The sequence below is a fragment of the Lygodium microphyllum genome, chromosome 8 (genome assembly GCF_053477565.2).
Source record: "Lygodium microphyllum isolate KBCC chromosome 8, Lygodium_microphyllum_v1.1.10, whole genome shotgun sequence".
NCBI classification, from domain to species: Eukaryota; Viridiplantae; Streptophyta; class Polypodiopsida; order Schizaeales; family Lygodiaceae; genus Lygodium; species Lygodium microphyllum.
Window position 1 is genome coordinate 95,817,693 of NC_141142.1, and position 144,179 is coordinate 95,961,871.

Below are 144,179 nucleotides of genomic sequence, written 5' to 3' on the forward strand. Positions count from 1 at the left end.
TTTTAGCCAAGAAAAAAGCCTTTATTACTTTGCTACCCCTACAAGAGGATATAAGTGGTGCAACAAAGAGGATAATGAGTCCCAATGTGCTTATAGGTGCATCAAGAAATCTCTCATAGAGGGTTTGGCCGCGAACGTTTCGTTGCGAGGCGGACTCGGGAAACCCTGGGTGAAAAACCTCTGAACATTCCATGGGAGTGCCAGGCGGTGATGCTTAGATTCGTTTCTCGATGGACCGCTAAAAACGTGCTTGGACAGCCGATAGGCGGGCACATTACGAAAACCCTAGCCCTTTGCCCATGCCACAACCTTAGGGCATGTCAAGATGGGACATTCCAAGCTTGCTTGGATGACCTGTCACCCAAAAAATAGCATTGCACCACAATCTTCCATCAGCTGGGTCCTCAACTATGGGACAACATTCCAAGTCTACTTAGAATTCGACTCAACTCCCAATCACGCATGCACGAGTACACAATCATAGCATGAGTAGATAATCGTCATGCTTGATGGAGTGCCTAACAAGCTCACTATAAGTGAACGATTGTGTTCATGAAGCATGTGAGAGGTGAGAGATAGCCATTTTACTTTGTGGATGGAGCCTCTTAAACAAATAAGAGGGTGTCCAACATCCCATGTAGTGCAACAACATGGGCACACACTAGTGCACATGGATGCACACAAGTGCACTATGGAGCACGTTCCCCTCAACTGTCACACTTCCCTTTACCTACTACCTCACTCTCCTACGAGTGCCTTGGTTGTACACTGTGATTTTTTACCACTTAGCCCTACCATGCAATGATTGTTCTCTACACCTAACCCCTTTCATCCATTATGTATACAGACTTCTTTCCAACAAGTACTTTTCTCATTCATGTATCATTTTGAGTCATTAATCACTATGACTTTACAACTAAATCAATTGTTCATTCCATGATAATGCTCTATGCATCCCAAAGATCTTATGCATGCAAATATAAATGGTCTCCTTGAGTTTGTTTAAACATCCAAGTTAAAAAAGAAGAAAATTTCCTCTTACAATCATTCAAACACAGGTCTTAGATATTATGCACATGTTTTGGAGTTGGTTTTTGTGTATCCCTCCTATTCCTCCGTGCAAGCATGCAAGTGACTACATGATAAATGCGCCCCTTTGTCCCAACGTGATTGGGAACAAAATGTTGCACTCCATGAGCTCAATGATGATGGGATTTTGGACACCCTCTTATGCATTCAAGAGGTTCAATCCACAAAGTGTGACAACCATCTCTCACCAACCTTTGACACACATCATGAATGCCGAGATTCACTTGTTGTAAGCTTGTGTGATCTCTATTCAAGTAAAAGCTCCACGATCCACAAGTGCACTCCTTTCGTTCTCAACCCTCTATGGCCTTTGCAATTAAGGAGTAAGCATGAGCTTAGGCATGAGAGAATGCTCAAGAGAAGGAATAATAAAGCTTCACCCTTCCATTCCCTCTCTCTCATTCTCTCTCTCTGCTCTTTACTCTCTCTCACATTTGAAAGCAAGAAAGTAAGAACTCCAAATTTGCACATACATGAATAGCATGTTCTTTTCTTTCTCATCCCTATACAAAGAGATAAGGGTCAGGGTTTCCCCATCCCCCTTGGGCATTCTACTCCTTTTGTGGTCCTTTTCAATCAGTCATGGCTTGGTTTACATGCAAATAAGCTCTAATCTTGATGAAAGAATAAAGTAGATACGACAATTTGCATGAGAGGGAGCCCGGCTCTCATAAAGTAATAGCATCGAGTGTTACAAAAATAATTGCTTTCTCCAAAATTTATATGCTTGTTTTCTTTTTGCTTTCTTCTTGTTGTATTGCTATTACAATCTTGCGATGGTAGTTGACTCATTTGACCAATGGGAAACATTGATGTGCTATCAAGTCACTTCAATACAATCCAACTCACTATGGTGGCATCTCTCTTTGATTCATCATTCTCTCATGGAACCTAGCCTACCCTCAACAATCAAAACATCATCACCTTTTGGATAAAATCCTACTAGTGAAAAAGTTGCAAAATAGCTAGCTACCTTGAGGGACACACCCTTTTAACCAATATTGTTGCTTCTTTGTGTGCTAGCTTGTCAAATATTTGACTTGGACCCTCTTGTCAAGCTATAATATAATCCTTAGATGTATAATTATTGGCTTCCCATAAGTGAAACTTGCCAACATTACACATAAAATAAAAACACATATTATAAATATATTATAGATTATTCCTCTCTAATACATTGTACACACCTTAATAATCACATAATGCACCCACACTCCATCTAGCAACCTGTGGAACACCATTTTCAAGGGTGAGAGGGACATAGAAACAATGATGAACCTAACGAAAACAATGACAAAAACATTTATGAATCCAAATAATTGTTATGGTTGTTAATTGTCATTGCTAATCTAGGTAACTATTTGCCAATAGAAAAACCCTCACTTTAAGATTGGTATTCATTGTATAGATGGTGGGTCAAGCACCAACCTAGGAGTAAAGCCTATCGAGGATACCAAGAACCATGATAAGATTGTCTTCACAATGGAGTAACAATAGAAGTTTAACATCCAACCGTAGCTATGGAATTTTGGGGATGCAAAAATTCCACCTCTTGGAACAATCTAGATATGGTTATAGAGTAGTGGCATGACAAAGGGATTGATCCAAAAATGTGGCCTTACTAACTACATCAAGGCCATTAGTGGTCCAATCTAGATGCTAGGATGCATGAGTTTCATTTGACATTTTAGGCCAAAGACCAAACTTTGCTAGCTAGTTTTATAAAAGGTGATAAGAGGAGACATAGTCCGATAACTCTCACACCACAATTGATAGAAAATGCATTGGGTATAAAAATGCAAGATAAGAAGTATGAGAAAACAAAGAACGTAATGATGGTGTCAATGAACTGGCACAATAAAGTACAAAAGAATTATATGGGTTACTATTTAGTGCCATTGCAGATGAAGGCCTGAGGATTATTAAAAATGCAAGATGAGAAGTATGATAAAACAAAGAAAGTAATGATGGTATCAAGGAAGTGGCATGACAAGGCCAAAAAAAAAAAACATGACTTATTATTTAGTGCCATTCCAAATGAAGGCTTGAGGACATAGCTCAAGTTTTGCACATCAGGTTCACTTACATTAGGCCCATTCATTGACAAGTAGGATTTCCAAGGGACTCATGGAAGACATCATGACAAGCGGCATATTGAAGTAGAATATGAATGACTTATAGGATTCCAAAGGGACTCATGGAAGACATCATGGCAATAGGCATAACAAAGCATAACATGAATGAGTTATCGATTGAATATATCATAGAGTCCATGATAAGAGCCTAGAGTATCCTTCATAGGCCATGACGGAAAGTGCTTGCAAGCACTAAAGCAAGGACAAGTATGATTGTGCATTGTATTATCCTAGCTTGAATCATATGTATGGCCTTGGGAGCATCAAATGTCATCATCTTCACCACTAAAGCCTTATCAACACAATCCAACTTGCTTGAACGAGGTACATCCTCAAGTCATGAAACATCCAATATAAATAAGGGAGGGAAGCAAGGCATCATGGAACAAGGGAAATGATAAAGAGAAGAGGAGACAAACACAATAATAGAGGAAATAGAGGGGGAAGCAAGAAAAAGTAAGAAGTAAAAGGCACTTTTGACCAAGCAAGAAAAGGTTGCAATCAATATTTCCATCAATGGTTCCATGAGATAAATGCAATAAGAAAAGGTCATGCTCTTGAAGGATCAAGATGACTTGATCACAACCATGTGTCTCTTATTCTAGGAAGATATGTGCAAGAGAGACAAAGACATAATGGGAAGAGTGGAAGTAGAGTTACCACGGAAGGTAGAAAGCTTAAGCAAAGGGGAAAAAAAGGTAATTAAGGAGCCCATTGAAACAATATATTCTGGCTACTATTTAGGGAGCACAAGTTGAGCCACTAGAGCTTAAAAAAGAGAAATCCATTGAAGAGGCTAGATCTAAAGGAGAGAAACACTAATAGGCTGAATCAACAACTTGCCCAAGTGTGGAGGTTGATTGACACATGCAAACAAAAGTTCAAATGCACCATGTGAAAAAATTTCATAGAGAAGATAAGGCACATGAAATAAAGGAAAAATAAGAGCTTAGTAGGTTGGATGAGATTCAGGAGGCCTATTAGGAGGTTTGCAATAATATCTATTCAATGACACTAAGATGTTCAAACTCAATTAAAAGACAAAGACAAGGAGCTAGAGGAAATGAGAGCTCAAATCCAAGTCCTCAAGGAGGTACAAAAGCAAACGGAGGAAGCCAAGGTGTAGGTAGTTGAACGTGTGGCCTAGATTGAGATAGAAAGAGCCAATACAATCACTCTAACAAGAGAGCTTGTGGAAACTCACTAAGCTCTTTTCCTTCAAAATCTATCAACAAGTCCAACTAGACCAAAATGTCAAATACATCACATGATTACCACCAACCCAAGTTTCATTATCAAATATAAACCATTGCTTACACAGTCTCCACAAAAAGGACATTAAGTATAGTGTATGCTTTCCCTTCAAAATCCATCAACAAGCCCAAGTAGACCAAAATGTGGAATACATCCCCTCATTACCACCAAACCCAAAATTCACTTTCAAATATAAGCCATTGCCTAAACACTCACCATAAAAGGGACATTTATGATATCCCCATAGTGCTTAGATAACCTCCAACTTTGTCATAACAATTTGATGCATAAATTTATGAATCAAGGGCTCCAATCCAAGAACCCTACTAAACACAAATATAGATGAACACAAGGCATGTAGGGCTCCTTCTTTGATTCTCGTAGAGCAAAATCCAAGCATGAGAACGTTGGAAACTCACATAGGCCAAGGTCAACTACAACCTCATGAACAATTTTCCCTTACAATAGTTGAGCCTGGTCAATGCACTCATTATTTGTCTTGCTTAATTTCTCTCACCATCTAATCATACGATCATATTCTCTACTCGATGGGCACACATTGCTAAGAGTTGTTTGCACATTTAACACCATCTACTCCATGTGCTCCAAAATAAAGCTTGAGAAAACAAATTTAGATGTCTCATTTGCAGTTAATTATGTCCCCTTGGCTACCTTCCACACTAATGGCAGTGGTCCACACAAGCTCTAAATCTACTTAATAATCCTAGCTAAATGAACCACACTTAAGGAACAAACCAAAACATTTACCAACTCTCCTTATCCTCATATTGCATTTGGCTCTTGATGCATGGTGCAAGCACACCCTTAATTCTTCTATGTCATGAGGACATGTATTCTTGAAACATCACTTAACATGTGGATTACTTTTTAATCACATACAGTTAAGTAAATGTTGCACATGGGAGGTGTAACTCAGGTTAGAGTAAATTTACGAGCTCGAGACTTGAGAAAATCACGGGATGTCAATGGCAAAAGTTGTTATAAGTTATGCCGCACAAGTACTTGGTGATATCTGATGCCAGCTGTTGGCCTAAAACATCTTTAGAGGCACATTTTTAGTGCATTCAACACCTGGGGGAGAGAGAGAGAGAGAGAGAGAGAGAGAGAGAGAGAGAGAGAGAGAGAGAGGATATTGCTGGTCAGTCACATTGGAGACCTTTTGAGGTAGCAAGGGGTAGGAGAAGACCAATCAACAGTAAGTGACAGTATCTACAGGCTATTGAGATATGGAAACAATAGTAAATGACTGATTTTCTCTAGTTCTTCACAAATAAAGTCTAAATTTGCTCTCTCTTCAGCATTTTCCCTCATCTCTCAGCCTTTCTACAGCCTTGTTTTGAAGATTACAACATTTAAATCATCAAAGGATGAGAAATTTTTGATTCCTCTACTGTAAATCCCAATCTACACCAGCAAAAAGTAGGATTTAGTAGCAACTTTGAAAAGTGTACTAGAAATTGGAAGCTGCAAGACTTGAACTCAACAAGGATGTGAAGCTATTTTCAATCAAATTCAAGTGGAGGGACCAACAAATTAATAAATTTGGGGCATTTTTCATCTCCATCAAAGCGAATGAAGGCCAATTCACTGCTCGAAGCAAGGGGCAAATCAGATTGAAGACTTGTTGGTCATTTTGGACAAGAAGGGGAGTTGGAATATCAAAAGGGATTGGAAAATTTCCATTATACATCAAATTCTTCTTCAATTAGGTTAAAGAAATACCGAAAGGGGGCACCAATTTTGGAGCCAATAGAATGTCCATTGTCCAAGATTGTAAGTTAATTTATATTTCTCAATTTTGTAATAAATGTAGTTGTTGCAACTAGGTTGTAATTAGGGAATTACCACCCATCCACAAATGGAAGGATGGTTTCATGGTTCCATTGCTGGGATACCACTCAATCTCTTAATTTGGTGGACTTGAGGCACCTAATTGCAAACCAAAGATTTGTGCTAGTGCTAATTTTTACTCTTAGCTGCACTAGCTATCTTACTCAAGATAAATATCAGACACTTGCATAGATTGTACATGACATTGCTAGCCACAAAGCTAAAAAACAACTTAGCATGTGTGAAAAAAAAAACAGATGTAGTAGCCCTAGGAGTTCCTAACAACAAGGAGAACCAGACGATTTTAAAAAGAATAGTCTTGCTGGAAATGACTTGTATTTTGAAAGTGAATCCATAAAAGAGAGGAGTAAGTGACACAAACGAAGACAAAGATCAATGGGATTGTGAAACAGTGCTGAAGCAAGAACAGAGACAAATACCTGGTATTACATCTATAGGATTCTTATGGTTGTCTACTAAAGAAATTTCAGAGAAGCAACCTGTGGTGAGAGGTTAGACAGATAGGGCAGCATCATAAACTCTGTGGCAAATCATGCAACGTTTTTTCACAAATTGGCCGAATCAGATCTTGTGAGTCGTCTTCAAGAATATCTTGAGCTCTTGTCATCACGATGCACCTTATTACATCGCAATGTATTGATGGCTAGTGATGAAACTATTATTGGTTTATCTTTATGTTATGCTTTATTTCTTCACTCATATGCTCTTGAAGCAAGTATATACTATTATAGTATTCATTGCAATTTACAATAGAGCTGATCACTCAAAATGTGCATTATGTGGCCATTCATGGTGGCAAAGTGAGGCTTCATGGAGAATCTATACATTGATCTAGACTTTGAGATCATCCTCATCATTGACAAAGTGAGTTCATAGTCAACATTCACCAGAAAAGAGTCTTCACTTTCTTCATCTGTTGTTTTTGTGCCAACTTCACCACCATTGATAGAAGTAAAGGTAGACTAAAATGTTCATGGTGGTAGCATAACTAAAGAAGACAACAACTTACCATACCAAAGAAGACATAGTTTTTGACATAGAGCAATGGGGACTTCAAGATTTTGACAATCAGTACCTTCACTAGCATTGATCCAGGGCATCAGATCTTGGCTCAATCCGGTATTATTGTGCTCTTGACCATGTAGCTACAGTGACTTCTAGTGAAGGATAGCAAAGCAGTGCATTATTCTCAATTGTTCAATCCATGAGACTCTTCAGCACAGGTAGAAATCTAGAAGGCACCATTGCTTGGGAAAACTTGAGTGCAATAATCACACCAATCTTTGATCAGTGTGGTTATTTAGAATATATATATTTCTCTCCCCATTAATCGTACTAGTGGTACCATGGAAGTGGTTCAAGTGGTGGATCTTTAGATAGAGCTTTCTACTCTCTTGAATGGAGTTCTATGGGTTCCATTTCATCTGTAAGACAATAGCAATTGTTCATTGAATAAACTTTTAGCCATCTCAAATATCAGCTTACTGCAATGGTCTGAGGTAGAAATAGTTTTTCCACATATGGTGAGTAAGCCCTCATACTTGTAAGTTCAAACAATGAAGCAAACATAGCAAAATCATGCTTGCAATATAAGAGGATTCATGAAGAAAATGAGATTCAAATAGGCTTTGTTAGATGGAAGGATTTTTTTAAAGTTTATGGGCTTTAAAGAAGCTTACAACTACCATGAAGAAGCTTGAATTGAGGTTGAGAATCAACACCAAGGCATGAAGTGTACTGAGGGAATCAATTCTTAGCTTTGAGACTTGCCATGGAGGAAGAGAATTTTGAACTTAAGGTTTTTAGCAATGCAGCATTAGATCAATGAAACATTATAGCAACTATACCTTTGATGTTATCTTCAGCTGAGGTTGTAGAAGGCACAAGTGAAGAATACAGACAGAGTCCCTATGATAGCCATTGTCAAGAAGCTCAATGTTGGATTCAAAGAAAATTGATAGGTTGTGAATCATTACTACTTCTAATGTAGATTGGCTGTGGAGTCCTATAGACTACACACCTAGAGAGAGCAAGTGATAGTTAGCAGCAACAACAGATGTGCTTTTGGAGGAGTTTTTGAGAGAGCCAATTCACAGTAACCAATTTTCCATCATCAACCCTGCACAACTGAGAATTCAATGGGTCCATATCTACTACCACTTTTGAAGATCATCAACCTTGCAATAGCTAAGTAGTCACACAATGTGAGGCCCACAAGGCTATTCTCAAGACTATATGTTCTCCAATTCATGCTTGATACAATCACGATTTGATGTAGCAACACAGGAATTCAAGCAATAGCTTCTTGATAAGAAGGCTCTTTGGTAGTAACATCAACGACATCACCAGCATCTAACTCTACATGTGGGATGCTCTTTAAGATGAAGGATGGGTAAATTGGCATGCATTTGAATTACAGTACTAGAAATGAAGTGGGATTATAGCATCCATTAAAGTAGAGTTGCTCAGTCAAATGTACATTACAATCCATTCAGTAGACAATAATTTGACAAACTGTTACTATGAGATGACTAGACAATTTGTGCTATCTTTATAGCTTCTTACTACATTGTGTTTACCACTCAGATTTCAAAACCAAAGTTGCCATACTCAATTGTGGTTGAGAGGTCGATTGGAATTGCTTTTCAAAGCTAGAGTTGCATGATCTACATTTGACACTATTCTTGATGAATGCGGGTGGATCCAATAATCATAGCTTACAGTAAAGCTCCAATAATATTGATAATAGGATGGATAAAGCTCATTATGGCCAAGCTTTTCAACAGCAAGTCAGTTATGAAGTAGGTATTTCCTTGCTTGGAAATGTTGGAGTTTGTAAGCAGCAACACGATTGGAGCACATGAGTACTTAATGAGCAATGTGGGCATTCTAAAGGATCTTGGAAAAGCCATACATCATTGAGTCAATCTCCATCAAGAACGGATATTGTGGGTTATTCATTAGATAAGTATGGTCATGGTAGCATTTGTAATTATGATTTTTAGCAAGGAAATGTTGACTCTATAGTGTCTTATAGGAGGCAAGTGACATCCAATAGCAATATTATGAGTATGATTCGAGAAATGGAATTCAACAAGTCAATTGCTCACATGGTTGATATGATTGATGTGTTGGCATATGCACTTATGGATTTTGATGCAACCATGATGGCAACTAAAGTGATAGAGGCCATCCGAATAGAATGAGCACTTGTCAAAAATTTAACATCTCATATGGATCAATTAATACAGTCATGCATCTTGGAAGCTCTCATCAATCTTTATGGTAATGTTGTTTTGCAAGAGGGTTTAGTGCATGTACATGACAAGCATATGTTGGTTGTATCAATCGCTATGATTGATGCAACAACTCAATAAGACATATTGCAATCATTGTTAAATCTATACAACAATGAGTGTAGATAATCACTCTTTCATGGACACCATTATCTATATGGACAACAATATGACTATGAACAACATTCATGTACTTCTCAACCATATGCTTCTCATGAGTACCATGGACAACAGTATGATTATTCTATTGTTGATCTATATAGTGATGATACAAGCAACATTGTGTCTAAAACCTATAAAGCTAGACAATTAACCAATGACCATGTCAAAGAATTGCATGCCCAAGGGTTATGTTATAGATGTGTTGAACTGACGTATTCTAATCACAAAGGCATCTACAGAGAGCAAAGAATGCAAGGATATTTGTGGTACTTGAATATTCAAATGAAGAGGATAAAGACAGTCATACTGAAGATCATTTCAATGATGATCAAGAGGAAGATAAAGGGTTTACAGCTGCAGCCTATGAAGCTTCTTCTTATGAGGAAAACCATGACCTTGGGCCTCTATTTGAATTAGTTGCTTATGCTTTTGTGGGTTCATTCGTACATGCATATTATTTCATGAGTAATGATATCTCTGATTTGGTGGTCATGATGCATGGACGAGATGTTTCTTTTCTTTTTGACCCAGGAGGCTAAGGACTGGACTTAACTCTCTGCATGGACCAACATTGCTTTGGGAAGGATGTCCTTACCTTCAAGAATTTTGAGACAATATCATGCTAACTAGTGGGCTTTGTTTCCTTACAAAATAGATCTATGTTTTGGGACAGCTTTAATGCTGAATTAATGTCAAAGATGCGTGAGTCATATGGGCTGAAAGTACTTAAAGAGAGCTTCGTCAAAAGCTATAGCATGTTTGATTCGGATCAACCAATCCAAAGTTATTACAAATTCAATACATGAAGGTCTATAGTGGACGACACAAAGTCTTCATCTAGGAGAAGCTCTTAATGGCAACATTTTGGTCGAAGATTTCATTTTTATATTTCCCAATGGTTGTCAATGCTTTGTACTTGATTCTTAGCCCTCTAGTTGTAGTTATTTTGTGGATCCTTGAAGATTAGGCGAATTTATTTTAGCCCATGAAAAGTACTATGCCCATTTCCACCACTTGGCGATTTGTAATAAGTCATATTTTTGTTTTTGAGGACAAAAACATCCAAGTGGAGATAGAATGTAAAGAGTTAAATTAGGGGCATATAAAAGGGCAAAGGACACATGTACAGATAATCAATTTTAACACAATAATACAACTTTGTTCTTCATCTCTCTCTAACTCCTGTCCTTTCATGGCTTCCAACCATCTCTCTTCTTCTTTCCAATCTTTCTCTCTTCTGTACTTCCTCTTTTCTCTCTTTTGATGTCTTCTCTCTCCTCTTTCTCTCTCTCTCTAGTTCACTTCCTAACAATTTTTGAATGCTTTGAAGGACAGCAAAGGCAAGAAGAAGAAGATGTCTTCTACACCTTCGAGATAGTAAGATGCACCGAAGATAATGCCAAACCCTTCATTTGAAGCTCCCAAAGATGCTAATGAAACAAAATAGTTAGTACCTACAAGGCAAGGAATGTAAATGCAAGGCCATCACAGAATTGCCAATCCAATGGATTTTGGACAACTGAGCATGCATGCTATGATGGGACAACCGGGATATTTTGGTGCAAGTACAATTTTTCATACTATAATTGGACATGTACCACATATGAAAATGTATAGCACAAATCCCTATGGTATGCAACAACCGATGCATGGTGTGCAAAGCCTAATGTATTCGAGTATAACTAAAATATGCAAAACCCTATGTATTGTAGCATTGGTTTGATGCCTAGGACACAAAGTAGCATGTTTAGTACTACATCTACACCCCAAAATGCTTATGGGGCTCAAGGAATGAATGTTGGTAATGTAAATGCTTTGTTTGGCATTGGTTTTGATGTAAATTCAACAAATGCACCCTTTTTGTGGCAGCAAGTATATGGCAACTTGACACCCAAAGGGGCAGCAAAAGACTATGATGAGGGTGGAAAAATGGTGAAGTTTGAGTCCATTCATGCACAAGATAGACTAAAACCTTTCATTCAGCAGTTTGATGCAGCCTATTCAAGGGGAAACTTCACCAAGTCCTTGAAGATTTCAAAGGTAGTCATTTGAAAGGGAAAGCATTACAATGGTGATCCACTATTTTGATGCAAGGTAGAGCACTGTCAACGTGGGTATAATTCAAGTAAATGTTTACATTAAATTGGTTGAGAAGTACCTTTGAGATGGGCATCATGACAACTTGGAATAAGCTGGATGCTAAGGAATGTAAGAGTTTGGAGTAATATAATAAGAAGTTTTGGGATGCATTGATGCATATTAATTCTTATCGCCCCATACCTTTGACTCTCTCACAAAAATCATGTGCGCAAAAATAGATTTCTTCATTTCTTTAGAAATGCTAACATGACTAACCATTGGCACGGCCCAATCTCCAACAACAACAATGCATACTATGTTCCGACCCTTGAATTGAAATGCAAGGATCTTCTTAACAAAATCGGGAATAGGTATAATCTTGTAATGCTAAGGCATACCTAAGATAGCATCATAGTTACCAATGGGTGCAAGTAGAAAAGATTATTGGTCGCGGTAATCCCCAATACTAAGATTCAACTTCCCCTGGATAGGAATAGAATTGATTGTAAGTCCTTCAAATGCCAAACCTAATCCAATTGGTGTTCCCAATCGATCCGATAGAATTTGTAGCCTTTCAACAGTATCTGCTGACACAAAATTATCTGTGGACCCTTGATCAAAGAGTATCAAAACTCGTTGATTGTCGAGTGTCCCCCAACCCTTTAAGAGTTGTCTCTTCTTCTCATTTAAATGAGTGCTAGCTTGCACATCAGGAATAGAATTTGAGGATAGCGGAGGAGAATCTTTAATCACATTTGCTTTCTTCCTTTTGTGAGGACAATCAGGCTTCATATTCCCTAACTCACCACAAAGAAAGCACCTTCCTTTCTCTTTGTACTTTTGTATCTCAAAGGGTGAGAGATACTTGCACTTCTTCTTGTTACCCTCTGGCTTTGAATATTGGTCATGGGTAGAGGTAGGTCTTATTCAATTAGTCCTGTCTCTTGGTTGATCATAGAGCTACTCTTGTCTAGCTCTATAAGAACTCATCTCCTACTTTCGAGTTGTACCAAGTGTATGCAAACTTTCAGCTATGATAGGAGACTCCATCATGCGAGATAAGGTCTCATGTGGATACACCTTCATGGTTCAGTGTAAATGAGGAAGGAGGCCAGCTTCAAACTTCATTTTCTTCTCTTCATCGTTGATCTCCATGAAAGGAGTAACCTTGAGAAGAGTAGACCAAAACTTGTCCACATAACTTCTCATGCTCTTGCTGGCCTAGCCAATCCCACTCCTTCTTGACATCATTCTTAAAATCAGGAGGCAAGAACTGAGCATAAAGCTTCTTTTTGAACTTTTTCCAAGTCATAGGTTTCCTTCCCTCCAAAATGAGAGTCAACCACCAATTGCTAGCGGTGTCTTTCAAGTGCATGCCTACATGCCTAAGCTTGGACTTTTCTGAGAAATTATCATAAAAAAAAGCAACTTCAAATTGCCTGACAAAGGCTAATGCCTTAGCAAGATCTCTCTTACCAGAGTAAGAGTCAAACTTTATGTCCTTATCCCTAGACTTTAAAGTTTTAGTCTTCTTAATCTTGCTCCTCTTATGGTTCCTCTTTGTCCGTTTGCGAATTGCACGAGACTTAGAACCAAGAGGGTAGGAACTAGAAGATGAGGAGGAGGATGAGGAACTTGAGTAATCATGGGAGTTGCTAGTTGCTGAGGGAGATGACTTCCTCCTTATCCGCCTCACTCGAGGTGAGGTATTTTTACTCTTCTTGACCCGAATGTCCTTCTTCCTTCTAAGAAGCTTCTTAGCAATTGGATGCTTTGCACCTTCACCATCAATTGGTGCAATGGTGTTTCCTCTAGTATCACCATATTTTGGGGGATCCAGTCCTTCATAAGTAGCTTGTTCCCTTGCCCTTAAGCTGTCAATTAATTGATGTACTTCAGGAATCTCCAACAAGCTACGATACTCTGTCAATTGGGCTTGTAATTGCTCACTTGTAGGCACTTCATCAATTGCCATCTTTACCTTCTTCTTGCAAGGATTGCCTTTACTTTGAGAAAATCAAAGAAACCTACTCTGATACTACTATTATAAGATCCGAGATACACACTCGACCTTCTTATATACTTAAAAAGACATATGGCGAATATTATGCTAGCACATAGAGAGAACAGATGAGAGAAAAGAAAGATGTAGAGAGAAAGAGAGAGATAGAGAGATTGACAACACACTAGGGACTGGAAGATGGGCCAATCCCCCCCCCCCCCCCCTTGTGGAGTTATATTATTAACAAGGACCAAGCTTCTCTGTTACACATAAACCAATTCTTAACTTGTAGATATTGGGAACAAGATCACAGTTCCTTGCACGGTATACAACTGGCTAACACTTGTACAACTTGGAAGTTGGCACCTTTTGATCCTTCTTAAGTCTCTCATTCTCTCCTACACAACATGTGTAGGGATCTCCTCTTGGAGCTTGATTTCAACAGAGCTTTCATAGCACTTGCACCTTCTCTCCTACACAATATGTGTAGGGATCTCCTGGAACTTGATTTCAGCAAAGCTTCCACAGCACTTGCACCTTCTCTCCTCCTCTTGGAACTTGATTTCAGCAGAGCTTTTGCAACACATGCACCTTCTCTCCTCCTCTTGGATGCACGCAAAGTGATGCTTCCTTCACCTTTTCCACACCCAAGGAGAGCCTCCCTTTTATAAGCTCCAAGAGCTTCTCTTCTTGGAGAGAGACTTGAGTGCAAAGATTGGAAAGGTTGATCTTCATGCAAGAAGTGGTTGTTCTAGGACCTACTTTGCAATACCAATTTTGGAATATCTCTCTGTGTTGCTCGGATGGAAAAATGTCCAACACAAAAGTTGTAGATCTCGTCATTTCTAATAACCCTCTCATGTCGCTTTTAGAGATCGGCTTTCTATCACGAGCTATTTTAAAAATAGATTCACCATGTCTATTTAAAGAAAAGTAACTTTTTAAACTCTATTCTTAACTTATGGTCCATGCAGCCTCCTTGAGCCATAGATAAGGAGAGTTCATTAGATTGCCTTGGGCCTCAACCTTAAGATTGCCTTCCACACAAAAGCTTGTGTCACCTTAGGCCTTAGAAAGGGAAAATCACTTCTCTCCTCACTTCCAGAGGATCACGTCTCTTGTCTTTCTTAGTGAAAGAATTACTTCTCTCCTTAATTCATTAAGAGAGAAAATACCTTAAACCTTGACTTGTAAGGGAGAGGATGTCTATTTTAAGAAAAGCAGCTTTTTAAACTCTATTCTTAACTTATGGTCCATACAACCTCCTTGAGCCATAGATAAGGAGAGTTCATTAGATTGCCTTGGGCCTCAACCTTAAGATTGACTTCCACACAAAAGCTTGTGTCATCTTAGACCTTAGAAAGGAAAATCACTTCTCTCCTCACTTCCAGAGGATCACATCTCTTGTCTTTCTTAGTGAAAGAATTACTTCTCTCCTTAATTCATTAAGAGAGAAAAGACCTTAAACCTTGACTTGTAAGGGAGAGTAGAAAGGGAAAATCACTTCTCTCCTCACTTCCAGAGGATCACGTCTCTTGTCTTTCTTAGTGAAAGAATTACTTCTCTCCTTAATTCATTAAGAGAGAAAAGACCTTAAACCTTGACTTGTAAGGGAGAGGATGACCCCAAATGAATGCAATGCTCATTACACACACATAAAGGTTTCCAAGCGTCCCCAAATGCACACATAAATACATATACACAATGCTAATGCACTTTCTCTTCTTAGAACTCAATCCATCTTCATTTATGTGTAACTCCTTGGTTCTTGTGTACGCTCTTACACTTGGCAGACACTTCCTTCCCCCTTCTAACTTGTACTACATGTACCCGATATCCTCGTCACAGTGCTCTGATCACCCCATTAAGTGATGCACTAGGAAAAGACTGGTCTCTAAATGGTCTCATGGTCATGCTAGATCATCATCAACACTTAAAGAAAAGTGAGTCATTAATTTATTGACATAAATTTACTAAATAGAGAATGCATACTAAAGCAATCAATTTAGTAACATCTATCTACTTTAATTTAACTCAATGACAATTATTTAATTAAACTATTATATAATAATAATGGAAGGAACCTAGGGTTGATTTAGTGCGATGTTGTCCATGCATGTGACCTCTTGACTAGCTTTTACACTTCTATGCTTTGGAGCCATCATTGCCTGCAAACTCTTAGAAGTTGTAGCCTCGAGCTATTGCTTTCTCATGTTGGATTCTCTCATTGAGTGTGGAGATAAACGTTCAAATGATGAGAGGATCGACAAGGTTGAAAGTAGATCTTTGGATGATTAGAGGGCCTTGTTGGGGGTTGAGAGCTTGCAAGATGGAGGACCCACTTGTATCTTTAGTGCCTCGTGTGGTCACCTTCTTCTCTTTCTCTTTCTTTCAAGCCTCTCTTTCTCTTTATCTCTCAATCTCTCCCCCTCTTTTTGTGTCTTTCAATCTCTCTCTCCACACACACACACACACACACATTGATCCCTCTCTTTTTCTTCTCTCTCTCAATCTTCCTTTCTCTCAAGGTTTTGCAATAAGTAATAATGACGAAACCTTAGTAGCTCTACCTTAAGGCTTTTTATATAGCCTTGTTAGCCTCTCATCCTCTCTGCCTCTTCTTATCTTTCATACTCTTCTTATTTTGTCGGATGATGGTGTGTCTTATGGAGTCATCACTCCCTCTTCTTGGCTACAATAGCTAGAATTCGTTCTTCGTTCTTACTCATGAAGGTTCATTGGATGGTGGAAATGAACAATGTGTGATGCATGTTGATATGACTAAGAAGTCAATGAGTAGTCCATTAACTTTCATTGTGACAGTGATGAGGCATAGTGACGATGAAAATGATGTGAATAATGAGAGAGTTGACAATGAGGGCGAGGCAAAAAAACAATGACTATTAAACAAAGAAAAGAAAAGAAAAGTATAGAGCCCCAAGGTTTAAGCTTTATCTTATTATTCCTCTCTTATTTCCCTCAAGCCACCCATTTATATGGAGAAGCTTAGGATTATTATTTGTGTTTTTTTAAAGTTATATGTGTGTTTTTGAGTGTCGAGACATTGGGCGAACTTCTATTCTTTCAAAAGTTGCAACTCACTTAGACAATAATTTTTACCTTGTCTCTCAACCCCTTGCTATAACTAATAGTGTATCCTCCTCTGTATCCCAAGAAATCAAGACCACAAGACTAGCTTTAAGGTGAGTGAACTTGTGTATTTTACCTTCTTTTGCTATAGTCCTAAAGCTTGAAGGCTCGAAGATGGTTCCACGACCCAAGCAACACAATCCAATACCATTGCTCCTTTGCATCCACTACCAAGTGTACCAATGCATAAAAAATCTAACAAAGAAGATGAAGAAAAGCAAGAAGAAAAAATAGAGCTTCTTCAATCCCTCAATCCCTTACTTAGCATACACCTCTCTCTCTCTCTCTCTCTCTCTCTCTCTCTCTCTCTCTCTCTCTCTCTCTCTCTCTCTCTCTCTCTCTCTCTCTCTCTCTCTCTCTCTCTCTCTCAACAATGGAAGTAAGATGATAGAAACATCATTTCTCGTGCTAATTGGAGCATCGATGCATGCTTCTAGCTTAGCCTAATTAGACCTAGCCTATGATGTTCTGATTACAAATCCATGTATGCAACCTACACACTAGTTGAATATGCAAGAAATACCACTACAAGTAATAAATGCATTGTGCAAGGGAGTGAGCACAAATCTCACAAAATAATATACCCATGACAATAGTGTGATGTCCATGAAGTATAAAAATAATACAACTGCCCAATAATAATACATTAAAGCACTCCAAAAATAATTCCAATACTTACACTTTAACCGTCTTCAACTTTGTATTCCATATTTATTGTTAACACCTAGTTTTGATCTTAGCCAAGTACATACACACATGCCTTTAAGTTACACAAGTAAAAAGTTAAAAAATAACATAAAATCCAAAGAGTAACTTTGGGTTAGATATAAGTTAGTACATCAGTTAGTTTATATTGTAAAATAAGTAAGTTAGTAGATAATTGCACTAGTTAATTAAATTAATTAGTTAATGGTTCTTCATAAACACCCCCACCTCCCTTTATTATTTTAAAAAAAAACTTATCCTCCTCCAACTATTGGCCTAGTAGTCCCTCCACCTCCTAGATTGCTTCCACTTTCCTCTTCATCAAAATGCTCCCCCCCTCCCCTCCCCGCGCGGTCCCCAAACTCATTGGAATAGACCCCTTTGCCACCATTGGTCCTAATTAGACCACCCCTCTACATGTCAAGGCCAACACCCAGTGTACCCTCCCAACACAGGCACGCACACACACACACACACACACACACACACACACACACACACACACACACACACACACACACACACACACACACACACACACACACACACACACACACACACACACACACACACACACACACACACACACACATGCACACACGCATGCACACAATATAAACTACCCCACTTTTCCTTCTCCCTGTAGTTGGATACAAGCTATGAGGTGGCCAAGAAGGGGAGAGAGAGAGAGAGAGAGAGAGAGAGAGAGAGAGAGAGAGAGAGAGAGAGAGAGAGAGAGAGAGAGAGAGAGAGAGAGAGAGAGAGAGCAAAGATGGATGTATGATAGTGCGTGCATGGGAAGTGCACCCCTCACCTTCTCTTCATCTTGTCTTTCATTCTTATGTCATCATGGTGCCATCGAGACACATGCACATTTTAGGAGTATCCTCGAATGTGATCAACAAATCTAAGCACTTGAATGTCAACCATAAAGTCCAGCTTCTTACATGATCCCATTTATAATGTTACTTTGAGAATTTTAAAGAAATATTGTTATGAGAAAGATTAGATAAAGAAAGAATTAAAAGGATTGGGTTGGTGTGTGGGGGCTAGATTTAGATGACATCAACATGAGTAAATTGCTTTTTGTCAAGTGGAATTTGTGGATCATAAAAAATGGGTTGCCAAAAGAGCTAGACTCTAGTTAGGATGGTCATTGAGTCATCACTTTCTTTGAAGTAATAAGTCATACACTAATCTTTCTTTTGTGCCATTTGTCCACCATCTCTACATTTGATATTGTGATTAGTTTCAACTTAAGTCTATCAGAGGGTTAAGTCAATTAGATCATGTCTCATTAATTCATGCAATTCATGGCTCAAATGTACTATATAACCTAGGTGTTTTATCAATGTTCATTGTTGCACTCATGATTTCTTATTTGGCTTAGTCATAGTCAAGGGCTATGACTATTTTGTTTCCACATGCATATTGGAAGTAGTAGCTTCAAGTTTTGTGGAATTGGTGGTGTTAGTAGTTGAGAACAATGCACTTGGATCAATGGTTGGATTGGAAGTAGCTCTATTTTGGATCTAGTTTCTTGGATTAGTAGTGTGGCATGTGGTTGCTATGGTTCAATATCTCGCTTCTAGGTTAGTGGTGGTGGTTTTGTATGCAAGTTTGGTTTCTTAGTGAGGTTGAGACAATGCTCTTGAACGTTGCTCATGTTTGTTGGATAACTCTAGTTCCCCTTTCGAATAAACAATCGTTAGCCTTTTGGCCACCATTTGCTTTAATTTGTAGTAGTGGGTCCCTTAGGTGGCATAGTTGAAGGTTTAGCTTTTCTACTCTTGTGTTTGGGGTTCCTTTTGCTAAGCTTGGAATTAGAATGGATTATGGTGCACAAGGAGCTCATCTAGGTAATTCCTAAGGAGTAGAGTGGCGGTTAATCTAACTCACGTAGTGGTGGCTATTATTACTCATTTTGACTATGTCGAGTAATCATGGGTAGTGCTACTCTATTTAATATTGGTCATCATTATATAATAAAAAAACATAACAACAACAATTTGCATTGCACTTTTGGCCTTCTTGCTTCACTTATATGTTAATTATGGGGCATTTTGTGTTGGGATTGTAATAATTCTTGTCTTGTTGCACTAGAAATCAAATATAAGCATGCTATGCCATTCAATGCATCCTTTTTGGGCACATTTTCTTATTTTGCATGTACTCTTCTATGAGGAGTATGGCTGAGCACATATACATGCACAAAATACATGTTGGACTACAACAAACATTCATGGGAAAGGTTCCACATTTATTCCTCACATGCAATCTTGCATTCTTTTCAATTTGCAATTGTTATGTGATTTGTGAGAAATAATCTCAACAACTCATGATTGAGTACATCTCCCCAAAAAATTGGAAGACACAATAATGATTGTTTGCAACAACTAGAATAGAGAGGTCTCCAAAGTAAATTAGATAAACAAAGGACATTGTCCCCATCAAATCCTTAACTAACTACATACAACTAATATTTGGAGATGGTTTCATGGGTGCTCACTAAACAAAGCTCTCTCATCGGATTTCTTTAAAATTGATATGCAAGTTGTCAAAATTTATCTCAACAACTCATGATTGAGTACCCTTCCAAAAAAGGACACCAATAGTGGTTGTTTGCAGCTAAAATCAAGGGCTCTCAAAAGGTAAAAGACATAATATTGATTGCAATCGAAACTAATATCTCTAAAAAGTAAGTTAGATAAACAAAGAATATTCTCATCCATAGAATCCTTGACTAACTATATGACTATTGAGTGGAAACGGTTTCATGGTGCTCACTAAACAAAACTCTCTCATTGCATTTACTTTAAAATTGAATTGAAGTGTTTTGAATTATGGACCATGAAAATCCTACTTCTAGGCAGTTGGCACATCCCCCTAACAGATGCATGGCTAATCTCGAATTGGCTTCCTTGACAACATTAATTAAACTCCCCTTCCATTTTCTCTATTCTATTGGACAAGGGAGCTTGCTTGCTTGTGAATTGTCCATTAATTTTTGGTAGGGTCTTAAGGTGGATTTAGCTAATCACTAAACTATGATTGCAACTATGTAAGGGCTAATAGATATAAATTCCCTTTTGAGAAAACCATGTAAATATTTCCATATAAATATATTTTGCTTCATAAAAAAACAATGTAAGGATTGCTATACATAAATTCCCCCATGATTTTAACATGACTACTAGTCTTCCCCACTTGCTATAACCCAGTAGTGGGATATGACCACTTTCCGTGGAGACTATATTGCTCCAATTTTGCATAGCACCCTCCTAAAACTCATTGCAATAGGTTAAAGTCACCATCTGATATGTGCCTTGTGATATGCATAGCGCCCCTTTACTAAATACTCATTTTTTCTAGCACAATCAAAATGTAGCACGCTTTCACCAAAAAATGTTGTAAAAATGGCAATTTGATTTTAAAAATCCCTCCAACAAATTTGAGTCAAAGGTTTTTGTATTTACTACCAAAAATGTTTTTTTGTGAACACTGTTACGAAGGGTAGTGATTGAATGACTCTCCTAAGCATGAAATACATGTGCTGGGAGATAAAGACACCCATTCGAGAGCCCATGGTTGTAACTTGTAGTCTAGAGTCTCATTCTGAAATAATAATGCTGGAGGTCCAAGGCAACAATGGAGGGTTTGATTCTTTGTAGAAGGAAAACATTCATCTTCTAGATTCTCAACCTAAACCAATTAGGTGGTGTCATAATGCAAAAGAATAGAACTTTGGAAATGGGCAAAATGAAAATTCAGGGGAAAGACCACGTGCTGCAAGTAAGCTTCTTGGTATATATGACATATGAAAGAATGAGCTGCCCCCCCACATACTCAGGCACGCAGAGACAGACAGAGAGAGAGAAAGGAGAGAGAGCGAGCGAGCGAGCGAGCTTTGGCAACAATGTCTTGGTGTACCATCGAATCCGACCCTGGTACTCTCGTCCTCTTCTTCTCTTCTGTTTTGGTTTTTCTTCCCATTTTCCCTGCTTCGAGCTCGTCTGTGTATTGCATTGAAGCAGTCAGGAATCTGTGAAGGTTTTCATTCTCGGCTTATCAATCTAACTAGCTGCTCACCTTCCCCATATACCTCTGTAACACTTAGCAGTCTTGTACTCGGAAAACATTGACTTTGCTGATTTCTAAAGAGTGAACTAAAGCTGTCTAAGCACTCAGAGGTTTTCAGCTGAGTGTGAGCGCCCTTGCTATGGGTACCTACCGACCATGTCGTCGAGTTCATGAATTCTCTTGGCTGCTGCTATTCACATTTTGGAACGACATTTGTTTTGCCTCAAAGCATTTGTTTATACATATTTGTGTTGGACTTTCTTAGATTTCACAGACGTAAGACTGCAGGTTGGTTCAACACTTCCATTGACATCAAACTTACGGAAAGTGTTGCCATGGAATTGCAGGAGACTCGAAACGCAAATGATGCTACATGAACTATATTGTTGATGGGTTTGGTTAGATGGTTCATTTTATTCCAATGTGGCGAAATATTAACGCTCCGTTTATGACTGAACGTTTAATGTACAAATCTTTAAGCTATATTGGCTTTCAAATGCAATAGTTAGAGATTGACATCCTAGAACTACTTGTTTGTTCTAGTGAGCATGTTTGATACTTTGGGGACAATAGTAAGTTTTTGGTCTTCATATCATCCACATATAGATTGCCAAAGCGAGACAAGAAATGGCAGGATGTTAAACTGCAATAACAATCTTGATCTTAGAATGAGAAAAGCCCTTTGCCTATGGTAGAATTTACTTGCAATAATCCCATGTTTACTTAACAGCTAGGAAAGTCCTGCTTGTTTGTAGGAAGCCTTATTGCGGGCTGTAATAAGGAATGGATTATTTGGAGACCATTGGTAGTTCTAAAACTCAAAATTTACCAAAGTTTTTGTGTCCCATAAGCAAAAACCCAGAATTTGGGAGCATACACATCTATAAATAAGAGACTACCCAGCCACTCTCCTCATCCCTTGTTGTGCAAGTTATCCCAATTCTTCCTAGCCTCTATTCTTACGTGCCACATTTAGCCTACTGCCATGGTCGTTTCTAGCTATTGCCCTTTGGCCTGGCAACTTCTACGAGTAGCATTTTGCCCTAGCTTGTTGATGCCATTATCACATAAAGGAGGCCATTTTTGTGTTTTTAGCACTTTTCTTTATCAGCCTTTACTCTAATTGGTGGTTAGAGCGCTCGGGACTCATTCTCCATGGTGGGCAACACATCGATGCCTTTGTTAGCCTGCTCCCACGAGAGCCATTGGTTGGTGGACAGCTCTCCTCTTGAGCATATTGTACACTATTATCTTCATATACAACGTTCATTCATTCACTTTAGAGTTCTCTTTTTTCTCCGTTTGTATTTTTGCGTTGTACGTTTTGCGTTTGTTTGAGTTCTTTGTGTTTCAGTTGTGGTTGTAACTTAGTGTTTTCCTTTGCAAAACTTAGCATATCTCCACATGGTATTAGAGTCAATGCTCTTGTATAGAGCTACATCAAGCTATTGTGGATTGCTTGGTTTATTCTTGGTTACACTATATGTCACGTATTGATTCATGATGGCTCAAAGTAGTGCATCTTGGAATTCTTTGATGTTTTCTTAGATTGCTCCTTCAATGGAGGCTTTGTTGAGATATTATGGTCTTGATTTGGAGGATAATACTCCATCTACTAACCTTTCTTCTAGGGATCATTCATAGAGGCCCAACTCTTCATCTCATATTCCTTCACAAGGTGTAGCTCAATTGGAGCACCTTGTTTTGCTAAGATTGATCACCTCTCAGTTGAGAGAAGACTATCTACTCGAGAGACAATTGAAAGCTTAAATTCTTCACAATCTTGTGGTAGATTTGTACAATTCTCTTTTGTGTGATCTTGATTATGTCTATGCGGTTGCTTCATTTATACGGGAACTGGTTGGTCACCATGGAGACTAGGATTGGTATTGCTATGATTAGAAGAAAACTCTATGATTAGAGATGTTCCACGAGGCAATCCTTATCTTTTGTTTCATTTGAGTGTGATTTTGGTGCTTCACATTTATCTTCACATTTCTCAATCCTTATCTTTTGTTTCATTTGAGTGTGATTTTGGTGCTTCACATTTATCTTCACATTTCTTGTCCTTCTCTCCTACTTTCACTTCACACTTAGCTTCTTCTCCATTCAATCTAGAACCCTACTTTAAACCTAGTGTCTACAATAGGTTATCCTTGATTGGTGTAGGAGCCATCTTACGAGGTTGAGTTTTAGGCATGTCTACGATACTTAGTTAACATTGGAGCCATCTCCGGGATTGAGCAGAGTATGGGCACATCCTGATTGCTTTGATGGCTAACTATTCCCCCACTCTTCCAGTTGGGAGTGTTAGGTCTTCCTTCTTCATCTATTTGATTTGCATGATGGACTACTATCTTGGCAATTCTTGACTTGCATTGGAGCCATCTCTTGAGGTTGGGATTTAGGCTTGTCTGCCCTACTTGCGTTAATACAAGAGCTCTCTCCGAGGCTGAATACGGGCATATTTGTGTACCAAATGGTGGCTAATTTTCCTTTGGCTATTTGGCTGAGGGGTATTAGGTCTACCTTCATCATTAACTTCATTTTTCATTATGGTTCTTGGCACCTCACAAAGACCAATATCAAGTTTCTCTTTCTTCTTCAGCATTGGCATACATGGTTGAGAGGGGGTTTCTATGCTTCACTTGGTATCTATGAGTTTCAGCCATAGAAACAGGGAATGGCCGTTCCGGCTTGTAGGAACGGCCGTTCTGGCCTGTAGGAACGGCCTAACGTGTTCCAAACCATCCAAGGAGGTGAAACGACTAGGGAACGTTCCCCACTGTTCCCAAGGACGTTCCCTACCTTTCCCTGCCGTTCCCCTTGTTGTTCCCTATTTGGAACGGCCGTTCCAGGCATGTTGACCGAAAATTGACGTTTTTTCCGGTTTTTTCTTTTTGCTTGGGTCACACTCCTTCTACCACATGTTCACCCATCTCCATTGCCTAATGTGCACACACTAATCTCTCTCTCTCTCTCTCTCTCTCTCTCGGGTTGAAGATTCAAAGTATCAAGACAACCCACAAGCTAACGAGGAGTCTATGCAAATTTCAAGTTTGATGCATTTTCAACTCTTGCAAATCACAATAAAATTTCAGCCTATCCTCAATTCCAAGGTATTCATCCATTTATATTGTCTAATTTCAAGGGAAATTGGGATAATTGGGGCAATTCAAAGCAATTTGGAGCTATGGGGGTAATCGAGTCAATTTTGGGACATTTGGGTCAATTTCAAGCATTGAGGGGTATTGGGGCAATTAGAGGGACATTGTTTGGGGCAATTTGGGTCATGCAGGGCATATTTGGGGCACTTAAGACATGTGCCATTCCCCTCGTTCCCGTTCCTAGACCTTGGACGTTCCCCCCATTCCAAGGGGTACCGTTCCCGTTCCCTGTTCCAAGTAACTATGGTTTCAGCATTTGTCTTCGATATCCTTTGTATTGAAAGGTTGCTTTGGTAAGTGAAGAATTCCCCTACAAGGGACACTGTCCAAGTAGCACCTTGTTGCATGCGCATTCTCATCACGTAGCATTCATCTATGCATCTCATTGTGTAGAGCATTCTTGAGTGGATCCAGAGATGTCTCCAATGGTGGTTCTTTCACCACTATTCCTCTATATCTCTTCACCACTTTTTTCCTTCGTCACTGATACCTTGGAGGGGTGGTTGGGATAGTCTTCTATTTGTGATGTTGGATCTGACCATCCCTTTATTTCCTGACATCGACATTGTTACTCCAAAAAAAGAAAAAGTTCGAAGTGGTTTCATCACCTTTGCAATTTCTCTTCAGCCATTGAGGAGCCAATGAGTACCATTTATTTACTTGGCCTCTCTAGGGTGACCCTTTGGGTTCTCAAGGTAAGATAACCATTGCCTTTGTAGTGTTGGTAGGTCCTTGGGTAGCGAATGTGCAACCTTGGCCCAATGCCCTGGCTACCTTGGGGTATTATGGGTTGAGCTATGCTTGTAGCCCCTTTTTGGTTTCAGTCATGGGCTAGAGATTGGGTGTTAAGCAAAAAAAGATGCATCACACGTTGAATCTTAATTAGCTCAGTAAAGTACCCCTAAAACTCAAAATCTACTTAAGTTTGTGTGTCCCATAAGCAAACACCCAAACTTCAGGAGGATCCCCATCTATAAATAGGAGGCTCTGCAACAACTCTTCATATCCCCTATTTTGTAGGTCACCCCAATTCTTCCTAGCCTCCATGCATCGGGTGCCTCATTCAGCTTGCTGCTGTGGTGGTCATCTCTAGTTATTGCCCTTCGTCTTGGTGACTCTTGGCAATTGCTTTTTCCCCCAACTTGTTGAGGCCATCATCATCTACAATAGGTCCTTTTGTGTTTTTAGCACTTTTCTTTATGAATCTTTGCTTCAATTGGTACTTCAAGCACTTGGGATTTGTGTGTGGTGGACGATAGACATTGACACCTCCCTCAGCCCGATCCCACGAGAGCTGTTGGATGTTGGATAGCTCTTCCCTTGAGCATCTTGTACACTCATTCCTTCATTTACAGCATTCATTCATTCACTTCAAAGTTCTTTTTCCATAGGATCTAGTTTCTTAGATAAGTTGGGCATGATGAAATGTATCTAAAGGATTTATGACCAAGTTGGACTTGACCATGTAATATTTTAGTGAGACTAGGTGTTGGATTTAGGTCAGACCTAAACAAAGTCATAGGAGTATCTACTTGTATGCATTCACATGAGGCATACAGCATGCTCTATTTTCTTGTGTGTTGCCTTTGGGACCAGACATTTTTCTTGCCGGTAAAGCAAAATCATGAATGATGCATATGAACTATGTAATTTGGTAGGGTTTGCTTGTCAAATATGTGCAACTTTCAAAACCCTTGATCACAATAAAATTGAAGGGGAAAGATCAAGAGGGTTTGTATTATAGATAATTACTACTTTCAATCACACTAAATTGCCCAAAACTGAAAGGGAAATATTTGAATAGTGAAGATGTGGAGCCCAATAATAAGGTGGGAAAGACCCAGCCCTATCATAGGAATTGTCTTGTTAGAGGGTCATCTCCTACATGCGCAGGTGGATACCCCAGTAAACACGCTGTGGGCACTTCAGGCAGCCTTGGGCAAGTGCAGGCAGTCGGATAGGCAGCATGTATGGGCAGCAGGTCAGACAGGTCAGCTGTGCAGTGCGGGCAGTGTAGGCAGGATGGGCAGCAGCAGTTGGGCCAGGTAGGGCGGGTTGGTGCATTTTTGGGCCGCAGGTTGGATTTTCAGCAGGCCAACCTGATAGTTGTAACTGCCTATTTATAGGCTGTAGGCTTTGTGGTCATGTACTTTTTTTGTCTGAGAGATCAGTGAGGTTTTATGAGTGCCATACATCCAACTCTCACTCTTGTACATACTCTGCTTTAGATGTCAGTCTTCAGCATTCATCATTTTCAGAGTTTTTTCATTGACTTCCACATCACTGCACTCTAACATGGTATCACAGCAGTGAAGGGCCTTGGCAAAGGTGGATAGGTCTGAAGAGGACTTTCAGCACTGAGTGTGAGCTGGAGGGCTGTGCATTAGGCTACCACTGGAGCAGGTTGAGGAGTGCATCATCAAAAGGAGTGCCATGTTTGCTGATTGGGAGGGCTGGCTACAATTGTGTGGCATGTGGACCTAATTTTGTGAAGGAATCGGTAGGAGAGGTGATGAGCAGGATGCAGAGTAGGTTTTGGGCTTCCATTGCCTTTGGTGCCGAAGAAGACACGGTGATTGAGCAGAGGAAGTCCTAGCCAGCTGCCTTTTAGCAGCTAGAGGCGGACTACTTGAGGAGTGCGACAAACTTAGGGCGGGAGAAGGACTAGTGTGATTCGGGCATAGATTTCTAGGCCTCGATGGACGGCAAGGTCCCCACTACTTTCTCCCCTAGGATCAGAAGCTAGATGGAGACAAGTTCAACATTTGGAAGGTGATGATGGAAGCTATGCTGGAGTCATGTGATCTTGTGGAGTTGGTGACCAAAAAGATCGATTGTCCAATGATCACGGATCCCAAGTCTGGACTCAATGAGGAAGATGCCGCTTCACCTTCGCCTTCTTCTTTTTGGCTAGATATATGTTTCATGACGGATGAGGAGTTCCAAGAATAGTTGAGTTATGGAAAATGGAATTTAATTATTATATTGCAATGTTATGATTTTTGGATTTTTATTTATGGTAGCTTACCGCACAATCGTGACTTGTTGGATGTATCAACATGTGGCACTGGTTGCATTGTGCAAGGTGGACATTTGGGTAAATTAATGTGCTGTCTTGTGGTGGTATAACATATTATTAGGTGGAGATAGGCAACTAAATATTTTTTGGTAGTATGCAATGAATATTTATTTTTGGACGCTTCATCTATGCTGACTTATTATATTTTTGTGGGCACTCCTTAGCACAAGGCTATTGTATGCACACGTGCGATATATTTGTTGGGATGTTGTTTTGTAAAAGCCTAAAAAAGGCAAAAATATTATTTTGATGTAAAAATCCTAGAATAAATTAGAGCTCCCTATGTTTAGGGACAAGCATATTGTGTAAGAGAAAACAACAGGAGCCAAAAGTTGATGCCTTGAATGTACTTTGGGCACAAAAGATAATCCAAATTTACAATTAAGGATATGAATGGTTGTTGCTATGGTCTATGCCCAAAAAATCTTAGGGTGCCTTACAATGCTTCAGCATGGTCCTTGCCATTTGGATGGCTATCCTCTTCTTGCACTCCAACACCATGTTTTTGGATGAATTGCAGGTGTTGGCAAACTCTTGATGTATTCCTTGACTTGTGCAAAATAGAGCCATGCCCTTCAAGGTAATCTCATTGCCTTTGTTAGCTTTGATGGATTTCAACTTCCGCCCAAATGCTAAAATCATTGATAATGCAAGATGACCCCTTCTGTGCCTTGGCTGAAGGATCCGAGTTGGAGTCGGAGGAGGATGAGGATGACTTCTGGAAAAGTCTATATCTTACTTCTTCTTCTTCTCCTTCTTCTTCCTCAAAGTTGCCAACTCCTTACAATTCTTGCGCAAATGTCCCTTCGTACCATAGTGATAGCACTGGACCTTCGACTTCTTCTTGTCACCCCTCTCAGAAGTTGCAAATGCCTCATCATGGCCACCATGTTGAGATGGAAACCTCCCCTATAATCTCAATGATGCCCCATGCCCGAGCAACATCGAGGAATTATGGGTGAGATTGACAAGCACCGATGACGTTTGGGCCCACAAAGTATTGGCCACTCCATCAAACTCCAGACTCTAGAGGGAGCTTATATAGCAGTCCCAACTAGATGGGCCTCTGGAGGTGCGGACTGCATGTGTCTGAGTCGATCTTGTAACTGTGTAACACGAAGTACGAAAAGATTGAATAATATCTTTAGGCTTGAGCTTCATTGTAGTGGGTCATGCACACATATTGGATCGAGCCTTGTGCAACATTTGAAGCTTCTCCCACACCATTTAAGTTTTGCAGGAGGTGATTGCCAGTAGAACCTCTTTAGAAGTGCATCGGAGAAGAGCGGAATATGCAGGAGCATCATCTAAATCACATGTAAGCATAGCTTCCTCATGGTTGTTAGGCTCTCAATCAATTGGAAGAGGAGTGGGATGTTGGGGCCACTCAATAGCTCCTGAAACAACGTACCATGATTGCTTTTGCACAAATGATGCTTGCATGACAGCACTCCATGTGAGATAGTCAGGGCCATGAAGTTTATCATTAGTAGAGCAATAGGGAGGTGCCATTGGGAGAGGATAGGATGAGAAGGTAAAGAAAAAGAAGAGAGAATACAGCCAAAAGACAGCAGAGACAGCAATGTCAACAGTTCACGTGCAATGCATTGGATCACAAAAATAATAGTTGAAATGTGAAAACCTTATCAACTGCAACAAATAGAGGATTAATAGGAATAAAATAGCCAAGAACCACAATGAGAATACTGCCACCCAGCTGGAAAGAGGATTGAATGCAGGAAATGCAGCAGCTGTAAGTCAAAATGCAGATTGCTCAGGCATTAAATGCGGGTAGTCAGCAGTAAAATAATGCAGAAATCAAAACACAGCCAGCTGATATCAAAATGAAGGCAATAGAGGTTGGAAAACAGGTCGATTTGTACCAGAATTAGGTTGCTTGGGCAGCAGTAGCCAGGGAAGAGCACAATCAGCAGTTGGCAGAAAACAACACTCCAGGACTGAACGCAGACGTCTAATATAATGTCAGAAGTGGGTGCAATGATGGAAGCGTAGAAGGCTGCTGTAATAGACTGCACAACATGACAAAAGAGAGAACACAAGAACACTGCCAAGAGAGAACTTAGAGAGGCAAGGTCAAAGCATTGGAGTTGCGAGTGGAATTCAAGCAGGAGGCCTTGCATCAACTTGACTATGGCTATGGCATTTTTGCTCTTCTAAGAGTGAACAACCTCATATGGAAACTAGTAGGGGGCTGGGGTTCTTGTCCTTGGACAAGTTTCCGCAATCCTCGGGAATCCAAGACATGCCTCATCAAGTTGGACCAAGTGGTAAAGTTCAATCCGTTAAAATGAGTCTTGTTTGAGATGCATACTTAGCTGATGAGGATGAATGGATAGTAGTTGGAGGTGGATGAGAGGAAAAAGGATAGGGAGGGGGATAGGGTGGGTAAATAGAAATAGGTTGAGAGTGGTCCACAGGTGCCTGTGAGGGTGGGGGGGACTCTGAAGCCTCACCCAATTGTCGGCTGAGGTACTGAAATATAATAAAAGGTCCACTAGGCATAGCTAAGCTAGCAAATTGTGGTACCAAATGGTCAACATCTAGGATAGGTTGGGAGGGTATCCCATGTTGCTAGTATTTCAAAGGTGCGTATGATGGAGGTCGAGCCTCCCCCATAGGTGCATGAGCACCACCTGAAAATGTCGATGTAGAGGTCCTAAAAATTGTGCATGCGTGTGAAGAACCCCCTAGTGTGGTGTGGGGTGCAACATGAGGTGTCTGATAAGGGAAGATGAATGGTGTAAATGGAAATGGTGATGCAGTAGAAGAAGAGGGTGTGATGGGTGGGTTTTGAAATTATGTCGTGAAAGATGAAGATGAAGATTCATTTTGTTCGTATTGTAAATTTAGTGATGGGAAATGGAAAGATGAAATGTACAATGTTGGGTGTAAAGTCCCTTCGTCTCTGTGTAAATAGTCTTATGGGTGTGAACACACCCCTAATGTACCCTAACATATAAATACATTCTTTTATTCTTTGTGTACCATGACGATCTGGTACACCTATCTCTACGTTCACTCTCTCTAACTCTCAGCTCTGCAGCTCGCGTCTTGCTCTCACACTCCATTGTGCTCTATCTCCCCTTCAAACTGGTATCGGAGTGCAACGATCCAAGCTGGTAGACGAGACAGGTGCAAGTAGGTGCAAGCAATAGCCAGCACTCATAGCTGATAGGTGTAGGCGATAGCTACAGCTATAGGAGAGGAAACAATTGCAGGCGATAGCTTCGCAATAAGGCATTAGACGGGAGACGCGACTAGTCGACTGCCTGGCGACCAGTGACTGCCAACGACCATCACAGGGCGGCGGATCACCAAGCGACGTGACGCCTCACATTTTGTAGTGCACGTGGGCACCAGTTGTGACACGCCAGCGACGAGGCACTAGCGCGACCATCACCGACAGGCAATGTGGCTGTTGCCAGACGGGCAGTCGGCGGGGTTCGAGGTCACGTGACGTGACTGGCAATTCAACGGACCTTGTCACATCATTTTTTAAAGGTCACAAATTCGTTTTTCCTCAAAATTCTCTTTGGATTTCCCCTTGGCTTGATGGGGGTTCACGCGCGCAAGCACAAAGTTCAGATTTGTGCATATTTATGCCCGGAAATTTGGGGCTTTTTAGATTGAGTGCTGTTCATGCAAAATTGAGGCAATTGTGTCAGAAATTGCAGACATTGTGCGTGTTTGAATTGGGGATTTCGCCAAATTTACTGAAATTTTGCTCATTTGAGTGAAATTTCTCAAAATTGGACCTACAAAATTTGGGGCTTTTGCTGTATTGGTGAAATTTTGTTCAGCTGAGTCAAATTGGCTGACATTCGTGCACAGTTGGATGCAGAAATTTTGGCGCTTCTGCAAAATTTTGTGAAATTTTGCTAAATTTGCCCGTTTTATGCTCTCGGGAACATGTATTAATGCAATTGGGGCAGATTTGATAGTGAAATTTTGGGACTTTTGTTGAAATCTGTGGATTTTGGCAAAGTTGATGCGTGAAATGCACTTTGGGAATATTGCTGAAACAATTTTGTTGCCATAAGCAAAGTGATTTGAGCATTTTTATCTCCCGCTTGTGCGATTTTGGAGAAATTGCAGAGATTTCTTAGTGTTTTGTGTATCAGAAGTTGATATGGGTACATATGTATGCAGTACACATGTTGGACAGCTCCCATTGAGTCGATGTATTGCTGATTATTCATGTTGCAGCAGTCTTACTGATCATTTGCAGATTTGGGATTGTTGCAGATGTATTTTTGGTGATATTGTTGAAGTGGGAGTCACCTGGCATTGATGTATGCACTTAATGTATGCTGAAATTGCAGCCATACTGCTGAAAGTCATTTGTTCTACTGCTGTACACATACCTGGACTGATTCTTGCTATTATTTGCTGAAAATTTGGGCTGAAATCAACTGAATATTCAGTTCATGTTTGCTGTCATAAATTGCAGCATTGAATTTCTGGTGCATTGCTGAAAAATGGCTGCAAATGCTTCTAGCAGCAGTGACACTAAATCCCTCTTTGAAAGCAAGAGGTTTGATGGCACTTGCTTTGACTTGTGGAAGGATAGGATGCAAGGCATTTTGTGTCTCAAGGATTGTGAAGATGCTCTCTTGGAGACTAAGCTTGCAGCTATGATAGATGTGGATTGGGCTAGACTTAATAAGAAGGCCATTGCATACATTAAGATGGTAGTGTCTGATGATGTACTTATAGACATCAAGCGTCTTGATACTGGTTATGCTATATGGAAAAAGTTTAAGGACACTCATGAAAGTACAACTCCTGTGAATCAAGTGCATCTTATGCGTAAACTTGTGAATATGGAGTTGGATGAATCTAAGCTAGCATCTGAGCATTTGAGTGCTTTCACAGGGGTTTTGAGTCAGTTATAAGACTCTGGTTTGTGGCTTTCGATGATAAATTGAAAGCTATTTTCTTATTGATGACTTTGCCTGACAACTGGGAATCTTTGGTTGTGTCACTTAGCAACAACCCCGCTTTGACTTTTGATGGTGTTAGAGGTTCAATCCTTAATGAAGAAATCAAAAGAAAGTCTAGTGGTGAAAGCAGTGGCTCAGCTTACCATGTAAGAGGCAAGTCTGAAAAGAGGGGTAATGTAGCCAGTACAGGGAAAAGCAGAAGCAAAAGCAAGGGCAAACAATAGGATGTCACATGTTATCAGTGTGGGCGTAAAGGGCATAAAAAGCCCGATTGCTGGTACTTTAAGAAAAAGCAAGCAAGAAAGAAATAGCAGGGTAAGAAAAAGAAGGATGATAAGAAAGGTGACGAGACAGCTCTTCCTCAAAAGAAGTTGCAAAGGCAGATGTTGCACCTAGTGTGGTGATTGAAGAGCTTTGTGACATTGAAGAGATACTTGTTGTAGCCTCATGTAATGATGCAGATATTATGGTAGCAACAGGTGATATGCACATCACCAAAAAGGAGGTAATTGATGCCTTACCTTCAGCTCATGATGGGCTGTCACAATCATGGATAGTGGACAGCGGTGCCTCTTTTCATGTTACCCCCTCTTTGGAGTCATTTTCTGAATACATTGCAGGTTGCCTAGGCAAGGTTTACTTGGGTAATAACTATGCATGTGAGATAGAGGGTGTTGGCACCATTCACTTGGCCCTTGAAAATGGCCAAGAGCTGATTTTGCAGGATGTCAGATTTGTACCTAGCATAAAGAAAAGTCTACTATCAATTGGGCAGCTTGATGCTAAAGGGTTTTTTTACTACCTTTGCTGGTGGATCTTGGAAGGTTGGTCCATAAGGACTCTATGCTGATTGTTAAAGGCAACAAAAGGGGGACTTTATATTGCTTGCATTGTAAAGCATTACCTGGCAAGTTCTTGGCTGTGGCTGAAGTCCATTCACAGATGGAGCTTTGGCACAAAAGACTTGGTCATATGAGCCAGAAAGGCCTTCAGGTTCTCTCCTCTTTAGGGAGATCTGATGTAAAAGGATCTGGTCTCGAATTTTGTAATGATTGCTTATATGGAAAATAAGTGAAGTCTCCTTATTACTCTGGTGTCGTTAAGAAGTCTAATGCCCTTGACTTAGCACACTTTGATGTGTGCACTATGCTTGTTAATTTGTATGGGGGTGCACGCTACTTTGTTACTTTCATTGATGATTTCAGTAGAAAGTCATGGGTGTATGTACTTAAAAGCAAAAAGGAAGTGTTGGATGTTTTTAAAAAGTTTCATGCTTTTGTTACCACACAGAAAGGGCTTAAGTTGAAAGCCATAAGAACAGATAATGGGGTTGAGTATGTCTCAAATGAATTTAATAAGTTTTGTGAGATGCATAGCATTAAGAGGGAGTTGACAACCCGTGATAATCTTGCATCAAATGGTGTGGCTGAAAGATTTAATCGCACACTTTGTGAGAGAGTCAGATGCATGCTGTCCACAGCTAATCTCCCGCAGCAGTTTTGGGGAGAGGCTCTTAAAACTGCAGTTCACATATGCAATTGCTCTTCCAATCGTGCATTGGAAAATGGCATTTCTGAAGAGGTTTGGTCTGGTAAACCTGCTTCATATAACCATTTGCATGTCTTTGGTTGTGATGCCTTTGTGCATGTACCTGTAGAACAGAGGACCAAACTACATGAAATCCATCAAGGGCATCTTCATGGGATATGGAGATGAGGGAGAGATGGGTTATAGAGTTTGGCTTCCTTAGGGCAGGAAGATAGTACGCAGTCAATAGTATTTAATGAGGCAAAGTGGCTGAAAAATGCTACACATGGTGATCTTGACAAAAAGAAGGTCAAATTTCAGCATGAACAGCCAACCATTCAGCAGCCATGAGCTGAAAGTTTTGTCCCTTTTGATACTGAACATGAGCAACAACCTATTGTGCTACAGCGAGAAGATCATGGGCAGCAAATAGATGCACATGATGAAATAGGACAGCAAGAAGAACATGCTGAAAACAGATTACAGCAGCAAGAAAATGCTGAAAATCAGCCACTTGGTGATGGTGTGCACATTCCTCAGGATGTAGGCCCACTGCCTGATAAAACAGATCATTGGGTAAGAAGGTCTACACGTGTCAGAAGGCAGCCACAGAGGTTTCAGCCATCTTTGGATTGCATTTTGTTGACTGATGAGGGTGAGCCTCTGGCATTTAAAGAGACACAGTCATGTGAAAATAAGAGAAAGTGGGAGCTCGCTATGCAAGAGGAGATGAAGTCTCTATATGCAAATAACACATGGGAGCTTGTACCTTTACCTAAGGATAGGAAAGCTATTTCTAACAAATGGGTTTACAAAGTGAAATGTATTGATGGGAAGCCCAAGTACAAGGCACGACTGGTTGCTAAGGGCTATCCACAGAAGGAAGGCATAGACTTTCAAGAGGTCTTTTCACTAGTGGTGAAGATGACTACGCTCCGTGTTCTGTTTGCTCTCACTGCATCCTTGGATTTAGATTTGGATCAGATGGATTTGAAGACTGCTATTCTTCATGGTGACTTGGATGAAGAGCTGTACATGAAGCAGCCAAAAGGATTTGTTATTCCAAGAAAAGAGCATTTGGTTTGTAAGCTGAAACACAACTTATATGGGCTGAAATAAGCCCCTAGACAATGGTACCAAAAATTTGATACCTTTATGCTCAGTCATGGATTTAAATGCAGTCATGCAGATCACTGGTTATACACTAAAAAGGCTGATGATGGAAGTCTTATCGTGCTGGTTTTATATGTGGATGACATGCTGATTGCAGAACAACATAAGAGTACTTTGAATGCTCTTAAAAGGCAGCTGAGTTCAGCCTTCTCCATGAAATATTCGGGGGCAGTTGAACGCATTTTGGGCATGCGCATTAAAAGAGACGGAGGGCAGCATTTGTTGTTTCTCTCACAGGACAAGTACATCAGTAAAGTACTTGACAGGTTTAATATGGCTGATGCTAAGCCCCTTGGTGTGTCTTTACCGCCACATACAAAGCTTAGCAAATCTGATTGCCCTCAGGATAATGCAGTTGCTAGTGCCATGAAGGGCATACCTTATGTATCAGCTTGTGGATCTTTGATGTATGCCATGGTTGCAACTCGCCTTGACATTGGTAATGCAGTGGGAGTTGTTGGCACAGTTATGTCTAACCCTGGCAAGGCACATTGGGAAGCAGTGAAATGTATCTTTCGATACTTGAAAGGTACACAAGAAAAGTGTATATGCTATGGAAAGGATATATTAGAGTTGCAGGGATTTTGTGATTTAGACATGGCAGGAAATCTTGACACTAGGAAATCTACCAGTGGGTATGTTTTTACTTTGGCTGGTGGGGCTATCTCTTGGTGTTCAAGATTGCAGAAAATTGTGGCACTGAGAACTACAGAAGCTGAATATATTTTAGCCACCAAAGCTTCTAAGGGAGCTATTTGTCTTGGCCGCTGGTCAAGGATTTTGGTTTTTCTTCACGTACTCTAGTGCTTGGTTGTGATAGCCAGAGCGCAGTATGTCTGGCTAAGAATGCCATGTTTCATGCACGTACCAAACACATAGATGTTCGGTATCACTTTATTCGAAAGGCCTTGGATGATGGTCTTGTCACACTAACTAAGGTCAAAACCCAAGATAGCCTTGTAGATGTTCTCACTAAGTATCTTGCAATGGCTCAGCATGAGCATTGCATTTGTTTAGTGGGAGTTGGTTAGCTTAAAAGTACCACTTCGAGCCTTCAAGTGGGAGATTGTTGGGTGTAAAGTCCCTTCGTCTCCGTGTAAATAGTCTTATGGGTGTGAATACACCCTCAATGTACCCTAACATATAAATACATTCTTTTGTTCTTTATGTACCATCACGATCCAGTACACCTATCTCTGCGTTCACTCTCTAACTCTTAGCTGTGCAGCTCGTGTCTTGCTCTCGCACTCCATTGCCCACTCTCTCCCCTTCACACAATGCAATGAAGAAGGAACACCGAATTCATTCTGATTTTGAGAACAAAATTGAAGAGAAGGAAGGGTGTAAAAAGAGGTGCTTGACTTTTTTTTATAATCACCTTGGCGTGTGTTAACATATAGGAATTGATCCTCGAGGTCATTTTTTGTAGTCAATAGATTGGATGGAATAGGGTACATGCTTTGGATCTACATCTCTAATAAGGGGGTACATCCTTGATAAAGCCCTACAACATCATCAGACTTATGTGCGACATTTGAAGAGAGAAAATCATGTATACCTTTATTAAGTAATTGTTGTCAAAGGGCGATCCTTCTATCAAGCTCTCAATCTTCTTTTGTTTGTAAGCCACGATTACTTGATATTCCTCATGAGTGAGTTGATATCACTCAATTTCTCCCATGTAGTTAGAGGTGTCTCCACCCATGTTGGAACCTTGTGGGGCAAGTTGCTCAATCCACTTTTGCTCTATTCTCGCCATAAATGATTCTAGAGATTGGATTAGTGTTGTTTTGGAGATTGGATCAGTGTCAATGTGTTCGAAGTCATCTTTCCTATGTGATTTTTGTTTCTAAAGATAAGCTGTCCGATCTAGGGCCTAGGTTTCTTTAATGAGTACCTAGCTTTGATACCATGTAAAGAAATAGCAGGCAACAAAAAATAAACACAATTGTACGACAAATGCAAAGACTGATACAAAAACAAAGTCAGGGTTAGGGCAACTTAGAGACAATGAACATAGTGAATAATGAAATGAATGAATCTGAATATAATACAATTCTCAGCAAATACACTATGCAATGATGAATACTGAACCTCGAACTCTTGTGTCTGAGGGACTGGGGCAGCAATAATGAGGTAGCGAATATGTTGTACTCCTGACAGATTTTGAAATGTAGTAGGCAGCCTTCGAAGGTGTCTAGCAGCAGTAAACACAGCTCAAGTGTGGCTGGATCAGTGACAAACGGGTTGAGCCAGGGCAGAATCAGCCATATGCAGATGTGGTAATGATGTGGCAGCACTAGCGGTGTTAGAAATAGGAAAACACTAAGCTAGCAGGTGACTTCAGCATCAAACACAGGCTACTTTGCAGCCCATGCAAGTTACATGGGCAGACAGCAGTACTTCCTGGGCTGGAGGCAGCAGGGGCAGTTGGTACAGCAGTAGACAGCAGTCACATTGCTGTACAATAGTGGGAGAATGGCTGGAAACAAAGAGCAATAGTGAGAGAAGGCTAGATAGTAGGTACCGGTTGATGGACAGCGATGGAGGGCAGCTCCGAACAAGATCTCCTATGTGAATGGGGTGTGGATAGCAAAGCTGTAGCAGTTGCAATCTACAAAAACAAGATTGAGCTGAATGGAGGGCAGCTTGTGTATTTATAGAAAGTCTGGGGCCTCCCAAATTAGGGTTTGCATGTGGGACATAGAAACTCTCTAGGATTGCGTTTCTTTTTAATTACAGGTTTTAATTCATTAATGAAATTGAGTTTGGGACTGGTTCAATAAAGCTAATGCAATTTTAGATCAACAAATGTAAGAATGAATCATGTACAATATTGATACAATGGAGGAGTCTCATGGTCATGTGTTTCTAGGATTAGTAGTGAAGTGAGCAATGTTGAGTCCATGACGCCAATCACAACTTGAAGATGATTGCATTGTCTTGGTTGATCAGGAGGCAACACTTGTGGTGCGTGGATGAGGATGCTCTATGGAGGGAGTGAAGCATAGTGTTAATGCTGCACTTATCAAGTTCTTTTGTAGTTTTGCTGTGAATGTGCCCTTATCCACAAGCACTTTTTACCTTCTAGCTAGAGAAGAATTTTCTCGTGTGAATATCCATTAGTAGGTGTGGTACTTTAGTACCTTAGGGATTGTACTTTAACTATCATTCTCACATTGTGGATGTGACGTCCCCTCTCTTCTCTCTTGTTGTTCACTTGTTTACTGTGTGCATGTGTGTGTGCACGTGGTGCTGAATCTTAACCTAATAGTGATATCCGAGCCATCTCTCTTTTCAGTTGCCACTTCACTTGCGAGTTGCCATTGAGTCTCGAACTTGACCAATGTTGGCTGCGCATTTGCTCTAATTTTGCCCCTTGTTTTGGGTGACACCTTCAATAGTGCTTGATTGCGAAGAATCTCTTGTTAGGCAAACCATCTTAGTCTACTCATCACTCCACTAAAATGTGCCTTGTTTTAAACACCATCTACAGCCATGCTATTTGTCCATGAAGTTGCTTGCACCTATTCCCAATCCAATGCAGCTTGCCAATCAATAGCTGCAAATCGTTACTTGCACATGTTGTTGATTTGATGCAACTTGCTAGTTGATAGCCTATAAATTGTTGCTTGCATCTATCCCATCACGTGCAATTCACTTGTGCTGTCCTCAATAGTCAACCGCCAGCCCGTGTCACGTCACTGGCAGCCTATGCATTGACTGTTGATGGACTCAACCTGCCAAAACACGTTAGATTTGCCATATCTTCTTGCCCTTGGCAATTCAACATATAGGAAGAATTATTTTTCAACATTAGTCATCAATTTCTTCAATCTCCATTGACCCTTGTTTGTGTGTAGCTCTTCACATACACAAAATTTGGGGATTTTGCAATAGACATCAATTTCTGTCCAATTTCTTCAACACAAATTGGGGCTTTTGACCTAAACCTTTTGGGGGTTTTGTGTTCAGTGCTCAATATTGTGCAATTTCACATAAAAACTTTGGGGCTTTTCACATTTGAGCCGAAATTTCACCAAATTTTGTCAAATAAATTAGGGGCTTTTGTGAAATTTGTCAAAACTCATCGACATTTAGGTCAATTTTATCGTCTACATTGACATTCCAAGACATTAGAGCCTTCTTAGGTGTAAATTTTTCTTCGATATCGCCAATTGTGTGCAAAATTGCAAGGTTGTTGAGCTTTTCCTTACTTTTTGATACTACTGCACCTTTAGGTACACATTTGGTAGCCCCTGTTGTGAAAATTCAGTTGTAACAGCAAGCAGCGGGCAAGCCAACATGACTTGTTAAATATATTTGGGGATTTTGATAAATTGAATGGCACGAACTATTCGATATGGGTATACATGATGAAGCATGTTTTGGTTGCCAAACAACTTTTGGGCTATGTATCTTGTTTTGATGTTAGGCTTGCAAGCTAGTTGCATAGAATGTTGCTAGTTCATCCAACTCATTCGTTGTGATAAGTGGATCTTCTACTCCAATCCTGTTGCTCCTCCCACTGCTGAAATTGAGATGAGATGGGAGAGATGTCTAGGCACATGGTTTGATTGCATTGTCTTATAAGAGACATGTTATTCCATAGATGTGATTGTGCACAATGGCCAAGGATGCTTGGGATAAACTTTCTTTGTTATGTGAGGTGTGCAATGAGGCTCATGTAGCCTATTTGCGCAAGTAGCTTGAGATGGAGTATATGACTGAGGGTGATTCAGTGGATGCCTACATTACACATGTAAAGGATATAATGGAGCAGCTTGCAAATATTGGTGTCTTGATGCTTCTCTACTTCCTACAATCTTGGCTAGCCTATCTAAGTCTTATTAGAGTTTCGCCATTTCACTTTGCTTCCTCGCAAAAGGAGATGCTAATGCATACACATTTGATATTGGCTCATTGTACAATGGCCTATATTGGCTTAATTTAAATGAGAGGAGAGTATCAAAGGATGCATTACAAGTTAATGCTACCATCATGGATATGTCCAAGTTATGCATGCTTGATTTGGTCATCTCAATTATGGTAGTTTGCTTTGTTTATGATGCAAAAATATGGTGTTTAATCTTCCTCCGTTGAAAGCACCTACTCATAATGTCTATGAGTGTTGTGTATTTGGCTAAATGCATTGGTGCTTGATCTCCCCTTGTTGAAAGCACCCACTCATAATGTATAATATGAGAGTTGCGTACTTGGCAAAATTTATCGGGCTTTGTTTCGCAAAGTGGATCTGTGTGTGTTGATTAGAAATTACATCTTGTGTATGGTGATGTTTGTCAATCCATGTGTAAAATCCATCGAAGGATACTTGAATTTTGTTGCCTTCATTGATGATGTGACCCCTCATTGTTGGGCATATGGTTTGAGGCACAAATTAAGTGCTTGCATGCTTTGAAGCCTTCTTGGCCTTGGATGAAAATGACAGTGGATGCTTCTTTGCCTCAACGTACACATTCCCATGCTAAAAATGCAGGGGAATATTTTGTTGATACATGCCATCTTATTGATGATGAGGAAGCATATGCTTTTGCTAGTACTCTTTTGGATGAAGATGAGCCTATATGTTTTGAGGATGCATGGGAGGAGGCACATTGGGTGCATCATGAGTGATGAGATGCACTCTATTGAGTAGAATAACACTTGGAGTCTTGTTAACTTTGGTAAAAATGCCATTGGCACACATAGAGTTTACACGCTTAAGAGGAAATGTGATGGGTCTATTGACAGATACAAGGCAATGCTGGTTGTGAAGAGATATGCTTAGAAAAAGGGCATTAACTACGAGGAGACATTTGCTCCTACATCTAGGACGACCACCAATGTGTGATTGTTATGGTTGCACATTTCAATTGGGATGTGCACCAATTGGATATTAAGACAACACTTTTGAATGGAGATTTGAAAGAGAATGTATATGTTGCATAACCTATAGGCTATGTTGTGCAAGACCAAGATCACAAGGTTTGCAAGCTAAATAAAGCCTTGTATGGCTTAAAAGGGCTCCGCATGCTTGGTACTCCAAGATAGATGCATTTTTGATTGCATAGGGGTTCCAAGACCGCGGCCAATTGAACCCACTCTCTATGTTTAGAAGGAAGGGGGGGATTTGATCATTATTCTTCTTTACATAGATGATATGCTGTTCACTGGACCAAATGAGAGAAAAATTGCAGATTTCGAGGCTGAATTGTAGTCTACTTTTGATATGTTAGATATGGGGCTGATTCATTATCCAGCATGGTATTGTAATGTCTCAATCACAATATGTTCAGAAGTTATGTAAGGTTTAACATGCAAGATTGTTAACCTATGAGCACACCTATGGAAATAGGGCTGAAGCTTTCAATGCATGATAGTAGCGATCTATCAGATAAATGTTGCCATTTATAGCCAAGCTGTTTGTTGTCTCATCTATTTGTGGGATACCCATCTTGACATACAATATGCAGTATCATAGGTGAGTAGATACATGCATAGTCCAAGGACACTACATTGGCAACCTATTAAGCACATTTACTGCTATTTCCAAGGAACACAATCATATGGTTTGCCCTTTTCCAAGGGGGAGACTTCCAAACGCATGCTTATAGTTGTTCAGATTGGGCTGGTGATGACGATGCATTCTAAGAAGCAGCAGCCTATTGTGGCTTAGGGCAGCATTCACAGTGATAGTCAAATGTATTTGGTTACATCGTGTATGGGTTGATCTTTGTGTTCATTTGGAGGGACCCACTCTTATTCTTTTTGATAGTCAGAGTGCCATTGTTATAGCACAGAGTCCAGTGTTTCATGCTTGTATGAAACACATTGAGATACATTATCACTATGTCAAAGAGATCACATGTAGGGAAGATTAGCATGATCTACATCCCCATGCAAGAGAATGTTGCAGATGTTTTCACCAAAGCACTATCACGTAAAAAGTTTAAGGAATTTTGCAAATCCTTGAACTTACTACCTTTTGGTGATTGATTCGCTCCTTGTACATCATCACGTTGGCATTGTAGGGGGTGTCAGAATTGGTCGATTATGGGCAATGCCCAATGTTTTATTGTGTGGTGTGGAGACAACTAAGTTAATAAGTTGTGTCACTACTTCTAGAGTTCCTTTAATTCTTGTTGAGTTAGGAATAGGTCCAACTTACTTAAGACCTATGGTACTTTCATTCTATTATTCTAATACTTGCATCTTTTGAGTGTGGAACTGCTGCCCACTCTTGCTCACTGTCTCTTATCCTCATTTTCAACATCTCCATTTGTGCACTTATTGAAACGCTAAGACGAGTTCTTGTTTGTTTGATAAGGTTTTATGAGGATATCTTTGCTGCTTTGATTTCTAGAAGATGAAATGTTTTGTTCAAAAAATCAGTACTTAAAATTGTGAAGTTAATTAGCTTTTTGTTGCCCCTATGTCATTTTATAGGAGTTTTTACAGAGCTTATCCAACAAATGCAAGTGAAAGGCGTCCAGGTGCAACAAAACTTATATTGTCACTTTATAATCTCTATTGAAGTGCTTCATCTAGCTGGTTCATAAAAACTTGGAGTGCCTTGCTTTCCCATTTATGACAGAAGTACCTTGCAACTAGCTTTGAATTTTAGGCATAATTTCTTTGATGTTGTATTCTGAATATACATGTTAGGTTGAAAATTGTGTAGTGGATCACTAGCAATTTAGATTGGGACACTTGATGCTCAATACTAGTTTTGTTAAAACTTATAATGCTTACTATGGCTGATGGAGCCAGTGTGGGTCCTGGGATAATTTGACATGTTATGTTTAAGACTCAAAGGGAACATTCTTTCTACTCTACTCTCTGAGATTTGGATTTAAAACAGCCATGATTCAAGAACAAAACGTTTCAGCCTCTTCATCTCCAAGAGTAAGTGTTAATTATAGTGGTTGATTGACACTTGATTTAGGTCACTTGCACACGTTTAATGGTGTATCTTTTGCTACTGAATTTTGTGGCGATTGAGGGAATTGTATAAATAGAGTTAAGTTATAGCTCCCTCATACTTGACACTAATGGTTGCATGGGTGTGCAGCAAACTGGTGATCTACTCATGACCTAGAATGCTGGTCACATGAGGCACATGCAGGCTGAACATGTACAAGTGGAAAGCATGAATAAACAGAGGAATAGTTAATGAGTATACACAGTGTGCTCACTTCTGTGTACAACTTAATGACCACTAAGCACACATACATATGAGTGCCCTTAGTGCACTTAAAATTAGTGAAATGTGTAAACATTGACAATATGTCCAATTAGATGCTGTGTGCACCCAATGCATACTAATGCAGTTTTAGCATGAGATATTTGCTTTTGAAACCTGCCATGACGAGTACTGTAAGACTGACTTATGAATGGCTTTCTCCACTCAAAGGTTATATTTCTAAGTTCTATATATCATGGCAATGTATGCTGCTTGGTCTTTTGTGACACTCTCCAGCCAGTTCCTAGCCTGATGATGTAATGGATGCTGTGTGGCCTCAAGCAGGCAAGAGCAGTAGGTGAAGGCATGGCAAGAGGAGAGACCAAGCAAGATGCCGATGTGGCAGCTGATCAGACTTGCTGCTACATGGCAGGTGCGAAGATATGCTAGGGTTTGCATTGAGGAAACATAGCATGTACGACCAAGATTGAAACACAAAGACTCACATAGAGGCAAGCAAAACTCAAACCCTAAATGCAACATGCAAAACGCAAAACACAAAAACTCAAAAGTCAAACACAGAGACAAACACAAGGAGAAGAAACTCTGAAGTGAATGAATGTAAGAGTGTACAGAATGCCTAGGGATAGAGCAATGCAGCGTTGGGGAGTGTTGTCCACCGGAGATGAATCCCAAGTGCAATGACCACTGGTTAGAGTGTGGAAGTCGAGGAAAACACGAAATGCTGATCACTGGAGGGTCTTATGATTGAGGTGAGTAGCAGGAAGCTGCAAACATAGCTGTAGGACGGCCGCCAATAGGGAGAAGATGGTTGCCAGCTGCTGCTTGGGGGTAAAAAAGCCAAATGTAGATTGCAAGGCTAGCACTTGATGACGAGGGAGGGCTGCCACTTGTTGCTTAGTTGATGGAGAGTCCAACGCATAAAGAAGGAGGCAGTTTATGGGTTGGCGATGGTAGATGGACCAAACGCAATAGAGGAGTGAGTACTTGCACTGAAGGAATAAGGGTGAATGGTGGGCAACTTGTCTATTTATAGATGTTGAAGGATGCCCCAAAAATTAGGGTTTTGGGGGACTACTGAAACTCTTTCAAACTGTGTACCAAATTTGTGTTTTCATTAATTAAGTGTGTTTTGGGGCTGTTTAAAAATGCCAATCAATTGTAAAGCGTGTTTCAACTCACACTCCCTCTCAAGCCCGAAACTAAGTCTAAAAGGGAAGGTCGGAAATGTTTACCCCAAGATATCCAATCCCAAATCAGCCAAGGCATCGGATAAAGGGTGCATATCGGCTGTCCAATGGCCTATCAAGACTATAGAGGTGATGGTTATTTGACCAAGTGAGTCCAAGTAGTCACCCTAGAGAAAAGAGGATATCGGACAAAGGGTGCTCGTCGGTTGTCCAATGGCCTACCAAGCCCTACAAAGGTAGATAAAACCACATTGAACTTTTTTTGTTTTGGTGGAAAGTTAATTTAGGTGTGGCGGTCGATTAAGTAACAATGATCCAAAAGACGGGAGCAAGGATAGTACACCCAATATATCACAAAATAGTACAGGCTTATCCAACCACTCGAGAATGTCGTTGATGAGGGAAAGGGTGATGAAGTATCATGGAAAGGACGGTGGTGTTGTTCGCCCGGTGGAAACAACTTAGGATTCGTCCAGTGGTGCTCTGTACAATGGGATGCATAGTATGCTACATGATGAAGAATGCTCATGCAGTAGGTGTCACTTGGATAGTGTTCCTCGTGAGAAAATTGTTCACTTGCCCAAGCGCCCCAGTACAAAGATGATGAAATCATGCAATGCATAGGGGAATGTACAACAAGGGAGGGAAGGCCAATGTCGAAGACAAGTGCCGAAACTTGTAGAATACCAAGAAGGATAGGAAACCCCTCTCAACTTGGATGTTGATGCCAAAGAAGGAAGAGGAGCTTGAAGATGTCGGTCTTTATGTGGTGCCGAGAATGACATGGATGAAGATGATGCGGCATCTCTAGTGGAAGAGCAAGGATAGAAGTCACCGCCATGATAGCATCAAGAGAGACGGTGAACAATCTAAAGGGATGAGGATAAATGGTGGGCAACTTGTCTATTTAATATTTATAGATATTGACGAGTGCCCTAAAAATTAGGGTTTTGGGAGACCACTAAAACTTTCTCGAACTGCGTACTAACTTTACATTTTTCATTGATTAAGTTTGTTTTGGGGGTGTTTCAAAATGTTAATCAGTTGTAAAGCACATTTTAACTGAACAGCAGGTTGGTCAGACCTTGATAATAAGTCGACTAGTTAAAAATATGCCTACAATTTAACACTCCAACTAGTGTAAGACATTGATGGTTTTGGACCCAAAATTTTTGTGATTGTACTCAATCTATTGCAGCTATTTACAATAGTAAATTGGACACATCACCATTCAAAGGACAAAGAAGACTGATTGGAAAGGCATTGTGAATCTTTCAATGATTAGGTGGCTTCAACCTATAAGCTACTGCATTGATCCTTTGCATTACTTGAAAAGGCCCTTAGTACACAATATTGAGTTTAAGGAAAAGATAACCTTGGTTTCCCAAAGTGTGGCAATATCCAATCACCGTTTGGAAATTCTAAAGCTTTGTGGTGAAGGTGAGCTGCTTTCTTTTGCTTTGTTTGAGTCTTTTGGAAAGCTAACTTTACATTAGCATATGCTTCATCCATACTCTTGCATACTTGCTGGCCTCGAAGATCTTAACCTTTGTGTGCAAAATGGTGGGACTTGTTGAGCTAAAACACGCTTTTTAGCTGATTAGCATTTTTAAAACAGCCCCAAAATACACTTAATTAATGAAAAACCCTAAAAAAGGGAGCGGTTTGAGAGAGTTTCAGTGGTCCCCAAAAACTCTAATTCTTTGAGGCACCCTTTAACATCTATAAATAGATAGGCTGCCCCCATTCAGCCTCATTCCCGTCTGTACAGGTTTCACACCCTTGAGTGCAGATTTCAGCCATCAGTCTATCTCTATGTGGTTGTCTAGCCTTCGAGATTGCTGCCACCTCTCCATCACCCCTTGCAATGCTCTGGTGCCTTCCTCCAGGCTGTCGCCCACTATTTGGCGCCTTCCTCCAGGCTGCATTTGGCATCTTCTAGCCATCGTCAACATCTTCATCACCTTTAGTTGTTTGCGTTTGGTGTCATCTTCCCAGGCGACAACTTCCTTTGCATCCTCTCCATTCTACACACTTTGAGTGGTGGTCAGACACTCAGGATCCGTCTTTGGTGAACGTCACTCTCTGATACAGTGCTTTGCCCTTGAGTACTTGTACATTCTTACATTCATTTGTAGTATTCATTTACCTCAGAGTTGTTTTATTCTTTCCCTTGTTCTGTTTGTGTTTGAGTTTTGTGTTTAGCGTTTGAGTTTTGCTTTCTATGTCTGTGTCTGTCTCTTTGTGTTTTTGTTGTGGTCGTACACTTTGTGTTTCCTTAGTGCAAACCCTAGTAGTTTTTCTTCACATAGTATCGGAGCCAGTGCTCTTGTAAAGAGTATCTTGCGGATATTGTGGAGAGCTAGTCTTTGTGCGAGGTACACAATACGACTCATAATCGAATCACAATGTCCCAGACACCTTCTTCTCCAGTTCCTATGATGTCCTATTAGGCTTCTCTATCATTGGAGGCCCTGAGACGGTATTATGGACTCGGTGAGGAGGACGACAGTCCACTTTCACCTTCACATTCTTTTTCTAATCCTATTCTATATTTCACTAACATGACAGAAGACTTTGAGGAGTACTATCGCAACAAGTACAGTAATGTTTACACCTCTCCTACAAGCTTTGATACCACATTTGGACCGGTTGGTGAGGTTGGCCACCTCTGTGATCATGAAGGACATATGACATTTGGAGCGTTTGGCGATCCATCTTCATCATTTCAGCTAGGTCTAGTGTTAGGTTCATACAACCTATGCACCCCGAAACGGTGTTTCGAAGAGTCCGAAATGGACTGGCCGTTTTGGATCGGGACGGAAACGAGAGCACGTTGTTTCGGGATCATGTGGCCCACCGGCCTCGTTTCGCGTGGTTGTCTAGCACCGTGATTCTCGAGTCCTTCCCTAGTTCATCTGGACTCTCGCTTGCACAGCTCTTCTTTTTCCCCCCACCTCGGACCTGCAACAGCCACCTCCCGCCTCCTCTTCCTCTTCCTCTTCCTCTTCTCCTTCCTCTTCTTCTTCTTCTTCTCCCTCTCCTTCAGACTTCTCCTTCTTCTTCTTCTTCTTCTTCTTCAGACTTCTCCTTTTTCTTCTTCTCCTTCTGCTTCTTCTTCTTCTTCTGCTTCTTCTTCTTCTTCTTCTTCTTATTTTTTCTTCTCCTTCTCCTTTAATCCATTACCTAGGTCCTGGCTCCAAAAGGCTAATCATATCACGACGCCGGACCCATATTAGAGACACGTCACTCCGATCAAGGGAAACTAGGGCTTCGGTGGATCAAAGAAGTGGCGGTGCAACTATTGTGGATTGGAGAAATCGGGGAGTGTAACGCACGTGAAAGACCACTTGGCTTGCGTTTCCAACAAAGACATCGGGCCTTGCGTAAATGTGCCGGCAGAAGTAATAGTAAGTCTCCATCTTTGGCACCGAAAGCGTATGGGTATTGAGCTAGAAGAGGATGAATCAATACATGGGGCTAATGAAGCACAAGTGGGGCAAAGAGAGGCTAGTAGACCTAGTGGCGCTAGCCAAATTGGAGGTGCCAGTGGTCCATAAAAAAGAAATGCATCCATATCCGTATTGGATCCAAGTGCAAAAAGGACCCCGTTGCCATCTTCTAGTGGTGGTGGGCAAAAGGGCTCCTTGCATGGTGCAAGTGTCCATGCAGGACTTCAGAGGCATGCAATTGTAGAGGTGACTAGGGAACTCACACGCTTATTTATTCGGTGTGCTATCCCTTTCAATGTGACCACTACACATCAATGGAAGAAGACAATCAGGGCAGTAAGTTGCATAGGGTGTGAGCCGGAAGGCCCATCCGTAGATGCATTACGCATACGGGAGCTTCGAAAGGAGAAAGCATCCATAGAGGCTCAATTGGGCCTTTGAAGGAGACATGGGTGAAATATAGATGCACAATATTATGCGATGGATGGTCAGATATACGCCGAAGGAATGTTTACAATGTTTTGGTGTCTTCATGTAAAGGCACCATGTTCATTAAGGCCATCAATGCCTGTGCCTCAGGTCTTACCATCACAGGAGCTTTCATTTGGGAGCACATGCGACAGGTCATCATGGACATAAGAGTCCAAAATGTGGTGCAGATGGTGACAGATAATGGAAGCATTTGTGTGTCTATGGGACGTATGCTTGAGGAGGAGTTTTTTAGCATAGTATGGACTCCATGTACATCCCATTGCCTTGACTAGCTTATTGAAGATGTTAGGCAAATATCTTAGGTGGATGACATTTTCAAGACGGCAACAAGCATGGTAAGATTTGTAAAGAAGAGGCCATTCGTCACAAGCATGTTTCGAGCCAATAGCACACTTGAGCTATTGAAGCGCTCCACTACATGATTTGCTTATATGTTTATTGTATTGGAGAGGTTGATACGAGTTCGTCCAAATTTGATACAGACCATTGCATGCCAAGAATGGCTCACATGGAGTGAGAGAGAGTCTTCAACGGCTCTTGCTTTTAGACGCAATATTTTAAATGAGAGTTGGTGGGTTGAGGCAGAGGTATTGGTGAAAAGTCTCACTCCTATTTATACTGTATTGCGCATCAGTGATATGGAGGGGAGTACTTTGGGGCTTCTATATGAGTATATGGATAAAATTGGCGAGGCCTTGCTTTGCAATAGCTTTTTGCCCCAAGACAAGTAAGTTTTTGTTTAACTTTTACACGTGTATTTATTTGGTATTAACGACTCCTTGATGATTGATCATTATTCTAACATCTAAGTTTTTAACATATTTTATCTATAGGGTTGATGAGATTCGCGCAATGTGGAATGCACGATGGGATTGATTCCATAAACCAATCCATGTTGTCGCACATATCTTGCATCCCCTTTGGCGTAGCGAGGAGTTAGAGGAGGGCTTCATGGAGTACATGAGGCGCCTCACATGGGATGATATAGATATGATGAGAAGAGTAGATAATGATTTGTTGGCATTTCGTAATCATTCTCTTTATTTTGGCTGACCCATAGCTAGGCTTCGAGAGACACAACTTCAGCGTGTCTCTTGGTAGGAGAAATACGACAATTGTGCTCCTACTTTGGTATGTGACTGATGACTTTTATATTTTGAATCTTGATTATCTAATGCATTATGCAACCTAGGTAATAAGTTTTGTAATCTATTGCCCACTCAAATATTGATTTTGCGGCATGTATATTAGCAATTGCCAATTACTTAACCTCAATCTTTTAAATTTGAATAGAAACGCATTGCCATTCGGGTTCTCTCGCAAGATTGTAGTTTAGGGCTTGCTGAGAGGAATTGGAGCATATGGCCTCTTACACACCAAAAAGAAAAATAAGCTCACAACTGCCCAATTGGAGCGTTTAGTGTTTTGCCATTGTAATCTCCAGCTTCTTGAGAGGACCGCTCTGTCCCTTGAGCCTTGACAGGTAAATTGGTAATGATTAGTATTATGTATAATTAACTTTTTAACCTTGAGTTCTTGACACTTTACATTGCTAATTTGCTTGGAAGTTGGATTGTAAATTGTGATATGTATGAAGTTTGAACATTGAACATATTGAATCTCCTCTTATATGATATATCTTTATCTCGTTCACATTTACAGATGAATGTTGACAAGATTGATATAGAGAAGGTGCGTGACATTCCGCAGATACCACAGGAGGAGCGGGATATCTACTCCATGCTCTATGAGAAGCTATCGGCACCGGTGCATAAGACTCGTGCACAGAGGAGAGTTAGAGTAAGGGCCATACGTAGTCGTGCATCACAGGCAAAGTCAGAGCCAGAGTCTGAGGATGAGGTTGAGGCTGCTTCATCAACTTCTCGATCAGAGACCTCGGAGTCGGACAAGGAGATGGTGCACAAATCCTCAGAGTCCAGATGACTCGTGATATACAGGAGTCAGTTTATTAGTGCAAAGTCTAGACTAGAGTTGTCGGTTGTTCATTGATGTTGATACTTATAGCCTCACTGGACTTTGGAGTTTTGACAGATAATAGATTATTCACATGACATAGTTACTATCATTCTATCTTGATCCCACTTATTATGCATCTTGATTCTTGTTCCATCGTTCTTAATGTCAGTCTTCACTGCTCTTTAAAGTTTAGATCATAGATTATTCATGAGTCATAAATTCTAATTCATTTTGTTACCTTATATTTTGAAAATTGAGTCTTAATTGTATTAAGCTGTCTTAAGTTTCAACCATTGAGTCCTCAGTCTTAATTCCTTAATCTTCAGTCGTGAGTCGTGAGTCGTGACTCGTGAAATGTGTAATGAATTATGATTTTAATTATATGACATGAAGACTCAAAGTTTTGTATGAAATTTGAATACATGTTATTGTAGACATTGATATATTTACATACCCACATATTACTGTATTTTTTTTAGTGTACAATCCGAAACGCCGTTTCCCCGTTTTCAAAATTTGGCCGAAACTCCGAAACTTCGGTTTTTCGTGTTTCCGTTTCCCCCGTTTCCGAAACTCCCCCGTACTATGCGTACAACTCTTTTGAGTTGAATGAATCAAAACCTCGCCTATTTCTTCTTTTGAGGTGCAGGATTCGGATGGCTTTGTGTATGTGAATTTTAATTGAGGGGGCTCACGAAGCACACGGAATTCAGGTACATCTATAACTTCTGTTTCATTTGAGCATGTAATAGACACTTCTGACTTCCCTCCCATCCCATCCTCTTCTACCTCCACCCTTGATCATCTCTCTTCATCCTTTTAAAATCTCGGATTGCACTCCACATTTGCTTCACACACAATAGGGGTTGGATCTTCCATCTCCGCTCTTAGCACCTTCTCCTCTATCCGATTCTCTACCTCTTTGCACCATGGTACATTGTTAGGGGGAATGCCATCCTTTAACACAGTGCCTCTTACCTTTCCGCAAATGAGCACACCCATAGCACTTGGAATAATTGTGATGGGCATCCCTTTTACTATGCCCAGATTTACCTCTCACATGACCAATCAAACGCAAGGGATTCCATCCTCGGCTTATGGTGCGTCATCCCACTTACCTTGGGTTATACCTACATAGGGATTTCCATCCTCGGCTTATGGTGCATCATCCCACTTACCTTGGGTTACACCTACGCATGGATTTTCATATTTTGCTCCACATGTTTCCATCCCACCTCCACCATGGGCTACTCATACGGCTATCATGCCCATGCCTAGTCAGCCCATTCCTGCCTATGGATCCACCTTGCACACTATCCGAATGCTTGGTGGGCACTTTGGGGCCCATTCCCAAGTGCACTCCACTCCCCCATCTTACCTCCATTACACTTTTTCACACTACCCATCTTCGAGCACTACCACTTCTGTTGCAACAGCCTAGAATGCCTTCATGGATAAGACTCGTTTTAACGGGTCAAATTTCACCACTTGGTCAAATTTCATGCAACAAGTGCTTGAGTCTCAAGGTCATTGGGACCTCTCATTAGTCTAGAGTCTATGTCGGACCCCGGCTAGCTAACCTTGACTACATCCGTCAATGGAGAGACCACAATGCTACAACCAATGTTGAGCTGATATAGGGATTGCTTTTTGAGTTTCACTCTCAGTTATAGCACCTTCCCCTCGCATCAGAGCGTTGGAGTCACCTTCTCGACCGCTATGCGGCTTGAGATCGTACTCAGTGCATAAATCTCGACTTTGAGCTTCAAGAGTTTTCTATTAAGGAAGGGGATGATCTGAAAGTCAAGCTGGCTGAATATAGGTGGTTGCTTGCCGAGTTTGCCACTGCTGGCTCTTCAAAGTTCGATGACGATCAGGTTACGTTCTTCTTGAATAAGTTGTCCGAAAAATGCTTTAATTTCATTCAGCACATCATTTCATAGCCTTGATCACCAACCTTTTATGCGCTTGAGTGCCAGTTTTTGCGTTACGCGAGGCATGATCAAGGCCACAAGAAATCTGCATCACAGCCTTATTCAGAGTAGAGGGGGTTGATCGCCTCTTCTTTGGGAGGGAAAACCAACATTGGCAAGAACTCGCAAGATGCGAAGGCAAGCCAATCAAAGGGTGACTTCTCTTTCTCATATGGAACCAAAGAATCTTGACCTATGTGGCAACAACTCCCTAAGAAAAACCGGTTTTGTACACACTGCCAGAGACCAGGCCATGTGGACGAGGAGTGTCGCTCTAAGGACTAAGGTCTTCCACCTAAAAAGCCTTAGCAGACCACTGTGACTGCAGAGTCAAGTGGTGCTACGCCTTCTACTCTTGCTTCATTTGCTCCTTCAACACCCGTTGTTGCTACTGGACATGTGGCTCGAGCACAGTCTCAGTAGGCAGTTTCTTTCACTATCCTTGAGGGACTGGCTGATTGGTATGCAGGTCCTGATCCCACTGCATTTTATGCGTCCATCTCACCTTTCTCTCCACCTCGTCAGGCGTTCCCTTGGCAGAGCCCTGCTACTGGACGTATGCAATGGTAGACACCTTGTTAGACTAGTATGTCTCTGGGTCCTTTAGGATACCCTAGGTCAGTCTAGCATTCATTTTTTGCACTCTTAGAGTCGGGTCCATAGGATTCATTGTGCTTAGCTTTTCCATTCTTAAGTCTTCCGCTGCATTTACTCACATACATACACATTTATTGCATTGTCTTTTCAGTTAGATTTTCTCTTTGTTATGTTTTGCTTTGGAGCATCTCACCACCACTGACCTTTGTGTTTGCAGATTCTCATCTCTTTTGCAGGGTTTTGTCTTTCAGTGTAGGGCTAACTTGCAGATTGCTTTGGTCCTATCTGGGTTAGAGATGTGGGGATGCGCATCGTTCGTTTCATGGTTTCATTTTCCTAAGCGTGCTTGCCCTTCTTTCAATATGGAGGTTTACTCTCCTGAGGCGGATCGTGCAGCATCTCTCTCGATGCTATCATGGCAGCGACTTCTAGCTTGCTCTTCCAGCGAGGTGCTTCATTCACTTCATCTTTATCATCTTTTTCCATTCCTTATGGTTCTCGACACCACACGAAGACTGACATTAGGCTCCTCTTTCTTCTTCGCATCTACATCTAGTTTGAGAGGGGGTTCCCACCTTTCTTGGTATTCTACTGGCTTCAGCACTGTCTTCGACATCGGCTTCTCCTCCCTATTGTACCTTTCCCTTTGCGTTGCATGATTTCATCATCTTTGTACTAGGGCGCTTGGGCAAGTGAACAATTTTCCCACGAGGGACACTGTCCAAGTGGCACCTGTTGCATGAGCATTCTTCAGCATGTAGAATACCTTGTATCTCATTGTATAGAGCACCACTTGAGCGGATCCTAAGCTATTTCCAGCAGTGACTGTTGACACCACACTACCATACTCCCTCATCATATTTTCCCTCGTCATTGACACCCTTGAGTGGTCAGGTAAGCTTGTATTGTTTTGTGATGTGTTGGGTGTACCCTCCCTATTCCTGTCTTCTGGGTCAATGTTACTGAATCGGCTGCATTCCATAAAATTTAACTCTCACTTAAAAAAAAAAGTTAAATGTGGTTCCATCCACCTTTGTAGGGCTTGGTAGGCCACTGGGCAGTCGACATGCACCCTTTGTCTGATGCCCTGTCCTCTCTGGGGTGACTCCTTGGACTCTCTTGGTAAGATAACCATCGTCTCTGTAGTCTTGGTAGGCCGTTGGGCAGCCGATATGTACCCTTTGTCTGATGCCTTGGCTACTTTGGGGTGGGAGGCCTTGGGGTGAGTAAAAATCAAAGTGACTCGCCTAACCTTTGGGCTTCGTTTTGGGCCTGAGAGGGGGTGTTGAGCTAAAACACGCATTTTAGCTGATTAGCATTCTTAAAACAGCCCTAGAACACACTTAATTAATGAAAAACCCTAAAAAGGGTAGCGGTTCGAGAGAGTTTCAATGGTCTCTCCAAAACCCTAATTCTTTGAGGTAACCTTCAACATCTATAAATAGATAGGCTGCCCCCATTTAGCCTCACTCCTATCTGAGTAGGTTTCACACCCTTGAGTGTAGATTTCAGCCATCAGTCTACCTCTACGTGGCTGTCCAGCCTTTCGAGACTGCTGCCACCTTTCCATTAGCCCTTGTAGTGCCCTGGTGCCTTCCTCCAGGCTATTGCCCATTGTTTGGCGCCTTCCTCCAAGCTACGTTTGGCATCTTCCAGCCATCGCCAACATCTTCATCACCTTCAGCTGTTTGCGCTTGGTGTCATCTTCCTAGGCAATAGCTTCCTCTGGATCCTTTTCATTCTACACACTCCGACTGGTGGTCACAGACTTGGAATCCATCTCCAGTGGATGTCACTCTAAGACACATTCCTTTGCCCTTGAGTATATGTACACGTACATTCATTTGTAGTATTCATTCACTTCAGAGTTGTGTTATTCTTTCCCTTCTTCTGTTTGTGTTTGAGTTTCTGTGTTTGAGTTTTGAGTTTTGAGTTTTGTGTTTAGGGTTTGAGTTTTGTTTTCTATGTCTGTGTTTGTCTCTTTCTGTTTCTATCATGGTCGTACATTCTGTGTTTCCTCAGTGCAAGCCCTAACAATTTTTCTTCATAAGACTTTCTTCGTGTATTCCACAATCTCAAACAATGGCTTGCTAGTGGAACTATGCATTGTGTTGTTATAAGCATACTCCACAAGTGGCAAAAATGGTTCCCATTTGGCTTTATTCTTAGATACATAGAATTTCAAAAGATCTATGACAATATCATTTATCTCCTTGGATTGCGCATCTATTCATATCCACAACTTATTGTTACACTTAGGTTCATACACATCTAGAGAATGATAAGAAACACTTATAATTTATTAAGAGGAGAATCTCTCTTTGAGTCACTTATATCATGATTCAACATGCATATTATAAATATGTCTTCCTTGCAGGTAATATGAAAAGAAGATACGAGAACTTGGGGTCATACTCATTTTATGAAAAATGCCTCAAAAACACATTTGTAATATGAGGATCTTTGTCACTCACAATAGATTGTGGGATCCCCTTATATTTAAAGATGTTCAACACATGAGAGTGATTGGGGTGATTGGTTATGTTTTGTTCATATGAGGATCTCTATCACTCACAATAGATGTGGCATGCCCTTATATTTGAAGATGTTCAACACATGAGTAAGGAGCTTTCCAAATTATTGGGGTGATTGGCTTTGCATGTCTAGGACAAGCCAAACTAGCCTCCCCCATAGGTCTCATCTCATCATCATGGATTCCTAACTTGTTTGCCATTGAGAGAAATAAAGATGGCATGTGCATTTGGATCAAAGAAAACCAAAGCATTTTGATGCCTGGCTTTGCCCCGTGCACGACATAACTCTATATAGCATCTAGAGAAATAAAGATGGCATGTGCATTTGGATCAAAGAAAACCAAAGCACGCTGATGCTTGGCTTTGCCCCATGCATGGCATAACTCTATATAGCATCTTCATTGGCTGCTTACTAGTCACTAATAAGACTGGATGCCAATTTACCTGATGGTTTGGGCTTCTTTCCTTCCTAGTCTCCCTTTTCGCATTAGAATTTTCACTTTACTCTCGTTGACATTCATATGCCATATGCCTCTTGTTCACACACACAATATTTATTTGCAGCAAGCAAAGTTTTCTTTTCAGCAGTTGTTTTGCCATCCACAAATGACATTTTCGGTTGCCTACGTGCATTGTAGTGCAGCTTGGGTTGTTTCCTTGCCTTTTACCCTTGATTGAAGAATTGAGGCTTTCTGCCCTTTAGTTCAAATATGTACATTGTATTTGCATTTTCACTCATTGTGCCATGCTTGTTCCTTTTGTCTTTGTCTGATGGTCATGGATTTTTGTAAGTAGACCACAACAAAAGGTCTCTATCTACTTTACCATTGTGACCTCACAAAAAGAGCTAGGTGATAACAGAGCTGCCCAAATTTTTGTTGGTCTACTCGTTCTAATCAGCACAATGAATCGTGTCCAATTTGTGCTAAGCTTTTGTCACATCCACTTCTCAAGTGTTGTCCACCACTAAAGTGCACTCCCTTTCAAGAAAGTGGTTGCTTTGTGCACTTTCAAAGGCCTAGAAAAGTCGCCCTGAGAGTAGGCTATGTCAAACTAATGAAGATCAAAGCCTTTAGCTTATCTTTGTACACTATTGAAAGTTTCAAACTTGCCCACTACCCCACCATCTTTGTATCTTTAACCTTGCCCAAATGTGTCATTGTCATACATTTGTGGCTGCAAAAGTGGTGGCCTAAGTAATACCACTGTTGCACTTGTCGTAGTCATTTGCCTTGCATGACCTTCCAACTAATAATTCTAGTTTGTATACTTGGCTGCATGTCAGTGTCATTAGACATGCCATTATGCTTTCAGGCTGCGTGCCAATGCCATTAGACATGCCATTATGCATTTCATGCTGCAATGCCCCATGAGATGCTCTAAACACCTTGCGCAAGTGGTTGAAAGAAATTATATTTTGCATGCCAACATTAGGCGGGTATAGTGGCATCCATTGTGTGAAATGTTAAACCATTCTCAGTAACTTCGATGTGTAGGTGAGGAATTGTTTGCTGTCCATAAGAGGCTTGTTGTACATTATGTTCTTGTGTAAGAACACTGTTGAACTTGAAGTCCTTGTACATTTGGCATTACTGGTGGCTATGTGTTTTTTGACTAAGATGAATGATCAATGCACGAGCTTCACATGGCTGTGTAGAATGAAGACAAATATTTTTCCCTTTAGCATTGGGAATGGAGCACATAATCAACAAATTGATACTATTGAATGAATTGTTGCAATGTAATAACATGTTTTGCTAAGTGTGTTTGAAACGTTGCATTTGGTTTCTGAACAACTTGAATTGGGATTGGTGCCTAAGAATAAATTGTCAAGAAACCAGAGAGATAGTAGGGTTTGTGAGGTGAAACAGAGTGTGTGTATGACAAACACTCAGAAGAGAAGAGAAACTTAGATGAACAAGACTATGAAGAATTGAAATAATGAAGTGAATCTGATACAAGGGTGCCATATATATATATATATATATATATATATATATATATATATATATATATATATATATGTAGAGAGAGAGAGAGAGAGAGAGAGAGAGAGAGAATGGGGTTTGTTTTTAATCCATTTATTTGTTTATTTTTATTGAAAAAATTAGGAGGTGAGTGTTAAGCTCCTTGGTGTGAGCACGGGGGAGTACTTAACATATGTTAAAAGAGAGAGAGAGAGAGAGAGAGAGAGAGAGAGAGAGAGAGAGAGAGAGAGAGAGAGAGAGAGTACTTAACATATGTTAAAAGAGAGAGAGAGTACCTTAATAGTAGGATGTGTGTTAAAAGAGAGAGAGAGAGTACTTAACATATGTTAAAAGAGAGAGAGAGTACCTTAATAGTAGGATGTGTGTGTGTGTATGAGAAAAAATAGGGAGAGGACTCCTGTTTAGTTCCCAATGATTGGGGGGTACCCTCTATTAAAAAGAAATTTAAAAATAATTTGCGAGGGGGACGAGTGGTTATCTTATGATTTGATGTAATATGAGAGAGAGAGAGAGAGAGAGAGAGAGAGAGAGAGAGAGAGAGAGAGAGAGAGAGAGAGTTATATATATAAATTAGGGGAGGCCGTAAATTTTTCGAGGGGGGTGATTAGGATGTGAGGGAAGAGATATGGCTGTGGGCCTGTTGGGATTGGGGGAGAGAGAGATTAAATAAATAAATTATTTAATGATTCGAACTCTCTCAAAAGGCCCTAGAAAGCCTTCCTGGGGTCGGAAACGGAAACCAAAAAATGGGAATGAAGAAGGGAAACTATATTGAATGATGTGGTTTCTAAACATCCCCTCTTAGGCCTAGAACGGAGCAAAAAAAGAGGAGTGAGGTGAAGAGAAGAAGATCCACTTTGTAATCCAAGAATGCCCCTTGAAAGGAGACTTGTGAAAATAGTCAGGAGATTGGATGAGCAGTAGAACTTGAAACACAACCTCCGGTGAGAAGCTAGTAGCCTTGTTACACCATGTTGGAAGGAATATGAAGGCCTAGTCATAAAGTTGCCGCTGAAAATCCAAGGGCCTCAATTGAAGATAGGTCCGCTAGATGTTGGGTTTCATGGGAGGTAAGATTGCTCAAAAGAGAGCCAAACCTTGGAAGCAAAAGATGGTGCGTGAAGAACTTCAAGAGTAGTAGGGTCCCCCTCTGAAGCTAGAGATGGAGGAGCCCTCTTTGAAGTTGAAGAAGAATGATGATCCCCCTCGGAGGACAAAGGAAGATGATTCCCCTCTGAGAGAGAGAGGGACTCCAACTCATGGATTATGGACTCCAAAACATCGGATGTCAAAGGAAGTGTTGTCGATTGTGCCGAAGAAGGTATTTGGGGCTCGTAAGGAGAAGTTGGAGAGCACCCAAAGATGTCTTCTCAAACCTGAGTAGAAGAGGGTGGGATAGGAGGCTCAGGATGAGCTAAGGGCGGGGAGTAGTTGCAGGCTTGTGAAGGGGATGTGGGCCGTGGTAGCCATTGGACTTGAAAATGGGTGGGGGAAACCTCCACGCAATGTGGTGATTTCCAAGAGAACTGATCACCTTGTGAGGTCTTAGAATCTTTGGTTGCTCGTCAGGACTTAGTGCGTGTTGGATGCATTGTATTGCCTTGAGCATGGTAAGTTGAGAGCCGATGTAGAACAATCTTTGTGGCCCAGAAAGGAGAGGTAGCACAAGGAATCCCTGGAAGAAGACACATATACTCTGGTGGGGTAGGGAGCAAAGGTCGATGTTGACAATCTTTGGGGGTGAGACCGTTCTTGCCACAATAGGAGCACCTAGTAATCAGGCCATTTGTTGGTGGAGACGCCATGGTATCAGAGTGGCAACTTGTAAAAGGGACGGTGGGAGGCAAAAGAAGGATATCTCCTAGTGACGCAGCAGAAGTAGAGTAATAATCAGATGTTGATGTTGAATCTGCAACTTGTCTTTGCCTACTCTGATGATGTGGAGGATCTTTGCGGCTCATTGAGCGCCTTTGGCTTTAATACCATGTCAAGAAATGAATTGGGCAACTAGAGAGTACGGTTTGTGAGGAGAAAGACGGAGTGTGTAGGGCAAATACTGAGAAGAGAAGAGAAACTCAGATGAACAAGACGATGAAGAACTGAAATAATGAAGTGAATTTGATACAAGGGTGTCATAGCACTAAGGATACCGTGGAACAAGGAGATTGCCGAAGAAGCCTTTGAGTCTGCAAATGCAAGGATGATGAGGTGTCGCTTGGAGCCTTTGAATCTATAATGTAAGGATGAAGATTGGTGCCGCCTTGAGCAGGGAGACTATCGTCGAAGGGTGAGGAGCCATTGAATCTACAAATGTAGGCTTGATAAGCTGAAGCCAACAATTGGATGTGACGCCAAGTGGTGGGAGAGGAGTCGAGAGGCCATAGACTGCAAAACGAAAATCAAGGCAGCCTTTGGAGATGATGATGCCAGTTGGAAGTGTGATGCCTTTTGAAGGGGAGCAGCCAGGAACCAAAACACAAGCGTATGGAGCTTGGAAAATTGACTCCAAGCTGATGATGAAGATGCCAAGCAAATAGAGCACCTCCAAGCCACCAAGCATAGAGGAAGTAGTGATGTTTGAAGAGTGGATGCCAATGCCAAGTGGTGGAAGATTGATGTCAGGTTGTGGAGGAGTGTAAAGAAATACCCTAACAGAGAAACACAAATAACAATCGTATGACAAAGCACAAACTGATAAAAGAACATAGTTAGGGTTAGGGTAACTCAGAGACAATGAACACAATGAATAAATGAAATGATATGATTACTGAATATACAATGCTCATGCAGCAAACACACTATGCAATGAATGAATACCAAACCTCAAACTCCTGAATCACAAGGATCAGGGCAGGGGTAATGAGCTAGAGAGAGTTCTTATTGCAAACGGATCCCGAATCGCAGCAGGGCAGCCTCCGGATGTCGAACACCAGCAAACGCAGCAGTGTATAGTTGGATCTGATGTAGATGGCAGCCTAGAGAGAGAGAGACTAAAAACGTAGGCTGTAGGAGAGAGAAAACAGCAAATGCAGGTAGTGGAGAGGGAAAACAGCAAACGCAGGCAGTGGAGAGAGAAAATCTGCTGTGAGAGGCTGAGGAGAGAGAAAACTGCAGCGACAGCAGTCAGGAGAGGGAAAATTGTGCTGGCAGCAGCTGGGGCCTGCAAATGCAGCAATATGCTGATGTGGCAGGCTGTACGACAGCTGTGCAGGTGGTCGGCAACATTCACTTGGTTGGAAACAGCAGCAAATGGGAGGTGGAGGGCTGGAAACAAGCGCCAGATTGTAGATGATAGCAAGGAATAGCTGAGACTGTGATGTCCTCCGCGAAAGGGGTGTGGGCAGTAAGCTGAAAACACCTGAAATCTGCAAAAACGAGATTGAGGGCTGAATTGAGGGTAGTATACTTATTTATAGAAAGTTTGGGTCCTCCCAAGTGGGTTTGTGCTTATGGGACACGAACACTCTCTAGAAACACATTTCTTTTAAATAAACAGGGTTTTTCATTAATTAAGCATGTTATGGGGCTGTTTTAGTAAAGCTAATGCATTTTTAGCTTAACACCCTCTCTCAGACGTAACAATGGTGCCATGAGAATGAAGGCCAACCAAGCCCTTTTTCTTTATATTTTACCCCAAGGCGTCCCACCCCAAAGCTGCCACAGCATTGGACAAAAGGTGCGCATCGGTTGCCCAGTGGTCTACTAAGACTATAGAGGCGATGGTTATTTTACCAGGGGAGCCCAAGTGATCACCCTAGAGATGACATGGCATCGGACAAAGAGTGCAGTGGTCTACCAAGCCCTACAAAGGCGGATGGAATCAGCTATGGACTTTTTTTTTGGAGGGCTTTTTAGATTTGATAGATTTAGCATTAAATGATGGTTGCAAATCACTTTTCGTCCTATTGAGTATCCGTATCCTAATACGAGAGAGTGATAAGGGATGGTCAGACCCAAGACTTTCACAAAACAAGCATACTATTCCTACTATTACTGGGTATCGGTGAGGAAAGAAAATGGCTAAGGTGTGGGTATAGCAAATATGTGAAGCAAGCAAGACAAGCAAGCAAACAAGCTAGGGAAAGACTACCTTGGATATTGCCATGTGCAATGCTACGAATATGGTGGATCCAGAGTCGACCACTCCAAAAGACCAAAAATACAATGGTGCCACTTGGATAGTGCCCTCGTAGGGGAATCGTTCTCTTGCCCAAGAGCCCTTTTACAATCATATCATCTTGACAGTGCGGATAAAGTTATAAATGTTCATAATACAATACAAAAGAATAAATGAATGAATGTCTAAAAATTGTAAGCATCATCACTGTCACTATCAAGAGAAGAAGCCGTCTCCTCTCAAATTGGAAGAGAAAGCAAGAGGGAAACACCCTCTCCTCGTCAATCGGAAGAAGTTGGGGAGGGTGTACCCAAGCCAATCCTAGGTGGCAGGTACTAAAGAATCGGCCGATTGACCGCTTTGGTAAAGATGTTTGCAAAATTATCGGATGAAGGCACAAACTCGAGGTAGATAGTGCTTAGCTCAACGTGCTCTCTCGAAAAGTGAAAGTGGACTCCCACATACCGCATCCGCGGTGTGATGATCGGATTGTCCACAAGGGCAATAGCACTCTGGTTGTTGCAATAGACAACTGTGGGAGAGTCACAAGGAAAGTGAAGTGCCGTCAATAAGCTCCTCAAGTATATGGCCTCAATGATGCCATCAAAGAGAGCTCTATACTCAGCCTTGGCCATGGAAGCTGCCACCGTCTCTTGCTTATGGTTGGATTAAGAAATGGGAGCCGTGCCCAAGGTTAAGAGGTAGCCCCCATGGGAATGCCGGGTTTTAGGATCTCCAGTCCAATCAGAATCAATGTACCCCTACACACATAAACCAAAACCATATGTCAGACCATAAGAATAAGTACACCGTAAATAATGCAACACATGAAGACATGCAATCCAATGTGACATTCTAGGTGTTGTGAAATACTGATTGAGTATGCTAACTGATAAAGCTAAATCTGGCCTAGTGTGAATTAACCAAAGAAGTTTTCCTACAACAGATCGATAGGTATGGGCACCAAAGACCTGACCGAGGGTATCCTTCGACAAGCGGATAGAGGATCAAGAGACATGGCCATTGGTTGTATTTGATCCGAAGTATGCTGTTTCACGAGTTGAAGTGCGTACTTTTGTTGTGACACAAAATACAGCCCCTAGATCGAACTACCTCTATCCCCAAGAAGTAAGATAACAAACCAAGGTCTGTCATCTCAAAGGAAGCCCTAAGCTTAGCCTTAATTTCTGCTATGGCAGCAGAATCTGAGCGTGTGATGAGTAAGTCATCAACGTATAGCAGGATATAGCTGACCCCCTCTGTAGTAGATCGAACATATAAGTTCGGGTGATAAGGGGTAGAATGATATCTGTAAGTTTGTAAGAACTTGTCCATCCTGTGGAACCAAGACCGCGGTGCTTGCTTCAGTCCATAAAGAGCTTTCTGCAAGCGGAATACCTTATCCCTCAGGTTTCTTGAAGAAAATCTTGGTGCCTGCTCCACGTAGACTTTCTTCTCCAAATAACCATTCCGGAAGGCACTCGACATCCATCTAATATATCGGCCAATTGTGGTGAGCGGCTAGCGTGAGAAGTAACCGGAAATCTTGGAGTAGGGGTAAAAGTCTCTTCATAATTAATGCCATGCTTTTGTCGAAACCCTTGCACTACAAGGCGAGACTTGTAATTGTCTAAAGTCCCATCAACTTTTAGCTTGGTCCTAAAAATCCACTTTGTCTCGATGACTTTCTTGTGGATCGGACGATCCACCAATGTCCAAGTCTCATTTTGATCAATACTCTCTAGCTTCTTTTTCATGGCCTCTTGCCATTGAGGGTGCTGAAGAGCCTTCTATCATGTATCCGGCTCAGACTGCGCTATGTAATTAGTTGTAAATAACGACGCAAATGATGCTTGAGGAGCAAGCCGTGCAGATCTACTAGGTCCCTCTAGAGTGGAATCCGGTGGTAGGATATTCGAATCCCGCATGGTTTGTTGGTACTAGCGAGGTAACGGGTCTTGCGGAGGGGGCTTGGGAGCACAAGAATCTGGAGGAACGTCAGGAGCGAGAAGTAGACGAGGCTTAGTAGGTACTATCTTCGAAGGTGTGGATAGAGGAATCGGATCGGAATTCGGTGCAAAGAGGATTGCACGATATCTCTCTGATAAAAAATGACGTCGCTTTGAACGATCACCTTATTTATTTGAGGATCAAACAAACGATAGACTTTCGCTTTAGAGGAATATCCAACAAAGATAAGGAGATTAGCTTGGGAAGTGAGCGTTCCTATCTTATCATTAGGTGTGTGTGTATAGGCACGATACCCAAAGACTCCGAAGTGGTAAATGATAGACCGAGAGCCAAAGAATGCCTTATACGGGGTCTTTTGAGGAAGAGCTGCAGTCGGGCACCGGTTGAGGATGTACTCCAAAGTGTTAATAGCTTCGATGCAAAGGCGCTCAGGGAGCTTTGCTGTGAACAATATAGAGTGTGCCATTTCCATGACTGTCCGGTTCCTACGCTCTACGACTCCATTTCGAGAGGGGGAGTTGGTAGAGGTGAGTTGGCGAGAGATGTCATGCTGGTGTAGAAACTCAGAAAACTCGTGGGAGATAAACTCACCACTGCTATCACTCCTCATGCAACCAACACGATGACTAGTTTGGTTATGAACCAGCAGCACCCAAGCAGAAAAATATGTGAAAGCATCTGACTTATACTTGAGAAAGTACACCCACATGTATCTAGAATGATTATCCACTATAAAAAAAAAGAACAGTGCGTTGTTCAAGGCGGCAGTGGATGTTGGCCCACAAAGATCAACATGAATCAATCTAAAAAGTGCTTTGCATACTAGGGGTAGATCACAGCAAAAGGGCAAATATGATGGCAAGGGACGCAGTAAATCACGTGGCAAAGATGTTGAATGCCATCATTGTGGCAAGAAGGGTCACTTTAAACATGACTGCTACAAATGGAAGAAAGAGAAGGGAAAAGGCAAGAAGAGAGATGATAGCAAGGAAGAGAAGAAGGACAATCAGCCTAAGAAGAGCAGTGTAAAAATTGAAGAGGTGAATGTAGTCACTCATGACAGTGACAGTGGGAGTGATGTACTCTTTGTCTCTTCACACTTTGGTGCACATGCTTTACTTGCAGATATAGATGATGGCATGTATACCTGGATTCTTGATTCAGGTGCTTCCTTTCATGTCACCCCTCATCGTGAGTGGTTTTCCGCCTATACAGGGGGTCGACATGGTGTTGTCCATCTTGGGGACAACTATGCGTGTGAGATTGCAGGCATTGGTAGTGTGCAATTACAGTTTCAGTATGGCTCTGTCTTTACACTTCAGCATGTACGGTATATACCTCAGCTTAAGAAGAGCTTGATTTGCACAGGGCAGCTAGATGATGATGGTTTTCATACCACCTTTGGTGATGGAAAATGGAAGATCTGTAAGGGATCTAGGGTTATTGCCAAAGGTTGCAAGAGTGATACTTTGTATCCACTTCATGTATCTAGTGTGCGTGACCATGTTGTTGCCGTGATCGAGCAACCAAGCGTTTCCTTGTGGCATGGGTGGTTGGGACACATGAGTCAAACAGATATGAAAGTGCTTTCTCGTTTGGGTTACTTGCCTTGTTTTCGTTATGCTGATTTTGAGCACTGTGATCATTGCATTTATGGCAAACATGCACAGATGTCTCACAAAAAGTCTATTTCTTTGAAATCTTCTCCTCTAGAGTTAGTACATTCGGATGTATGTCAAATGCCAGGATTATCTTTAGGAGGAAAGAAATATTTTGTCACCTTTGTCGATGATGCTACAAGGAAGGTATGGGTTTACCCTATTTGTAGCAAGGATGAAGTGCTTGACAGATTTAAAAAATTCTTGGCATTGGCTGAAAATCAGACAGATAAGACACTTAAGTGTCTTCGCTCTGACAATGGTGGGGAATATGTGTCCAAGGCCTTTCAGGCATTTTGTGACAGCAAAGGGATAAAGAGGGAGCTCACTGCCCCTCATAATCCACCCCAAAATGGAGTTGCAGAGCGTATGAACCGGACCATGGAGGATAAGGTCTGTATGATGCTGTCTTATGCTACATTACCCCATGGTTTTTGGGCAGAGGCTGTTAGGACAGCCGTTCACTTAATTAATCGGTCACCAAACAGGTCTTTGGGAGGGGGGGGTGGGTTCCCCAAGAAGCATGGACGGGCAAGCTACCTTCATATGCTCATCTGAAAGTGTTTGGCTGTGAGGGTTTTGTGCACATTCGTAAAGAAAAACACTGCAAACTTGAGCCAAAGTCCTGTAAATGCATTTTCCTAGGATATGGTGACGAGGGTGAAATGGGGTATAAATTGTGGGATCTCGAGAAAAGGAAAGTATTACGCAGCAATGACGTATCTTCCGGGAAGATCGCATGCACAAACAGCCCGAAAAGACTGAGGAAGTCCGTAGGGTTGTATCCCGGAAAGAAATACCTTTTGGACAGCAAAATGTGCCCGTTGTACAGCAGTAATAACCTGCTGTAAATGAACTTGTGAATGCAAGAAATGATCAGCTAGCTATTGCCCATGAAAATGAGCCATTACATGTGCAAGAACAGCCAGGACAGCAAGCTGTTAATACTAATTTGCAAGCTGAAATGCCAAGACAGCATGCTGAGAATGGAAATTTGCAAGAACAGCCAACAAACAATGACCATTAGGTTAGGAGATTGTCTAGGGCTACTAGGCAACCTGATAGATTTGTTCCTAGTGCAATTAATGTGGCTGATTATGTCATTTTGACAGACTGTAGTCAACCGTCTTGCTTCAAGGAAGCAATGGACAGACAGGACGGCAAGAAATTGTATAAAGCCATGCTGTCAGAGATGGAATCTCTTGAAAAAAATGGCACTTGGGACTTGGTGCAGTTGCCTAAAGGGCAGAAAACCCTTCCATGCAAATGGGTTTACAAGATGAAGGTCACTTTTGGTTCCTCACCAAAGTACAAAGCAAGATTGGTTGCAAAGGAGTACAAGCAGGAGCATGGAATTGACTTTGATGAGATTTTCTCTTTTGTAGTTAAGATGACTACATTGAGAATCATTTTGGGCTTGGTTGCAGTTGAGGATATGGAGCTCATACAGATGGATGTAAAGACTGCGTTTTTACATGGTGATCTGCGTGAAGACATATATATGCAACAGCTTGAAGGGTTTGTTAAACAAGGGAAGGAAAAAATGGTATGTAAACTCAAAAGGAGTTTGTATGGGCTGAAACAAGTACCAAGAGAATGGTATCATAAGTTTGATACATTCATGCAGTCCTAAGGCTTTCATAGAAGTCAAGAGAATGGTATCATAAGTTTGTACACCAAGAAGGCAGCAGATGACAACCTGATTATCTTGGTTTTGTATGTTGATGACATGCTGATTGCTAGCAGGGATACTCATGCCTTGGATTCATTGAAACAAAGTCTTCATGGCAGCTTTGACATGAAGGATCTGGGTGATGCAAATCACATTCTTGGCATGCGAATACTCAGAGATAGATCAAAAGGCTTACTCTATCTATCTCAGTAGGAATATATCTCCAAAGTTTTGCAGCGTTTCAATATGGAGGGGGGGAAAACAATTGGGGTTCCATTGCCTCCATATGTGAAACTCAGTGCAGAGGACAGCCCTACATCTGATGATGAGAAGGCTGAAATGGCCAAGATACCATATGCTTCAGCTGTTGGCAGTTTGATGTATGCTATGGTTGCTACACGTCCTGACATTGCCTTTGCAGTGGGAGTGGTTAGCAGATACATGGCAACCCTTGGCAAGAAGCATTGGGATGCAGTGAAAGGTATTATGAGATACCTCAAAGGCACAAAGGAGTTGTGCATCTGCTTTGGAAAGTAGAAGGCATCTGTTGTTGGCTTTACGAATGCAGACTATGCTAGTCATGCGGACTGCAGGAAGTCCATTTCTGGGTATGTGTTTACTTTCACAGGAGGAGCAGTCTCTTGGATCTCCAGGCTATAAAAGTGTGTTGCATAGTCTATTACAGAGGCAGAGTATGTAGCTGCCACTGAAGCATGCAAGGAGGCTTTATGGCTCTCACGTCTGGTGGGAGAGCTTGGCATCATAGAGTTACCTGTTCTTCATTGTGATAGTCAGAGTGCTATCATGGTAGCACGGAATCCTGTCTTTCATGCAAAGACAAAGCACATACAGGTGAAGTACCACTTCATTAGAGATGTACTTGACAGCAAGCGCATTGAGCTTGTCAAAGTGCATATAGATGATGATCTTGCAGACCTTCTCACGAAGGGTCTTCTAGCAAAGCGGTTTGCTCATTGCCAACAGATGATGGGAGTTTGGATAGATATATTTATTTCAGCTTTGTACATACCTAGACTTAGCTGATTCTTTTCTCCTCTTAAGGCAGATTGTGGGAGGTTGTTGGTAATAAAGAGCCATCGTGCCTTTTATATGTGCACGGGTGTAAACACACCCTTAGCATATTGTACTTTCATACATATATCTATCTAAAAACCTAACGAGGTACACTCGTCATTGTACCGAAAACGTGCTCACTCTCTACTTTGCTCTCTTGCACTCTCTCTGTCTTTCTCACCGCGTGTAACAACTGTCTGCCTCGATTTCCGTGCCTAACCGGTCTCTACAGAAATGATGAAACCAGCCCTCCATTCCCAAGAAGGGTGGTGGAACCATGGTTAACAAGCAATTATAAGAAAACATTTACATAAACAAACAATTAACATGATTAACAAGCAATTACAAGAATTTTTTTACATAAATAGATAAACTAAATGAAATTTAGAACTTTCCTAACTTTGGGCTAGATTGCCTCAAGAGATGAGCCGACATTTATTGGACCTAGAACCTTGGCTCCCCTTGTGGTCTTTCTTTTCAATCAGCTCCAAAAACAAATGTTTTGCAAGTAAGAAAGGCCAAATCTTTGAAATTGGGAAGACCAGGCTAAGAACTTGAAATCCCTCCAAGTTTCATCACATGAAATCTCCCCCAATTGCAGCAAATCCAGGCACAATCCCTCACAATTCTGGAACAACTTTTATCCTCTACAACTAGCAATCCTAATTTTCAATTTGCCCCTTGATTTTGCATCTTGGGGAGCCAAATCAATTCTTTTTTGTTGCTTTGGATCCAGTCTTGTTGTTATAGACCACTGAATTTTCATTAGCAGCTCTCTCTCTCTCTCTCTCTCTCTCTCTCTCTCTCTCTCTCTCCCCCCAAGGCTGATAACACACTGAATGGCTCAAACTAGGCCCAAAAACGTTTTCTTAGTTTGCATGGGTATTTGTGCCAAGTGACAGCCTTCTAAACCCTTTTTCAGCATTATCTAGCCATTAAATTAATTTTCAGAATTAATTAGTTTTAAAAATTAATTTTAGCCCTTCTAACCCTACCCAAAATTAAATGTGTCCATCCATAATTAAATTGGCTAGGCCCTTTGCAACTTAGAGTGGTCCCCAACCTTTTTGATCCTTAGATTGGTATTAAATGAATAATTAATGCTAGTCCCTAGTGTCACCATTTACACTTATTGGCCAAATAATTGTCCAAGGGTCAAAATTGATACCAACTGGCTACCAAAGCCGAGTTGGCATAACTTATCACAACTTTTGCATTTGAAACACACTACATCCTTAAGGTCCTTGGTTTTTTCATGTCCCTGTGATAGTTTATGCTGAACTTGAACCATCAAGGGCTTGAGACTATCCAACTTTCACTTCATGCACCTTAAAATGTTTGAACCTCCTCAAAAGTTTGGAGATTGTCAAAAGTGGAGTCATCTAGCTTTGTAGAAGATCGAGTTCTTAACAAATTATGTTTCCTTTACTTTCAACATAAGATCTTCAACAAGATTGCAATTAAGAAGAACCCTATGTACTATGTTTTGGGATGAAGCGAAAAAACTTTGTAATTCCGATTTTCATCTGCCCATTAAAGCTTGAAGGCAAAGGTAAAGCTAAAAAAGGAAGATGGAAGTCCTTTGACTTGGTGTGCAATTAAGTGTGGGTGGGTGTGGCTCTTAGTGCTAGGTTTAATCATTGGTCTAGGAGAAGATAGAATTTAGGAAGGCTTTATGAAGAGGAAACCCTTTGATCCAATGTGTAATTAAGCGTGGGTGTGTCATGGGGACATGAGATTTTGAGATGCTTTAATCTTACTGATAATATTTAATTAAGTTGTTAATTAAATGTGCAAGGTTGTTTAGCACATGTGATGCACATGGTAGTTATTTCTGGTAATAGGTCAAGGATTTCCATATGAAGGAAAGTACAGCCATCCATGTCTATACATTTGAATGAGTCTAACTCTATTTTCAGCTAGGTGATTGCTTTGGAGTTTCACATTCATGAGGAGTTCAAGGCAATATTTTTGGTATGCACTTTGCTTGAAAGTTGGGACACTTTTAGGATAGCAATGAGTAATTCCGATACTGTTATACTCAGATATGGAGAGCTCCTTACTCATGGAAGAGCTCAATAGGCAAAATATTTCAGCAATTAAGTCTTCTGTTGCACTATATACTAGAGGCATATCCCAACAAAAGGGTAATTCTAAAAACAAAGCACACAAGTCTCGTGGAGAAAATGTAGAGTGTCATCATTGTGGGAAGAAAGGTCACTTCAAGCGGGATTGCTTTAAGTAGAAGAAAGAAAAGGGCAAAAGCAAAAGCATTGATGATAACAAAGATGAGAAAAAGAACAACCAACATGCACAGATGAGTAGTGTGAAGATAGAGAAAGTCAATGTAGTCTTTCATGAGAGTGACAATGGTAGTGACGTACTCTTTGCTTCTTCTTTTAGTGCACAATCATTAATTGCAGATTTTGATGATGACATGCACACTTGGATTCTTGATTTAGGTGCTTCATTCTATGTAACATCGCACCGAGTGCCTCTCTGACTAAAGTGGTAGTAGACACGGTGTTGTTCACTTGCGGGACAACTATACATGTGACATTGTAGGAATTTGCAGTGTGTAGTTGGCGTTTCAGTATGGTTCATTGTTCACTTTGCATAATGTGAGGCATGTATCTTAGCTCAAGAAGAGCTTGATACGCATAGGGCAGCTAGATGATGAAGGCTATCACACCACCTTAGGGGATAGCAAATGGAAGACAGAGTGTGTGAGAGAGAGCAATAGTAGAGAGTGAGCACGTTTTTAGGTACAATGACGAGTGTGTACCTTTAGGTTTTTAGATAGATATATATGTGTAAGTACAAGTGCTAAGGGTGTGTTCACACCTGAGCACATTTAAAGGCACGAGATCTTTATTCCCAACAACCTTCCATCTAAAGGCAATGTGCCTTAAGAGGAGAAAAGAATTAGCTAAGTCTAGGTATGTACAAAGCTGAAATACATATATCTATCCAACTCCCATCATTTGTTGGCAATGAGCAAACCGCTCTGCTGGAAGATCCTTTGTGAGAAGGTCTGCAGGGTTATCATCTGTATGCACTTTGACAAGCTTAATGCTCTTATTATCAAGTACATCTCTAATGAAGTGGTACTTCACATGTATGTGCTTTGTCTTTGCATGAAAGACAGGATTCCATGCTAGCATGATAGCACTCTAACTATCACAATGGAGAACAGGTAACTTTGTGATGCCAAGCTCTCCCACCAGAAGTGAAAGCCATAAAGTCTCCTTGTATGCCTCAGTGGCAGCCACATACTCTGGCTCTGTAGTAGACAATGCAACACACTTTTGTAGCCTGGAGATCCAAGAGACTGCTCCTCCTGTGAAAGTAAACACATATCCAGAAATGGACTTCCTGCAGTCCGCATGACCAGCATAGTCTGTATTCGTAAAGCCAACAATAGATGCCTTCTGCTTCCCAAAGCAGATGCACAACTCCTTTGTGCCTTTGAGGTATCTCATAATACCTTTCATTGCATCCCAATGCTTCTTGCCAGGGGTTGCCATGTATCTGCTAACCACTCCCACTCCAAAGGCAATGTCAAGACGTGTAGCAACCATAGCACACATCAAACTGCCAACAGCTGAAGCATATGGTATCTTGGCCATTTCAGCCTTCTCATCATCAGAGGTAGGGTTGTCCTCTGCACTGAGTTTCACATATGGAGGCAATAGAACCCCAATCGTTTTCCCCCCCTCCATATTGAAACGCTGCAAAACCTTGGAGATATACTCCTGCTGAGATAGATAGAGTAAGCCTTTTGATCTATCTCTGAGTATTTGCATACCAAGAATGTGATTTGCATCACCAAGATCTTTCATGTCAAAGCTGCCGTGAAGACTTTGCTTCAGTGAATCCAAGGCATGAGTATCCCTGCCAGTAATCAGCATGTGATCAACATACAAAACCAAGATAATCAGGCTGCCATTTGTTGCCTTCTTGGTGTACAAGTAGTGGTCCACTTGACTTCTATGGAAACCTTGAGACTAATAAATGTATCAAACTTATGGTACCATTCTCTTGGTGCTTGTTTCAGCCCATACAAACTCCTTTTGAGTTTACATACCATCTTTTCTTTCCCTTTTTCCACAAACCCTTCAGGTTGTTGCATATATATGTCTTCATGCAGATGACCATGTAAAAATGTAGTCTTTACATCCATCTGTATGAGCTCCATATCTTCAACTGCAACCAAGCCCAAAATGGTTCTCAATGTAGTCATCTTGACTACAGGAGAGAAAATCTCATTAAAGTCAATTCCATGCTCCTGTTTGTATCCCTTTGCAACCAATCTTGCTTTATACTTTGGTAAGGAACCAGAAGTGACATTCATCTTGTAAACCCATCTGCATGGAAGTGTTTTCTACCCTTTAGGCAATTGCACCAAGTTCCAAGTGCCATGTTTTCAAGAGATTCCATTTTTGACATCATGGCTTTATAACATTTCTTGCTGTCATGTCTGTCCATTACTTCCTTAAAGCAAGACAGTTTACCTCAGTCTGTCAACATGACATAATTAGTCACATTATTTGCACTAGGAACATATCTGTCAGGTTGTCTAGTAGCCTTAGACGATCTCCTAACCCAATGATCATTGTTTGTTGGCTGTTCTTGCAAATTTCCATTTTCAGCATGCTGTCCTAGCATTTCAGCCTGCAAATCAGTGTTAACAGCTTGGTATTTTGGCTGTTCTTGCACATGTAGTAGCTCATTATCATAGGCAATAGCTAGCTGATCATTTTCAGCATCATTTCCTGCATTTACAAGTTCATTTACAGTAGGTATTTGCTGCTGTACAGCGGGCACATTTTGCTGTCCAAAAGGTATTTCTTCTCGGGATATAACCCTACGGACCTCCTCAGTCTTTTTAGGCTGTTTATGCATGCGATCTTTCCGGAAGATAACGTCATTGCTGCGTACTACTTTCCTTTTCTCGGGATCCCACAATTTATACCCCATTTCACCCTCGTCACCATATCCTAGGAAAATGCATTAAAAGGACTTTGGCTCAAGTTAACTGCGTTTTTTTAAATGAATGTGCAAGAAAGCCTCGTAGCCAAACACTTTTAAATGATTATGTGAAGGTGGCTTGCCCGTCCACGCTTCTTAGGGAACTTCCTCCCACCAAAGACCTGTTTGGTGACCAATTAATTAAGTGAACAGCTGTCATAACAACCTCTACTCAAAAACCATGGGGTAATGCAGCATGAGACAACATTGTACGGACCTTATCCTATATGGTCCGATTCACACGCTCTGCAACTCCATTTTGGGGTGGATTATGAGGGGTAGTGAGCTTCCTCTTTATCCCTTTGCTGTCACAAAATGCCTGAAAGGCCTTGGACACATATTCCCCACCATTGTCAGAGCGAAGACACTTAAGTGTCTTATCAGTTTGATTTTCAACCAATGTTAATAATTTTTTAAACTTGTCTAGCACTTCATCCTTGCTACGAATAGGGTAAACCCATACCTTCCGTGTAGCATCATCGACAAAGGTAACAAAATATTTCTTTCCCCCTAAAGATAATCCTAGCATTTGACATACATCTGAATGTACTAACTCTAGAGGAGAAGATTTCAAAGAAAGAGACTTTTTATGAGACGTCTGTGCATGTTTGCCATAAATACAATGATCACAGTGCTTAAAATCAGCATAACGAAGACAAGGCAAGTAACCCAAACGAGAAAGTACTTTCATTCTTGTTTAACTCATATGTCCCAACCGGCCATGCCAGAAAGAAACGCTTGGTTGCTCGGTCACAGCAACAACATGGTCATGCGTACTAGATACATGAAGTGGATACACAGTATTACTCTTGCAACCTCTGGCAATCACTCTAGACCCCTTACAGATCTTCTATTTTTCATCACCAAAGGTGGTATGAAAACCATCATCATCTAGCTGCCTTGTGCTAATCAAGCTCTTCTTGAGTTTAGTTACATGCCGTACATGAAGTGTAAAGATAGAGCCATACTGAAACTGTAACTGCACACTGCTAATATGTGCAATCTCACATGTATAGTTGTTCCCAAGATGGACAACACCATGTCAACCCCCTGTATAGGCAGGGAACCACTCATGATAAGGGGTGACATGAAAGGAAGCACCTGAATCGAGAATCCAGGTATGCATGTCATCATCTGTATCTGCAAGTAAAGCATGTGCACCAAAGTGTGAAGAGACAAAGAGTATGTCACTTCCACTATCATTGTCATGAGTGACTACATTCACCTCTTCAATTTTTACACTGCTCTTTTTGGGTTGACTGTCCTTCTTCTCTTCCTTGCTATCATCTGTCTTATTGCCTTTTCCTTGCTCTTTTTTCCATTTGTAGCAGTCACGTTTAAAGTGACCCTTCTTTCCACAATGATGGCATTCAATATCTTTGCCACGTGATTTACTGCGTCCCTTGCTATCATATTTGTCATTTTGTTGTGATCTGTCCCTAGTATACAAAGCATTGGAAGACTTACTGGATGCATTGTTCTGCCGATTCATTTCTTCCATGAGTAGAGCACTCTCTACATTAGCATACAAAAGGATCACATTAGAATTGCTCATAGCAGTCCTGAATGTATCCCAACTCTTTGGTAGAGTGCAAAGCAAGAAAGTAGCCTTAAATTCTTCATCAATCATGAACTTCAAGGCAATCAGCTGGCTGAAAATGGAGTTAAACTCACTCAAGTGAGTAGACATTGCTGTATCCTCTTTCATACGCAAATCCATAAGCTTTTTCAACCAATACGCTTTGCTTGCAGCACTCTTCTGTGCATACAGTTCTTCCAGTCAAGTCCATATAGCATATGCAGAATCGAAACCTTCAATGTTAAACAGCAAGGCATAAAAAATCGATAGCTCTATGGTTGAGCATGCAAGCTCATTTAACTCATCCCAATCGTTCTGTCCCATATTTGCGGGCTGCTGCACACGCTGCCCGCTGCCTGTTGTGGCCTGCCCGCTGTGACTTGTCTTCTCGCTGGAGTCTCACGTGGCACCTATTCACAATGCTTGCAGCTGTCGACTGTCCTCACTTCCTTCTACTACCCACGATGTCTGCAGTTGATTCTTGCCAGCTCTGATATCAGTTTGTAGTGACGGGTTAGGTACGAAGATCGAGATAGCCAGTCTTTACGTGCAGAGAGACAGAGAGTGTGAGAGAGAGCAATAACAGAGAGTGAGTACGTTTTTAGGTACAATGACGAGTGTGTACCTTTAGGTTTTTAGATAGATATATATGTGTAAGTACAGGTGCTAAGGGTGTGTTCACACCCAAGCACATTTAAAGGCACGAGGCCTTTATTCCCAACATTTAAAAGTGATACTCTGTATCCATTACATGTATCTAGTGTGTGTGATTATGTTGTTGCCATAACCGAGTAGCCAAGTGTGTTCATGGCATAGCCGGTTGGGGCACATGATTCAAATTGGAATGAAAGTGCTTTCTCGTTTGGGTTATTTGCGATGTTTGAGGTATGCTGATTTTGACCATTGTGATCATTGTATATTTGGCAAGCATGCTCAAACATCACATAAAAAGTCACTTTTATTAAAATCTTCACTCTTAGAATTGGTACATTCAGATGTATGTGACATGCTAGGGTTGTCTCTAGGGAAAAAGAAATATTTTATCACTTTTGTTAATGATGCCACACGCAAAGTGTGGGTTTATCTGATCCATCATAAAGACAAAGCCTTGGATAAGTTTAAAAAATTCATGGCACTTGCTGAAAATATGACCAACAACAGATTAAAGTGTCTTTGCTCTGACAATAGTGGGAATGTGTGTCAAAAGCCTTTTAGGCCTTTTGTGACAGTAAAGGGATAAAATGAAAACTCACTGCCCCTTATAATCCGCCCCAAAGTGGTGTTGTAGAGTGTATGAATAGTACTATTCAGGAGAAGGTTTGTACTATGTTGTCTCATGCTGCATTACTTCATGGATTTTGGATAGAGGTTGTTATGACAGCCATATACTTGATAAATCGGTCACTGAATAGGTCTTTTTCGGGGGGGGGGGGGGGGGGGGGAGGGAGGGGGAGAGTCCCTCAAGAAGTGTGGTCGGGCAAGCCACCTTTGTATGCACAATTGAGAGTGTTTGGCTATCAGGCATTTGTGTCCATACACAAGGAAAAACGCAGCAAATTAGAGCCAAAGTCTTGCAAATGCATTTTCCTAGGATATGGTGATGAGGGTGAAGGGGAGAGTGTGCGCAATGGAGTGAGAGATTGAGGCACGAGCTGCAGAGCTGAGAGTTAGAGAGAGTGAATGCAGAAATAGGTGTACCAGAGGGACTTTACATCCAACAACCTCTCACTTAAAGGCCCGAAGTGGTACCTTTAAGCTAACCAATTCCCACTAAACGAATGCAATGCTCATGTTGAATCTTTGCAAGACACTTACTGAGAACATGTGCAAGGTTATCTTGGGTTTTAACCTTAGTCAGTGTGACAAGACCATAATCCAAGACCTGCCGTATGAAGTGATACCAAATATCTATGTGTTTGGTATGTGCATGGAACATGGCATTCTTAGCCAGACATATTGCACTTTGGCTATCACAACCAAGCATTGGAGTACGTGAAGAAAGACCAAAATCCTTGACTAGACGGCCAAGCCAAATAGCTTCCTTAGAAGCTTCTGTGGCTGAAATATATTCTGCTTCTGTAGTAATCAGTGCCACAATTTTCCGCAATCTTGAACGCCAAGAGATAGCCCCACCAGCCAAAGTGAAAACATACCCATTGGTAGATTTCCTAGTGTCAAGATCTCCTGCCGTGTCCGAATCACAAAATCCCTGCAACCCTAGTGTACCCTTTTCATAGCATATACACTTTTCTTGTATACCTTTCAAGTATCGGAAGATACATTTCACTGCTTTCCAATGTGGCTTGCTAGGGTTAGACATGAATCTACTAACAACTCGCATTGCATGAGCAATGTCAGGGCGAGTTGCAACCATGGCATACATCAAAGATCCACAAGCTGATGCATAAGGTATACCCTTCATGGCACTAGCAGCTGCATCATCCTTAGGGCAATCAGCTTTGCTAAGCTTTGTATGTGGTGGTAAAGGCACACCAAGAGGCTTAGCATCAACCATATTAAACCTGTCAAGTACTTTGCCGATGTACTTGTTCTGTGAGAGAAACAACAAACGCTGCCCTCTATCTCTTTTAGTGTGCATGCCAAAATGTTTTCAGCTGCCCCCGAATCTTTCATGGAAAAGGCTGAATTCAGCTGCCTTTTAAGAGCATTCAATGTACTCTTATGCTGTCCTGCAATCAGCATGTCATCCACATATAAAGCCAACATAATAAGGCTTCCATCATCAGTCTTTTTAGTGTATAAATAGTGATCTGTATGACTGCGTTTAAATCCATGATTGAGCATTAAGGTATCAAGTTTTTTGTACCATTGTCTAGGGGCTTGTTTCAGCCCATATAAGTTGTGTTTCAGCTTACAAACCAAATGCTCTTTTCTTGGAATAACAAATCCTTCTGGTTGCTTCATGTACAGCTCTTCATTCAAGTCAACATGAAGAAAATCAGTCTTCCAATCCATCTGATCCAACTCTAAATCCAAGGATGCAGTGAGAGCAAACAGAACACGGAGCGCAGTCATTTTCACCACTAGTGAAAAGACCTCTTGAAAGTCTATGCCTTTCTTTTGTGTATAGCCCTTAGTAACCAGCTGTGCCTTGTACTTGGGCGTCCCATCAATACATTTCACTTTGTAAACCCATTTATTAGGAATAGCTTATCCTTGGGTAAAGGTACAAGCTCCCATGTGTTATTTACATATAGAGACTTCATCTCTTCGTGCATAGCAAGCTTCCACTTTCTCTTGTTTTCACATGATTGTGCCTCTTTAAATGTCAGAGGCTCACCCTGATCAATCAACAAAATACAATCCAAAGATGGCTGAAACCTTTGTGGCTTACTTCTGGCACGTGTAGACCTTTTTCTTACCTTGTTGTTTCTTTATTTCTTGCTTTTTTCTTGAAGTATCGGCAATTGGGTTTTTTATGCCTTTTACGCCCACACTGATAGCATGTGACATCCTGTTGTTTGCCCTTGCTTTTACTTGTGCTTTTGCCTTTACTGGTTGCATTAGCCCTCTTTTCAGACCTTTCTCTTACATGGTAAGCTGAGGCACTGCTTTCACCACTAGACTTTCTTCTGATTTCTTCATTAAGGATTGAACCTCTAACACCATCAAAAGTCAAAGCAAGGTTGTTGCGAAGTGACACAAGCAAAGATTCCCAGCTGTTAGGCAAAGTCATCAATAAGAAAATAGCTTTTAATTTATCATCGAAAGCTGCTAGAGTCTTGCAATTGACTCAAAATCCTTGTGAAAGCACTCAAATGCTCAGATGCTGGCTTAGACTCATTCAACTCCATGTTCACAAGTGTACGCATAAGATGCACTTGATTCATAGGAGTTGCATTTTCATTAGTGTCCTTAAGCTTTTTCCATATAGCAAAACTTGTATCAAGGCGCTTGATGTCTGTAAGTACATCATCAAACACAGCCATCTTAATGTATGCAATGGCCTTCTTGTTAAGTCTAGCCCAATCCACATGTGTCATAGCTACAGGCTTAGTCTCCAAGAGAGCATATTCACAGTCCTTGAGAAACAAAATGCCTTGCATCCTATCCTTCCACAAGTCAAAGCAAGTGCCATCAAACCTCTTGATTTCAAAGAGGGATTTAGTGTCACTTTTGCTAGAAGCATTTGCAGCCATTTTCAGCAATACACCAGAAATTCAATGCTGCAATTTATGACAACAAAAATGAGCTGAATATTCAGCTGTTTTTAGCCCAAATTTTCAGCAAATAATAGCAAGATTCAGTTCAAGTACATGTACAGCAGTAGAATGAATGACTTTCAGTAGTACGACTGCAATTTCAGCATACATTAAATGCATACATCACTGCCAAGTAACTCCCATATTGCCAAAAATACATCTACAACAATCCCATATCTGCAAATGATCACTAAGACTTCAGCAACATGAATAATCAGCAATGCATCAACTCAATGGGAATTGTCCAACATGTGTATTGCATACATATGTGCTCGTATCAACTTCTGATACACAAAACACCAAGAAATCTTTGCAATTTCTCCAAAATTGCACAAGTGGGAGATAAAAATGCTCAAATCATTCTGCTTATGGCAACAAGATTGCTTCAGCAATATTCCCAAAGTGCATTTCATGCATCAACTTTGCCAAAATCCACAGATTTCAACAAAAGCCCCAATAATTTCACTATCAAATCTGCCCCAATTGCATTAATACATGTTCATGAGAGCATAAAAAGGGCAAATTTAGCAAAATGTCACAAAATTTTGCAAAAGCCCCAAAATTTTCGGGTCCAAGTGTGCACGAATGTCAACCAATCTGACTCAGTTGAACAAAATTTCACCAATACAGCAAAAGCCCCAAATTTTATAAGTCCAATGTTGAGAAATTTTGCTTAAATGAGCAAATTTTCAGTAAATTTGGCGAAATCCCCAATTTAAATGCGCACAATGTTTGCAATTTCTGACGTAGAGATATCTTTAGGGCACAAAAGATTTGTGTATTTGCTTTGGAAAGTAGAAGGTATTTGTCATTGACCTTATGGATGCAAACTATGTAGGTCATGCTGATTGCAGGAAGTCTACTTTAGGGTATGCATTCACCTTCACAGGGGGAGCAACTTCTTGGATCTCTGGGCTATAGAAGTATGTTCCAAGCTATAGAAGTGTGTTGCATTGTTGACTACAGAGGTAAAGTATGTGGTTGCCACTGAGGCATGCAAGGAGGCTTTATGGCTTTCATGTCTAGTGGGAGAGCTATGTATTATTTGGACACCTGTCCTCGATTGCGTTAGTGAGAGTGCTATCATGTTAGCATGGAATGCCGTCTTTCATGCAAAGATGAAGCACATACAGGTGAAGTATCATTTTATCAGGGATGTACTTGATAGCAAAAGCATTGAGCTTGTTAAGGTACATACAGGTGATAATCTTGTAGATCTTCTCATGAAGGGTCTTCCAGCAAAGTGGTTTGCTCGTTGCCAACAGATGATGGATATTGGATAGTATGTGTACTTCAGCTTTGTACACACTTAGACTTAGCTGATTCTTTTCTCAACCTTAAGGCACACGACCTTTAGGTGGGAGGTTGTTGGGAATAAAGGGCCATTGTGCCTTTTATACATGCTTGGGTATAAACACACCCTTAGCTTTTATACTTTATATATAACTATCACAAAAAACTTAAGAGGTACAACTCACACATTGTGCATCTCACTCTCTCTCACGCACTATTGCTCACTCTTTCTCTCTCTCTTTTCGCCATTGCCATTGCTGAATATCATACCTTCACTGCGCATTGGCCACCACAGAAGATTGGGAATAACAGTAAGTGGTTAGCACTTCTAATGCCAGCAGGAGAAGAACATGTAGAAGACACGAAAAGATTTTTGATTTTTAGGGCCTGATCTGTGAATGGCAAAAACGCATTTCCTGTTTCCTAAAATGGCTGGAAGCAGACACTATCTCCTGGGCCAGAAGACAGCATTTCATGCAGCTATCAGGTACTAATTTGACCTGCTCACCAAGTGTCGTCTATCTGACCTTAGATCTGGACCTGCCTAAGAGTTAATAAGCTCGATATGGGCAGCACTTTGGTCTGTGCAGGTTGTACATGCTTAGTTGGTAGGCATTGACAAGGAATCTTCTGATAGCATGGCTTTTGGATGGTTAGCCAGGCTTGTTTTAATGACTGTAAAGCTGACACAATTAGAGCTATTTTTAGGATCAGCCCGCACCTTTAAATTGGTCGACTGTAATCGTAGTAGGTAAATTATTAGTTGAGTGTTTCCTAGGAATGTTCACCAAAGGGTAGAATCTTGCATCCAAACGAAATTTATTGTCATTTGATATACTAAAGGCATGTCGTAGCCTATGGTTCATTTTGTATATCTTTTAGTTTGTAACAGTGCATGCAAAACTAATGTGTAGGCTGAAGAGTTGTACAGTCTGGTCCAAATGGAATGGCTTGTTATTAACATTGCATGCAAACTATTTGTACAGGTTGAAGAACTATACAGTCTGGAATTGGATTCTCTGAGTTTACTAAGGTACATATTGAGGTGCTTTTGATGTCCTCTAGATGCTGCAACATCCTGGAGAAGCTGAGGTATTGTGGCTACCTATGCAGGCCTGTGTATGGTTTCATCTTCTTGTTCAAATGGCGAGCTGGGGAGAAAGACACACGCCCTGTACTCAAGGAGTATGATCCAAACTTGTTTTTTGCCAGTCAGGTTGATTTTTTCTGCCACCTAGTTGATTATCTCACACTTTCATGAAGTTTTCTGGAAAGATAAAGGCAGACTAACTTCTGTTTGTAGTTGGGCATATAAATCATGCAGTGACCTTGTGCGTTTTGTTCTGAACTGGATGCTGCATGGCTTATTGGCAATGCAGGTTATAAACAATGCATGTGCAACACAAGCCATTCTTTCAATTCTCATGAACAGACCAGAAATTGATATTGGGCCAGAACTTTCTATGCTCAAAGAGTTTACAAGGGATTTTCCACCTGAACTTAAAGGTCTTGCAATTAACAATAGTGAAGCAATTCGTACAGCACATAACAGCTTTACTAGGCCCGAACCTTTTGTTCCAGATGAACAGAAAGTAGCAGATAAGGATGACGATGTTTATCATTTTATCAGCTATTTACCTGTGAATGGCACTCTATATGAACTGGATGGATTGAAGGAAGGGCCCATTAGACTTGGAGAGTGTGGGGATGGGGACCCGGACAGTATGGGCTGGTTGAAGATGGTGCAGCCAGTTATTCAGGAAAGGATAGAGAAGTATTCAAAAAGTGAAATTAGGTTCAATCTGATGGCTATCATAAGGAACAGGAAGGAGATGTACAATGAGGAATTGGAAGCATTGAAGAAGCAAAGGGCTCAACTTTGGGAGCGTTTGGGAATTGCTGATTCTAGAAATGAACATAGGATGGAGGTTGATTATGGTCCTACATCAGTTGAGCTGGTAAGAAATTCTCTCAATGAAGTGGAGTCAGAGATTGCAAATGTCATGGAGAAAATTGCACTTGAGGAGGAGAAGTTCAAGAAGTGGAAAACTGAGAACATTCGGCGCAAACATAACTATATCCCTTTCCTATTTAACTTTCTCAGAATACTGGCAGAGAAAAAACAGCTTAAGCCTTTGATAGAGAAGGCCAGGCAGAAAACATGATTACTACTTAAGGAGGGCCTTGTATATTGGTTCATGGTGGTTTGGATTTTGAGACGGATGAATCCATTTAAGCTCCAGTGAAATTATTGGATACAGTAGAGCATGATCCACCTTATTATGTTTGATTATCTGAGAATGTTTTCAGCTTTTGGTAAAGTAGTGAAGTGAAATCAGGCAGTCACTTGTTGACCTGCAGTATGTGTATGGATGGCGTAGTTATTGGCACACCTGTAATTGTCTGATGGCATTGTTTTATCATGCCTGTTTGATCTGATGGCATGATTTTTTCCATCATACCAGTACTTATCTGATGGCATGGCTTCTTTTACTGTGGCAGTAACTATCTGATGGCATGGCTTCTTTTACTGTGACAGTAACTATCTGATGGCATCGGCTTACAGATCAGTGGAGAGAATGCAAGAAATCAGGCTTCATTTTATTGAAGATGATCAAATGCTGTTCTGGCAAGGTTAAATAATATTGAGGCATATGGTTGCCTTGGTTTGTTGGGGGCCGAGTTACGTAGGTTGTTTCTTAATTAGTATGCCAGCTGGCAAGTTTAATTACTCTCTTACTATCTAGAATACTATGGAGTGTGAAGCGTGCATGCACGCGCACACACAGATGCAGGGAGGGGGGTGCGGGGGGCGGGGCTCCTCGCATTCTTAACAGTCTCAGTCATGCTTAAGGTGCTACATTGTTGTATGAAAATGCAACAGTTTGATCCATTACAGGTAATGATCTCGTTAATATTGTTTATTGAGTGCCTCATTGTATGCTGCTGATTATTTACTCCCCTATTACTTCAAATTAGTACTTTGCATGGGCATGCTTTTAGCTAAAGAATGTGCACATTAAAGGGCAGTCAATCCTCTGTGAATTCTCTTTTTCAACCTCATAAAGTTGTGAATGTAGTCACTGGTCCTTTGCAATTACTTCAAAAGGTAGTTGGTCTGCATGTATCAAAGTTGCATTTTCAACATGACTGGCTAACCTTGGTTGTAACGTTATTTGCCATTTTAGTTGGAGTATGGGTTTGATATTTTAGTAAAAGAGAACCCAAATGGGTGCTTGAAGAATTGCGGACTATTGTAATAGTGGAAATTAGCCTATGTTTGTAGAGTTGTGTAACCAGCATGCTCTGGCTAGGAGCTGTGTGGTGCAATTGCTCGAGGATTCTCTAATTAAGCTAGTGCTATGTGGTTTTCTTTTGTCTTTTCAAATCTCATTTTGTTTAGAACTTGACGCGCACTCTTGTTGACAAGAGTTGTTGCAGTAGCCTTCAGGCTTCCAGAAAAATTAGCACTACAGTAGATCAACACAGTTTCCCTCAATCTCCATGACAGCATCAATTCTGCAGTTTGTGGAGTCATTGTGGAGGGTGACGAGACCCAGCTTTTCGTCAAAGATTATTGGATCATTCAACTTTGGAAGTGTGGCCGAGTGTAGCTGTACTGTAGCCTCCTGTGGTAAATTTTCAACCCTCATTCTTTAATTAGATACTTTCAACTAGAAGAGAGTTTGGTGAGGGTGCCATGCGGCCCCCTTACCAGACTCCAGGAGGGTTTAGGAACCTTGATGGGATTTCTTTGGTAACCTAAAAATGTCAGAAGTAGGTGCAGTAAAAAAAGACAGATGACCTTTCTTCATTTATAACTTCACTTCCTCTTCAGTGGTTCTTCAATTTGGGTAACAACCTTTGGGTTTGAGGGCTGTTCCTCTCATGCCGATTCATCTCCATTCTTCTCCTTGTAGCCCAAGTCCTTCATGATGTTTTCTAGCCTTTGCTTCACTCCTTTGGTCTTTCATCCTCCTTTCTGGTATAAATGGATATTTTCTTCTTATAATCTTCTTTGGGTTTGTTGTTAATTGGGTAGTGTTCTCCATGGAATTCTTCTCCTTCATGTTACTTTACAATGGGAAAGTACTCTTCTAGTTTTTTCCCTAGTGGACGTGGTGTGTTGCATGTCACATATGTAACCTCGTACATCGCCTTCAATAAAAGGATGCTCTAAAGAGGCATGAAAGGACAATGTATGTTGTTGGAGGTGGAGATAGAGGAGCAGTGCATGTAGATGCTTTCTCTATTGCAATTTATGGGGGCACTACAAATTTTCAATGGAGATTTGATCCCCTTTTGTTGGCCTTCAGAAGAGTTGCTACATTGGTACATAGCATAGTGGATAGTAGAGGATTATTGATCGTTTTAGGGCTTCACTACCATGAGCATATGTTTCCCACTTGCATTAACTTCATTCAGTAGAGGCTCACTAGGTGTGACCATTGACAACTCCATATAGCTATTTGAAGATAGAAGGCCCTTATCCTTAGTGCAAAGCATCATTCACAAGATTATTTGAGGATCTAGATTATCATATCTTGGAACTCTTGGATATTCTTGAGGAGCCTCACTTCAAGAGATACAAGCTCAAAGCCTATGAAGATTCCTCCCTTAACCCTATGTTAGATCTTATAAGATAATATGAAAGCTAAGAGTTCTTATATACATATGTGACTCTATTTTCTTGTTGCTTATTTGGTTTATCCATAGCAATAATATACCATAGTCTATTTGTATTCAAATATGGAGGTAATGAAACACCTATAATCTTTTCCTTCTCCATATAGGGACGCTTATATATCTTGCCAATGTATTCATTTTGAGACAAATAGAGTATCTTTTTGCCTTGTACTTATATATATGCATATCAGAATGGGAGCAATATTTCTCAAGTTTTTATGTCAAAGGTTTTACACAACCTTTTCTTAAAAGCATCCATATCCATGATGGACTGTTGGATAGAATCAAGATCATAAGGCTATTGCTCCTAGCCTTTCTCATATTTGGATAAGAATTGATCATACTCCTAGTATATTCTTGTTCATAGGTGAATGCTATGATCTTGTAGGTTTCACCTTGGAATTGAAAGTAGTAACGTTTGATTCAGTGGATTGATCAATCTTGACAAACAAAGGTGATTGCACACTTGGATTCTTGGATTGATTGAAAATAATATTGAACTTGAATTTCTAGATTTGTTTTTGATAACTCTTAGAGGGAGGTTTTTAGTTCTTAGTGATTTTTTAAGCTATCCCTTGTGGATTCTTTTTTATGAGAGAGTAATTGCACAAGATTGCTACTATTAGATTTTATGTTTCCACTTAGGTGACAAAGGTTCCTTGTCTTTGGGGGACTTTGGACATTTGGATTGCCTTAGGCAATAACTTATCAACACTTGAGATCTTTATCATTGGAATTTTTTGTTTAGCTTTTTGTGCGACATCATATGGACATCTATTTTGTTCCTTACACTTGAGTTGCTAACTTTTCATATACCATAGATTTTTTGTTTGGATTAGCAATTTTATCAAGTAGTTGCTCTTTTGAAATTGTGGGCTCATCAAAATCCCATAAAAAATCAATTAATATTGTGATTGGATTTTTTTTTATTTCACTTGGATTTTGATGGCATTTAGAGTGTAGTCAATGGAGGTCGTTGTATAAATTGTTTTGGCAACCAAATCCAACGATTTCATATGTAAGATTCTTGAGTACAATGTCTAAGTGTTTTTTATGCTTTATCTCATTCTTTGAATAGACAGTCATGTCATCAAAGAAAGTATCCACAACTTCTCTATGTTGTCTAAAGATACGATTCATCATTTGATTAAAAGTTATAGAAGTATTTATAAGTTTAAAAGGCACAACAAGAAACTTGTACAATCCAAAAGATAACTTGAAAGTTGTTTTAAACACATCTTTCGGTCTAATGCATGTTTGATGTTGCCCACTTTTTAAATCTATATGGTTGCTCTTTTTAATCTATCCATGATATCATCAATGTGAGGAATTGAAAAGTTATTTTTTTTGTGATCTTGTTTAGAGCACAATAATCAATGCATATACGACATGAACCATTAATCTTTTGCATTCAAAATATTGGAGAATAAAAAGAAGATGAGCTAGGTTGAATTAGTCATTTTTTTAATGAGTCATTCACTTATCTCAATCATTTTCTATTGGAATGTATTGACTCAATATGGTGGCTTATTAGGTGGGCTATTTTTAGAAATATCATCTATGTTATTATCTTGTAGTTTTTCAGGTGATAGCTATCGTGGAAGTTGTAATATTTTTACGCAATTAAAAGTTGGTTAGTTCGAAAGTTAGTCAATTTGTAAGTAAGGTTACTAACTAAAGTAAAAACTAACAAATATTAATAACTAATTAACAAATATTTTTTTAAAAAAATTGAGGATCATAATTATTTTTCATTATTAATAAGGATTGTAGCCATCCATCACGGAAATTACTGTGTGAACGAGAGTTATGAGTTATATTAGTCATTAGTATTAGTGTTTATAGTATGGATAGCGAAAAAATATTATATTTTTAGATAAAATTATTATAATTTTGATATGATTTATTGTAAATATTTTAAAAAGTTATGAAAACTTTTAAAATAAGGTGTCATAAAAAAAAGCATTTTTTTCAGTCAGTTTGAAAACGTAATGTAAAAAATAAAGATTAGTAAAATTACGGGCGTTGCGATCATAGTTTACAGGTAGCAAACATCATTTCGAACATGGAGTGACTTGGAAGATTTTTGATTAATTGTCCTGGGGTTTTAGCTCCCTTTTGGGGCCAACAAAACCATTAAATTTGTGATTTGAGCATCAAATTGTATGTGAAGTTTCACATGTTGATTTTGTCAACATTCCCTCCTCCATAAAGAGCTCTTTTTCTTAGCAATAATCCTTATTTTCTAATTTAGTTATAAGTAAGAAGTAAATGGAGTAGTTTAGAGGCACAAGGAGACCCCAAAAGGTTGCGAGAGAGAGGTAGAGAGGAGGTAGAAGGATATCTCTCCAAGAGGTTGCGAAACGGAGCTAGAGAAAGAGAGAGAGAGCAGTTATCTCAAGACGCTGCGAGGAAGAAAGTTAGCTTAACTTCCTCTATCGTGTTTTTAACTAAGCCATCTTCTCTTACGCTCTCCCATCCCAAATTTATTTTGTCTTTCCTATCTCTTTAACATGCTTGCGGACGATGGCTCCAAAGCGATGAGGTGGAAAGACCATGTGAACCACTACGACCAGTCAAGGAATGGGCATTGCTAGAGATACGGGAGTGCTTGAGGTTGCCGAAGTGGCCACTACTAACGGAACATTGGTTGTGGCGAACGGAAGTTCAAGCAAAGACGAAATTTTCAATGTACCAAACCAGGTTATTCACTACTAGGTTATTATTTCGTCACATAGAATAATAAGGTTTATGTCGAATTTTTACATAAAATATTAGCTTTTATATTTTTTATTTATACAAATTGTTAACTACTATATATGGTTTGTAGTTAGATTAATCAAGATTATAATTCGTAAGATCATGATCAAAATAGTTGTAGGAGGATATTGCACGAAATGAGTAAAAGACTATATGCACACTTGAGATCAATAAAATAACTCGATACATTGTCAATGTAACAAAGTTAAGGTTGATTAACACTTGTTATGAAAAGTGAATGTCTATTTAAGGGTCTTGTAAATCATCTCGTTAAATTACTATCACAATATTTTTTTCTAAAGAAAATTCACTTATGTTGGGTAAGCTTTTCCAAAGGAGAAATTCATATCTTGCTTAACATGTTGTAAGAGATGTACTTAACACTTCTTTATGGGGAGGAGAATCCTCATTAGAATGTAAGGTTACCTTAGGATAAGGTCTATATTGGCTATGGAAGATGTAAACTGTACGATAGTGTGATTGTCATTGTTGGAAAGGATTGTTTGTGTTTGCTAGAATCTAGATCTCTAACTAAAAACATTGACAAATAGGATAAAAGGAAAGATCGTGCTAGGCTACCTTGTAGGGATAGCCTCGCGCAGTAGGAGATGTGGATGCTAGGGGGGACTTTTGCCGGAAATTCTGCATTATTCCTAGAATCTAACGAGCCTCTTCGTGACCGAGGATGGGATCTTGGAACCCTAAATACTAGTAACAAGGGTGGAATCTTGGTAGGCAGAATACCCTCGTGGAATTGCGTATATCTTCCACAGGGTCAAAAAGATGGAAGTTGTAATAAACATGCAATATAATAAAGAAATTTGTTTTACTCAAGGGTTGTTTGAATTGTATGTGTGTTTGTGACATAAATTATCTGAAGGAACGTGTGATTTAACGGCTTAATTTAGGAAGTTGGTTGTATATGTTTCAATAAATGTGTTGTAGGTAATTAAAAAACTAAAGATGATTCCGTCATTAAAAGAAAGCGGGTGGGTGTAACCCGTGATGGGTCTGTCCAACGGAAGGGGATCCTCTCGATTAGCTGGGAGCTTTTCTAAATTGGCGATAGAAATAGAAAGACGCTAACTAGTCGTTAGGTAGAATTGAGTTGCATTGTTTTAGGGACTCGGAATGGGATTTTGCCTAATTGGAAGGAGGGTTGACATACGACACTCCCCTCCGTCTCCCATTCTCTTTGAACCAAGTGCAATGGCAAGCACGCTTCAGTTCGAGTAATCTTGTAGAAAGTGGAAACTTGAAATTACTGACGCTAGCTGGTTGTTAGGAGACTCGTTTGATTTTAAGAACGTGAAAATTCAGGTCAATGCTAGTGGGTTCTCTTTGTTAATGTATGTTTTTGAATTATGATCGAATAACGAATCTTGGAAATGATTCTTGATCTTCTAAGTAATGTTTATGTCAGCTATGCATTCGTTCTGTTTTACCTGGAGAAATCAGATGATGTGAATATTAGATCAATTGTACAACCCCTTGCCTCTATATCGTGAAAGACTGTGGATGATTAGCGGAGGATATTGCTATATCAATGCAAGCCGTCTAGCTTATCTTCAGAATAATTTGAAAAGAATAAAATAGATGGAAGATCTTAAAGCTATCGAGATATATCTATTTTATCAGGCATGTGCAAACTCAACGATGTATACTAGAGGTAAGAAGATCAAACTGAACCAATATATCTATGAGGAAGTTACGAAGATCCTTCTAGTCGATGATAAAAGTTGTAGGTCGCTCTAGCCATCGCAACTACAAAAAGGACGAAGTTCTTGAACTCCCTAAAAAATGTAGATTCTTAGATATTGACTCTCGGAATCCAAGCTACTTCATAAAGGATGTATCAGAATGTCATGCTTAGATTGTAGTAGGGAATTCTTTCCTTAAAAAAATCAAAAAATAAGATGAGCATGCGAGCTATCTGATTAATGTATTTCTTTCCATTTGATTACCTTGTACATCTATTGTAATAAAGATTAATGATACTTTATTAATCAGAGAACTAATAGAAATTTATTTGACCTTGGAACCTTTGAAATTGCAGTTTAACTTTAGCAATGGGAAGAGAGTTTTATTTAAAAATTGTTTCAATAAATTATTTGAGAAATAATTTGAATATCAAACTCTAATATTAAAGCTATATAAATTTCGTAAAATTTAACTTAGGAATTGTTGAAAATTTTTCGAAATATCGCACCCACAATAATTTCCAACGAATCCCAAAAGAAAACAAATCTTTGAAAGCAAGTAAAACCTTTTGAATTTGATGAGAAAGGTGAGAATGTGGAAGACAATACAAAAATTAGGATCAAATCCATGGAAGATTATTTTACTACTGTTGAAATTGTCCCAACCAACCAAGCCATGATAGCTCAGCTAAAACTAATTGGCAAGGCTCGACTCTGATGGAAGTAGGGATGCCGAGATCAAGGTATCCCTGAAAATACCACTACTTGGGATTAGCTGAAAGAAGCTGTAAGAGAAAGATATTTACCTCCAGCTTATCTTATCCGGAAGATGAATGAGTTCTTTTATTTGGAGCAAATGAGATTGACCTTGGAGGCGTATTACTCCAAGTTTGTTTCACTTCTTAAATATGCACCCTCCATGGATACTGTTCAACACGTGTCCAAGTTCTGCAATGGGATAAATTCTCCTCTAAACACTTGTTTGGAATCAATGCGCCCAATAGACCTCCAAAATGCTTTGATTCGAGCTGCTTCTATTGTGCGAGAAGTACAATCAAAGCCTAAAAGCAATAAATTCTGGAGCTATAATAACCAAAACAAAGGAGGATTCAAAGGTCAAGCAAAAGGAACTCAATGCCAATTCTAAGAAGGTTAAAAGAATGTGCAAAATCCAATGTAGTTGGAAATTTTGTTTATATCCAGGGAAACATGGATGGTCTTAGGTGCTTTCACTTCAATGAGCTAGGATATTTCAGGAGAGATTAACCAAAGCTTGGTGGAAACCATTGCCAAGCCCAATTTCGAGGTCAAGGTAGAGCTGCCCAAGGCCGTGGTCAAGTAGTTATGGCAAGAGGAAGAACATTAAAAATTACCCTTAAAGGTATTAATAAGGAGGAAGATCCGATTATGAAAGAAGATATTGAAAGAGCAATTGTTCATGTTGCATTTCATAGAAAGCATCCAAATCGTCAATATTGGGTAATACAAACACCACCTAGTTACCAAGAGAAATCATTTAAAGTTTTGATTGACTGTGGAAGAACACACTCATTTATTTCACCCAAGTGTGCTAATAAGTTAGTAGTAGATACAGTAAATGTATCAAAACTACTTGTGGAATTAGCAAATGGAAAGGGAGTACTTTTTACACAGCAAATTGCCAAGGTAGAGTTTAATCTAGGGGGGAACAGGGAAACCTAAAGTTCAATTAGCAATAGCTTCTCGAATTGTGAAAGGCTTGAAGAAAGGATTACCTGCTTACTTGATCAAGCTTAACAAGCTAAATCAAGATGGTTAGACAGAAGAACCATCCTGGTTAAAAGAGTACGTCGACATATTTCTTGAAGAGCTAAGTTACCTTTGGAAAGAGAAGTCAATCCAAGAGCCGCTCGAGTGGTAAAAAGACCTTTAAAAAATGTTTATTCTTGAAGCCATCCAACTAAAAGAGCAACTTAATCAATTGCTAGAACAAGAGTATATTCGGTCAAGTAGTTCACCATGGGGAGCCCCAGTGTTATTCCAAAAGAAGAAAGATTAAACTCTTCCATCTTTGTATTGACTACCAAGGGCTAAACCAGGTAACCATTAAAGAATAAGTACCCGATCCCGAGCATAGACGAGCTTCTCGATTGTCTACAACGAGCATTGATATTTTCTAAGATCGATCTTTGGCTAGGGTATTATCAGATCAGAATCAAGGATGAAGATATTCTTAAAACTACCTTCAACACAAGATACGGTCATTTCAAATTCATTGTGATGTCATTTGGGTTGACAAATGCCCCAGTTACCTTCAACAGGTTAACACATGACAGTTTTAGACCTCATCTTGATGACTTTGTTATTGTATTCTTTGATGACGTCCTAACTTATTCTAAGGAGGAAGAAGATCATGAACCACATCTTTGCATTGTCCTGGAGACAATGAGAATACACAAGTTGTATGCCAAGAAGAAAAAGTGGTGCATTCTTCAAAAGGAAGATTGAGTACTTGGGATTCATAGTGTCTACTGAAGGTATATTAGGAGATTTTGCTAAGTTCAAAGATGTTCAAGATTGGCCACCCCCAACCACTATTAAGGAACTGAGAAGTTTTCTAGAACTAACAGGATGATATAGGATATTCATAAAAAATTATACCCAGATTGTAACACCTCTTACAGACCTACTCAAAAAGTAAGTTGCCATTATCTAGATGCCAATTGAACAATCTAGCTTTGAGCAACTAAAGCATAGTTTGGTAACTGCTCCTATTTTAAGGAAACCTAACTTGAGTAAGGAATTTGAAGTCGTTGCAGATGCCAACTCTCTTGCATTAGGATGCCTACTAATGCAGGAAGGACATCCTGGAGCTTACTCTTCATGAAAGTTGAAAGCCCATGAAAAGAGATATACTACTCACATGACGTGGAGTTGTTAGCTGTGATTCACACTCTCAAATTATGGAGACATTACTTGCTTGGAAATAAGTTTTCCTTAGTCGCATATCATAAAAGTCTTAAGTGGATTTTTAAGTTCACTTAAGTTCAGACCGGGTATGACTTTGAAATTAAGTTTAGACCGGGTAAAGAAAATCTAGTAGCAAATGCCTTTAGTCGTATAGCCTTCTTTAATGCTATTATCGCTAAAGAATCATCTAGGGCAAAAACTTTGGATACAATGGTCTCAATGCCAAATAATCCTATCATCGAGTTGACTAAGAATGAAGCAAATAAGGACCTAGACTATCAACAATTGTTTTGGGAAGTTCAGAATAAGGAACAAGATCCCAAAGTCAAGACTAAGTATCAAGAATTCTCTACATATGAAGATGAAGGACTTGTTTATTTTAGAATGAGACTATGCATTTCTTCAAGTCAGACTCTCAAGAGAAGGATACTTTGGGAAGCACATGACTCTCCTTTTTTTGGACACTCAGGATATGCAAAAACTCTTAATGTTGTCAGGAAAAAGCTATTATTGGCAAAGACTCAAGGGTGATGTACTTAAGTATGTCACTGAATGTCTAAATTGTGAAAGGGTAAAATCTGAACGTGTGAAGTTACTAGGAAAACTCTAGCCACTTGACATTCCCTAGATGAAATGGGAGTTTATTAGCATAGACTTAGTAGTTGGTTTACATTCTATACAAGGAGGATATAAGTCAATAATGGTAATAGAAGACATGCTAACAAAGCTCACTCATTTTATTCCAACAAAAACCAATTAGAAAGGTTCAGATACTGCAAGAATTTTTGTAAAGGAGATTTTTAGGTACCTAACAGGATCATCAGTGAGATCGTGATTCTCTTTTCACATCACACTTCTGAAAGAGTTTATTTGAAGCCATTGGGACCCAACTTTGTTTCAGTACTGCTTATCATCCACAAAAACTGATGTGTAGATAGAACGGGTTCATCAAGTAATTGAGGATATTTGTGCGCATATTACAGCAAGGAACCTAAAAGGTGGATTCAGTATCTACCCTTAGTGGAATTTTCTTATAATGCCTCCTATCATTGAAGTATTCAGATGACTCCATTTCAGGCACTATATGGTCAAAATTTTCGTATGCCACTTAATTTTTTCGATCTTACTCTAAGGGTAGAAGGTTTGATAAAAATGTTAGAAGAAATGGATGATCAAATCAAGATTATCAGACAAGATCTTCAAGCTACCAAGGACGGACAAAAGGCATATGTTGATCTAAAAAGGCAAGAACGAATCTTCAAAGAGGGAGACATGGTCTTCATTTGTGTCCATCCAAAGAAGTGTTCTTTGTCTTGAGGAGAATTTAAGAAGATAAGTCCAAGATATTGTGGACCCTATAAGATTCTCAAGTGCTTAGGACCAAGCGCTTATAAGATACAACTCCCTGAGAATATAAAAATCCACAATGTATTTCATGTTAGCTTATTGAAAGCATACCTAGCTGACCGGAACCATATCCTTGATGATCAACAAGTTGTAATACCTAGCCAAGGAGTCATTGAGCTACAACATGATATAGTAATTGATGTAAGGGGGAGAAAATTGAGGAGTAGAACCCTTAGAGAATACCTTGACCAATGGAAGGATTATCCTGAAGAAGATGTGACATGGATAGATGAGAATGTTCTTTATCAACAATACTCATGGTTTCTCTCGAGATGAGGATATCTCGATTTATCTAAGGAGAGCATGATGTAGTACTTCCATGCAATTAAAAGTTGTTTAGTTCGAAAGTTAGTTAGTCATATAGTAAGTAAGGTTATTAACTAAAGTAAAAACTAACTAACGTTAATAACTAACTAACTAACAATAAAAAAAACGAGGATGGTAACTCGACATTCTTTCCTAATTGACAAGGACTGTAGCCATCCATTACGGAAGTTATTACGTAAATGAGAGTAATGAGCCATATTAGTCATTAGTGTCAGTGTGTATAGTATGGATAGTCCAAAGATACTATATTTTTGGACAAAACTAGCATATTTTTGATATTTTGGATGTTATTTATTGTAAATATCCTAAAAAGGTATGAAAACCTCCAGAACAATCTATCGTGTAAGAAACACAAGTCACTTTTTCAACCAATTTTGTAGATTTAATGCAAAAAAGAAGGATTGGCGAAATCACGGGCATCGCAATCGTAGTTTACATGCAGCAAATAGCACTTCAAACAGGGAGGAGTGGTCTAGAGAATATTTGACCAACTATTTTGGGGTTTTAGCCCCATTTTGGAGTCAGTGGAACCATCAGATTTGTGATTTGAGCATCAGATTGCACCTTAAAAGTTTCACATTGCTGATTTTGCCAATATCTCCTCCATAAAGAACTTTTCTTCTTAGCCACAACCCTTCTTCTCTAATTTAGTTATAAATAAAAGGCATAGGGAGTAGTTTAAAGAGGCACAAGGAGACCCCGAGAGGTTGCGAGAGGGAGGTAGAGAGAAGTAGATAGAAGGATACCCTTCCAAGAGGCTACGAGACAGAGCTAGAGAGAGAGAGAGAGAGAGAGAGAGAGAGAGAGAGAGAGAGAGAGAGAGAGAGAGAGAGAGAGAGAGAGAGAGGGAGAGGGAGAGGGAGAGGGAGAGGGAGAGGGAGAGGGAGAGAGGAGTTACCCTCAGACGCTGCGAGGAAGAGAGTTAGCTCAACCCCCTATCCGATCTTTAATTAAGCCATCTTCTTGTATGCTCTCCCATCTCAAATTTATTCCGCCTTCTCTATCTCTCGAACACGCTCACGGACGGTGGCTCCAAAGTGACGAGATGGAAAGACCATGGCAAGCATAGCAACCGATCAAGGAATATGTATTGCCAGAGACATGGGAGTGCCTGAGGTTTCTGGAGTTGCCACTACCACAGAACATCAGTTGTGGCGAATACAAGTGCAAGTAAATGTGAAATTCCCAATGTCATCATGCCAAATTAGGCTATTCACTACTAGGTTATTATTTCGCCATATAGAATAATAAGGTTTATGTTGAATTTTTACATAAAATATTAGCTTTCATATTTTTCACTTACACGAATTGACAATTTGATCTAGAGAGCGTATTAATACATGCATAAATGGTTAACTACTACTATCTATGATTTGTAGTTAGATTAATCAATATTATAATTTATAAGATCATGATCAAAATAGTTGCAGGAGGATATTGCACGAAATGAGTAAAAGACTATATGCGCACTTGAGATTAATAAAGTAGCTCGATACATTGTCAATGCGACAAGGTTAAGGTTGGCTAACGCTTGTTATGAAAAGTGAATTTCTATTTAAGGGTCTTGTAAATTATCTTGTTAAATTATTGTCGCAATATTTTTTCTAAAGGAAATTCACTTATGTTAGGTAAGTTAGCCCCAAATGGGAAATTCATGTCTTTCTTAACATGTTGTAAGAGATGTACTCAACACTTCTTTATGGGGAGGATAATTTTCATTAGAATGTAAGGTTACCTTAGGATAAGGTATATCTTGGCTATGGAAGTTGTGAATTGCACGATGGTGTAAGTATCATTGTTAAAAAGGATTATTTGTGTTAACTAGAATCTGGATCTCTGATGAAAAACATTGACAAATAGGATAAAAGGGAAGATCGCGCTAGGCTACCCCCAAGCTAGCTACGAGACCCTACTCCAAGGGGGTCATGGTTATTGCTTCGAGAGGCATAGACCGGCTCCGTAGCGAAAGTTCTTTCCGTAGGGATAGCCTTGAGCAGTAGGAGATGTGGGTGCTAGGGGGGGTTTTAGCCGTAAATTTCACATTATTCCTAGAATCTAACGAGCCCCTAGAGAAGAAGTTTCACTAGTAAATATGAGCTTCGGATGAGGTTGGCCGTGGGCACTTTGGCCATATTTATTTTGCAAGAGTCAAGAAGGTTTAAATGAAAGGATAGGCTGTAGCTATCAAAGCGATAGCCAAAGCCAAGATGACAACATCCATTCCCATCAAGGATGCAAAAAGGAAAGTGAAAATACTAAGGACACTATCAGGGCATGACAACTTAGTCTAGTTCTATGATGCTTGCAAGGATAACCACAATGTATCCTTCTGCCACTTGCAAGGTGTTGTTCATCAGGATTTGAAACCGGAGAATTTTCTTTTCACAACAAAGAATGAAGTTGCGCCAATGAAGGCTATCAATTTCGGTTTGTCGGATTTTGTCAAGCTAGAGGAGAGACTTGATGATAACATGGAAAATACCAAATAGCTTTAACACATGAACCGGAAAATGTAAACGAAATTTGTAAATGAAAAAGTGGGTGTGTCTGCCCGAATCCGGAGGACTCCTTCTTGACATTGGAGTTTAAGGTGGACGAAAAATTGGACATGTCAGGTGTATCTACCCAGTGACACGCCCCTGGGGCTGGTTAAATTCCAAAAAAGGACCTCAGCTTGCTAGGAGGACAACTCTAATAACAACAATGATGAGAATGGTAGAACGGTCAACACAGATGGTATACGCGGGATATATGGTAGCTAGTAATAAAGATGGTGATGGAAAAAGCTTAAAGATTTTTTGAAGCTCGTGATGGCCGCATGACTGACGTACTGGCGTCGGAATAACGATAGCTTTTTTCTGAGGAAAAAGCTCCAATATGCAATTTTCAGGGAGCCGCAGAATTTATTTATGAAAGCATGAAGCAAGGTGCATCATAATGATTATAAGAGGAGGAGGGGGCGCGCTTTGCGACGAGGGGGAGGTGAACGAAGGACGTGCTGAGGAGACCAGGGACATAGCGAAGCTGAAGGAAGAGAGCCGAAGGTGACGTAGAAGTTGGTGAGCTCAGACGATGATAGCAAAGGGAGAACTAGGCGACGATTGAAGACAAGACGAAGAAGGTGATGCAGAAGCTGGTGACAAAGACGCAGCAGAGGAAGACGACGAAGTCGAAGCTCTACAGCAAGATGACGCAGAGGGTGAAGGTGAGGATGAAGGCGGACGAAGACGCTGCAATGACGATGACAAAAGGTGTCGACAAGGGCAACATCGAACACGATAGTCTGGATTGGGACGAGTTTTAACCGATGGATGCAGGAATTACTCCATGTCATCACCTTTACCATTATGAGCAGCAATTGCAACTATCCCTTGTGCAAGGAAAATATGACCTAATCTTCACCACCCGATCCGTGAGAGAGGGGGGGAAGAGCAGCATCAGAAGGTGAGGCTTCGATGTACTTCCAGAGTCAAGGTACTGCAGTCGAGTGCTTGTTTCCACGAACTTGAGGCCGAGCACTATGAGAAGAGGTATCGGATACACTCTATGTTTCAGTATTATTAAGCTATGCTCGATTCAGAGAACGACATGTGCGCATCAACAACAAAAATTTTGACGATATGCCGATATAATTTTTTCAATCACATATAGTGAGGCTTCATGGCAACCTTGAACTTAAAGCTTTGTCTCTAGCAGCTAGTTAGGAGAGCTTCTTGAAGATCGTACATAGCCTACGGGATTGAAGACTGATTGGCAGGATGCTGTTGATGCGGTTTCCACATTAACAAAGAGGCGGAGATGGAAGGCTCACTTGTAGAACGGCATGCAAACACCTCTAGCGATGTCTTCTCCTACCTTGACTTCTCATGTTGCTCCTTCCACTTCTTCTCCTATTTCTCATCCTGTGTCTATGCCTACTTCTATGCCTATGCCTATGCCTATTCCTGCTATGGTTGTCAAACCATCTATCAAACCGATTGTTGAAGACATGGTGGAGGAAATTTTAAAGAACTCTTCAAATTAAGATGACCAAAAGAGAGCAGCAGCCACTTAACCCAGCTCCAATTTCTGTCCCAACCTCTTCTACTCTTATAATTTTTTCTAGAAATGATCGTGTTCACCGTATGTGGTGCAATAATCCAAACCATGAGCGGAAGGATTGTCAAGACTTTGAAGAGGCAAAAAGGGTAAAGTTGGCGGTCTAAAAGGACAAGATGATACGTTTTAGAGATACAGAGCAACTGATTAAACCAAATTTTAGTAAAGGAGGTATGAATAAATTATTGGAGGAATCTCTTTTATGCTCTTCTTATGTGATGTGAGAGATGGCAAGAGAAGCTACTAGTCTTCAATTGGAGCAGTTGCCAAAGGATAATTCTCCATTATGGTTCGATGCACTGTATGTAGAGAAGAAGGGAAAAGCTTCATCATTCGAACTTTCAACCATAGGAGATGCAATCAGAAAAGGGATTGGATAGAATGATTACGTTGATGTCTTTTCTATCTATGCTTACATTGCGAAATCTCAAGGATTTGAAGTGCTCATTGAAGAGAAGCGAAAAATAGATAATGATTAGCTTGAAGGATCGAAGAGGGCGACTAGGAGGAGTGATCCAATTCTTCAGTCTTCTTCGTTAGGTATGGAGCAGAGTATGACAGACGTACATAAGCCAAAAGTGCAAGAAGATCAGAAGGCCCAAAATACAAAGGATCCGAAGCCAAAAAAGCAACATGGACTCAAGCTGCTATCCGACATTGAGATGACTGTGGACTTGAAAATGGTACTTCAGGATCGTATCTTAATTGCAAAATTTAATTTACTCTTGCAGAAGTCTTAGGGATTGCCAAAAGAGAATTTCATGATGTTATCATCGACATCATTAAAAGAAAACGACAAGTTATTGAAGAGCCAACACATGATATGATCCATCGAGAGGCTTTAGCTATTGCCAAGGCTATTCTCTATGGGTTGCAGATTGAGGAGATTGATTCTGATGAGAAGATTACATATGGAGCTCTATGTATGCAATCCAAGGAGTCTTTTTATTCTTTACTTCAGCCCGTACAGTATGATGAGAGCGAAGAAACACCTAGATTGGTACCTCGTAGCCATTTTTCTCGTAGTCACTGGGCTTGTGCGACTATAGAAACTGTAGTTAAGCTTGGTGAGACGGAGACTCCTTGTGTTGCTCTTTTGGATCATGGATTTGAGATTAATGTCATAATGTGAGGTTTATATAATACCGGTAGATAGCCAGTTGATGTGGATCATGGTTGGTGCATGCATGCAGCCAACAATACTGCAATAGATTTATATACTGCTTGTCCGAACTTGAAGATTTCCATTGGAGATGTGGGCGAGTCTTATCATTTCTTTGTACAAAACTCTTGTTTTTATCCTATTATTTTGGGGCAGCCATTTATTGCTAAGTCTCGGATGGAGACTAAGGTTCTAGATGATAGGTCTGTCTATGCACGGATCCGAAGCAAGGATGGAAAGAGAGCTGTCCAGTTTATGACCCAGTTCATGACCATTTGTATCAACCATCAGCAAAATAAGGATTCTTTGAGGGATTCCCCTCTTTCAGGAGAGTTGGATTTTTGTTAGGTACCATTGTCTTGCGAGCCGATAGTGGTACGAGTCAAGGGAAGCTCTCGCCTCCTAGCAATGACAATTTTTCCTCATGTGTTTATGGTGTATCCACCACTGAAAGTACTTTGTGTTTTCAGCATATTTCTGATATCCCTAGAGCTAGCTGCCAGGTAGTATGTAAAAAGAAAAGAAAAAGAATTGATGCTTGTAGGTATTTTACAGAAAGAAGACCGGATAGATGGTCTCTATGATGGCCCTTCATGCTCAGATACCATGGAAGAACTTTCGGTATTGCTGAATACTAACAATCAAGAGTTGCCATATGTCTTACATGTCCATTCTCTAGTGATGTATTGTGAAATTGTTGATTTTATGCTTTAAAAGAATTTGGACTGCTTGTTTCCAAGAACTTGAGGTCGAGCACTAATGAGAGGAGGTATTTGATACACTGTACTCTTTGGTATTATTAAGCTATGCCCAATTTAGAGAATGGCATCTACCCATCAACAACAGAAATTCTAACGGTACGCTTTGTCTCTAGCGGCTACTGAACATATGGAGGTAGGGGAATTCTATAAGCTTTTGGAATATGCTCGGGCGGATGCAACAAATACTGAGGCTTGGTTAGTAAAGTAAACCATACTATATAGCTTGCTACCTCATAACAACACGTTGACGTCTTGAAAAATTGAGATGAAAAATGCCTAGGAATCTGAAGTATATGCAAGAATTAATACAGTGTGTCGTTTTAACTAAACTAGAAGGCCTTACAGCTACGAAGGCCCAATGAATGATTTGCGAAGAGAGGAGTTAAAGCCACCTACGTCTATAGCAACATCTTACTTTGAGCTAGCTTGAGGAATATTTTCTGGTTATGTTTCTAACATATCCTCATAAACCCCATTGTCATCACTGCCAATTACACTTCAATTTACCTTTCTTTCATGCATATCCATGGCAAATTACTCTCTTCGCCTTATCATTCGATCAAATATGAATCCTAACCATTCTTTTTTACTTTAAGTATTTATATTGAGTTGAGTACTCTTCAACATCAATTATTCCCATCTCGCAAAGCGTCCTTGTATCGAGTGACTCTCACGAAACCCCCCACGTGAATCTCGTGCGACAGCGTGTTCGTGAGATAAATTACATGAAGAAATGTGCGATTTAACAGACTAATTAAGAAAGCTGGTTGTATATGTTCCAATAAATGTGTTGTAGATAATTAAAAAACTAAACATACTTTTGTTATTAAAGGAAAGGGGATGGGCATAATCCCCGACGGGTCCATCCAACGGTAGGGGGGTCCTCCCGATTAGCTGGGAGCTTTTCTAAATCAGCGATAGAAATAGGAAGACAATAAAATTGACCAACTAGTTATTAGGTAGAATCGACTTGTATTGTTTCAGGGGCTCGGAATGGGATTTTTCCTTATGGACAAGAGGATTGACGTACCGCACTCTCCTCTGTTTCCCATTCTCTTGAACCAAGTGCAATGGCAAGTTCGCTTCAATTCGAGTAATCCTATAGGAAGTGGAAACTTGAAATTACTGACGCTAGTTGGCTGTTAGGAGATCCGTCTACTTTTAGGAACCTGGAAATTCATATCAATTCCTAGTGGGTTCGCCCGAAACACTTTCATTGCGATGTAGACTTAGTGGGGTCTAAGTGACAAAGCCCGTGATATTCCAAGGGAGCACCAGTGGCGGGTGGCGTCATTTGGAAAATCTACTGATGGACTACAAAAAGGTGCACCTTGGAATGAGCTTAGCGAACACCTCACAGTTGGTATCAGAGTGCACGTTAGTACAGAATATGACGTAAACTTAAAAAACATATTTTTTAAAAATATAGCCTAGGAGATGTTTTCTTCTCTTTGTTAATGTATGTTTTGAATTATGACAGAATAACAAATCTTGGAAACAATTCTTGATCTTTCGAGTAATGTTTATGTTAGCTATGCATTCATCCAGTTTTGCTTGGAGAAATCAGATGATGCAGATATTAGATCAGTTGTACAACCCCTTGCCTCTATATCATGAAATACGATGGATGATTAGCAAAGGGTATTGCTATATTGATGCAAGTCATCTAGCTTATCTTTAAAATAATTTGAAAATGATAAAATGGATGGAAGATCTTAAAGTTGTCGAGATTTATTATTTTACGAGGCTTGTGAAAACTCAACCCTGTGTATACTAAAGGCAAGAAGATCAAACTAAACCAGTATATCTATGAGGAAGTTATGAAGATCCTTCTAGTTAGTAGAATAAAAGTCGTAGGTTGCTCTAGCTGTCGCAACTACGAAAAGGACAGATTTCTTGAACTTCCTCAAAAATATAGATTCTTAGATATCTACTCTCAGAATCCAAGCTACTTCATAAAGGATGCATTAGAATATCATGCTTAGATTGTAGTAGGGAATCTTTTTATGAAAAAAAAAAAAGATGAGCATGCGAGCTATCTAATTAATGTATTTCTTTCCATTTGATTACCTTGTACATCCATTGTAATAAAGATTAATGATACTTTATCAATTAGAGAAATAATGAAATCTTATTTTTCCTTGGAACCTTTAAAATTACAATTTAACTTTAGCAATGGAAAGAGAGTTTTATTTGAAAATTATTTCAATAAACTAAGTAAGAAATAATTTGAGTATCAAACTCTAATATTAAAGCTATATAAATTTCGTAAAGTTTAACTTGGAAATTGTTGAAAATTTCCTAGAATTTTGCACCCACAATAATTCCCAACAAATCCTAAAAGAAAAGTAATATTTTGAAGCAAGTAAAACCTTCAAAATTTGACGAGAAAGGAAAAAATGTGGAAGCCAATGCAGAAATTTGGATCGAATCCATGGAAGATTATTTTACTGTTGTTGAAACTGTCCCAGCCAACCAAGCCATGATAGCTAAGCTAAAATTAATTGGCGAAGCTCGAGTTTGGTGGAAGCAAGGGTGCCGAGATTAAGGTGTCCCTGAAAATACCATTACTTGAAAATTGCTGAAAGAAGTTGTAAGAGTAAGATATTTACCTCTAGCTTATTGCACCTAAAAGATGAACGAGTTCTTTAATTTGAAGCAAATGGGACTGACCCTGGAGGTGTAGTCTTCAAGTTTATTTCACTTCTTACATATGCACCCTCCATGGATACTACTCAACAAGTATCCCAAGTTCTGCAATGGGCTAAATTCTCCTCTGAACACTCATCTAAAATTAATGCGCCCAATAGACCTCCAAGATGATTTGATTTGAGCTGCTTTTATTGTGCGAGAAGTACAATCAAAGCCTAAAAGTAATAAGTTTTGGAGCTACAATAACCAAAACAAAGGAGGATTCAAAGGTCAAGCAAAAAGAATCCAAGGCCAATTCTACCAAGGTTAGAAGAAAACTGCAAAATCCAATGCAGTTGGAAATTTTATTCCTATATCCAGGGAAATAGGAATGGTCTTAGGTGCTTTCACTACAATGAGCTAGTACATTTCAAGAGAGATTGTCCAAAGCAAAACTATGTCCAAATTGCAACACCTCTTACATACCTACTTAAAAAGCAAGTTGCCATTACCTGGATACCAATTGAACAATCTAGCTTTCAGCAACTAAAGCATAGTTTGGTAATTTCTCCTATTTTAAGACTACCTAACTTGAGCTAGGAATTTGAAGTTGTCACAGTTTCCAGCTCTCTTGCATTAGGATGCGCACTAATGCATGAAGGACATCCTAGAGCTTACTCTTTGTGAAAGTTGAAAGCCCATGAAAAGAGATATGCTAGTCACGACCTGGAGTTGTTAGCTGTGATTCATGCTCTCAAATTATGGAGACATTACTTGCTTGGAAATATGTTTTCCTTAGTCACAGATCATAAAAGCTTAAGTGGATTTTTACTCAACCTGATCTTAATATGAGGCAACAACGGTGGATCGAAATTCTATAGGAGTATCACTTTCAAATTAAGTTTAGATTGGGTAAAGAAAATGTAGTAGTAGATGCTCTTAGTCGTAAAGCCTTCCTTCATGCTATTATTGTTGAAGAATCATCTAGGGCAAAAAATATGGATACAATGGTATCAATGCCAACTAATCCTATCATTGAGTTCAATAAGGATGAAGCAAATAAGAACCCAAACTATCAACAATTGTTTTGGGAAGTTCAAAATAAGGAACAAGATCCAAAACTCAAGACTAAGTATCAATAATTCTCTACAGATGAAGATGAAGGACCTTCTTATTTCAAAATGAGACTATGCATTCCTTCAAGTTAGACTCTCAAAAGAAGGATACTTTGGAAAGCACATGACTCTCCTTTTTCTAGACACTTGGGATATGCAAAAACTCTTAATGTAGTTAGGAAAAAGCTATTACTTGCAAAGACTCAAGGGTGATGTGCTTAAGTATGTCAGTAAATGTGTAAATCGCCAAAGGCTAAAATCTGAATGTGTCAAGTTACCAGGAAAACTCAAGACACTTGACATTCCCTAGATGAAACAGGAGTTTATTAGCATGGACTTTGTAGTTGGGTTACCTTCTATACAAAGAGGATATAACTCAATAATGGTAATAGTAGACATGCTAACAAAGGTCGCTCATCTTATTCGAACAAAAACCAATTACAAAGCTTTAGATATTGCAAGATTTTTTGTAAAAGGGATTTTTAGGTTACATGGGCTACCTAAAAGGATCATGTGAGATCGAGATTCTCTTTTCACATCACACTTCTGAAAGAGTTTATTTGAAGTCATTGGGACCCAAATTTGTTTCAATAGTGCTTATCATCCACAAAAACTGATGGGCAGATAGAATGAGTTAATCAAGTAATTGATGATATTTTCTGTGCATATTGTAGCAAGGAACCTAAAAGGTGGATTTGGTATCTACCCTTAGTGGAATTTGCTTGTAATGCCTCCTATCATTGAAGTATTCAGACGACTCCATTTCAGACACTATATGGTCAAGATTGTCGTATGCTACTTAATTTTTCCAATCCTACTCTAAGGGTAGAAGCTTCAAGAAAAATGTTAGAAGAAATGGATGATCAACTTACGATTATCAGACAAGATATTCAAGCTGCAAAGAACCGACAAAAGGCATTTGCTGATCTAAAAAGGCAATAACGAATCTTCAAAGAGGGAGACATGGTCTTTATTCATGTCCATCCAAAGAAGAGTTCTTTGTCTTTAGGAGAATTTAAGAAGCTAAGTCCAAGATATTGTGGACCCTATAAGGTTATCAAGTGCTTAGGACCAAGCACTTACACGATACAACTCCCTGAGAATATAAAAATCCACAATGTATTTCATGTTAGCTTATTGAATGCATATCTAGCTGGCTCGAACCATATCCTTGATGATCAACAAGTTGTAATACCTAGTCAAGGAGTTCTTGAGCTATAACATGACATAGTAATTGATGTAAGGGAGTGAAAATTAAGGAGTAGAACTCCCTTAGAGAATACCTTGTCTAGTGGAAAGATTATCCTGAAGGAGATGCGACATGGATAGATGAGAATGTTCTTTATCAACAATACCCATGGTTTCTATCGAGATAAGGACATCTTGATTTCTCTAAGGAGAGGAGGATGTAATACTTCCACGCAATTAAAAGTTAGTTAGCTAATTGGAAAGTTAGTTAGTCAATTAGTAAGTTAGTAAGGTTACTAACTAAAGACTAACTAAAGTAAAAACTAACTAATATTATTAGTAACTAACTAACTAATAAAAAAAAAACCGAGGATCATAACTCGATATTTTATCCTAATTGACAAGGACTGTAGCCATTCATCACGAAAGTTACTACGTAAATGAGAGTTAATGAGCTATATTAGTCATTAGTGTCAAGATGTATAGTATGGATAGTCCAAAAATACAAGCTATTTTGACAGGACTAGCATATTTTTGATATTTTGGATGTTATTTATTGTAAATATCCTAAAAACTATGGAAAATTCTAGAATAGGATGCCATGTAAAAAACGCAAGTTACTTTTTAGGCCAGTTTTGGAGATTTAATGCAAAAAAGAAGGATTGACAAAATCACGTGCATCGCGATTGCAGTTTATAGGCAGTAAACATCACTTCGAACAAGGAGAAGGAGTGATTTGAAAGATTTCGGATCAACAATCCTAGGGTTTTAGTCTCCCTTTCGGAGCCAATGAAACCATCAGATTTGTGATTTGAGCATCAGATTGCATCTCAGAAGTTTCACATTGCTCATTTTGCCAACATCTCCTCCATAAAGAGCTATTTTTCTTAGCCACAACCCTTCTTCTCTAATTTAGCTATAAATAAGAGGCATGGGGAGCAATTTAGAGAGGCACAAGGAGACCTTGAGAGGCTATGAGAGAGAGAGAGAGAGAGAGAGAGAGAGAGAGAGAGAGAGAGAGAGAGAGAGAGAGAGAGAGAGAGAGAGAGAGAGAGAGAGAGAGAGAGAGAGAGAGAGAGAGAGAGGTAGAAGGATACCCTTCCAAGAGGCTACGAGAGGGAGCTAGAGAGAGAGAGAGATAGTGAGAGAGAGAGCAGTTACTTCGAGAGACTGTGAGGGAGAGAGTTAGATCAACCCCCCATGCCTCGATCTTCGACTAAGAGATCTTCTCTTATGCTCTCCCAGCTTGAATTTATTCTGCCTTTCCTATCTCTTGAACACACTCGCGGAAGATGGCTCCTGTAACGTGTCTCCCTGTCCACTTGTAGGACACGTCTTAGCAGCCCATTGGGAAGAGAGTCTAGAAAGCGCCGCCCGGCACTCCCAAGGAATGACACGGGGTTTGTGATCTAGGTCTTCCCGAGTCTGCCACGAAGCGGAAGCATTCCAGCCATTCCCACTTAGGACCGATCTGAATCAGGGTTTCCCTAATGATCAGGTTCCTAGAAGGTAGCTAGCGTCGAGCCCCAGACGAACTACTTTACGTAGAAACATCAGGGTCGAAGCGGATTTATACTGCACTTGGTTCAAGGAGAATGGGAAACGAGAGGGATGCGAAGCTCGACCTCTCTGCCCGTAAGGCATAGTCCCATTTCGGTCCCCTAAAACAGCATAAATCGGGACTCTAGCTCTCTAGATTCTAGGTCATTGTTATCCCGCTGTCAATTCCTTTGAGAAAAGTTCTCGGCCAACCGGGTCCACCCTTCCGTAGGACAGAACTAGAGTCACGTCCACCGCACTTTCCTCGGGTTGCTTTAGTTATCTAATTACCTATCACATTTAGTTTGACAAGCAAAAACAGCTTCCTTAATTAACCAATTAATCATTGGTTTCTTCACGTAACTTAGGCACTGACATAGAAAAACAATGTCAAGCAAGTTCCTTTTCAACATTTGATCTTTATTTATCAGTCTTTGGAATACATTATATAATCCGCCCGAAGGCTATTCCGCCCAAAGGCTATCCCGCCCGAAGGCTATTCCAGCAATCCTCAGGGATCGCTATTCTAAGTTCTGTTCGTTGACTAGTATGCAGGCCTCGAGATCCCATCTCGAGTCACGTTGGTCTCTTGTGCAGGATCCGGAGGCAAGGGATTTACGGCCAGAACCCCCACTGACACCCAGGCATCTTCCTGCTCCAAGTAGCATCCACGGAGAGACCTCTCACATTCGGTTCGGTCCACGTACCTGGTGCGGCTAACAACCCCCTTGGATAGGGTCAGACAGACAGGTAACTGATGCTGCCTCTCTCTCCAGGCTTTCAACCTGAAGCATTAGTTATTTTTCCAGCATTAGTTTGTTGAGCAAAGAAGTACAAATAGTGCTCCTAAGTGTACAAACGCAAGCACTCCAGTGGTCGTTTATACGTTTATACGGCCAACTAGTAAGGTGTGAATTCTTCTCTCTGAATACATCCAGCATTCGATCCGGGATCAATCGCGACTTGGCAAGATCCCAAGGGTTTCGTAAGCTGAGTTTCTTGTTTACCCTCTTTCTCCTTGGGTTAGGCTTTATACCTTGTTGACTCAAATTGTCAATACTTTAGGTTTCCATATATTATGGTCAATAAATCCTGGGCAACCTCGTCGCCCTAACTTGGTTGGTTAACTGCTATCTTGGCAAATTCGTAACTCCCCTAACTTGGCAAATCAGCCCAAGGAAGGGTGATGTAGCAGGATGACTACTCATCCTCTAGAAAATTAAACTTGTACTTAGAACTCGCCAACTTTGGGATCGAAAATATTAGGTCGGCAACCCAGTGCGATACTAGGCAGAATTTTAACGTAACTTAACCCTACCTAGCACATTGAGGTGATCGTCATATGCTAACTAATCATACCGTTATGATTCTCACGTAAGCTATTCAATTTTATGCGAATTACTTAGTTGATCTAACCATCCCACGATTTAAGATGATCTTTACTTTTAAAGATGAAAATACTTCATTCCAAACTTGCAAGTACTTTTCCTAAAAGATGTAAGTAATTGCAAGATGTATGTGATGTATCATTCCATGCAAATATGCGATTTCAAGACCATAGACCTTTTCCTTCTATGCAGCTAGATATCATTCTTTTCCTTGCCCTATATTACGCTGATGCAATGAAATCAAAGCTTTAATATTTTCAATGAGGATGCATTCCAACTTTGATAAAAGAACTCCATGCATGAGCGACTACCATGAGTCCATCATTAAATTAATCCTTCATTTAGCACTTAACCCAACCTAGGAGGTAATTGTCATCGCATGCGATTCGCAAAGTACATAAATCTTTTCCATGCATTGCAACTATTCGGACATCATTTAATGGGCATCTACGATTATTTTATATGCGAATCACAGCTATGCATTATGTGTTATATGCCCTGTCCTATGCCCGAAGCAACAAAGATGCCTTTGCTCAATTCCGTCAATTTACTTATGCATCATGCGTTCAGGATTGCAACTTGACCATGGAAATGCAAGCCATTGCAAATACTCGACATGCAACTAATTTTTTGCAGATCGAACGAGGAAGTAAATTTCCCAATGTGTTTAAACTTGCCTACGAGAAATTAAACAGTGCATCCTTTTCATGCGGAATTTATTTTAGGAACTTGGGCATTAGGAATCGGGGCATTGTCCACTTGCGTACTCGAGGTGGAAGCTCTCGCGTGTGCGCCTCACGACTTTTGCTTAGGAGCCATCGATGATGTAGATCTCGATTCAGCAACTCTCCTTGTCCTTTATCCAATTTCCAAAACTCTCTTCTACCCGCGAATTTACTCTGCTTCGTAGGAATTGGGCCTTACAAACTCGGTTTTAAAAACCCGAGAGGAATGGGTGAATAGGGCTTGTGGAAGCCTTCAATAGAAGCTTCCAAATTAGAAGCTTCCAAGCCTGGACACAGAGATGACATGGAGAGAGAAAATGATTGGGAGGATGATGAAGATGACGATGGGGGGAGATGAAAACGATGATGACAATGCTGATGATGATGTTGATAATGATGGGGAAGGTGGAGGCGGCAGCGTGGCAGCAGCCCTAGCGGTGTGATGGCAGCGTGGCGGCGGCAGCATCCTGCACGATGTCCATCTCTCTCCCCTCCCCTCTAGCTTGGGGGGGGTTCTTAGAGGTCTAAGGGGGGAGGGTAGCCACACAAGTGGTAGGTGCATGATTCCCTCCCCCATGCCCTCCACTACACATCTACTCATATTCCCTCCCCCATTCCCTCCCTTGAAGGGGTGTTCCCGCATGGGCTATGGGTTTTTAGCCACGGTCTCTTATGCACAACGTGGACTGGAGTTCGTTGATGCACGCGGAGGGAGCACTTAGCCATAAAATTTTATCATTGAGGGAGATTACTTTAAACCACTTTTTGCGTGAGATTTAGGGTCTTGAATATTTCGTAGCAAAAATATTACAGCTCCAAAGAGACGAGGTAGAAAAATCATGGCAACTACCGCGAACCGATCAAGGAATGGGTATTGCTAGTGATATGGGAGTGCCCAAGGTTTTTGGAGTTGCCACTACCAACAAAACATCAGTTGTGGTGAATACAAGTGCAAGAAAATATGAACTTTCCAATGCCATCGTGCTAAACTAGGTTATTCACTACTAGGTTATTATTTCGCTACATAGAATAATAAGGTTTATGCCAAAATTTTACATAAAATATTAGCTTTCATATTTTTTACTTATACGAATTGACAATTTTATCTAGAGAGTGTATTAATACACACATAAATGGTTAACTACTATCTATGATTTGTAGTTTGATTAATTAAGATTATAATTTGTAAGATCATTATGAAAATAGTTACATGATGATATTGCACGAAATGAGTAATAGACTATATGTGCACTTGAGATTAATAAAATAACTCGATACATTGTCAACGCGACAAGGTTAAGGTTGATTAGTACTTGTTATGAAAAGTGAATGTCTATTTAAGGGTCTTGTAAATCATCTCGTTAAATTACTGTCAGAATATTTTTTCTAAAGAAAATTCACTTATGTTGGGTAAGTTAGCCCCAAATAAGAAATTCATGTCTTGTTTAACATGTTGTAAGAGATATACTCAACACTTCTTTATGGGGAGGAGAATCCTCATTACAATGTAAGGTTACCTTAGGATAAGGTCTACCTTGGCTATGGAAGATGTGAATTGCACGATGGTGTGATTGTCATTGTTGGAAAGGATTGTTTGTGTTTGCTAGAATCTAGATCTTTGATAAAACATATTGACATATAGGATAAAAGGAAAGATCGTGCTAGGCTACCCCCAAGCTAGCTACGAGACCCTACTCCAAGGGGGTCATGGTTATCACTTCGAGAGGCGTAGATCGGCTCCATAGCAAAAGGTTTGTCCGTAGGGATAGCCTCGGACAGTAGGAGATGTGGGTATGGCCATAAATTCCACATTATTCCTAGAATCTAGCAAGCCCCTTCGTGACCCAGGATGGGATTCTGGAACCCTAAATACTAGTTACAAGGGTGGAATCTTGGTGGGGAGAATATCTTCGTGGAATTCTGTATATCTTCCACAAGGTCAGAAAGATGGAAATTGTAATAAACTTCCAATATAATAAAGAAATTTGTTTTTTTACTCAAGGGTTGTTTGAATTGTATGCATGTCTATGAGATAAATTACGCGAAGGAACATGTGATTTCACGGACTAATTAAGGAAGATGGTTGTATATGTTCCAATAAATACGTTGTAGGTAATTAAAAAACTAAAGATAATTCTATTATTAAAGAAAAGCGGGTGGGTGTAACCCCAGACGGGTTCGTCCAACAATAGGATAGTCCTCCCGGTTAGCTGGACCTTTTCTAAATCGGTGATAGAAATATGAAGACGATAAATTGACCAACTAGTCGTTAGGTAGAACCGACTTGCATTGTTTTAGGTGCCCAGAATGGGATTTTGCCTTATGGGCAAGAGGGTTGATGTACCACACTCCCCTCCATCTCCTATTCTCTTTGAACCAAGTGTAATGGAAAATCCGATTCAGTCCGAGTAATCCTGTAGGAAGTAAAAACTCAAAATTAGCGACGCTAGCTAGCTGTTAGGAGACCCCTCTGATTTTAGGAACCTAGAAATTTATGTCGATCCTAGTGGGTTTGACCGAAACACTTCCATTGCGATGTAGAGTCATTGGGGTCTAAGTGACAAACCCCATGATGTTCCAAGGGAGCGCCAGCGGGAGGCGTCATTTGAAAAATCTACTGGTGAACTACAAAAAGGTGTGCCTTGGAATGAGCCTAGCGAACACCTCACAGTTGGTATCAAAGCGTATGTTAGTATAATACGATGCAAGCTTAAGAAAAATATTTTTTAAAAATACAACCTAGGAGATGTTTTCTTCTCTTTGTTAATGTATGTTTTTGAATTATGACAGAATAACAAATCTTGGAAACAATTCTTGATCTTCCGAGTAATGTTTATGTCAGCTAATCATTCGTCTAGTTTTGCCTGGAGAAATGAGATGATGGGGATACTAAATCAATTGTACAACCCCTTGCCTCTATATCGTGAAAGATGGTGGATGATTAGTAGAGGATATCGCTATATCAATGCAATCCGTCTAACTTATCTTTAGAATAATCTGAAAATGGTAAAATAGATGGAAGATCTTAAAGTTGTTGAGATCTATCTATTTTATGAGGCCTATGGAAACTCAACCCTATATAATAGAGGCAAGAAGATCAAACTAAACCAGTATATCTATGAGGAAGTTACGAAGATCCTTCTAGTCAATAGAATAAAAGTCGTAGGTTGCTCTAGCCACCGCAACTACAAAAAGGAAGGATTTCTTGAGCTCCCTAAAAAATATAGATTCTTAGATATCTACTCTCAGAATCCAAGCTACTTCATAAAGGATGTATCAGAATGTCATGCTTAGATTGTAGTAGGGAATCCTTTTTTGAAAAAAAAGTAAAAAATAAGATAAGCCTATGAGCTATCTGAATAATGTATTTTTTTTCCCCATTTGATTACCTTGTACATCAGTTGTAATAAAGATTGATGATACTTTATCAATCAAAGAAATAATGGAACCTTATTTTTCCTTGGAACCTTTGAAATTGTAGTTTAACTTTAGCAATGGGAAGAGAGTTTTATTTAAAAATTATTTCAATAAATTAAGCGAGAAATAATTTGAGTATCAAACTCTAATATTAACGCTATATAAATTCCATAAAATTTAACTTGGGAATTGTTGAAAATTTTTTAGAATTTCGCACTTATAATAAATCCCAATGCAAAAGAAAAGGAATATTTTGAAGTAAGTCAAACCTTCAGAATTTGACGGGAAAGGCGAGAATGTGGAAGCCAATGCAAAAATTTGGATTGAATCTATGGAAGATTATTTTACTACTACTGAAACTATCCTAGCCAATCGAGCAATGATAGCTAAGCTAAAATTAATTGGCTAAGCTTGACTCTGGTGGAAGTAGGGGTGCCAAGATTAAGATGTCCCTGAAAATACCATTACTTGTTGGAATTGCTGAAAGAAGCTGTAAAAGGAAGATATTTACCTCCAGCTTATCGTACCCAGAAGATGAATAAGTTCTTTAATTTGAAACCTACCCTAGAGGTGTATTACTCCAAGTTTGTTTCACTTCTTAAATATGCACCCTCCATGGATATGGCTCAACAAGTGTCCAAGTTCTGCAATGGGCTAAATTCTCCTCTGAACACTCGTTTAGAATCAATACGCTTCATAGAGCTCCAAGATGCTTTGATTCGAGTTGCTCCTATTGTGCGAGAAGTACAATCAAAGCGTAAAAGTAATAAGTTTTGGAGCTATAATAACCAGAACAACAAAGGAGGATTCAAAGGTCAAGCAAAAAGAACCCAAGGCTAATTCTACTAAGGTCGGAAGAAAAATGCAAAATCCAATGCAGTTGGAAATTTTGTTCCTATCCAGGGAAATATGAATGGTCTTAGGTGCTTTCACTACAATGAGCTAGGACATTTCACGAGAGATTGTCCAAAGCTTGGTGGAAACCATCACCAAGGCCAATTTCGAGGTCAAGGTGGAGCTACCCAAGACCGTGGTCAAGTAGCTATGGCAAGAAGAAGAATGTCAAATATTACCCTATATTAACAAAAAGGAAGACCCTACAATGGAAGAAGATATTTGTTCATGTTGCATTCCACAGAAAGGGTCCAAATCATCAATATTCGATAATATAGACACTAGCTAATCACTTAAAGTTTTGATTGACTGTGGAATAACACACTAGTACAGTGATGGTGTTAGGTAGAGGGAGAGGTAGAGGCTTAGGAGGGCAAGCCCATGAACCGATTGTATGTTGTACTTGTGGGCACCCATGACATATTACTTCGTGCTACCCTGAGAGAGAGCAAGTGAATAGAGATAAGGCTGATTTAAGATGTGCTGAGTGTGGAATCACTCATCTCATTGTCGACTACCCTAGGCAGAGACCATCCTCTAGTTTAGCAAACGAGCCATCGGTTCCATTGGGGTTGTTCGATGTCGAGACACTCGATAGGGAGGCCACACCTATCCTATTGCATGTCATGACTCGTGTGCAAATGAAGTAGGCTGACATATCATTACCAAGGCCTAGCAACCTTGATGCAACCTCAGTTGGAAAAAGGAGTCGGAGACGAAAGAAGAAGAGACCAGATGTTAAGGTCACCCTCAAAACTGAAAGTGCCATGACTCTGCCGCTTGGAGGAAAAGTCAGTGATACACAAGAAGAGACATTGGTGCCTCAGATGGCTAAAAAGGGAAGTGCTAAGGTTGGGGAGTACCCCAACCTGAAACACCAACTTGAAGCCATCAAGACGGTGAAGGAATGGGTAAAGGAGGCCCAGGAGCACCTAAAGGACGCTTAACCCATACTAGAGAATGAGATTGATGATCTCTCAAGCATAAGCAAGCCAATCTCCCCCCCACGACCAATATCAAGGGAGGCGATGGCACCCCAAACTGGGCAGCCTACACAAAGTCTAAATGCTTCAGGATAGCAAACCAGTCAAGGCCATTGGCCAAGAACCGCAGACTTGGGAGAGAGGCAAGTGACTAACAACCTCCTCAATACACTAGTGGCCACCCTTGTAACTCTAAGCTTAGGCGACCTGCTTAGGCAGCACCCAATGCTATGGCTAGAGCTAAAACAGTGGGTTGATGAACCAAATGAGCCAGTTGCCATAGATTTGCCTAAGTATGATACAGAAACTCAAATATCGAGTTTGACGCTGCACTCCGTGCCCAAATCCCTACACATCAACACTTTTTGGAAAGGCACGGAAATGTATGCAGTCCTATCGGTCTTAGCACTAGGAGATGTCACTAGAAAGGGGATCTTGGACACATGGACAGGAGTGAGTGTGCTAATCCGTGCGGTACTCCAAACTTGGGGCAACCCATCGGTTAAGAGTGCTAGATTTAACATCACACTGGAAAATGAAATGAAGATGAAGCCATTCCGAGTATTAAAAAATTAGCCAGTAAAGATCCCAGGGATCCAGTTGTCTGTTGACTTCATAGTCATGAAGGGAGTAGACTACGATATCCTGCTAGGCCAACCCTGGATGCTCAACGTGATAGTCGTAGAAGACTAAGGCAACATTCTTATCTTCTTAGGCAATCAAATAGAAGCTATGAGAGTGGAGATGCTATCTCCACCATGCTGAAGGGCGATGGACAGATTAGGGGATCCTATGGAGCTCTTAACAAGTATATCCCGTGCCCTGAGAATGAATGAAACTTGATGCATGTTTTAGCTACCATTGACCTACCGTTCTCAGATATTGAGGAGTATGAACAAGCCATCAAGGCAACTCACAAACTCAAGGACACACTTTTGGTGCCGGTCTACATGATGACTAGAAGCCTATGTGGAAAAACCGATCCTATTGCATTCCAAATCCCGAACAATAGATGAGAGCTCTTGGAGATCCTAGGGTACTTGACTGACCCAACCCAGCAACCAATCTTAAGCCACTCCGAGATCTCTTTAGACAAGCCTGAATGGTGATGGTCCAAGGTGCATGATTTGAACTTGAAGTACAATTGGGCCTTACTTCCCGGCCAACAAGAAGGGAATAGTCAGAACCAAGAGAATCAGGAGCAACTAGACAAAGACAGCTCCGATGATGAATATGAGGATTGTTGTTCCTTCAATGATGAGAGTGAAAAGGAAGTCGATACCCTAGAATACGACACTAGAGGATATACGATTGAACAAATACAAGTCGACCACATAGACCATGTAAGCAGAGTGCACTTAGAGTAGGGGAGGGAGTCAGGTGCAAGGATTGCGATCAAACTTGGTTGGAGCACACGGGCGCAATCGATTACGAGCGAGCAGGACTAGCCCAACCAAGCAACGCACCACTGCTGCAAATGGAATCACCTTCTGAGCTATAGCCACCAAGAGAGAGTCCCTCTTCTAGAGAAGATGGAGAGTTTGATTCCAAATCGGAGGTCAACTCAGATAGTGACCCTGAAATACCTCGGTCTTCCAAGACTAGACGCACTAAGGGGGATCAACTTGTCCACCTACAATGCCAATGATTAAAGGAGGAATGACAGACGCGGAACTAGGAAATGCAGATGGACAAATAACGAAGACCGCAAGACCTGCCAAAACGATTCACAAAGTTCAAAAAGGGAGATAGGGTGGTGATCTTACTAGGAGCCAAATGACAGGGGCAGGCTAGCAAACTAATTGAGGGACCCACCAAGGTCAAGGAGGTCAATTTAGCCAGGGAAGGGGAGACCCCACAACCTATCTTTATAGCAAATGACTTGGTGGAGCAAGATGAAGCAAGTCTCGTTACTCTCCTGCGAGAGTATATAGACGTCTTTGCTTGGTCCCTAGAAGAGCTCAAAGGAGTAGACTCGACCGTGGTGACTCACAACATACCCATGATGCTTGACGCAATGCCTGCCAAGCAGCGACCATATCCCATGAATCCAAAGCATGCCCATGATATCAAGGAAGAAATTGACAAGCTAATGAGAGCAGGATTCATCTATGAAATTGAACACATGGAGTAGGTTTCCCCCATAGTCATCGTATTAAAGAAGAATGGAAAGATTAGAGTGTGTGTCAATTACAAGAAGGTAAACGTAGCTACGAAGAGAGATAATTACCCACTGTCGTACATAGAGCACATGTTGAGAGAGTAGTTGGCAAGGAGGCCTCCAGTTTTCTGGATGGGTTCTCTAGGTACAATCAAGTGCAAGTGCATCCTAACGATAGGCATAAGATGACATTCGCCACCGAATGGTGAGTCTTTGCCTACATAGTCATGCATTTTGGATTGACTAATGTACCAACCACTTTCCAATGATTGATGTGTACAATATTCAAAGACATGTTGACGAAGGAGTTAGAAGTCTTCATGGATGACTTGTGTGTTCACTCTACTTGGGGAGAACACTTTGGCAGGCTCTGAGCGGTCTTTGAACAATGCTGGCTATACCGCCTCTCATTGAACCCCTTGAAATGCAAGTTCTGGGTGAAGCATGGATGTATCCTAGGACATGTGGTGTCAAGGAATGGCATTGCCACAGATTTCTCGAAGATCAAGGTCATTGTCGATCTTCCACCCCTAGCTGATTACAAGGGTGTTCAGTGCTTCTTGGGACATTCAAGGTATTATCGACAGTTCCTATTGAACTATGCATTAATTGTTAGACCTCTATACAAGCTGTTGATAATATTCAAATGGACCGAGGAATGCCAATGCTCGTATGAGGAATTCAAAAAGGCCTCGATCATAGCAACAATTCTACAAGCCCCAGATTGGACACTCACGCTTCATGTGCACATCAACACTTCAAAATTTGCTGTGGGAGTGGTGTTGTGCCAACCTGGTGAACACAACCTGGATTACTCGGTGAGCTTTGCTAGCAGGTAACTCACTGAGACCGAAATGAATTACTCGACAACGGAATGAGAGGGCTTGGCCATGGTGTTTGCCATAAAGATATTTTGGCATTACCTTTTAGCTACACCCTTTACTTTCTTTGTCTGACCATCAAGCCTTCTTGTACGTGGTTAACAAATCGTGTGCTACAGAACGCATTGCTAGATGGCTTCTACTGATTTTGGAGTTTGATTTCTTCGTGATGGTGTGTAAGGGGAAACAACATTACATGGTTGACCATCTATCTCGCATCCCCACGGGAGATTCGACTGGACAAGGCATTGTGGATGAACTGCCATATGCACATCTATTCTGCTTGTCCAAGATTTGTTTAGAGCTGACATGACGCCTTATTGGGTAGATGACATGGTTCAAGTGCTTGAACAGGGACTATAGGAATGACCGATAGAAAAGGCCCAACTTAGTCGGCTTATCCTGAAAATCCAACCCTATCAATTGATAGCTCGCCAACTTTACAAGTTGGGACAAGACCGGTTACTGCGCAAATGAGTGTGTGAGCATGAAATGCATGATGTACTGACAGAGGCACATGGCGGAGTCATAGAAGGACATTTCAACGGAGACACGACAGCTTGCAAAGTGTTGCAACCCTAGCTATGGTGGCCTACCCTCTTCCGAGATGCGACACGATTCGTGAAGCATTGTGATGAGTGCCAATGAACTAAAGTACCTATTTGTAAAGATCGCATGGAGCTAACCCCAATTATCGCATGATAACCTTTCGAGAAATGGGAGATTGACTTCATTGGCCCCATTAGTCCCGCGGCACAATATTCATAGGCTAAATACATAATTGTGGACACCGACTATCTAACCAAATGGGCAGAAGCGCAAGCTACAAGAAATAATGATGCTCGGACCACCGCTAAGTTCTTATGGGAGCAAGTGATCTCACGATTCGGCTACCCCATCGAACTAGTTAGAGACCAAGGCACCCACTTCATCAACAAAGTGATAGCTCACCTCCTATCCTCCTTCCTAATCATCCATAAAAAATCTTCACCATATTACCCATAGGCAAACAGTCAAGTTGAATCAACAAATAAAATCCTAGTGAACGTCCTAACCAAGGTCGTCTTCGTGTCACTCTCCGCGTCATGCAGTGGTTGGGATAACAAATTGATGGCGACCTTGTGGGCCTATCGGATGGCTTACAAGACGGTGGTAGGACAGAACCCCTTTAGATTGACATATGGTACAGAGTCAATCCTTCCTTGGAATTCTTCATACCAAGCCTCAGGATCGCCCTTCAAGAAATATAGAATGGGAAGGGGGCATAGAAAGAATGCTTGATTGAACTTGAACGCTTGACAAAAAACCGGCTTCTATCCACCCATGTGCTCATATGCGAGAATGTAAGACACAAAAGCTGGTTCGGCAAGCATGTCAAGCAACACAACTTCGAACAGGGTGACTTGGTACTGCTGTACTCAGTCAAAGGACATAAGCAAAAACTAAAATTCCAGGGGCTAAGATCTTTCAAGGTTCGGACCATCAGCCGAACTAGCAACGTAGAACTTGAAACCCTAGAGGGCAAGGGCATAGGCTTATTCAATGGCAGCCACATAAAGAAGTACTTTCCCCCCACTGCACGAGCCCCCAATGCCAACACTACATGTCAACGTATGAGTAGCCACTATCACTGAGATGGACATTGAGGATGAGAAAGCAGTACCACCAGCTTACCTATGCATGACGGTCACTGCCAAACACACATGCACCATCAGTGCATTGATTGATGAGGGAGATGATTTTAATATCTTGACTCATCACCATTGGACCCAAATTGGCAAACCGCAGTTGCAACCCACTAATGCTAGTCTCACCCCTTATGGAGACTAACCCTACAAACTTCTAAGAAAGTGCAAGGTTTTAGTTTCTATCAAGTCTGAAGGCATGCCAATAATTTTCTATGTGTTGCCTAACACTAAGAATGCAGGCATAGAATCACTGTTAGGACAAACTTTCAAGAAGCAAGCTCATTACAATGTCGACTATGAGTCGCGGTGCATCCACCTTGCTATGGGTAACATCCGCATAGTTATAGCTTTCAGCAAGGGCGGTGTGACTCTTTCCAAGTCCACTAAGTCACCGGTAGAGAAACCCACTACCAAGGCTAAGGAGGGGGGTCGTGACTTGTTACAACCCACCTAGTCTCAAGGCGAGGAACCCACTAGAACCCACACTAATGCCCATGAACCCTAATTCAAATGGGTATTTGAACCGGGAGGGCCACCTAGGAATAGAAACCCATGGCCTCACAAGGCTAATCATCCGTACCCAAAACCTAGGAAGCCAAGGCTTTTCCATAAACATCAACGCACGATCAAGCCACGATGGATTCCCAAGACCTTATTACAAGCACAAGGCTACTATGTGGGTAACACCTAGATTTGACTACCTAAAGCCAAAACAACCAAAGGCCCTACTCAAATACCACCCTCAAACTTGACCGCACGAAACATCATGCCGGAGACACTCACATCACAAGAGAATCAGGCTGCTAAGTTTGTAGAACCTCCAAAGTCTAGCTCAGCAGGGCTTGACCCAATCTTTTGCCCAAAATTGTAGCCTGCCACTACCAAAATGCCCAACTCTAGCACTAATGATACCTCTCTCACATCTCGAATGCATCTAGTGGCACGACAACCACAACTCTCACTAAACCCATCGAACGTGAGGCCAAGCTCCAACCTAAAGAACAACCCAAATTGGGTAGCTATATGTGGCATTTTCTCAAGTGAAATCCCCTACTAGACTAAAAATCTTGATGCATGACAATGATTGGTGTGTGGGTTCCACTATCACTATCGTGTATAAGGAAGTCTTGCAAAGAGTTTGATCACTTCCCATCCCTTCTAATGTGTGACACATGCAATTTATTATAGCATTATATCTCTTTTGAAACTCATTTCATCTTTGCTTGTTTGATTTTTGCACTTTTGTTTTGTAAGAAAATGAAGACCCTGATGTCTGGTTACTACCATGCATCTCAAACTCAAACGAGATTGCAAAAGTAATTCTTTCCTTTTGCACAAGAACCTAAAATGTAAATATCTCTTGCACACATGCTTGAGCACCTTGACAAGCTTCCATTTGTTCAAAGGTATAGATGCATGTTTATTGAGATTATCTATGAGGGATGTGTGCAATATCATTATGTGACACCCCTTATCTACAACAGTATTGTCTGTCGATCTCACACAAGGAGAATCCCTCCTTGATGGAATCGATGGGAGTGTCATGACCTGTGCCACTTGGCTATGTTATATCAAGTGAATATGAAGATTGACCTTGGTATTCTCTTTCCTGCACTGATTGCCTTTTTTTAAATTTCTATTCATGAGTTGTACTCTTGCTAATGGTGTCTTGTATTGTTGCAACACGTGCCATATTTTGTAATGAAATACAATCCACATCCAATGATATGACTAGCAATTCATCACCTATGGATGTGGAGATGAGGACACCTACTATCATTGATAGCAATGCTCACAAAAGAAAAGTATTTCAAAGTTAAATACAACTTTGGATGTGCAATGTGAATTCTGATTTCATTGATTTTTATTCCTATTGCATTGTTTTGACAATATAATAAGTGAGGATGAGGTCTTGCTTTTGAAAATATGTCAAGGACCATTGTGGATGTGGAAAAACCATAAGTAAACTTTACTATAAAATGTCTTATAAATACTAAGGTTTATGCTTGGATTTATAAACCGGTGTCGCATGGGATTTGCGCGAGGGTTCGTGAAAGTCGCTCGCCGCATGAACACTTTGAGATGGGAGAATTCAACATAAAATAATTAACCAGAAGAGTTTAGTTTCAAGTCGAATGTGAAAACAAATTATTGAATTAAGATATAGATGAAATACTCAAAAGACTTTCAGATTTGATCACAAGAGTTTTGGGAAAAACAATTTTGAAATCTCGAATTGAGAGAGAAGAAAAGAAGGTTGAATGTCGTGATTTGTGGAAAGATCTTCAAGGAAGGTGAGGAGCATCAAGCTCGACTCAAACCAATCTTCATAGCGACTCGCGATGATGGAAACTTCGATGTAGGCAAGGGGCTCAAAGCTCGTCCTCAAGCCTTCTCTCCAAAATTCGATGATGCTCTTCGAAGAAGACGAGGGATACAAGCTCAACCCCTAGCCTCTCTCCCTTGATTTGATGATCCCTCCTTCTCTCCTTGTCCTCCCTTTTACAGTTTTTCTCCACTCCCTTTCACTCATAAAAGCTTAAGGCGTTTAGCTTTAAAGCTTATGCTTTTTTACTACTTTTCCCTATTTTCGTTTTTTTTTCTGCTTTGTGTCTGTTTGCAACTATTTGGATCATAACTTCCTCATATGAACTCCGAATATAGACATCCAGGTACTCAAAACAATTGGAACACATCTAGCTGACAAGCCATTGTGTGGGCAGAATTGCAAAAATCCATCAAAAGTAGAAAAAAATATTGATTTTTGTAAATTGCACTATTTTTCTCCATCTTTTATCTTGGACGACTTATTCCCTTCAAAATAAGTCACAGTATATGTTTGGATCCATCTAAAGTGGAAATGAAGTCATCTAAACATGATACTGATATTTCATACTATTTTAGTAAAACAATCCTACTTTCTATAAATCCTGTAGAGATTCTGCAGTTTTTCCATGTGTGGACGTGCAACACCACGACACCGGGGGTAATTAAAAAACGAATAGCAAAGTGGAGTTAATGTTTAACTTCGATAAATTTATGCACAAGTATATTATGTTTATATGAAATTTTGAATAGTGGCGAGGATCACTAATTTGTTTACTGATTGTTTAACTTTATTAAGACTGCATTCTCTCATTAGTGAGAAATCTTAGATCATGATGAGAAGTGGGGAAGGAGGAATGGGATGCTTACTAAGGGGGGTGGACACCTTCACCATATTTGTGCCCAGATAATTTGAAATGAAATTTAAATGTTTTCATTGTTATCTCACAAACATGCATTACATTGTGAGAATACAAGAGGTGGTTGAGCTATTTACATATTGCAAAACTTAAGTGTTTAGGGTTTGGGATGCATTTAATGAGAAAAGAGTATGTGTGTGAGAGAGAGAGGGGGATCAATCACACCATCATTTTATAGGTGCCCTAATGATCTACTCTATCGTAGATCCGCCCTAGGATAAACTCCTACACTTGTGCTAGTGCTAGTACAGAGCGCTAGTCCCATTTAATGGACTTTTTTTTTGCATCATGATATATAGTTGGCCAACAAGTGATGACATGGTTCCATTTTTGTGCCCCAATAATAGCTGATTGCAAGGTTGATAATAGACATGTATGTACTAGTCCCTAGTTTTATGTAGCCCATATGTATAAATTCAACAATTTTAGGGCGTGCATTGATGGAAGCTACTAGTAATACTCATAGACATAGCAAATACTTTGAAGAGATACCACTATGGCTCAAGAAAGAGAGGTACCAATTATGATCAACATCTATCATCATCAACATAAGCTGCATCACTCAATCATAATTACCATTCTAGCATTCCTTGAACTAGCTAGCATCCTACAATTCATTTATGGAAAGCCAATGCACACCCCAAAGTTTCTCACATAAGTATTATTGACATCTATCTATGCCTAGAAATTAGAAAGTTCCATTCTACTTCTTGGATATTATCTTAGGATTGAATCTAAATTTGGCAGATATCCTTCACCATTCTTTAGACAAGAATACACAGTTTCTAATAATGAATGCATTTCTTTGATATGATTCATACCAACAAAAAATTTATGCATTTTTTTATTGCTCAAATCTATTACTATATTGTCACGATTCTTTTTTGCCTCTACACATTCCCTCATGTTATCTAGTTTGTTTGCTTCAGTTAACTTTCCACATATAATATATATATTTTCCGTCATAAAAATTAGGTAGAAGTATCTTCTTGACTTGCCTCCACCAATTGCCAAAGGCATCTTTGCCCCAAATCCAATTCTCCATTAACTTTACATACAAGCACTAAGAAGATCCATTACTATATCCCTAGATGGAAGACTCTATGATGCTCTAAGGCACCTCTCTGCTTGACAAATGTCTCCTACTCTAGCAAAAAGATCAATTGTGCAAGCATAATGGTCAGCTATTAGCTCAATATCATACTACTCTTTATTCTCTTAAATTATCATTGCCCCTCATTGATTAGCCTGCCATTTAGCAACAATAACCTCATGATTTTTCACCATAAGTCTTTATCATTGTGGTCCATGAGATAACGTCTTACAACAATAACCAGTGCTATTAGAATAATCTTTTCCTGCAAGATTGGATTGCACCTTAGCTAGATGCATGATAAATTTTGTTTGATGGTCAAATTGTTGATTTTCATGGCCTAGCTAAAATGAAAACATGTTTATAAGCACACTCCCCATAACATGCTCCTTATCTAACCTTGGTTTCACTATCTTGCTCGGCCTTGTTGAGTTTAATTAGGTAGATAGGTAATCCTTTCTTCAATCCTTTTACTATTTGGGAAGCTTTAGCTAGTTGAACCTTAGGGTTCCCTACTTCTCTTGAGTGGTTACTTGTTCTCCCCTTGAGTTTTGAAATGTGATTTGGCCCTTTCCACAATGGATATGGGCATTATTTGGAATTAGCCAATCCATACATAGTAGACATTCATGAGCCCCGAGGTTCATAATTCAGAAGCTCATTTTGGAAGAATTGCCACCCAAACTAAATTCTACCTTGCTAGTTTGTTTTGTTGAATTTCTTTGCCGTTTGCTAACTCCACAAGCAAACTAGGTGCAAGAGTAGTGTTTATGCCTAGCCTTTTTGCACATTTTGGTGATACGATTGACCTGAGTTTTTGGTTCCTATTATGAGTCAAATAAACTACTAATGGTTGATTAGTGTTAGCAGTTTGAGTTTCCATTTCTTATAGAATTGCTTGACTGAAACGGACTTGGATTATGCTAGGTTCAAAGAGAATGGGAGACGAAGGAGAGTGTGGCACTTCGATCCCTTCTGCCCATGATGCAAAATCCCATTCTGACTCTAAAATGATGCAAGTTAGGCTTTCTGATCTCTAATGGTCTTACATTTACCTATTAAAAATGTAATTTTTATTCCTTTTTAGGAAAGCTCACGACTTACCAAGACTACCCAGCCATAGGCCTAGATCCGTCAGGGGCCCATCCTCTCGCTTCCCTCAAAAGAGAATTTTTAATTACCTAATTACCTACCACCTTAGATTCAACATATAAAAATAGCTTCTTTGATTATCTCTTGATACAAATTCATTGCACGCCTTTATTTCACGACACAAAGATAGAGTAAAGCAATTCTTTCTCAATAGTTCCTTTAAGAAAAATAAAATTTTTACAATGTTGATGTCAATCCAAAGATATAATTCTCTCCAAGTTCAATTCCTAAACTAGTATTGGAACTTCTAGGATATTATCTCGAATTCGAAGGGTAGTTGGTAGTTTGTAAGAGTCTAAGGAGTTTATGACCAGAACCCCCTGGTATCCTCACCTCCTCTTGCCAACTATGGTTCCCTACGATAAGACCTTCCGCGCCATGATTGGTCTATACTCACTAGCACGAAATCAAAAAAGAAAACCCCTTGAAGTAGGTTTTATCCACGTTGTCCTTGGGGAGGTCTAGCGCCATCAAAGAACAGTGCCTTAGTTGGTATTTTGTGCTCACTGGAATAATGCCTCAGTCGTTAGTTTGTACCCGTTTATCCATCTTTTAGCTTGATGATTTTTGGAAAGATTAGTACCTAACTTACAATCACAAACATCTTATTCTAAATGCATTATACATAAACTTGAAATAAATATTTTCTTTCCTAAAATAATAATATCCAGGCAAAACTTAGCATAAGTGGCAATACCTTCCAATAATCTTCTCGGAATTACCCTCCCTCGAGATCTAGTTTGGATTGAATCTAAACAAGGATTTTATTTTTTAGAACAACTTCCTTGATGGTCTTTTCTCAATGGAGTTTTGTGGCTCCTTATCCCGGAATAGTTCCAAAAAAAATCTTGGTTAGTTTTATTACAAAAAGTATTCTTTTGATAATTTCATCTCAAGACCTTTTATATACCAAGAATTAGCGTCCGTGTTTATTCATCAGAGGTTCCGTCGGATAAAATTTTTGAGTCTTTTAGGAACACAATACAATACCTTGTACTTCTCCTTCGTACATCTTGTACAAACCCAAATTATCCCTTGGAATTTGTGGTCTTAAAAGATTTTATGCATGAGATTTTTTAAAATCCTATTTTACAAATACACCTTTTTGTTGCCAACTCATAGAATGATGGCATGCTAGCTACCTTTAATATCAAAATATAGTTCATGGGGATCTATGACGTGTGCTTGGTTGACGGTATTTGTAGCTTCGTTTGTAGTCCCAATACTTGTCATTCTGTTTGTAGTGGTCATATCCATAGCATTATTGGCAGCTCCTGCCTCCGCGACCTTCATAACTTTCTTCTTCGGGGCCATGGTCTTTAATCATGAGATTGTAGAGGGAATTTTTGCAAGAGAGCTTGGGGGTTGTCGCAATTTGATTGATGGGGGATGGGGATCACTAGGAATTTAGAAAAATCAAGTAGAGTCTTGATTCCATAGGGAAGTGGGGGTAGAAGGGATAGGGGATTCAATTCCAGGAGCCCAGGAGTATCCTCCTTGTCTTCGTGTGAACCAGAATTCCCATCCTTGCGCTCCTCTAGCCCCACTCCCTCTTGCTCTATACTCTTGGGAAGAGCCTCTCCTCTCTTGCTTAGGCTGCCTCCCAAATGGCTCCTCATGCCCCATATTTATAGTTAAATTGAATAAGAAGGGTTGTGGCCACAAACATGAGCTCTTTATGGAGGGTATCTTGGCAATCCAATAATCTGGAAGCTTTCAAGATGCAATCTGATGCTGGCGATCAAATCTTTGAGGTCCAGAGAGGTTGCCAAAGATGCCATGATTGATTCGTATGTGGCTCTTGGATGAACTTACTTCAATCTAAGCCTCTCGTCAAATTGAGAATAGGAGGAGATTGTTGGAGTCTTCTGATGTGATTGAGGAGGAGAATTCAGGCTTTCCTTTGTACTTTCAACATCTCAAATTTTAGGAGGAGAGAGAAATTATGCACCATTTTTTTCATCAAAAAAAGGGGAGGGGGCGGTCTATTCATTGTCATCTTCTTCTTTTCTTTAAAGCTTTAAGCTTTTAAACTTTCCCTTACTTCCTAAGTTTTAAACGGGTTTAGTCAGTTATGACTTATGGCCCATGACTTTCATTAGTTGGTCACTTTCGTGATGGATGTCTATAGATCCTATCAACCTTGGAAAGTGTGAGGTTACAAATTTCAGACTATTTTACTCGAGACTTCCTTTATTTAATGGTCCATGACTTCCATTAGTTGGTTACTTTCGTGATGGATGTCTATAAATCCTATCAACCTTGGAAAGTGTTAGGTTACAAATTTCAGACTATTTTACTCGAGACTTCCTTTATTTAATGGTCTAGAATTCTCCAAATCTAATTGCAAGAAGTCGAGAAGATTGAAAATAAAGTCGAAATATCACAATTTGGTTTACTAAAGTTTTGATGTATTTTATTAGATGATTGTTTGGTTATGATCTGTGCTATTTGTCTCCATTGAGTTCTATTTTTCCTTCTATTTAAGTTGTATGGTTGTGGATGGATATGTTGGGTTGTGATTGAAGATCTTTTGAATGTATTTTGATTAGTTGGTATGGGTTTTCATTGGACTATGTGGGTTTTATTTTCTTCTATTAACCTTCTATACCTTCTATGAGCTTATATATTGCTTTTGTAAGCCTCTATATGTGTCCACATATGTTCTATTTGATGGGTTCTTAGCTTGGGGATGCCTTTCTACTTTGGAACTCTTATTAGCTAGTTCAATAGAAACAATAGCAATTAAAAACCAAAGAGACTTGGAGTCATAGTATAGTAGCTCAATGTGAAGAGTCATTATAGTGGCTCTGGTATCTCTTCATATTAGACATGCCCTTTGGAGGGTGACTCCATGACCAAGAGATGATTGTGAATCATTATTCTATTTTATTCCATATATTTTGGTATGAGAGAGACAAAGAGAGACAGAGAGAGAGATCTTGAGAGAAATATAGTTATTTTTAATGCAAAAACGTTGTATATGTATGAGAGATTGTGAGACTATGAGAGCTAAAGACTATGGATTCTTTATGGAATATATGATTTGAGTGCTATGTGATCATTTTTCTTTCTATACTACTCTAGATGAGTTTTTCTTATCTGTGTTTCATGGAGTTAAAGAATACTATGTGTTTTTTTGGAATTATTAGCATGGGAGATACATTTGATAATGTTGTGCGAAGTTTTATTCATGTTTTTCTTATTTGATTCTCTAAGAAGATGAAGAAGTTTCTTGTTGATGCTACAAGATGGATTTTCTTGTAGTTATTTTCCTATTTCCCAAGTGCTTTTTTAAGAGCTCTAATGATCAATGGAAGGCTTACTAACTTTGTAAATAAGTGTGCTAAGGCATTTTCTTTATTGCTTTTGTATGTTTTTGGGCATGCATTTATTCATTTATTAGCTATTCTCAATATGGGTGAATTTTTGTCGACTTATTAAACCATCTAAACATTGAGTAGAGAACACTATTAAGAACCAAATTGGCCTCATTTAGCATATCACTTGCATTCAACACGAAATTGATTATTATATACTATTATACCTTTAGTAACTATATCTGTATTAGATATTCTATTTTATCATCCAAAACTTGTAAGAAGATCTAATCTATATCAAATGGCAAACAATAAGACCAATGCCATAGCACTTGTTGTGGAAGAGGAGATATAGAAGGGGGACAAAGGCAAGCACTCAAATCACGTGTGATTGAGTACATAATGTCTCCAAGTGTGTGTCATTGAGTCTTATGCCATTTGCTTTAGAATACGAGTATTATAGAGAGGGTGGAGAAAAACCTAGTTTTATATAGTGACAATGTGGTATGCAAGCTTCCACTAGTGGTAAAGAACATGTGTCTTATGGAGGGTATGGAACAGAAGTGCAATGGCAATTGTTGGACAAAGCCCACATCAACATCAATGGCGTTCCATGGAATAGTTCATTGAAGCAAGTGCATCGAAGAATTGGAGTGCCCAAGTAGACATTGCTCCTGCCACTCGATCAACACTTGCATTATCAAACCATGTGGTATAAATAGGATTGGAGCTCCGAAGAGCAATTTCTTGGGCAGCTGGAGCCTTGCTCTTCTAAGCCATGCAAGTTTAGCTCCATCAATTCTATATGTTTCATCTAGTATGGAGTCTTTACCTTGTGGTAAAATCCTAGAATCAACTCAATCTTTTGATTTATACCTCTATTGTGAGGTAGTCCCTTAGGTAGGTGTAAATCAAAGGGCAATCTAATAATTCAAAGAATGTGATGCAAGGGAGAGATCTTGCTTGTTTCATAGAGAACAAGCTCTTAAAATACACACCTTGTAGTATGTGCATAGAAATTTCCAAGATTAACACGAGTGCTTTTGTTGCATGTGGAGATGTGCATCAAGAGAAGATGATGCAACTACACAATATTGGTTCATTCAAGCTTGGTGACCCTCAACAGAGATTGATGATTGCAATATTATTTCCATGGATTGTTGGCTTAGTTTGTGGCATCCCAGATATCCACACTAAAAATGACACTTTGCTAGGGTAAGTTCTATCCCTAAGAGTAGGTAGTAATATGTGTTGTTATACTCTTCTCACATTCTATTATACATTTATGTTGGTTTTGTGCAGGTAGTAGAGGAAATTCATTACTCATATGCCAACTACAAACTTGGTAGAGCTAGTGCATGCAAGTTGGCTAGTGGTGAGGGTCTGAAAGGGACTATTAGATTATATGATGCATGTGTTAGTGATCTAGCCAATGCTTAAGCACAAAATGGCATGCATTCATTGGAGGAAAATTCCATGGCCAGTGTAGATAAGCTTCTAGGCCGATTGCAACAAGGGAGTGGCTGAACACCAATAGTGGTATCAAGTTTGGTGAAGGAGGTGAAAATTGGAATAGAAATGCGTCAATAACTTAATTTGAGAGGCAACAACATAAATATGGCAAGATTGATGAGAAAGTGAGATTAGAGGAAGCAAATGCCTCTCACTAACCAATATATAACTCAAAATCAACCTAGAAGAAAGGGTACTCGAAAATCAAATTTTGAGGGCCCATCACTATCAAACCAACAAAGGCCAATGTCTCCAATTTCTTTAGAGAAAGTGATCATAGAGACTAGCTTGCATGATACTTATGGGCCATACAAAGGATTCCAACCCATAGTTGTATACAATCTCAAGGTTGGTTGGGGGGGTTCAATAAGGAAAATATAAGAAACCAATTAGAAACATAGCACATGGGTACCCAAACCTTCATTTTGTGGCATGATGGAATGGTCAAGCAACTCACGAAGAGATGCTAACAATCAACATGGAATGTGGCATCAATTCATGTGGTTTTGATATGGTAGTGTGGACCACACATGGAGCATATGTTGTTCCATTCAATATGTGCCACCTAGAGTCCCACAAGTATAGCCAATGGCCCATGGCACAAATTTGACCACATAAAAAAACAATATATTAGATAGTGATGGGTTTGTTTTACATAAGGCAGCACAAAAAAGTGGACACTAATGAAGGTTCATCATCAAATGTCAATGAGGTATCTCACAAGAAGCAAAGGAAAATGATAGATTTAGCATTGGCTCTAGATAAAACTAAAGGACCACACATTGACAAAAGCCCTAAAACATAAGCAATAAGTTAGAGGCACATAGCCCAAAAGTCTTGCAAAAGTGTTACAATGTGCACATTACAAAGAGCCCAACATGTAATTGTCAAGAGTTTATGGATCGTGCTACAGAAGGGAATGTATATTTGGCATGCAAGCACTTATACTACATGTACCTTTGATTATTTGGAATGGATGCAAATGTAGACATATTTATATACCAACCCATGCTCACAAAAGAAAACTTGCACCTCATATTTGGAAGTAGAAGAACTTTTCCAATGTCATCGATAGTGTGACTAAGAAGAAACAACTTGAGAAAATAATTTTTTTTTGCTACATATTAGCACAAATACCTATGAGATTTCTTTTCTTTCTTTCATACATATGTTCAAGTACACATCATCGAGAGTCTTACACCCTTACCAATCGGTATTACTATCATGTTCTTTTTATTCTTCTAGGAATCATATTTTCGTCGTGGCCCTCAAGAAAAAGAATTCAAAAGTGGAAATTGCAAATGACCCTACTAATATGCAAGCAACAGTTGGAGTTGCAAGCACGGGAGTCACTAATAGAATCACAGGCATGGATAACAACCCTTTACCAATCGCAATACCACAAGTTTTTCAAAGAAAAATTATATTTAAATTCAATAGGAATAAGATAACAACATCTTATAGGCTAGAAACTATTAGGGGAACTATGAAAACTTAGAACTCAAGAGAAATGATGAGGAATTTTAAGGTTAACCCCACAGAAAAGAAGACTAGTGAATTCAAGACGAATTTACTAAGAACGAAACCTTGAACAAACTAGCCAAGGATATAGTCTTAATCTAGAAGCTCTAATAAAAGATTTGAAGACGGGAAATATCTCTAAATTAAAGAAACGGACTTAAGGCTAATAAACATGGTTACAAGAATTGGAAAGTTAGAGACCCCAAAATCTAGATACCCTTAGTAAAATTCCAAGGGGAAGAGTTCATTATGTGAAACTCAAGTGTCGATTGCTACTAGATTAATCATCACTTGAAAGTTGCATGATTGATTGAAGTCATAACTGCTTGTATACATCAATCTTGTTTGTGATTGTCTAGATTAGATCCTGATTGAATTAAGTATTGGAACAAATATAAATTGAGTCGTCATATATCTCCCCCAAGGATAGGTGTTGAATCCCCATACCAAAAGGGGATGTTTTTACTGCTGCGGAAGCACGGACTGGCTCCAATGGCGAGAGGTCTCCCAGCACGGATCGTATTAAGTAGGAGGTGGATAGAGTGCCAGGGGGGCTTTTGGCTAGTAAATCCATTTTTGCACCTAGGAACTACTTGGTCCCCTGTATGGCCCGAGTTCTACTTGGGACACCTATAAATGCTAGCTATAGGTGGATTTGATCTTGGTGACATGCAGATGCGCCAGATGAGGCAGCATGTGAAATTGAAATTTTTCTTCTATATGGGCGAGAGAACATACATTATGGAATATAATCAATGCAATTGTTTTATTCTGATTATATGTCCGTGAATAAATTACGTAAACGAAAGACTGTGCATAAAAGGATTTTAATTAATAAAGCTATTTTTTTAAATGTTTCACGTAATATGGTAGGTAATTAGATAACTAAGAACTTCCATAGAGGGAAGCGGGTGGATGGATTCCCGATGAATCTAGTCCTATGGCAAGGTGGTCTCGGTTAGCCGAGCGGTTTCCCCAAAAACAAACACTAGGAAGGTCTAATTCATTGACTTAATTAGGGTTTGGTCTCAAAACCCAAATTGAAAAATGTGTTAGGGGAAAGGTATGGCGGCTATGCCAGAGCATTGCAAGGGATTTCATAGATTCTTAGTCTGCTATTGGAAAAAAGAGTTTTGCTCCATGAACCAAGTGTAATGGCAGTCGCTCCTTCTAGACAAGAAGCCTCTTGAAGGACACCTCTAGATGTGAGTTAGTTGTTGATAGGTGACTGTTAGGTCAATTAGGAACCTTCAGGTGGGTCCTCCATGGGTAATGGCAGGACACTTCCCTTGCGGGGTAGACCTAGGGTTAACTAGCCCGCCCAACAAAATCCGATCATTTTGATTAGAGTACGGATAGTGAGTGCTAGAAGGTAAACTCTGGGTAACTACTAAAACGTTATCTGTCAAGAAATCAAGGCAGGTACATTATAGGTAGCCATGGATTCTTTACCCCAAGGTATACATTGAGCTCTTCTATCTTTTACTCGGCTTTTTCTCCCCCTTTGAGGCTTGTTCCAAGGCATCACTTGGCCTACTTAAGCACCTTAGAGTACTTTTGAAGCTCCATCTTAGTAGGGATAGCCAACATTATTTGCACCTAGCTATCCTACTCTTTCTCCTGCTCCATCCCACCTCCTCCCAGTTGGAGGCATTGCTCTAGGTACTTGGAAACCTTTGTGGACTCTTCCAGGAATTTGTTTTTAAGCACCATTTGAGTTCCATACTTTGTGCTCTCTGTTGTATACAGTAGCACACTTACTATCATACAAATTTGAGAGGATCTACTTTAGTGTTTGGAGCTTGTACATGCTTCTTAGGGATGCCCGTTTGCACATGTATGGATGTCAAGTACTTGGGGATGATATAGCATTAATGTGATATGCTATTGGACTAATATAAGCACACATTTGGCTCAATTTTCTTAGAGATTTCATTATTGTAATAACAAGACTGGATGTCATTTATTTGGGAAAAGCATAGGCCTCTTGTCATTTAATGCTTCTAGGGCTTGGTATTGATGCTTTGACACTTAGGGATGCTTCATACATGACTTGGAATGCTTTTGGGCTTCGATTGAGCTTGCACTAGGTGAGTTTTAATAGAGATTTCACTACTGTAATATAGTGGGAAGCAAGAGTTGTGAAAAGATGCGGGATCTAGAGCATGGCAGTGGCTATGGTGGATTGAAGATGAAGATGAAGCTCATGATGACATAGACAAGACTTGACATGCTACACAAGTGAATTAGGTTCCAAGATTGAGACTTGGACTCATAAGCACAATCTTGTGTATAAGACTGATAATGACCAAGACACTAAGTGAAATGGGAAAGCATCATGATATTGCATTCAAAAATATATATTCAAAAGTGGTAGTCAAGTACAATGTTTTATAGTTGTTGGATGGGTAGGAGTTTCCCTTTCTATGCCTATGGGATTCAGTCTACCTACATGTCCTAAGCCCAGAGCTGCCTCATACAAAGAGGCCACAGTGGGTGTGATTGTAAATCTCAACACGCCTCCTGAATCACAACTAGAAAGTACAAATTGTGTAGAGGCTTTAGTGAAAGCAACACTTGCAAAGTGTGGCCACACCATAAACATGGCAAAACACCATAGGTTGTCATAGAAAAAGGCTAAGTGTGGGTACCACAAACATGGTGGTCATCTAGAGGCTATAATAGGGGCCTGACAAAGTGTATAGAGGCTGTAGTACAAGGCTACATGAGTTTACAAGCTTATGTTAGAAGCATTAGGGCTAGACATTACAAGGCTAAAAAGTCTAGTAAAAAATTAGGTCAAGGACCGTCAGGCCCTTGCAGTTTTTGGCATTTCTTTTGACATAGATATTCAATTCATTGCAGGTCTTCTTGTCGATGTAGTCTAGCTTGATCTTGTACTTATTCTTCACTTTTCTTGCAGCTTCAATGCCCACCACTTTGATATTTTTGTCCTCTTCTTCTAGGTTTTCTTGGTCTTCTTCTTTATTGACTTTGCTTGCATTAGTTGCATTAGTCTTCAGGTTCATGTCCCCCTCAAGCAAAGGTATCATCTTTGGGATTTTCATGATAGTAGCTTGAATGTCTTCAAAAGCTTCAAATGAGATCATTGATTGCACTTTAGAACAAGTAAGTCTATCCATCCCTGCAAGTGAAATAAACAAGCCTTCTATGTAGTTGAAATTAGTAGCAAGAGTAATGCTACTCTTCATGAGAAGCATCAACTTAAAGATCTTCATGTTGGCATTAGTATGACCAGGAATCAACTTCAAATGACTGAGGACAACCAGCAATCCAAATGATCTTGAATGTGTTAAAAAAGCACAAGTGCCAAGAAGCACTAGACTAGTATTAAGAGATACTATTTAATTCAAGCACTTGATGTTGATTCTTGAGCTTTGATTTCTCACTTCCCTTGTTGATTTGAATGAGGCACTGAGTAGATCAAAGTTGCAACTTGTTGGTTGAGCCCAAAGGAATGAGAAATTGAATAGGCTTATGAGCTTTGAGCTCAAGGGCTATGGCTTTCCTCTGTTTAGGGTTCACATGCAACTGGTTTTTTTTTATGATAGCAGTGTGTACAAGTGATCACTGTGGGAGATATCTGGTGGGTAGAAAGCTTATGAGGTGGGCTTCAAAAGCCCTCTGTGTCCAAGGAAGATCGTGGCTTGTGTACGCAGCAACAACAGTACAACCTGCTCTGTGCCTTTTTGAGACATTGTTGATGAATTCCTAGGCTCTCTGCGATAAGTAATGTTGAGCTTTGATGGGCCAGGAGGAGCGCCTCGACCTGGAGAAGATATCTCTAGAAGAAAAATTCAAGAGTTATGGCCTAGATGAGGAGATCAAGAAGCTCCAACAGAGGTATGTGCTATTTGGCTATGGAAAACTCAAGGTCAAGATGAAGATGGAGTTGAAAAATGAGGGCTTGAGCTGGATGTGAGCTGAGCAGAGATGATCAGAGGTGAGAAGAGACTGAAGAGGCAATGCCATGCTCAACTGAGCTCTGATACCATGTGAAAAGATGTGGGATCTAGAGCATGGCAGTGGCTATGGTGGATCAAAGATGAAGATTAAGCTCATGATGACATAGACAAGACTTGACCTATTACACAAGTAAATTAGGCTCCAAGATTGAGACTTGGACTCATAAACACAATCTTATGTATAAGACTAATAATGAATAAGACACTGATTGAAATGGGAAAGCATCATGATATTGCATTCAAAAATATATATTCAAAAGTGGTAGTCAAGTACACTTTTTTATAGTTGTTGGATGGGTAGCAGTTTCCCTTTCTATGCCTATGGGATTTAGTCTCTGCCTGCATGTCCTAAGCCCAGAACTGCCTCATACAAAAAGGCCACAGTGGGTGTGATTATAAATCTCAACAAGATTTTCTCAAGGAACACTAAATGCCTATTGCTCTTGAATGTCATTTAAGTGTTTCATATACATGTATTAATGCTTAGCATTGGTCTATGCACCCAAATATGCTATGGGATGATCTTGAGCTTTGATTTTGAGCTTGGCAATATTCTTCTTGATTTTGGTTCAAGCCTTGGTTGCTTCATTGGCTTATGTATACGAGATTGAAAAATATATTGGCTTTATGCTTTCGGATGTATGCTCTATGGATCTTGGATGGCTGGATGTCATTCACATGATGTTTTGAGCTTTGCTTGCTCATCTGGCATTTGACTTTTTCTTCACTGGGAGCTACTCAGCTTTGTGTATTGAGCCACATTGGCACTTAGATATACTACAAAGCATTTGGTTTATGAAATTGGGCTTGAGCTTATCATAGTGAGATAGTGGAACTCATTGTGGCATGTACATGTTCTCTTGATATTTATTGGATGTCATTATCCTATCATGGGCTGATTTGATCTCTTGGCCTAGATCTAGTATTTATGTCTGTCAGGGTATTGTCAATGGTCTTGATATGCTTCTCGATTATGTACTGAGCTTTTTCTTCATGGGTTATGTACCTAGCAATTCTCTTCATTTACCCTTGAGACCTACCCTATGCATGATGTTTAAGCCTATTGCATATATGGTTTCTAATACACTAAAATTGTGACAGTCTTCAATGTTGGTTGTTCATGGCTTCTTCCTTCTTGGTTTCTCATTGTTGGTTGTTGGAAAATTACTCCAATTTATTATACCAACCTATCATTTCAATTTTATGCATTCTACTTGAGGGTAGTCACCTAGAGTTGATAGTGTGTTGTTTGTAAGTAGTGGATAGCTCATTATTTTGGTAGTATCTTCTATCTCCCACTTGATTTAGCAATGGTTTTGGGGCTAATTTATAGGGTTCCAGTAGCCCATTTTGCCATTCTATATACTTGCTTGGTCTCATTATGGCTAGTGGTTTTTGTGATAATGCTATCTTCAATATTGAGAAACTAGATGGGACCAATTATAGCTATTGGAAGACCCGGCCAGATATGGCAGACTTTAGTGCAGAAATTGTAGGTTAGACCACTCAAAAATGGAGGTGCCAAACCCGAAAACATTGTGACTAAGGATTGGGATGAGCTAGATGAACTCTGCAAGTCCATAATCATTCTATCACTCTTTAAGCAAGTTTGCTACAATGTTGTAGCTGGAAATCAAACAACATATGAACTTTGGATACTAAATTAAGAATCTTTATAATAAGCAAAGTCCTGAATCTCAAATGTATTGGCTAAAATTAGGTAGCATATGAGCTTTGGAAACAAATTAAGAATCTTTATGACAAGCAGAGTCTTGCATCTCAAATGTATTAGTTGAAACAGTTGATGGACCTTCACACATAAAGGAGGGAACTTCTATGTTTGCACATTTGAATGAGTTTCACTCTATCTCATCAACCATTTAGCCTTGCAAGAGATTGAGTTCAAGAATACTTTGTATCCTTTATTTTTGCTTGGTACTCTATTTGAGTCATGGGACACCTTTCGTGTAATGAAGAAGACCTAACTATCCTAACTAAGGGGAATGAGAGAGAGAAGGACTGCAGAAGAAGAGGGAGAGGAGAGAGAAAGGCATGAAGAAGAGAGAGAAAGGGGGAGAGAGGAAGAAGAAGAGGAAGACATGGAAGCTTGAGAAGGTGAAAAGAGAGTTTCTTGATAATTTTTGTGATGCCTCAAAATACCCTCTTACACCTTATATACCGTCAGTGTGACTGGTATGTTCCCATGCCATATTCCCGTGATCCCTGTTCATTACAAACCATCCTGTCTCATAAAGTTTTTGTCCTAAAAAACAAGGGATGTAGTCATGGATTGTAAGAGCGTGCTGTAGGAAATTAGTCATAAACTTGTGTGGGTAACTCCGAATGGGACAATTGAGGTGTCATTACGGAGCCCATGAGAGGTACTTTCAGCCCATGTGGTTGGGGCGGGGCTGCAATCAGGTCAGAACCAAAATTGGTACAAAATAAAGGGCTGTCCAGGAGTTTCTAGTGTGCAGTCCTAGATGGTATGGCTGGAGAAAAACAGCCATAACTTCCACTAGGAAACTCCGATCGGGGCAAGTAAGGTGTCGGAACGGAGCCCTCGAGGTATACTTTCTGGCCATGTATGGAGGATGGGGCTGAGAGTGGACCAAGACCAAATCTGATACAAAACAGGTGGCTGTCCCGATGCAGACTGCAGCCCAAAACAGGGGTCATGGTGAGGTACCAGCCAACACAGCCTCCTTGAGGTGTGGAAATTCATCCAATATAGATGCTGGGCACCAAGAGGCTTTCTCTATTGGTAGGCCTTGCCATTTGATCAAGTATTTATGTATGGAACGGGTGCGGAGTTGCTTTTCACGTTGCCCAATGACCACTTCCGGAATGTTCTGAATAAGGCCCTCCTCATCTATGGGTGGGAGCTCCTCTACATGATCTTTGGGAGTGCCAATGAAAGGTTTCAATTGGCTCACGTGGAAGACGTTATGGATCTTAGTGGTGGAAGGGAGTTGGAGACGGTAAGCCAAGTCCCCGACCTTCTTAATGATCTTGTAGGGCCCATAGTAACGGTGTGCCAACTTGTTGCAAGAGCCGTCCTTTAGTGTGGCATAACGGGATTTGGGGACCTTGAGGAGTACCATTTCACCCTCTTGAAAGTCAAGGGGCCTTCTTTTTGCATCAGCATAGACCTTCATGTGCTCTTGAGCCCTTTTGAGGTTTACCTTGCATTGTTGAAGTAGAGCTTGCATGCGGTCCAGCTCTTCTTTTCCCAAGGGGTTGAGCTTTTCATTAAAGATCACGGTAGGAAGGGGCACTCGATAACCATACAATGCTTCGAAGGGAGAGACTCCAATGCTTGAATGAGTGGAGTTGTTGTAAGAAAATTCAGCCAAGTGCAGCCATACATCCCAAGAATTCTGCACATCATGACAAAAATGTCGCAAATAAGTTTCAAGCCACTTATTGACTCTTTCGGTCTGCCCATCCGTTTGGGGATGATAGGTTGTAGACGGAGCCAATTTGGTCCCCATGGAGCTGAAAATGGTCTGCCAAAACTGACTCATAAATTTGGTGTCCCGGTCATATACTATGACTTAGGGCAAGCCATGCAACTTAAAAACATGCTCCATAAACTGAGTGGCAACTTGGGATGCTGTAAACTGGGATTTTGTAGGGATGAAATGGGCTGCTTTAGTGAGTCGGTCAACTACCACGTAAATGCTATCCCAACCCTTCTTGGTTGTAGGTAAACCAGTGATGAAATCCATGGTAATGTGGGTCCATTTTCCTTCGGGAATAGGTAAAGGCTGCAACAAACCACCCGGTTTGAGAGAGCTATCTTTATTTTGTTGGCAAGGCACACATCTAGACACAAAGTCTTTTACATCCCGCTATAGGCCTTTCCAATGGAAGCTTTTTGAAACTCGATCATATGTTTTGAAGACCCTTAAGTGGCTAGCAATCGGGGAAGAATGCATCTCTTCAAGGATCCTTTGGGTGAAGGGAGAGGCATGGGGAATCACAATACGGCCATGGATCCAAATGAGGCCATTATGGAGCTGATATTGGGAATTCTCATCCAAGACACCTTGCTGTAATTTCTAGAAAAGAGGGCTGAATTCAGCATCAAGCAAGTATGCCTCTTGGAGCTCTTCAATCCAATCATGGTGGACTTCAATGATGGATGAGACCTTGCATACCCACATGCGAGAGAGTGCATCGGCCACTACATTGTCCTTTCCACGGGTGTGGGTAATCTCAAAGTCATAGTCTTGTAGTGTCGCCACCCATCTACGTTGTTTGGGAGTGAGGTTGGGCCGAGTCAAGAAATATTTGAGCACACGGTGGTCACTTTTTACCTTAAATCTGCTGCCATACAAGTAGTGATGCCACTTTTTGATAGCATGAATGACTGCCAACATCTCCTGATCATAGACATGCAACTCTCTCTCTTTATCATCCAATTTTCGGCTCTCAAAGGCTATTACCCATGTTCCTGCAGCAAAACTACACCAATACCCCGTCCACTAGCATCACACTGGATGGTAAAATCCTTTGAAAAATCAGGGCATACGAGGATGGGGGCTGAGGTGAGCAAGTCTTTCAGCTGTTGAAAACTACGGGCAACCAATTCATCCCATAGGAAAGCCTCTTTTTTTAGTTGGTCTGTTAATGGGGCTGCAATTGTGGCATAATGGCGAATAAATCTTCTATAAAAGGAGGAGAGACCAAGAAAACCACGCAAGGAGGTAGTGGTAGTGGGGGTGGGCCACTCCTGGACACATTGCACTTTTCTAGGATCAGCTTGGATGCCTTTTTCACTAACGATGTGTCCTAAGTACTCAACCTCCGTTTGCATAAAGACACACTTGCTTTCTTTGGCAAAGAGACGGTGCTCCCTCAGTACATCAAAAATCTGTCTAACATGCTTCAAGTGCTCATGCATTGACTTGCTATAAATGAGTATATAATCAAAGAATACCAACACAAACTTGAAAAGCCATGGCTGTAATATCTTATTCATTAAGCACTGAAATGTGGCGGGGGCATTTGTGAGCCCAAATGGCATGATAAGGAAATGATACAAGCCACGGTCAGTCCGAAAGGCTGTTTTGACTTCATCACCCGCCCACATTCTGATTTGGTGGTAACCGGATCGCAAATCAATCTTAGTGAAGTAGCGTGCACCCTTGAGTTCATCAAGCAAGTCATCAATTCGAGGGATGGGGTATCTATTTTTGACGGTGAACTTATTGAGATCACGGTAGTCAATGCACAACCGGAAAGATCCGTCCTTTTTCTTAACCAATAGGACCGGAGAGGCATAAGGGGAAGAGCTAGGCTCTATGAATCCCATCTCAGTGAGCTCCTTGACTTGCTTTGCTACTTCCTCTCTCTCACATTTAGAGAGTCTGTATGGGGGTTTATTGATGGGCTTGGCATGGGGCTCCAAGTCGATCAGGTGATCCACCAATCTTTTAGGGGGAAGGGTAGTGGGAGGCTGAAATAGGTCCTCATACTCAGCCAAAAGTGCTTTTAGTGCTGCATTTTGCTTCCCCAAGGTGTGTTGGTCATCATTATCCTTATGCAAATGCAAGACAAAGATTTGGGAGCGCTTCTTGAATTCCTTTTTGAGTTGTCTTGCTGTTATAAGCTGAAAATCTGCATTTTCTTTGATTCCCTCCAAGTGTACAAGCTGCCCATGCATTACAAACTCCATGTACAGCTGAGAGAAGTCCATAGAGATTTTTCCCAACTGCTGAAGCCAATCACATCCCAATACAACATCCACGGGGCCCATATCAAGGGTAATCAAGTCCACCTTTGCTGTGTAATTTTCAGCCAGCATGAGAGACACTTGTGTGCATACATGGGAGCTCACTTCCTCATTTCCATTGGCCACTTGAACCCAAAGGGGTTGCTGTAATTCAGTGGGAATACTATTTACAAAGCTGTGTGTGCTGCCACTATTTATGAGGATGTATACACTCTTGCCATCAATGTTACCATGCACCCGTAAGGTGTTTGGACTCCTAGAGCTGGTCCATGCATCCATGGAGATTGAGCAGGCTGATATAGCGGTGAATGAGGGGTACCAAGGGTCATTCCCAAGCATGTTATCAAAGGGGCAGCCACCGGGGTCAAAAGGGAACCGTCCAGTGAGTCATAAAACTGATCAGGATCAATACCCTCCTCATATTCAGCATTTTCAACAAGTGTCACTATTTGAGAGCTGTCATGCATGTCCTCTTCCAGCTTGTCACTATCTTCCAACACATACATGCTATTAAACTTGACAGTGGCATTCTTAAAGGGGCATTTGGATGCATGATCAGTCGTGTACTTATCCCCGCATTTGAAACACAAGACTTTGGCTTTTCTATCCTTGACAACTTCAGGAGGAATGAATTTTTGACCGTTGGGACCGAAGCCATTCCTGGCCTTATTTTTAGCATACTTTGGGTCACTTTTGAAGGGTGGTGCTATCCCAAAACTGCCATATTTCTTTTCAGCATTAAAAGTTGGGTAAGTAAGAATTTTGGGATTGCCATTTCCTGCATTATTGCTGCAATAATTAGTAGCATATGGGGGTTGCCTACTAGGGTATCTTTGCTGTCCGGCAATGGGTTGCGTGCTCTCATTGCGGCGGTACTTTCGACCATAGCGTTCTGCCAATTCTATGGCTGCAAACAGGGTGGCTGGCTTTTGAGCCATTACATCAGCTGAGGTATGCGCATCCAACCCAAAATGTATTTATGCAATTTGGCCTCATCACCGAGACTGCCTCAACATACATGGATAAGTTCATAAACTGGTTGGTGTACTCCCTCACGGTGAGATTTCGCTGATCAAATTGATACCATTGCCTAGCCAAGCATTCTTTTTCCACCGGGGAGACAAAAACTTGGATCATATGCATCTTGAACTCTTCCCAATCACGAAACTGCTGGTTTTCTCGTTGAACAAATCTCCACCATGTGTGGGCAAAACCTTCTAAAAGAAGGGAGGCAAAAATGATCTTTGCTTCATCGGTACGGGGGTAGATGAGAAAATAGGCTTCCAATTTAGAGGTCCATTCCTCTAGTTCAGCTGGGGATGAGGATTGCCCATTGAATTTTGTAAACACAATCTTGTCATGCAGCTCATTTGGGCCTGGTTGCCCATGAATGCCATGTGCTACATGCTGCCCATACATGCCTTGTTGTCCAAAATTCCCGTGGGGGCCATGCTGCCCGTGCATTACATGAGGACCAAATTGCCCATTAGGACCTTGCTATCCAAAATGTCCATGCTGCCCATTACCATATACATGCTGCCCATTGCCATATGCATGCTGCCCATGCACTCCGTGCAATCCATGCTGCCCAAGGTTTGCATTGGGGCCATTCCCTTGAGTGTGCAAGTAGCTTCCGTTTATGGGGGAGTTGGGGTGCCAATGATGGGCTGGAAGGATTCGTAACGGGGGAGGGAAGGAAGGGCTCATCATGCCGAGCGGAGGGCTCACCCGTCTCATAAGTGCTATGGGGGATGCCATGGGTACCACCAAGACCTTGTGGGCTGCACCCGGTCTCCAAGGGGGGGGGGCGGCAGTTAGCCTCACGGGGAGGGACATACTCCTTGTGTCGATCCGAGGGGGGGGGGGGCAATGGCGGGAATGAGGGCGCCCATGCGATCTATGAGTAAGTCCATCTTGGCCATCATCTCGGAGTGATGCTGATCTTGGCAATTTCCATCTCCCTATGGCGTTGCTCCATCTCTCAATGTTGATCATTATGATGGGTCTCATGTTGGCATAGGGTTTGGTTGAGCAGAGATAAGCGATCTATCTCGGGGGCACCTTCTTCAAACAAGTCTTCATGATCCTCTTGGGCTGAGCTAGGATCGTTCATTGACGTACGGGAGTCCCTTATTTCACGCTGAAATTCCTCCTGGGCCTTTGCTTTACCCTTGTGGCCTGCCATCCCAAGTGCAGTCTACTAGACCCCCTGTTATAGAAATGACGATAACTTGAGCTAGGGAACTTCGATTGCCAAACTTTCTGATTCAAATGAAAGCTCTCGATCCCCTCTACAAGGCTATGTAAAAATATATTTGATAGTAAATGATCAGGGCTTTGCTGTAATCACTTTTTGTGGGCTGACTGTGTAGGATTGCTGCCTGTCCCATAGTACCTCTAAGCACAAAACTGAGTGTAACTCCCAAACCGCAGGGCGGAATGGGGAGGTTTTTAGCTCAGATCGAAGGGGAAAATACCTTCTTCTAATCAAGCTATAGAGCTCATGCTCAGTCACACGAGAAGGCTTTGCTGTAATCAGTTTTTGCGGGTTGACTGTGTAGGACTGCTGCCTGTCCCACAATACCTCTGGGCACAAAATTGAGTGTATCTCCCAAACCGTAGGCGGAATGGGGAGGTTTTTAGCTCAGATCGAAGGGAAAAATGCCCTCTTCAAGTCAATCTATAGAGCTTGCGCTCAGTCACACAAAGAGGCTTTGCTGTAATCAATTCTTTTTGGCTGACTGTGTAGGACTGGCTGTCTGCAATATCCTGCAAAGGCTCCCTCAAGAAGCATTCTTTATCCCAATGGTGAGGGTCTTATCCCAGACATCCAGGGCCTCAATGGTGGCTCTCAATGCCCCATAAAGCCATACATTCTTTGCATCCATAGATTATTGCTGAGACCAGTTCTACATTGCATTCCCTGCCCTTCTTGCATTGCATCCACCATACATTACCAAGCGGTTTATGACATTACCAATGCATGTAGGGGTTTGTAGGCTCAAGTGATCAGGGTTCGGGCTATTCCATCAAATGTACCTGCACTTGCAATAATTCTTTGGGCTCTGGATCACCGAGAGGTGGGCAAAGTTCCCCCTCGGGCCGGGTTGTGCATCCCTTCAGGGTCTTTGATGTCGCCTGGCATCGGGCTTTTCCTCACCCGGAATATACATGGCAGACATTTATTAATTAAACAACCAGCATGAGATGCATTTCTGAAATTAAAATTTTGGGCTTTTCATGAAGTGCATGGAATTGGAATGGGAAATAGGGATAGGGAGCTTACCGGCAGTGACTCACTGCCTACTCACCCTTATACAATGGATTTTTTAATCACTTTTTGGCTCAGCCAATTCACAAGAAGCCAAACGGGTTATGGCTAAGCAAAATAT

The 144,179-nt window shown here is 40.4% G+C and overlaps 1 protein-coding gene across 2 annotated transcripts; it reads left to right on the forward strand.

The window, feature by feature from the left end:
* Positions 1 to 21,534: 21,534 nt before the first annotated feature.
* Positions 21,535 to 83,747, forward strand: UCH2 (Peptidase C12, ubiquitin carboxyl-terminal hydrolase 1). 2 transcript variants are annotated; one of them, XM_087683243.1, is made up of 5 exons: positions 21,535 to 21,691; positions 43,181 to 43,227; positions 81,745 to 81,791; positions 81,872 to 81,974; positions 82,138 to 83,745. In XM_087683243.1, exons 1-5 carry the CDS (start codon positions 21,661 to 21,663, stop codon positions 82,921 to 82,923), a joined length of 1,014 nt encoding a protein of 337 aa, XP_087539369.1. In that variant the 5' UTR covers positions 21,535 to 21,660; the 3' UTR covers positions 82,924 to 83,745. The 2 variants fall into 2 exon arrangements, with proteins under 2 accessions (XP_087539369.1, XP_087539370.1); XM_087683244.1 differs by having other exon boundaries at positions 21,628 to 21,691; positions 81,872 to 81,943; positions 82,138 to 83,747.
* The last annotated feature ends 60,432 nt before the right edge of the window (positions 83,748 to 144,179 follow it).

Coding starts and splice junctions, on each gene's coding strand:
- UCH2 (XM_087683243.1), top strand. CDS start 21,661: ATGTCTTGGTGTACCATCGAATCCGACCCTG. Junction 81,792..81,871: donor GATTCTCTGAGTTTACTAAG/GTACATATTGAG, acceptor CTACCTATGCAG/GCCTGTGTATGGTTTCATCT. Junction 81,975..82,137: donor ACTTGTTTTTTGCCAGTCAG/GTTGATTTTTTC, acceptor TTGGCAATGCAG/GTTATAAACAATGCATGTGC.